At 45.1% G+C, this 144179-nt stretch overlaps 4 protein-coding genes across 10 annotated transcripts in view; all 4 read left to right on the forward strand.

Moving 5' to 3' along the window:
- Positions 1–8065: 8065 nt before the first annotated feature.
- ZNF532 (zinc finger protein 532) lies at positions 8066–63415 on the forward strand. Of its 3 annotated transcripts, XM_083575517.1 has the most exons (11): positions 11463–11599; positions 12522–12651; positions 29436–31802; positions 43579–43760; positions 45176–45352; positions 48087–48249; positions 50753–51031; positions 54146–54258; positions 55586–55733; positions 56262–58807; positions 59062–63415. In XM_083575517.1, the coding sequence occupies exons 3-10, from the start codon at positions 29463–29465 to the stop codon at positions 56754–56756; spliced, it is 3897 nt and encodes a 1298-aa protein (XP_083431643.1). In that variant the 5' UTR covers positions 11463–11599; positions 12522–12651; positions 29436–29462; the 3' UTR covers positions 56757–58807; positions 59062–63415. The 3 variants fall into 3 exon arrangements, with proteins under 3 accessions (XP_083431642.1, XP_083431643.1, XP_083431644.1); XM_083575516.1 differs by lacking the exons at positions 11463–11599; positions 12522–12651 and adding an exon at positions 8066–8320; XM_083575518.1 differs by lacking the exons at positions 11463–11599; positions 12522–12651 and adding an exon at positions 23602–23783.
- Positions 63416–64390: 975 nt separating this feature from the next.
- Positions 64391–79504, forward strand: LOC310744753 (O-acyltransferase like protein-like; the record flags this gene model as incomplete). Its single annotated transcript, XM_083576370.1, has 15 exons — positions 64391–64535; positions 65879–66018; positions 66968–67046; positions 68844–68982; positions 69088–69314; positions 70034–70204; positions 71688–71790; positions 72970–73071; positions 73524–73689; positions 73799–73878; positions 75047–75160; positions 75683–75812; positions 76211–76394; positions 76929–77071; positions 78079–79504. The coding sequence occupies 15 exons, from the start codon at positions 64391–64393 to the stop codon at positions 78202–78204; spliced, it is 2049 nt and encodes a 682-aa protein (XP_083432496.1). The 3' UTR covers positions 78205–79504.
- A 20852-nt stretch (positions 79505–100356) lies between these two features.
- On the forward strand, positions 100357–115402 carry SEC11C (SEC11 homolog C, signal peptidase complex subunit; the record flags this gene model as incomplete). Of its 5 annotated transcripts, none has more annotated exons than XM_083575922.1 (8): positions 100438–100551; positions 104057–104110; positions 107340–107449; positions 108740–108889; positions 110059–110178; positions 111717–111774; positions 112238–112314; positions 113307–115402. In XM_083575922.1, exons 1-8 carry the CDS (start codon positions 100510–100512, stop codon positions 113344–113346), a joined length of 651 nt encoding a protein of 216 aa, XP_083432048.1. In that variant the 5' UTR covers positions 100438–100509. The 5 variants fall into 5 exon arrangements, with proteins under 5 accessions (XP_083432050.1, XP_083432048.1, XP_083432047.1 ...); XM_083575921.1 differs by having other exon boundaries at positions 100446–100581; XM_083575924.1 differs by lacking the exon at positions 112238–112314 and having other exon boundaries at positions 100357–100551.
- Positions 115403–135706: 20304 nt separating this feature from the next.
- GRP (gastrin releasing peptide) overlaps positions 135707–144179 on the forward strand; it is a 9130-nt gene continuing 657 nt past the window's right edge. The window contains exons 1-2 of the mRNA XM_083575941.1: positions 135707–136097; positions 140156–140406. Coding sequence (XP_083432067.1) covers positions 135920–136097; positions 140156–140406 — 429 coding nt within the window. The 5' untranslated portion in view covers positions 135707–135919. The remainder of the gene's footprint in view (positions 136098–140155; positions 140407–144179) is intronic.

The following is a 144179-nucleotide window of genomic DNA, read 5'->3' on the forward strand; positions in this document are numbered from 1 at the left end:
AGACTGCAATCTACGGTTTTCCTTTTCTTTTTTCTGGGATGTGGTTAGATCCTTATTCACATTGGGGGCGGGGGGAATTCATTCAAAATTAATCTTCACCAGAAGACAGTGGCAGAGAATCATCACCTCATGGCAATGTTTTCCTGTTTGGGGGACAAAGGGGAAAGGAAAGATGAAGTACTATTGAGCAAACCACAGTTTTATGGGGCTTGCCCAACTTTTTCACTATTCTAATGAACAGTACCAGTGATCTTCAACTTGCCCAGGCCAGACACCCACCTCTGACTTCCAGCCTGGAATATGGGACCCACTTTCACATATTCAATTTTGATTTCTACATAATAGCACTAACAAGGCACATTATTCATCCTAAAATGAAAATTCAGAGAGTTCATAATGTTACCTTAGCACTGCTACTAAATGAAAATCAGTGGGGTCTTTTTGTTTTTAAAGATCCAAGTGTCCCTATTTTCCAGGGATAGTCCGAGATTTACAGAAGCCGTCCCTGCTTCTGATTTGACCCCAGAATTTCCTGCTTTTCCTTAGGACATCAGCAAAATGTTGGAGGGTATGGTTATGCAACACCTGAGCCAACCTTTAGATGACATCTGAAGGAAGCCCTGTATAATGAAGGTTTTTAAAAATGTTTTACTATGTTTTTATATACAGTCGTACCTTGGTTGTCGAACAGAATCCATTCCGGAAGCCCGTTTGACTTCCGAAAACCAAGGCACGGCTTCAGATTGGCTGCGGGAGCTTCCTGCAGCCAATTGGAAGCTGGGTTGGACGTTTGGGTTCCAAAGAATGTTCGCAAACTGGAACACTCACTTCCGGATTTGCAGTGTTTGGTAGCCAAAACATTTGAGTCGCAAGGCGCTGGTATGACTGTATGTTGGAAGGTGCCCAGAATGGCTAAGGCAACCCAGTCAGATGGGTGGGGTATATATAATAAAATTATTATTATTATTATTATTATTATTATTATTATTATTATTATTATTAAATAGGACATCCCTATTTTCATTGGAGAAATGTTGGAGGCCTTACTGCACACATATTGAGCATGTGTAAATGGTGGTTGCCTGTATTTATTGCTAAATGTAAATTTTAAAATTAGAAAGTGCCTTGAGGACCCATATAGCAATGGAGACGAGGATAAATTTGACCTGAACAAAGGTTCCCCACTGCCACCCATATATTCCCAGCTGGCAAAATCACCCGACGGCTTTAGCATCGTGTGGGCTTGGCTGTAGAGAGATGACATGCCATTAATATAAATGATACACTCAGCAACCTGTATGTAGAGTTCAATGCCAACCGTTTCCCTTTATGTTTCCATGCAGGTGAGCATACAGGGCTTAAATAGCTGATGACAGTGCCATCTGCAAAAGGCTAACGGCACGCTTATTAATCAGTACGAGCTGCTATTTAATCAGGCGTGTGTGCAATGAATTATTCAGCGGTGACCGGCATATCTTTAATACATATTAAGAGAAGCAAAACCGCACATCTGGTACAACAAAGAGATGTGGAGAAAATGGCATTTTCAAGTTTTCCTAAGCAGATGAGCCTGATTAGACAAGGCATTAATTGTGTGTGCACTTAACACTCGCCGAATTTGAGTCATACGTTCAAAGGCCAGGTAATTGTCCTAGAAGAGCTTGTTCCGGAAAAGTTTGATTGTAGAGTTAAAGGTATCGAAGGAATCAAAATGATACAATGGGAGCAGCAGCATGAAATCTCGTTTCTAAAATTGCCACCACACTCCTGCACTCATGTTTCCCCCTCAGAAATTCGCCCTTGAACACTGGTTTCGCAGTTTGAGGGTGTGGATTGCGTCCAATGTTATTCGTTCCCCAGAGCAGACCCATTGAAATTAATGGACACAAGCATTGCTTTTTTTGGTTTAAAAAAATGAGGTGCCAGTATTCATAACTTGAGAAAAGTGCCAAGGAGGCCAGCACAAAATGGCTGCCACAGGGAGCAAAAAAGAGGTGATAGTATTCTGTACTGATGAATACCAACCATGACAAAAAAGCATCAAACATGACTAATAGAGGTCCATTAATACTTTGAGCAGAACGTATTTTGATACAACCCCATGTTTCACAAAAAGAAACATCTTCTTATGAATGTTGGAAGGTATGAAACAACAGGGTAAAAAGGAAATTTTGTGTGTGAGAGAGGTTTTTCTGTAGGCCAGAGCTGGCTCCAACATTAGGTAAAATGAGCTGGCTGCCTCAGGCAGATGATTTTGGATGTTGCGAAAGGGAAACATATATACTTTCTCCTGCCAGGGAGGGGGAGAGCACTTGAGTGGTCTTCGGCTTTGACCAGCTGTGAGTGCTACCCACCTTGACTTGTGGGCGGGCACCATTAGCTGCTTGGTCTCAGGAAACAACATGTCCCGGGACAGTCCTGAGTGGAGCTGGAATGTCTGTTTTCGGCACAATTAAATACAGGGCCGGCTCTACTATTAGGCAGATCCAACCCACTGGCTGTTCCTCCAAAGTCCCCAGCCAAGCACCTCTGTTGCAGACTAGAGCTGTGCACGTCACACGGCCTGCTCTGCAACCCTTAAATGTCCCTGCTATCTTCAGGTTTCCTGGAGGATGTTGTGCTACCTTCCTGCTAGCGGATTTGTAGTAAGATTCAGTTGTAAATTCAGTGTAGGAAGCTCAAGCTTGAAGAACTCCTGGCTAAGTGAGATTGCACAGACACCCTCCTTACTAATCTTCCGGTGTGTGACTAATAATTTCTTGCTCATTTTAAGGTAATCTTTGGTTTTGTGATATTGTTTTGCCATTTCATTTTCTGTGTGGCTTGGTTTTCTGTACACCACATGGAAATGTCCATGATTAAGTAGTATATAAATGTCTTATCTGCCAGTACAATTGACTTCTGCACATGGATTTGAGGTGTGTGTGTTCTCTTCTCCTTAGCCTCAGGCAGCAAAATGCCTTGGGCCAGTCCAGTCTATCATTCTGCAACTCTAAGGTTTGCTGTTAGCTATTACAGCAGGCTTCCTCAACCTCGGCCCTCCAGATGTTTTTGGCCTACAACTCCCATGATCCCTAGCTAGCAGGACCAGTGGTCAGGGATGATGGGAACTGTAGTCTCAAAACATCTAGAGGGCCGAGGTTGAGGAAGCCTGTATTACAGTATATCAGAGTGCTGCCCTCTTGAGGCTGAATAATTTAGTTTTTAGGGACCAAGATCAGAACTCTAGAGCAGTAGTGTTCATACTTCCTACATTGAGGGAACCCATGTACACATCAACTCATCTACCAAGGGACCCTTGACTATATGTCACAGAACCTCTGCTCATTCAGAGAATATTCTAGCATTTAGTTCCCAAATTCCCCCCTCCATGGACTCGAGATTGCCAAGGGCCATAGAATCATAGAATTGTAGAGTTGGGACCCTGAGGACCACTGCAATGCAGGACTGCTGGGATCGAAACCGCAACCTTGGCATTATCAGCACCATGCTCTAACCAAACGCGGCTGACCACTTAATGATTTTTCTGCCTACTTTGTTGTTGTTTAGTCGTTTAGTCGTGTCCGACTCTTCGTGACCCCATGGACCAGAGCACGCCAGGCACTCCTGTCTTCCACTGCCTCCCTGTTTGGTCAAACTCATGCTGTTGCTTCAAGAACACTGTCCAACCATCTCGTCCTTTGTCGTCCCCTTCTCCTCAATCTCCCCTCAATCTTTCTGCCTATTACTGTATAGCAATTGCAATGCACCATGCTAGATGGTTTTAAACTGCGAAAATTTTTATTGCTGCTTTTATTTGTTACATGCTGTATTTTATTGTATTCCAAATAATTCAAACCTTAATGCAATAAAATGCAGCGTTAAGAAATAACGGCAGCAATTAAAATACAGTTAAAAATCAATATTAACTAAGCTGATGGATGTGCCATATTGTCTTCACCACAAATCCACGGACATGTTGCAAACCACCTGAACGAAGATTGGCCCATGGACCGCAATTTGGGAAAATCTGTTCTAGTGTGCACATTCTGTTCAAAGCACTGGCCAAAGCTTTTTGGTCTCACTGCCACCGCAAATGTACTGGGAGTTCATCCTAAAAAGGATTGGTCATGTTTGTGATCCACTTTTCTGTTGTTATGAAACAGACGCCATAGAGTTCTTGGCTCACCTCACACTTACGCACTGAACAGCTCTAGGTTGCTGCTTCCTAAATTCACACCATACCCTTCAGTGGCGTAGCGTGGGTTGTCAGCACCCGGGGCAAGGCAAGTAATTTGCGCCCCCTAACCCGAGTGAGCCAGGTAGGGGCAGAGAGCTGCGAGTGCGAGCGCCCCCCCCCAGATGTTGCGCCCGGTGCGGCCGGCCCCCCCTGCGCCCCCCACGCTACGCCACTCATACCCTTTACAGGGGGAGATCAGTAGTTAAGGGCAATCTTGTCTTTTTCCGAAATCTTAGAAAGTAATACAAAGCACATTAAAAATCATATTAAAGGCCTCTCACAAACAGTAGTGAATATATTGTTTAAGTTTGTAAATAATAACACAACGCTGATCGCTTTGGGAACATGCCCCAAGTTAGCAATTAAGCTTCTAGTCTACTGCTGTTTTAATAAAAGTTTTAAAGATGCTTGATAGAAATATTTTTGACTTCCAGGTAAAATTTAATGAAACATACACGTTTGTTAGTCCACCAAAAATGCGGGGGCAGATGAGGTGAGGGTTTTCTTTCTAAAATACAGCTTCGAGAAAGGTGCTGCTACTAATAAACTTGTGTGTTTATCTGACATACTGAAATGGGGAAATTTAAGGGTTTGGTTGTCTAAAGACTCCTTTTTAGGAATTGTTTTAATTTAGAGTTCAAATGGACAACAATATGCTCATTTATTTCACCTTCCAAAATGACTCTGTTCCCACGTTACCTTGGCCCTGGCTGCTACCCAAGTAGTAAAAGGGAAAGGGAAAGGATCCATAGGTGGTTAAATCCAGTTGAATTTGACTATGGGGTGTGGCGCTCATCTCCGCTTTAAGGCCAAGGGAGCCTGTCTTGTTATAAGAATTTAAGGTGTCAAATATAGAAATGTTCATAAATGTACCAGGCAAACACATGCATAAATATATAAACCACATGTCTGAAACAGTACAGGAAATCAGTCCTGAAACCATTTTGACTCTCCCAAATTGACCTCAAATGTTTCTCTGCAAGGAGGAAGGAAATGGGAAAACCTCCCCATTGTCTCTTTGCTCACAAATCCTGTCTTAAGGGCGTATCTCTGTATGAATAGGGTGAGCCTGTGACCTGGATTCAGGAACTGAGTATTTACCATCACAAAAGAATGGCCAGACTGCCCAAGTAATGCAACCAGTGACCATTATCAGGTCCTGGCAGACAGAATTTCTGCTGTAGACAGCCCCTTCAGTGATGTATGTATGATGTATTGGGGGGCTACAGGGTGGGCAATTTCAAAAGTGTACATAAGAGCTTGCACACCAGTGTTCTGATGTCCTCCTCCCTCCTGCATGTTGGTGAGCGAGCACCCTGTTGCAACAGTTTAATAAGGAACAGGCTTACTAGCTGCTTTGCTTCTCAATATTCTCTGGTTGGCCTCTGTTATTTTCTCCTACCAATAGGGAACCCACTTAAGGACGCTATACAGGCTCTTGGATACCCCATAAGGGAAAAAGGGCAGATTTTGTTTACAGCAGTCTGCAGACAGCTTTTCTGGGTCATGTGGCCAGCACAACTAAACGGCTTCTGGTGAAATGGGACACCGTGTTGGACACAGAAATGCTGTTTACTTTCCTCTCGCAGTAGTACCTATTTATCTACTCATGGTGGTATGCTTTCGAACTGCTAGGTTGGCAGGAGCTGGGACAGAGCATCGGAAGCTCACCCCATCATGCCAATCTGAACCGCCGACCTTACCCAAGTATTCCTAATGGTCGCATTGGGTCTGTCCAAGTCTCATAATAATTAGGTATTGATAGAGAAACAGCTTTGAGTAGAATATGGTCTTAACTCAGAGGTGGGGAACCAGAGACCCTTCAAACGCCCGTCATTCCCAGCCAGCATTTCCCTCTACTGCATGTGCAGTGACCACCTTCTTGACCATTGGACCCACATTGATCTCACCCCCTCAATGTGCCAGAGCCTATCTTCACATGCAGAAAATATCCCTAACTCATTGAAGTTTTGAGACCGACTGGCTTCAATTTCCAGATGCAAATTGCCTGTTAGCAAATCGGTAAGCACATGCTTTTACATGTAGACGGTCCCAGCGTCAATCTTCAGCTTCTCTATTAAGAATGGTCAGGCGACAGGAAAGAACCCTCTTTGCCTGATCCCCTGGAAAGCTGCTAAATAGGACAATATTGGGCAAAACTGGCAAATATGGCGACCCGATGCATGGGTATAGCCAGGATTTTTGTTAGGGGGGCAGGCCTTTTTTAGAGGGGGGCAGAACCTGTTTGCTATGTATTTGTATTGAATTTTATTGATGGGGGGCAGCTGCTCCCGTCACCCCCCCCCCACACCCATGGCCTGATGCTAGGAATTTTCCTTGGCTCCTAACGCATGGTATGCATGCAAATATGCCCCCAAGAGAGAGAAAAAATGCACCTATAGAAAGAGAGGTTGGGGAAATGGGCACTGCATTTATGCTATGGAAAAGCAGGCAATGCAGTTCCCAGAACAAAAAAAGTGTTGACATGCAGATTAATTGCAAAAGCACTAAGAACTGCTGTGATGCATAGTTGATGGATGCTGCTGCTTTGTCAGTTAAGAAAACCTAATTTTCCAAGAATACAGATGCTTATCAGTGAAGTAGTCAAGAGACTCACTTGAGAATGGGCCAAGAAAATAAAAGTGAAATTGTTTCCTTGCCTCCATGGTGCAGCGTTGAAAAAAATATCGGCGTACATGTGTGTGTGTGGGGGGGGGTTAAATCAAGGGTTTAAAATGTCTTGTTTTTATTGAGCCACATAAATTATGCTCCCAAACAAAGACATCCTTATGATTTTAACACTGGCACATTTGCTGTATAAAGCAAGGTAAGAGTGAATTAAGATAAACCCTCCACAGAAGCAGGTTGTTAGCAGCAAATGTGAGCACGCTTAATGTGGACATGCCAGTAAAATTAGAACCAGTGGTGGGCTAGCTCACATACATTATTCTTCTGCCCTTATTCCTCAAGACTTCTTCATGAGGTCCAAACTAGGGATGAAGGGAAACCTGCTTCCATTTTCTGCTTCATCATCCCTATTTGCTCCCATACCAGATTATTTGTTATTTTACTCTTTACACTAGACAGAGCCTTTTAAAAACAGGGCACAACTGCCCCGCCCCAAACCCCTGAGAATATCAGTCTGAGGAAAATCCATCATTCTTTGTTCACCTGAATTATATATCCATGTTTGTTATGTACGTGGATGTGTGTGTATCTATCTCACCTGTCTTCCAACCTAAGGTATAAAATATAAAATTATTCAGATCTATACTACACAGGCATGTCAGACACACACATTTTAATTGAGCTTTACCTCAAGGAAGGTGGGTGGAGGGGAGGGGACGGGAGGGGGGAAAACCTCTTTACTTTTGTTTCCTTGTCAGCCCAACTCCGGCCTGCTCAATCTAGTTTCCTGAGGAAGGTTGCAAAACGCAACCAGCATCGCAGTCCCTGCACACTGCAGCCTTTTTGCAGGTCCCCCTTTTTTCCCTCTTCACCTCAGGAGCTTCGCCTTTTCTTCCTTGCCTGTAATTAAAACATGCCAGGGGAGGGGAATGGCTTTTAACTCCTTTCTCCACAAGAGGGAACCCCTGATTTCTAAAGTGGGGGGTGGGGGTGGGAGAGAAGCTTCTAGAGACGAGCCACCAATAAAAGGGGGGAAAATAAATTCCTTCCTTCTCTCCCCCCTCGCCTCCGTTTTCTTCACACCCTGGTGACAAGTTTTAAATTGAATCCACAGGGGAGATCTCTTCCACCCACCCACCTACCCTACCCAACCCCAGCCAGCCATCCATCCATCCCTTTTTCCAAGCCACAGAGGAGTCCCCCACCCCCACCTTTCCCCCTCCTAGTCCTTGCAAGAGCCTCGCGCGCGCTCTCCCCCTCTGCCTGCCTTGCCTGCCATTATGTGCAACCATCTTTTTTTAAAGCCAGGCCTCTCTCTCTCTCGCTCTCTCTCCTCTCTGCAGGCTCCTCTTGGCAAAGGAGAGAGAGCAGTGAGCTCTTAAACATGTCTGCCTGAAAGCACCCCTTGCAGGAACAGCCCCTCCCCGGGTGGCAGCACACTGGCCTCTTGCCCAAGGCTACCAGCAGCAGCAGGTCTGTTTGCATGGGGGTGTGAGCAGTTTGCATGCGGTGCGGGGAGAGCCGGGGAGAGAGAGAGGAGAAAAAAGGAGAGAGGCGGTGGTGTGTTTTTTTGGTGGCGATGATGATGATGATGATGGTGCTGATTTCCCTTCCTTGCCTCTTTTCTTTCCCACCCTGGTGGGGCCTCTGCCTGATGCACCTCCCACGGGAGAACCCTTTAAAAAAAATAAATACACAGGACATGATATTTTAACACCCCCTCCCTCCCTCCCTCCTGGATATTTGCAGGAGCTCGCAAGGGAAGGAAAATCCAAAAGCAGCAAACGCTTAGTTCTTCTCCGGAGCTGCCGCTGCAGCGCCTACGCGGCATGGAAAGGAGGATCCGTCCTGGCCGGGTGGTGGTGGTGGTGAAGCGAGGCAAAGCTGCAGAGCACTTGCAGCAGCCGCGCGGGAGAAGCTAGGGAAGGAAGCCGGGGCTTGCCAGGCAGGAAGGCCGCTGGAGCCTTTCTGCAGCCCGGGAGCTCGCCCGGGAACAAGCAAGGCGCCTGCTGCTGCTACTGCTGCAGCCGCCGGAGATTAGGCCTCTGCCGCGCGCTGCAGACCCGGGAGAAGCGATTGCTGCCGGGGGCATCTCGGAGCTGGCCTGCATCGCCAAGCCTTGGGAGGGAGGCCTTCTCCTGGCTAAATTTCAAACGTCGTTGTGTGCTTTTAAAAAATAAATAAAGCATGTGTGCTTAAACAGCCCCCCCTTTAAAGTGCTTTCTTTGCAGCCGGATATGGGGCCAAGCGATTTTCCTGGGGAGGGCCTTTCTTTGTGTGCGTGTCTCTTAACGTTAAATGCATTAGGAGGCCATGTCCGCTCCCTGCTCCCCACCCCCCGGCCCCATGCACACAGCCCGTAAGTGGGTATTTCTTGCGTGCGGAAAGAACCCGCAGGAGACTGCAGCACAATGGCCTCTTCCATGTATACCTCCTGGGCCTCTTTTGTTTTTCCAAAACTGGCGCAGCCTCCTGCTCTCGCCCGCGGCGCCCTTCCTGGGCCTCTTGGTGCAGCGCAGGCCTGCGCGCTTTTACTCAGGATTTCTGCAGTGGCGCTTACTCCAAGGTAATGGGTGCGTACCTTTCGCAGCCCCAATTAGAGTGGAGCTGGATTGAAAAGACCCAGAGGCCAGGAATCATTGTCTTGCTGTCCGATGGGGCCACTGGGTGAGGTCGCTCACACCTTGAAGGCATCCTTTAGTAAATAGGAACAAGAAAGGTTGCTATGTTGGTCCATAAAGGCGAGGAGGAGTGGGGAGGTGCAGATCCACAGTTGAGCAATGTTTGGGTTGTATCCAACCCAAAAGTGTGCCACCCAATGAAGTTAATGCCCAGCTATGGATTTTGGAGTTCTTAGTAAACATGATTTTCTTGCAGCAAGGGGTAGTAAATCTTACTCACTGAATGTTGCACCAGTATGGGAGTAGCGAAAGCTATGTTACTTGTGCTTCTTCGGAAGGGGGTAGATTTTCAATGTTCATGTGCTGCCAAGATAACAAAAGGGCCTCACCTCTGTAGAGTTCTTAGGTCTATTGGTTAGCTACTTTATACTAGGCTAGACTTATTTGTCCGTCTAGACCTGCCCAGTCTGCTCTCCAGCAAAAGCCTTTCACATCACCTGCTACCTAAACTGGAGATGCCAGGGACCTTCTGCATGCAAAATGTGTGGTTTGCTGCTGAGCTGTGGTCCTTCACCTAGGAACAATGGTGAGGGACTTTTGAGCAAGGGGTGGCAGCATGTGACAGAGTATGGAAGGAGATGAGGAAGAGTGTGGTAGAGAAAATGTGGGTAGGATCCACGTTGTTGAGAAGAAAGTGGGGGTGGGTGATAGTGAGATGGTATCAGGAGGAGCCTAGCATGATCAGGTCTTCTGGTGGTTGGGCAATGCAGAATTCCATATCTTCCCAGTATGGAAGTAGCCAAGCTGTTACAGTATGAAACAGAAATAGGAGGGAGATAAGATAAGATAAGATAAGGAAGTTGTAATTGTGACAGGATGGTGGAGACTCCTGTATTTGTTTGCTAGCAAACTAAGTCAATGGTAGTTGCTCTGTTCTAGGGTTGCCAATAAGCTATTAAGAAAATTTGAGCCTTTTGCTCTGTCATGGATGGGGCACCAGTGACCCACCAGATGATGTTGGACTCCAACCTCATCATCCCTGCTTGTTGACCGTACTGGCTGGGAATGATGGGAAATGGAGTCCCAACAGCTCAGCTTCCCCATCCCGGATTGAATGAAATTGACTAATCCTTAAAAAAGCCTATGCAAATACAAAGAAACTGGTAAAAATAGTTTTGAATTACCCTCATGGGTAATTCAGATGTTGTTGGTTTCCCATCTGCCCCAGTCAGAATGACCAATAGCAATGGATGATGGGAGATGTAGTCCTGCAACACCTGGAGAAATGATCGAACATGGCCCCCTAAGGTTGTTAAAGGCAGAGGTTGGAGCCTGTGTCCAGGGGACGTGTGGAAAACCATGGTTTGGTGTTGCACTTTATGCCGTAGCATCCCTCATTGGTCCATTAGGGTGAATGGGGCACTGCCTCCACCAACCTGAATCAGCTCTCAAGCCAGCCCACTCCTGCCTACCTGCCTGTTGTGATTTCTCCTCCTCAGTCTCACTGTTGACCTTGTAGACCTCAACGGGCAGGAGGATGAAGGCAGAACAAGAATAAGTTGGGTCTCTCTGCCTTTGACTCCCTGCTTTCCACCCCAGTGGACTCCAGCATCCATTTGCAAAGGATAGACAGCTCTTCATGAGGATGGAGATGTTGGTAGGTGAGGGAAAGGCCTTGATCTTCAATCACGTAGTGAGAAGGGGGGGACGGGACCCTGTCTCCACAAGGCCAGGGTTTTAGATATGTGTTGCTCTAAGCACCAGGATGGGTTGAACAGACCCATAATAAGAGGTTGGACCGGGGCAGAGGATTCCTTTCAGCCTCCCCAAACATTGCAAGGACGGGTTGGTTTCTGAGTCAAGAAGCCTTGCTTTGAAGATGCCCTGGTGAGGAGGGCAGTAAGAGAAGCGATGGCTCTCATTAGAAGCATCTTATTCTCTTGGGGAGCCGCGATTTGGGGGAGGGGGGGGGACTCTGCTTGGCAGCAGCCACCCTCTTGCTCCTCTGTCCGAGAATCCTTTGTGCAGCAAAAGGAGATCCTGTGGGGATTTCTTTTTATTTTTATTGCGGTCTCTCTTTTGTTAGCTACAGACACACACACACAGCTTTTCGGCCAGGTTTCTGGGGGAGGTAAGTTGTGGAGGAAGACGAAAAGAGGAGGCTGGGGGGTGTGATGCTGTTGTGGTGTTGTGTGCTTGTGTAGGGGTGGGGGGGAAAGGGGGTCTGTGATTGAAAACAGGAGGGCACCCAGGGCAGAAATATGCCCTTGCACCAGAGAAGAAAACAACCCGAGTCCCTCTGATTTTCAGGGACTTGTTGGCAACTCAGCGAGGGTTGCCATAGCTTTTTATGTAGGGTGACCAGAACCGGCTGAAACTGGTTTGAGGCAGATCAGCTCCTGAACACAATGCAGTCATTGAGCTTCTACAGTGGGAGAGCTTCCTCCCTCCATGGCAGCCAAAAGCAGAGGATCTTGCAGAAAGATACCATCCCATAACAATATGTGAATGCACACTTTAGACACACAGCACTGGTATGTGGCTACTGTAAAAGTCATAAAGGATTCTGTGTATCTGTGTACATATTTTCAGTAACTGAGATTACGTTTGGCTGGTTCATGCCTTTTTTTATCTCCTTTTTTTTGGTTTGCTTTTGCTGAAGTAATGGACAAGAACTGAGATTTATCACCCTTTTTGTAAAGGAAAAAAAAATGGTTTGCTTTGCTAGGTGGCACACTTGGATATGTAGGTGTTGGGTTGTGGTGTTTTTGTTTTTTCCAGCTGCACAAAATAAAAAAAAATGGATTGAAAGATTTGTATTTCTATGCTTGTGAGTCAGAATTGCTGCTTTTGCATGCTGTTTTGTATTTAACAGGGTGCTGCTGTTGTTTCTTTTCAGGAAAGAAAATAGCATTATTAAGTCTATATGTCTCTCTGTGTGTTGTGTCACTGTTAAAGGCCAAGAGGAACCCTGTGTGTTGTTGTAGAATTGCTCATGAAAGCATTTTCCAAAGAGGCTTAGAAGGCATTCTCTCTTCTTTTTCTCCTTGCAGGCCTATTGATTGGGGCTGCCTTTAACCCTTTCAGGTTTGCAGTGGCTATGCATCTGTGGTTGCATAGCTGATCATTGGCATTAAAAAAAACCCCAAAACAAAAATCTTGTCACAGGCCAAGGTACACAAGGTGAGCTATGGTATTATTTGACTATGATCACAATGGCATTGAGGAACATGTATGCAGAGCCTGAATGCAGTGTTGTGGTTGCACACCCAGGCACCTTGGTGGGAAAAAAGCAGTGGTCTAAATTAGGCGAAGAAACACAATTAAATTTGTCCAGATTTAATAGGATTAAAGCTATGGTTTATATTGATAGCCAGGCTAACAGTACTGCATTTGTTTGGTGTACAGTACCTTAAAGGCAGGAATCCTCTTTCCTCTGCTGATTCATAAAAGAACAGGCCCCTGTATGACAATCATAAATCATGGACCACATGGTAGAGGGCTGTTTTGCATTACTGGCCCATTGAACTTTTATAATTTTCCATCTAATCATCAAAAAAGTGATGATTTCTTATGTCCTTCCTCTTTCGGCCAAACTAAATAACCTTGTCCCTTTTCCTTCTCTCTCGTTTTTTTTTTTTTTTTTGAGAGGTAAGGGAAAGGAGTTTTTGAGGCAGACATTGAGTGTGTGTACAAATGCCAGATAAGCTATGCATTTTGCTTACTAGATTGTGTATTGTAAATGGAGGCTTTTGCAGTCCAACAGAGAGGATGCTTTTTTTAAAGGTTTTGTGTAGAACTCCAGTGGATTACTAGTAGCATGAATTACAATACTCGAGAATTAATTACATACAGATAGGAAACCGGATGGACAGTACATCAGCTGGTAAGGAATGTCTCCTCCTGACTCAAAGCTTCAGAGCATTAGATAATGGATAAGATTTGTTTTCCTTCCTTAAAAAATAAATGTGTGCTTGGATTAGAGCAGGCATTTTGCATCTTCTACTGAAGCTGGAGACTCAAGAGAAAGGGAGCTGGGGGAGGTAGGAGAAAGCAATAATGAATGTGGCAAAAGGAAGAACAAAGGCTCTCAGAGATTATATTGGAGCACTAAACATTTCTTTGCCTTTGGGGGTTCTGTGGCTAGAAAACTGTGACTTCCTAAAACAGGAAATCGTCAGGAACGCTGGAATTTTTACGTGCATTATGATGTTTCTGAAAATCCAGCCTGCCCTAGCTGGCAGCTGGTATTATAAATCTGCAGTCATGGGGGAAAAAAAGAAAACGGGGGGGGGGGGGGGATGTGCGGAGAGAAGGAACCCAAATAAAGATGGAGGATAAACAGTAGGATGAAAAAAATTGTCCTGATCTAGTTTGAAATTTAGGTTGTCCATTGTATTCAAGCGGAATAAAGTAGACAATCTTAAAAGCCTTGGGAGTATTTTGATTGGGTAAGTTCCATGGAGGCTGGTGACAGGCAAGGTTGGCTGCATTTAGAGGGTGACACAAGCATTAAGGAACCTCTTTATTTCCTGATTGTGCTGCAGATGACATAAGGTATTTAAGGAATAAATTGCAGTGTATTGAAAGTTGCATGTGGTCTCTTAAAGCCTGCAGACATTTGATATGGAGGTGTTTTTTTAAAAAAACACACCCACCAGGTATACTGTTTTGTGCGTCTCAGATCTGACAGGGCGTTAAATAGCTTGCATGGCTGGGGGTGGGGAGAGGGACAACTGTGCTGTGATTCCATTTTTGTGCGTTGAATTTAATGTCAATATACAGTGGTTCGGTGCTGGGCTGTAGATAATGCTGTTTTAGGCAGCACCAGCCCATGTAACATAATGGGGAGAATATGGATGGCTAGTCTGCATTTGGGTCTTTCTCCTCCCTAGGGTCAGCTGAGATCCCTGGGGTTACATGAGATCACCTTTCTGCTTTGTAAGGTTTTTATAAAACTGTAAGTACTAACACTTCATTTTGTGGCAGTGTTCTTACTGGATTTGGGGTTTGGAAGAGGCATTGCACTATGCATGGATATGTGTGTCTGTGTCGTGTGTGCGCTCTCTCTATTTTTTCTCTTACTGCAAAGCATTCCTTCTTTCTTTTCAGTTACATTTTGTGCTGGAACGGTTTGCTGTAGCTCAAGAAACTCGAACAGATAATTGTTTATGATTCTTTGGATGTTTCTGTATAATATATTCAAACATTCTGTTCTCTGAGAGATTTTTGAGGATTGGGGTTTGTGTGTGTGTGTGTGTGTTGTGCCACCCACCTTCCCACCCCCTGCACATGTAGGCCATCATTTTAAGCTGAAAATGCAGATTATTTTTTTTGATATTTTTTTTGAGAGCTGGTCTTCTTAGGAGGAGCTCATGTTGGAATCTGCTTCGTAGCTGATTCTGAATCAGTTCATGGCTTTTAGGTCTTCTTGGAAATAAAGCAATTTGCTTTGTCTTCACTGGAAGTGTTACCCTGGGTACACATAGGATATTGATTTGTCTGTGCAAGTGTGAAAACGTTGACACAAACATTTCCAGGGCCTACTTCTTCCTAGTTCACTGGGATTACGTGTGGGTGTCTTGAACAATGAATTGCCAGTGCTATCCGTTCACCACTCCTGCAGCAAAGGAAATACTCCCCTCCCACCAAAAAAACCCCAACCCCAGTGTAAATAGAATACTATTTCTGGATCCAAATAATCCCATGGGTGTGACCAACTACTTTGACACATGTGTGAGAGTTTTCCCAATTTCCATTCCAGTAGGAACCCTACTCTGCCTAGGAGATGGTTCCTGATGGTCTCCTGACTTTCAGGAAGGAGCCTGAGCTTTAGAAGCCCTTAACATGGCCCAGGATATTAGTAAATGGCAGAAGTAAATTATCCTTTGAGTGCTCCATCAATCTGATATTCATGCCAGGGATGGGGGACCTGTGTCCCTCTGGAAGTTGCTTGGACTACAACATCCGTCATCTCTGATCCAGCGTAGTAGGCCTGATGTTGTAGTCCAACACCATTGGAAGAGTTGCAGATGTTGCTGCAGCAGCCTCGCCCAGCATTGCTAGTGATGAGGAATGATGGGAGTTTATAATCCAACAGCATAGAATTGTGGAGTTGGAAGGGACCCAGAGAGTTGTCTAATCCAACTACCTGCAGAGCAAGAATCTCAGCTAAAGCATCCATGACAGATGGCTGTTCAACCTCTGCTTAAAAACCTTGAATGAATGAGAGTCCGCCACCTTTTGAGGAAGCCCATTCTACTGTCGAACAGCTCTTACCATCAGAAAGTTCTTCCTGACATCAGGAGGGTCACAGTTTCCCTATCCTTGTTGTTCGCCAGGGGTAGTCAAAGTGGTGTCCTACAGATGATACTTGACTACAACTCCCACCATCCCTTTCCATGGGCCATCCTGGCTGTGGCTGATGGGAGCTGTAGTCCAACAACATGTGTAGGACACTGTGTTAATTACCCAGTGTGATGTTGTGTTGCATTTGTACCTTGTTTTTTTATGTGCATTGTACATCACCTTGGTATCCTTGTCTGAAGGGCAGTTGAGAAATATTTCTAAATAAATTCTTATTTTGTTTAAACTGGTAACATGCATTGACAATTTCTGCTAGAGGGTTGGTGCACATTCTTTGATTCTCTTCTTGAAGGTATCTGCACACTGCATGTACATCAGAGTTGACAACCTGAATGTGTGAAGCAGTTTGCACCAGGTTATTGGTTCAAGGAAATATCCCAAATAGGGCTGGTGAAGCTGAGAAGTGATCAAAAGCAGTGCAGCACTTGGGCGTTGAACCCTCTTCGGTTTGAACGTATTATGGCTTTTCCTCTTCGCATCTTTTTACAGTTTTCTGTTGCATTTCTTTAGATAACCCGCTTTGCTGATATGCAGAGTGACTTCTTGTCCGTTTGTTTCTCTTGATGCTTCTATAATCACAACTGAAGCTAAAGTTAGGCAAAATTTTCTGAAGTTTAAGAATCCCAGACCCAAGGGACATGAACCTCAGTGGAAGCCCTGCATATAAAGACTTCTTCTTGTGCAGGAGCCTTCCCCCACCCCATCCTCACCCCCCCCACCCAAATTGGCTTGGGCAATGGGGAGAGAACCCCCAGAACAGTACGTGGCGGTGGGGGGGAGCAGATCTCTCCATTTGCAGGCATGGAATGTTTCTAACAGCACAACGTTCAATTCCAACAAAGTGCTAGAATACTCCTGACACTCTCGTTGACTGAAAGCATGGAACCTTTGATGTTGGCATCCAGGAAACCGAAATATTTCTTTAGCTCTTTATATGCAAGCATCTAAAAACCACCACTGAAACCCCAGAAATGGGTGCCTAGGAGTTGGGAGCATGTATTGCAGTGTCACAGCTTCATAAGCCTTGGAGGTCAAGGCCCCCCCCCCTGTGTATTTCCCCCTACATATTATGTTGTTCCTCTATAGTAGAAGGTTCCAGATGCTAAGAATATCCAAAAAGTCCTGCTGCGTCTGACCAAAGGCCCATCTAAATCAGTGCTCTGAGAGCCAGCGTGGTGTAGTGGTTAAGAGCGGTAGTCTTGTAATCTGGGGAACCGGGTTCGCTTCCCCGCTCCTCCACATGCAGCTGCTGGGTGACCTTGGGCCAGTCACACTTCTCTGAAGTCTCTCAGCCCCACTCACCTCACAGAGTGTTTGTTGTGGGGGAGGAAGAGAAAGGAGAATGTTAGCCGCTTTGAGACTCCTTCGGGTAGTGATAAAGCGGGATATCAAATCCAAACTACTCCTCCTCCCCCTCCTCCTCCTCCTCCTCCTCCTCCTCCTCCTCCTCCTCTTCTTCTTCTCACAAGAGCCAGCTTGGATGCCCATGAGCAGAAACGGAGTCCAACAAGGCTCTCTCCACCTGAGGTCCCAAGCACATGGTATTCTGAGTCCCACTGCCTCCAACAGTGGAGGTGGAACATAGTAATCATGGCCACTGGCCACTAATAGCTTTATCTTCCACAAATTTGTCCAGTCTTTTAAAGCCATCGGAGTTGGTGGCTACCACTGCTTCTTAGGGCAGCATTTCCATACTTCTACACAATTATTATTATTAATATTAATTAGCCAATATGGGCGGCTTCCAACAGAGATTAAAAATACATTAAAACATCAGTCATTTAAAACTTCCCTAAATAGGGCTGCCTTCAGATGTCTTCTAAATGTCAAATAATTGTTTATTTCTTTGACATCTGCTGGGAGGGCGTTCCACAGGGTGGGTGCCACTACTGAGAAGGCCCTCTGCCTGGTTCCCTGTAACCTCCACTTCTCGCAGGGAGGGAACTGCCAGAAGGCCCTCAGCGCTGGACCTCAGTGTCCGGGCAGAACGATGGGGGTGGAGACGCTCCTTCAGGTATACTGGGCCAAGGCCGTTTAGGGCTTTAAAGGTCAGCACCAACACTTTGAATTGTGCTCAGAAATGTACTGGGAGCCAATGTAGGTCTTTCAAGACCGGTGTTATTTGGTCTTGACGGCTGCTCCCAGTCACCAGTCTGGCTGCTGCATTCTGGATTAGTTGTACTGTGTGCAGAAGGACTTCCTTTTTTCTGTCCCAAATCTTCCAGTGTTCAACTTCATTGGTTGACCATGGGTTCTAGCATTGCAACAAAGTGAGAAAAGCGTCTCTATCCAGATTCCGCTTACCATGTGTAAATCTCGTACACCTCTAACGTCTTCTCCTTTACTTGCCTTTTTTTCTAAGCTAAAAGGCCCCAACTCTTCTAACCCTTCCTCACAAGGGATTTGTCCTTTTCTGAACTTTTTCTAAAAAGGTAAAGGACCCCTGACAGTTAAGTCCAGTTGCGGATGACTCCGGGGTTGCGGCGCTCATCTCGCTTTACAGGCTGAGGGAGCTGGCATTTGTCCACAGACAGTTTTTCCAGGTCATGTGGCCAGCATGACTAAGCCGCTTCTGGCGCAACGGAACACCAAAACCAGAGCAGCACACAGAAACGCCATTTACCTTCCCGCTGGAGCAGTACCAATTTATCTCTGTGCACTTTTTGGCATGCTTTCAAACTGCTAGGTTGGCAGGAGCTGGGACAGAGCAACGGGAACTCACCTAGTCATGGGAATTCGAACCGCCGACCTGATCAGCAAGCCCAAGAGGCCCAGTGGTTTAGACCACAGCGCCACCCGTGTCCCAGCTCAGCAATATTGTTTGCTCAGACCTGTACACAGCATTCCAAGTGCAGGCTCGCCTTATTATTATTATTATTATTATTATTATTATTATTATTATTATCATCTATACCATCCTTCATCTAGAGATCACAGAATGGTTTGCAATATAAAAACACAAAAAGACATACTTTTAATGACGAACAAAAACATGATCTTCCCCGAGTATTATTATTTATTAATTTTTTATATTGACAACTGCATTCTGCATCTCTGTTCTCACGATTCTTCACAATTCTTGGAAGGGACTCTGAGGATCATTTAGCCCAACCCGCTGCAATGCAGAAATATGCAGCTGTCCTATACGGGGATCAAGCCTGTGACCTTGGTGCTATTAGCAACACGCTTCACCTCTTCGTAGTTACAGCACACTGGACCTTTCTGTTTATTCCACGGCTACTAAGCATACTCCGGTGTCTTTGGTGAGGAATTTATCATAAGCTTTCATATATATCTTTTCTTTTTGGCTGGACTACAACTCACATCATCCCATGCCTTTCATTGGGCCATCCTGGATGGGGCTGAAGGCGTCTTTTGTCATCCGGAGGGCCAGAGTTTCCTCAGCCCTGCTACTTAATCGTAAGAAGATCCTTTTTTTAAAAAAAAACAACTAAACTTTATTTACAACATAGTCCACAACTACTGATACATACAAACAAACCCACCACTATTGACAATTTAATTATCAAAATTAAACTCCTATCCACTTACACAAAGAAAGCATACCATAAAAATAAAAGACTTCCTTTATCCTGTAAATGGCCTCCTTATTTACTACTTGTATACTGTTTCTTTTGTATGTGATTATTACAATTTTTCCTAATTGGATCAGACCAAAGGTCCATCTCATTCAGCATTGTGTTTCCAGCATGGTCTGCCATCATCCCTGACCACTGGTCCTGCTAGCTAGGGAAGATGGGAGTTGTAGTCCAAAAACAGCTGGAGACCCAAGTTTGGGAAACCCTGCACTAGTGCATCTAATGTTCTTAAGTATTCGGCTTCTGAACATGGAAGTTCCATTGAACCACCGTTGCTCAAATGTTTTCAGACCTCCTTCAATTCCTACCCTCCATTTTAAAGTCATTTATTTGAAGCTGAGAGAGACCCATCGCACCCCAGTGCAACCTACAGGACAGTAATAAGGTAGTCCCTTTCCCCCCAAGATTACAAAGACACCATGGGAAAGGAAATCAGAGGAAACAAGCTAACCCAGGCACTATATATTGTCTACAAACTTACTTTAACAGGAATCGAAACAGGAAGAGGAGCCCAAAGTTGCTACTGTCTCAGCAGAGCTGATGGAGAGGCCCTTGTTTTCTTCTTTTCCTCTAGTTACCATACAGCCTGACGGAATCTAAGCTACTGACCATCATCGCATCCCCGAGAAAGTTTTCTTCTAGCTCTCTTCAGCACAAACCTCAGTTCTCTGTCCTCCATTCCGTCTCACCCAAGACATAGCCCTCCCTGCTTGGTAGCTTGGCTTGAGATGCTCAAAGTGCCCCTGCAGTCGTCTCCTCTTACTGGCTTTGACAGATGATGGGGAAAAGGAATGAATGTGAAGTCTCTTTATTGCAGTGCTTCTTGAACTTGTTTCCTCTGGGCCGCACATTCAGAATAACAATTTGCTCGCACCACACCGAATTTTTATATTGATAAGAAATAACGTTGGAAAAGGAAAACAATCAACTCCTTGATTCATAACACAGAACACAGCAACTTTATAGTATGATCGTGGGACAGCCAGAAAGTATGAAACAATGCAGAATCATTCCCACAAAATAATTATAAATGAGCCTCTTACACATGAACTTTAAGGATCTATAAACTCAGTGAGAGGTATGAGCTTGCTTTTGCTGGGTCATCTCATTTATATTAGGTCTAATTTTAGACAAACCCTCACCTGCTCATCAACACAAATGGGCCTTTCTCTTTTCTGATCTTCCATATTTGTCGGGAGTTGAAAATTCCTGTGTTGTGGAGAACTTTCATAGAATAGCCAGTGCTGTGGAGAAGAGCTGTGGATACTGGTTCTAGTTGTATATCCATGCTGCATTGAAATGTTTAAATGTTTCTTGGATTGTCCTTGAATCTTCCTGCCACACTTGCCATCCTCTCCTGCCACACCCTTTGAGAACCATTGCTCTGTTGGGACACATCTGTAGCATACATTTAAATTACATGGCTTTCCCCCAAGGAATTCTGGGAACTATAGTTAGCTAAGGGTGCTGTAAACAACCATAACTCTGGGAGGGGTAAGCTACAGTTCCCATGATTGTTTGGGGAGAAGCAGCATGCTTTAAATGTATCGTGTGCATGTGACCATTCATTTGCGCATTTGGAGCATGCATAAAGCTACCTCCCCCTCCCCCAGCTTAATTGTTTTCCTGCTCATTTCGCTCAGTATCAGAATTATTTGAGAGACTTGTGCAACTTATTGACCAGAACTTGGCTGCCCCGTATGTATTTAGGGGGGAGGGAAACTGTAGACCCCTTAATCAGAAAACTTTCTTGACTGTTGCACATAATAAAATTATCAATGAGACGCATATATTTTCAGCCAGATCTAGATAACTTAATTATATGTCTGAGTAGGCTTGATGATAATGCATCACTGGTTAAGATTTAAGCCGCAGTCAGTTTTATATAATGACGGTGTTGCTTTGACTGAGGATGTGAGTCACAGACTCCGAGACTGCAAGGCATGTTGAAGACATGCATCAGGCATAGGCCCAAACAGCAATGTTGCCTTGGGTCCTGTCAAGGAAGAAGGTGGGGTATAAATAACTATATAATAGTGTTAAACCCTTGTAACTCCTCCGTTTTCCTGAATTCCTGCAGCATCTTTAAAAAGGCCCACGTCTTTCAGAAGTTAGAGGACTACAACACCCATCCCATCATCCCTGATCATTGGCTGTGCTGGCTTTTAGTTGATGGGCTGTGGAGACCATAATTTGTGGAGGGCATTGACTACTAGGCCACCTATACTTTAGGATCTGGAGATGTTTACTAAACCAAGTTCCATTGAGGGCCTAGTGATAGGCATCATCATTCGGTCCATGTTCTGATGCAGGAGTTTCCCAGGGGTCTCTGGAGCGTCTCATTGGGGACTTTTGGATCTAGTTCCAGAGTTAAGTGTCTTGCTTCATGCCCAACACATGCAGAGAGCAGCTGTTACATGCAAGTAAGAAATAGATATTTGTTCAGGCAAATAATGGTGCAGGTTTGGCACAGACACAGAGTTTGGGAGTCATGATTCAGGAATCACACAAGATATTCAGAACTGGACGGAAGCAACGAAGATGTCTCAACAGCTTCCATGACTTGCTCACCAAGCTTTTGAAGACAAGGCATGGCGTGCTCACTCAAGAGACTCGCTCAGTTTGCAAGGATGTCAGGGTTGCAAAGTGTGTGCTTCAGAAGTGAGTCCCGATTGCAGAAATGGCACCTGGTTCTAGTCCGCAATGCTACACCCTTTTGTTTGGGCTCCTAATCAGTTGATGACACTTCCTGAGTTACCTTCTCTCTGGGTTGCCTACAGGCTTAGCCTCCACTGAGACTTTCCTCTCTGTTGGGGAGAGGAGTGGGCATCCCTGCTCCCCTTTCCAAAGTGGCTGAAGTTGAGGCACAATGAGCAGAGCCCCTCTTCCCATCAAATGCCCCACCCTCTGTTTCTCCCCACTACTGCCCTTGTGTCGGGGCCTGCAAACCCAGGAATGATAGTCGTGTCCAAGAGGCACTCCTGCAAGGTAGCCTCTGCTCCGATCCACTGTCCCTCTTTACACTGTCTCATTGGGAATAAAGACAGCTTCATCCTTTGAAGCAGAGTCTACAAGGCCAGCAGGAGATTAGGACAAGGGTTAACCACGTTGCATCCTGGAATTTCAGGGGAGGCAGGAAATGATGTAGACACAGGCCAAGTGAGTGTCTGGTTGCAATCTGTCGAGGGTGATCATAAGCAGTTGTGTATATAAAGCTCTGCCTCACAGCTGGCTTTCGTAATTCTGTTCCTGAGGGAGAAGGTGGAGCTGGTCCAAGAAGGTTTGCCACAGACTTTGCTCCTATTCTTTCTCTCTGCGCAAGTTTGCGATTTGATCATCCTCAAGGGCGATTTCGAAAAGCATAGTTAAGGGGCATTGAGAAGACGCCAAAAAGAATTGGGTTAAAGAGGCAGCCCTCTTTTCCAAGCTGTGTTTTGTTTGATGGACTTGAATCCATCAAACTACACAGTGCAGTGCAAACACCGCAGTTTCCCTAATGAATTAGCCAGACTGTCAGCATTGGGCTGTTGGCAACAAACATAAGCAAATCTGGATTCCTAGGTAGATGGTCTCTCTATAGGATTGGACGGTGGTGTCCCCAGAATCTGCCAAGTGTGATTTGTCAAGAAGCCAGAATCTTAAATGCCTGCAGGGTTGAAGCATTGAGCAGAGGCTACAGTTGCATCATACACAAACCAGGAAAAGAGACGCAAGGTTGAGGGCTAAACAACGTGGCATTTATTTTATGAACGCGGTAAACATGCATTTTCTCTCTCTTGAATGTAAATGGCAGCTATAGGCTGAGGAACACCTGGGCCTGTGCTGGAACTGTTTGTCACCTTACTCTGTAGTGCTGTTGAAAATCCCTACTCAGACCCCTCCATCTGAATGCTCCCATCGCTTCCTGGAGCATTTTAACAGAGATGGTATATATGCATTGTACCACACTGCTTTAAATGGTTCTTCTTTTAAAAAAGAAAAAGGGAACTCTTGGACCACCCCATAAGTAATGCATTTTTGCTGTTGCCAGAGCGTGCATTGATAGATTCACCTTTGTTCTGATGTTCATGGGTCAGGGGAGGCAACTGATGCAGGCATGTTGACTCCAGAAATGACAGCGAATGGCTTCCTTCTCCCATTCCTTGCATGCCAGAAGATTCCCAATTGGCCTTGACCTGCCCTCTGCATGTCTTTGACTGCAACTCCCAGCTGTGCTGGCAGCCAACGGATGGGTGTTGTAATCCGAAGCGTCTGTAGGCGTAAAGTTGGGAGAAGGCTGGTTTTGACCCGACTCTGATCTAGGTGCAATTTAAGATCCTTCCTCTTCCTCCTCATCGTTTAACACCACAGGTAGGTGTGTTCTGTAGTCACAACCCATTAGCAAACGTATTACCGGCTGCAGAGATGGGCAAAAGGAGACTGAAGAGAAAAGGAGGGAAATGCTAGTTAAATGCTCGCTTTTATCGTTTTCATAAAATATGCATTTGTGTGATACCAGCTCTGGCTGGCTTGTGGTTTTGGAGGAGAGCAATGGTACTTCTGTAAGGTGGTGAAAAGGGATGAGTGTTCGATAAAATCCATTTCCCCCTTCCCTGCCCCCTGCTGCCTCCCCCAAAACTATATGGGCTGATTTACACAGCTCCCATGACCTCATGTCAGGAAGTGAGCTGAATCAATCTGGGTTGAGTTACTGAGCTTGATTGTTTTCAGTGATTCACCAAGAAATCAAATTCAAGATGGCCAGGAGGGGTGGAGTGGGGTGGAATCACCAGGATATGTTTTCCTGATACATGCAGCTTCCCCCTGAACTTGGAACTTCCTGACCTGTACTTCTTTTAATTCCTCTTTTAACTATTCTATACGCTGTTTAACCGGCTTCTTTCATTGCGATTTTCTCTCCATTGCCATTTTACTTATTAAATTTATGTCTTGCTCTTCTTCCCAAAGGAGCCCAGTGACAAAACATTAACAACAAACATCTTAAAGATAATTCCAGTACAGATACAGTCCTGGGAAAGATCTCGGCTTAAAAGTCTTGATGAAGTTTTAATTATGGACGCTTTTAACGTTTTGGTGGAATTGTTTTATTGTGTATTTTAATTATAGATTATACACCTGCTTGTGGGGTAGAAGAGCTGCAAAAAAAAAAATCTCACATCTGGCAACCAGTGCGCCCCTTTGGTTTCAGATAGTACATGGGTAGAGGAGTCTAAGAAGCCTGGGACACAAATTTTTCATGGCCCTCTAGTGGCTATGCTGGCTCTTTTACCAGAAGTAATGTATCTGGAAATGTTTACTCAATTCTGACCAAACTAAGCCTTCTAATGTATATTATGCTCTAGGAAGTTAAGTTTAGTCAGAATTGAGTGAAATATATTGACATTATTTTCAGTTCCTCCTACCCCACTATGACAGCTTCCTAGGTTCCTATATACAGTCATACAGCCACTTCAGGTTGCGTTTTTTCGGGTTGCGGGCCACTGAAACTCAGAAATACCGGAACGGGTTACTTCCGGGTTTCAGCAGTCACACATGCGCAGAAGCATTAAATCTCGCTATGTTCAGAAGCGCTGAATCGCAACGTGCGCAGATGTGGGTTGCGAACACTGCGGGTTGTGAACGTGCATTCCGCACAGATCACGTTCGCAACCTGAGCGTCCACTGTACTGTATTGTGTTTTCTTTTTGGATGCTACAGTTGTCAGTGGGCCCAGAAGACAGAATTCCCTGAACCCTGTGTTCCTGGGTTTTTAAATCTCTTTCCTTGGAGAAATCTAGGACTGCCCACAACTAGGGACAATTGAAATGTTGCTTACTTCCAGCCAAAGGGTGTGATTTTTAAAAAGCTCCATACCGTGTACAGCGTTCCAACTCCATGCGATTTTTGGCATTTGCCTAGTCCCATGCTTTAATTATTTAGCTAACTCTTCAGGGCTTTCATCCTTGAATTATCTTGGAATCTGTGGAGCAACACTTTTAATAGAATTTGAATTTGGGGTTGTTGTTTTAAAATAAAAAATAAAATAAAAACCCCTCCAGGAATGGCTAGCTTGTGGCTGCTTAAAAGGATATTATTTCATAGAGGAGTTTTTTTAAAAAAAGAAAAAAATATATTTTGTGCATCTTATACTGAGTTTGTGCTTCAGCAAATGTAATTATGATAATCTAGCTTTTGCAATAATCTCTGAAGAAGATAAGATGCATATCCATTTGCAGCAACTCAGCTGAGCGAAATCTTTTCACTATTTCAAGATTAGTGACTGGTCTCAGCAGTTTGCCTAATTTAAAGGCAATAAATAAGAACCCATGAACTTTTGGAAGAAAGTGCCTTGGTTTGGCGAGGTTTGTATTGGAAAGATTTAGAAATTGGATATAGGGATAATAAGTGGATAAAAAGTGACTTGTTCGCTGTTAACAGGGCTTTTGAGTCATTGGTTTGTGAATGCTAGTGATCCCAGCATTTTATTTTGCCATGTGAATTATGACTTAAGGCAATCTGAATGCCTTTGGTATTCAGCTTATTTTACTACATACTTATGATAGATATAAAGGGACACGGGTGGCGCTGTGGGTAAAACCTCAGTGCCTAGGACTTGCTGATCGTAAGGTTGGCGGTTCGAATCCCCGCGGCGGGGTGAGCTGCTGTCGTTCGGTCCCAGCTCCTGCCCACCTAGCAGTTCGAAAGCACCCCTAAGTGCAAGTAGATAAATAGGGACCGCTTTATAGCGGGAAGGTAAATGGCGTTTCTGTGTGCGGAACTGGTGCTGGCTCGCCAGTTGCAGCTTCGTCACGCTGGCCACGTGACCCGGAAGTGTCTTCGGACGGTGCCGGCACCCGGCCTCTTGAGCGAGATGAGCGCACAACCCTAGAGTCGGTCACGGCTGGCCCGTACGGGCAGGGGTACCTTTACCTTTACCTTTATGATAGATATAAAGACATTTCATAGCTGGGTTTTTTGTTTTGTTTTGCTTTATACTAGCCTCCTTGTGATGCTTCAACTGTATCAAAAGTGACTTTAGTGCACTCTCAGTCGGTTTTCGGTTCGGTATTGGATCACTGCATTAGGTCGATACAGAGGTGCTGTGAAATTAACACTGTAGGCCCAAACTGGAATTAGAATTACATTCTGTGCCTCCGCATTTCTAGAGTTGTTGAATTGCCTCCAGCGATGACTTCCTGTTGGGTTTTGGTTTCTGTCCTTTTTTCATCTCTCTTATTAAATCCTCTTGGTTTCTCGTGTATATTTTGGGGCTATTGTGGGCATATTAGCACAGTAGTACAGAGATGATGTACCTGGGCATCCGTAAGAGAGTTCTTAACACTCTTTGCACCCTGGCACTCCCTGGGGGTCAATACGAAGACCGATTCAACTGGGATCTATATCACTAGGATTAAATTCAGCCTTGAATAGACAAATGGATGGTTAGCTGCCAGCACCTGCTGAACATGGAAAAGTAGGACTCTGCTGTCTCTTGTGTAAAGGTCCAAGGCACAGACGTGGAATGACAGATACTATAGGTCAGGTATGGGGAGATAGTTTTCTCTCCCACCCCTCATGGGCCAAGCTTGAAAGGTGAGCGGAGTTGCCTACCTATCAGTCACAGTGACATACCCTAGAGCAGGCATATCCAACTCCCAAGAGACTATAATCTACTCCCAGTATAAAAAAACTGACAGTGATCTACCCATTGTCACTGAAGGGAGCATGCATGGAGTGGGTGGTTTGCCCAGAGTTGTTGAGCTTTTGGGGGGAGGATTGCACAGAGTTTTTTAGCTCCCCCCCATAACTTTTTGTACACGATAAGGACCCCGTGATATACCAGGATCAGCTGGGGATCTACCGGTAGATCATGATCTACTGGTTGGACATCCCTGCCCTAGAGGCCTGAGATTTGGAGAGCAAATGGCAGTTAACATGCCCACTCTGTAATTCTTGCCTTTGGTTGACTGCTTCCAGACATGCCGCTATCCATGAACAGGAAGCTAGCCCGTTCGCAAGCTCGGTGTTGGTGCATGCAGCTCATAGCTGTCAACTTTTCCCTTTTCTTGCGAGGAATCCTATTCGGAATAAGAGAATTTCCCTTTAAAAAAGGGAAACGTTGACAGCTATGATGCAGCTTGAGTAGTCCTTGCTTTGCTCTCCCTTCCTAGAAGGGAAGCCAAGAACAGACCTTGGTTTCCAATCATGGTTTGCCTTGAGAAGAGCAAACTACAAACACTGGTTTGCACATAACACTGTGGTTTGTTTCCCCTTTATAAGAAAGGAGCAAAGGGCAAGGTGCTTGAGCTGTGTGCATAACCATCGTTTATGGCCAGCGTTACGTGTGAATGAAGCCACTGGCGACTTGGGCTGATCGTTCTGAAACACAGTTTTGGAGGTACATGGGAGACTTTCCTGGGAATTTCCACCCTGTAGGCTATCATGTTTTTATATCCCACTATAATTTTTTGGCTATCTATCAAGAAGGAGCAGCAAGGGGAAGATTTGGTACTTCTGTGAAACCCTTTCCACCCCTTTTTCTTGTAGGCAGAAAGCCTGACCCTCTGTGAAAGAATTCCTGACTGTTCTTGAAGATGTATGTCTATTCAGTCATGTTTTCTTCTGTGTTCAGAACTGAAAATCGAATGCATTTTTTAATATTAAGTGTTGCCCGTCATTCTTTGTTTTTTTCCTGATCAAGAGTTTTCCTTTTGAATTTTTCTCTTGCACGAGTTGTCATTTATCTGGAGACCTGTGGCTGTGTCCCTTCTGTTAAAATTCACATTCCCCCTAGCCCTGTGGAGGGTCTCTGCTTTGAGACTGTCCACCTGCAAAGTGGGGGGGGGGGGAGAAGCAGTTTCCCCAGTAAATATCAAATCCCTCCCCCAATCTACAACATTCTAACTTTACATTACCTGGATATTGAACTGATCCCCACATATTACCAGATTCAGAATTGTGTCTCATCACCAGACCACCACAAAGCTAGAACTAAACGAAAGGGTGCTTCGTATCTGTAATGAAATTAACAAAATCTAGAATGAATAATATTTTCACAAACCTAAATAAGATTGTATAAAAGTGTCAACACACCTCAAATATTGACTCTTCCTATCAAAGAGGCGGCATTAAATCAGTGTGTATGGTGCTGGGCAGATACAACTTTTTTTAGCATAGAGAAGATAGGCTCCTCATGTTCCACTAGAACTTTAATGATGCCATATATGCTCTAAACTCGGTGGAAAATGTGAATGGAATGTTTTGATGGAACTCCATAACATTTTCTTGACGCTCCGTGCCTGTTCTCTTCCATGCTACATCCAGTACTGCTATGATAACTGAGATACTGATCTTTTGTGGATGAAATGCCCTGGAGTTTTGGTAAATAACTAGCACTGTCATACTTTGCTCGCCTCTTATCCCTGTTATTGAATTTATATACCACCCTATACCCGGAGGTCTCAGGGCAGCTCACATAAAAATATCACAGTATATAAAATAAAAATAAAAGCAATAACCCAATAATACCCCTCCCCAAAGAACCACATTTTAAAAGGGTATGGGATGTTAATCAGGTCAACCAAAGGCCTGATTAAAAAGGAAAGTTTTTGCCTGGTGCCTAAAGGTGTGTAATGAAGGCGCCAGGCGGACTTCACTGAGGAGAGCATTCCACAGACAGGGAGCCACTGCAGAGAAGGCCCCGTTCTCATGTTGCCGCCCTCCGGACCTCTCAAGGAGGCGGCACATGAAGGAGGGCCTCAGAAGATGATCTCGGGTCTGGGTAGGTTCATATGGAAAGAGGCGGTCCTTGAGAAGAAAGGTTTCCCTTGCAATTTGCTTAAAAAGCAAAATTGTTTCCTTACTTGCAAGTCCTCAAAGTAATTAGAAATCCTTCAGAAAGTTTGTGTAAGTTTCTTGGCAGAACGAAACAACTTTAGTGGGCTTCATTTTCCACTGGTGTGGGTATTTTTTGCATGTTAAAAATCACAGTACTGATAGGAAACATTTCTATTCATTTTGTAGATTTGCTTCTAAGCCATTAACGTGACCATGGGAGATATGAAGACCCCGGACTTTGACGACCTCCTTGCGGCATTTGACATCCCAGATATGGTTGACCCTAAAGCTGCTATTGAGTCAGGACACGATGACCACGAAAGCCACATCAAGCAGAATGTGCATGCTGATGACGATTCTCATGCACCGTCGTCGTCCGATGTTGGCGTCAGCGTCATTGTGAAAAACGTGCGGACGATTGATTCCTCTGAAGGAGCGGAGAAGGAGGGTCACCCCTCTACAGGCAATGGCTTGCATAATGGGTTTTTAACTGTTTCGACTCTAGATGGTTACAATAAAGAAGACTGCAAATCTCACAAAGACGAGGGCTCTGTTTCTGAGACAACACTGAAAGAGTCTACCTTCAACCAATTTAGCCCTATCTCAAGTGCTGAAGAATTCGACGACGATGAAAAAATTGAAGTGGATGACCCCCCTGATAAGGAAGAGATGCGTGGGAGCTTCAGAGCAAACGTACTGACGGGGTCCGTCTCCCAGCAGGATTATGAGAAATTAAAGGTACTTGGAGGGGAAAACCTGATGAAACCTGGAGTTGCAAGTTCCGGTAATGTCGATAAAAATAAACTTGTTAAAAGAGACTCAGAAACAAACTCTACGCCTTTGGGTATGTACGAACCCTTTAAAGCGAGAAAAACAGATGATAAGCTACATAAAGAAAATCCCGAAAAGGTACATGAAAACCGGGTACTTGATGGAAAAATAGGCACCGAGAAAGTGGAAGCAAACCTCACCAGTGTTTCACAGTCGAAAGCAAAGTCATCAGCAAAACTCTCCTCGTGTATTGCTGCCATCGCGGCACTTAGTGCTAAAAAAGCAGCAACAGACCCTGTTAAAGACCCACAGTGCACTTCAAGAGAGCCGTCTCCCTTGCCAAAAGATATGAATGAAAGCCCTAGGGCCATTGACAAATCACCTGAATCTCAGAGTCTCATTGACTGTGCTAAGAAACCCTCCGTTAAGCAACCTGACAGTCCCCGGAGCGTATCGAGCGAAAACAGCAGCAAAGGGTCCCCGCCGTCACCCGCAGGCTCGACACCAGCAATCCCAAAAGTCCGCATCAAAACCATCAAGACGTCGTCTGGCGAAATCAAGAGGACGGTAACAAGAGTGTTGCCGGAAGTTGATTTGGACGGCGGACGGAAAGCGGAACAAACCGCTTCCATGGTGGCATCCATGACTTCGCTGCTCTCCTCCCCAACTTCCGCCGCAGTCCTTTCTTCTCCCCCTCGGGCACCCCTTCAGTCAACGGTCGTCACCAACGCCGTTGCGTCCGCAGAACTCACCCCAAAGCAGGTCACCATTAAGCCTGTGGCTACAGCTTTCCTTCCAGTGTCAGCTGTTAAGACAGCAGGATCCCAAGTTATCAACCTGAAGCTCGCGAACAACACGACGGTGAAAGCCACCGTGATATCTGCTGCTTCGGTGCAGAGTGCCAGCAGTGCCATTATCAAAGCTGCCAACGCCATACAGCAGCAGACTGTGGTGGTGCCAGCGTCCAGCCTTGCCAGCGCCAAACTCGTGCCAAAGACAGTCCATCTTGCCAACCTTAACCTACTGCCTCAAAGCGCTCAGGCCACCTCTGAACTCCGCCAGGTGCTCACCAAACCTCAGCAGCAGATCAAGCAGGCAATAATTTCTGCGGCGGCTTCGCAGCCTTCGAAGAAGGTGTCCCGAGTCCAGGTGGTGTCGTCTTTGCAGAGCTCCGTGGTCGAGGCTTTCAACAAGGTGCTCAGCAGTGTTAACCCCGTCCCTGTTTACATCCCGAACCTCAGCCCCCCCACCAACGCGGGCATCGCTTTGCCCCCGCGTGGCTACAAGTGTTTGGAGTGTGGAGACTCCTTTGCCCTTGAAAGGAGCCTGACACAGCACTACGACCGGAGGAGCGTGCGGATCGAGGTCACCTGCAACCACTGCACCAAGAACCTTGTTTTCTACAACAAGTGCAGCCTCCTCTCTCACGCCCGCGGGCATAAGGAGAAAGGGGTGGTGATGCAGTGCTCCCACTTGATTTTGAAACCCGTCCCGGCGGATCAAATGATAGCTTCTCCGACAAGCAATAGTTCCGTCGCCTCGTCTGTCCTTCAGAGTTCAGTCGGGATGGGCGCCCATACTGTTGCCAAGATACAGTCCAACATCACCGGAGCGGTCATCTCGGCTCCTGCAAGCACGCCCGTCCCTCCGGCCATGCCCCTGGATGAAGACTCGCCAAAGCTATGCCGGCATAGCTTGAAGTGTCTGGAGTGCAACGAAGTTTTCCAGGACGAGACGTCTCTAGCAACGCACTTCCAGCAGGCTGCAGACTCAAGCGGACAAGTACAGTATCTTATATTTAAATTCCAATGTTCCTGGTACTATGCAAAGGAGATTGAGATGTGCTTCCCCTCCCTCTCCCCTTTATAAATGTGTGTTTTCCTTGGCATCCTTTTTTTTTTGGTCATAACTTTTATTTTTTAAGTGGCAAAAGATTGAGAAAAGTAAATTTAAAGTGGGAGGGAAGCAAAAAACGGCTTTTTGAGAAGAAAAGTGCTCATAGGAATTCCTAAGTAGCCCTTAAGCTACTTAAACGTAATAACGAGGCAAAGTATTTCAACTGTTAAGTGTTCCATAGCCTGGCGCCTTCAGAAGTTGTTGGACTATAACTCCCATCAGCTCCAGCCAGCATAGCCTGTGGTGGGATAGGAGTTATAGTTCAAATTTGGAAGGTACCAAGTTGCGGGAGACTGCTATGAAGCAGTTTTCTGCATGCTGGTGGAGAGATTCAAATTTCAAGGGTTCCGGTTAAATGCTCAACTGTGAAGGAGGCCATTGAGGTTACTGGTGTGTTACTTTTCTGGGGTCTGGAAGTAGCATGGTTCCTGATAGAGAACTTTCAGTCCATATGTCTTTCTGCATGTAGCACTCTCATACAGGCTTTGTTTTTCTAGTGGTGAGTGTGCATGTGCATGGACATGCGCACACACATGTTCTGTATCTATCCTGATCTGCTCCAGAAATAATTTGGAGGCATCTAGAAAAGACTCCAGATTTTGCTGGGTTTAATCAGTCCCCCCCCCACCCCCGAAATCTGCATTTTCCAAATTTAATTAATTTGCATTTTCCAAAATGGTATCAGAAACAAAACACAGTTATCCAAATTTTGCATTTTGGTTCTTCAGCCAAGTTATGTATATAAAAAATGCATAAACTAGGCTAAAATGTGCCTAAGATGTGCAGATAGATAGATGATAGATGATGATAGATAGATAGAAAGATAGATAGATAGAACCTATAAAATGCATTATATTTGCAAATTGCTTTGCAAAAATCATGTGTCACATAGAATTGTATACAGAAATGTGGCTATTAAGTGGAATTCACACTAAGATGCTGGACATATGTGTATATATATGTATGCATATATACACAAAGAGAGAGAGACAGACATTTTGCAAACTGATGTGGAGAAAATTAGGACTGGAAAATGAGAAAGTGAAATCGAAAGGTTCATGTACATCCTTATGTACAATGGATTTTGTTGAATTGCTACCCTTTTAATAATTTGCCAGTTGACAGACACAATCTTTGCTTTGTCCCCCCCCCCCCCCGGTAATTAAATTTCCTGCATGAAGTTTCCTTACCATATTGGGCGCTTGCCTTCTGAGCTTTGTTAATGTGTGACGGCCATGGAAAGACATGCCCACCATGGTTTGCAAGCCTGTGCCAAAAATACTGCTGAAAAGTGGTGATTGATAGGTCTCATTTTCTGCTCCATTGTAGCCTGTGTGCTTAACACTGCTTTTCATATACAGTCAAACCTCGGTTGTCAAACGTAATCTGTTCCGGAAGCCCGTTCGGCTTCCGAAACGTTCAACAACTGAATCGCGCCTTCTGATTGGTTGCAAGAGCTTCCTGCACTCAGTGGAAGCTGCGTTAGACGTTCGGCTTCCGAAAAATGTTCTAAAAAACCGGAGCATTTACTTCTGGGTCTTCTGCATTTGGGAGCTGAAACATTCCAAAATGGAGCCGTTTGGGAGCTAAGGTTTGATTGTACTTACTGACTGTTAAAGATTTATCGTTCTTCCCCGGTGGCGGTCTGTGTATTTTACTGCAGCTGCAAAGATACACAGTGAAGTATCAAAGTAAAGCACAGGCTTGGTCTTTCCCCAAAAATATAGTTTTGCAAAAACTAAATCAAAAGGTTAGGAAGTTTTTTTAAAAAAGAACCAATCCAGCTAAAACAGGCCAGCAATTACCATATTTTTCGCTCTATAAGACGCACCAGACCATAAGACGCACCTAGTTTTTGGAGGAGGAAAACAAGAAAAAAAATATTCTGTATCCCAGAAGCCAGAACTGTAAGAGGGATCGCTGCGCCGTGAAAACAACGCTCTCTCTTTCTGTTCTGGCTTCTGGGATAGCTGCGCAGCCTGCATTCGCGCCATAAGACGCACACACATTTCCGCTTACTTTTTAGGAGGGAAAAAGTGCATCTTATAGAGTGAAAAATACGGTACGTATTAATATCTAAGTCCTTCCTAAGCATTGGTCGAGCTGTGATGCCATGGAATTTTGACAAACATTTTAACTGCTCAAGTAAAACTTAGAAGAAAGAAGCCTTGGGGCAGAAAAGGCTGTATACTGTTTGATAGAAGAGGTGCAGAGAGTTTAGATGTGTGAGCCAGCGTGAACTTCTGGTGTCCTGTTTCTGCTCATGAGTATTCGCTCCCCTTTCTGGTGTGGGGCGAAATGAAACGAAATTCTCTTAGGGATAGTTCCTCAGTATTCCCTCTTGTGCTGTTGGGTGTGGAGAGGCGAAGAGAGCTGCCTTCAAGACAAGCTGAATAGGATGAACCTGCCTGCACATTTTTCGCAGTATAACATGGTTATCTGCAGAGTGGAGCAGCCCGTTGCTTGGGCAGCCATGCCAAACTCTGCGCATATGATCCTTTAGGGCTGATTCCACTCTTCAGGTGCATGTCTGTGACAGATACTACAGCCAATAAGACCTTGCTGGCACCCTCTGTCAAAACGGTTAAAAAGCTTCCAAATCTTGCCATTTCTTCTAGTGTCCTTTATAAAACAACACAGTCCCTCTCTACATGTGTGCAACTTGACCCAACGTTTATCTCCCAGCCCTATAGTTATTCTACGCGTCCTCCTCTCTCTGCAAGGGATGGCATCTCTAAGGAAACCTTTAGGATCTTGGCCTAATAAGAGAAATGAGGAGTGAAACCTAAAGAATGGCACCAAGACACACACAGTTTCAGTACAGTGGTACCTCTGGATACAAACGGGATCCGTTCCGGAGCCCCTTTCGTATCTAGAAGCAGACATAACTATCGATGGCACGTCTGCACACGCACGCGTCACTTTTTGCTGCTTCTGCGCATGCGCGTGACGTCATTTTGAGTACGCATGTGCAAGCTGCAAAACCCGGAAGTAACGCGCTCCGTTACTTCCGGGTTGCCATGGAGTGCAACTCGAACGCTCTCAACCCGAAGTGCATTCATCCCGAGGTATGACTGTACAGTGGTACCTTGGTTGTCGAACTTGATCCATTCTGGGAGTGCATTCGACTCCCGGAACCGTTTGAAAACCAAGGCGCAGCTTCCACTTGGCTGCAGGAGCTTCCTGCAACTCAATCGGAAGCCGTGTTGGACGTTTGGCTTCCAAAGAACGTTTGAAAACTGGAAAACCACTTACTTCCGGTTTTTCGGCGTTTGGGAGCCGAAACGTATGACTACCAAGGCATTTGAGAGCCAAGGTACGACTGTACTGGTTTTGGAGCAGTGGTTTACAGCAGTGTTCTCACTGTTCAAGCATTCAGATGAATGTGTAAAGGCTCACGTTTTTGTGATTGGGGCCATGTGCCCTGGCTTCACCTCCCTGAAACCCCACCTCCCTTTCTCCTGACTGTATCTTTCTCTGTTGCCCATAAGAGTCAACAGGGGGAATCTCACAGTGTTTAGCTAAATGTAGTTGAAATCGCCCCTTTCATCCGGGTGATCATTCGGAGCATTCTGTCTGTGGCCACATGAATGAGTTAGAATTTCCCTGGAGACTTTTGTGCTCCATGCAAAGAAAGGTTGGAAGAGGAGGGGACAGGATGGTGTTGCATACAGATCTTGGAAGTGGGGATGGCATCTGTAACCTTGCACCTCTGCACAGTTTGAGTCCTCGTGTGTTGTTGAAGAAGGTTACTGCTCTCACCTTTCCAGGAGATCATAGATTATGCGTCAGTCAGAGAGAGGGGATAAATACCTCCCCTGAAAGGCTCCCTCATGACCCATATTCTCCAGAAGAAGGGATGTGCATTCATCCAGTATTGTAAAAGTTTGTGGGAAAGAGTTTGTGAGTTGTACTAGCTAGATCTGCTGTTTCTGTTTGGGTTCTGAGCTCAGGTTATGGTGCTAGTAATATTTGTTCATTTTATTTCATTTAAAACATTTCTGTGCTGCCTGTCCCCTTGAGGAAGGATACCTATTTAAAAAGCGCACACACCAGGCAGTATCATAACACAGTATAAAATTCGGCTGCACCAGGCAGGACTAAAACCGGAATTAGATATTTGCAAAAGCACAGTTAAATAAGTAGGTTTAAAGGAGGCACTGAAATAAAATTGGAAATGTCACTTACCCAAATTAAGTGCTACAGTTAGAAAATAACTTGATCCCAAACTTATGGACATAGAAAACTGCCTGGGATTTTCAGTCTGTGATTAGCAAATACCTGATTGATGAGCAACTGGGACAGTGCCTTCTTCGTGGTGGTGCTACAGTTGTGGAAGTCTGCCCCCTCATAGATCCTGCAAGCCTTCCTTCTGTCCCATTTTTATATGGCACTTGAACACATTTTTATTCCAGAAGTCGTTTTGTGATGGACTCTGGATGTTTTCGTTGGGCTTTGCTTTCTTCCTTTTCATGCCACCTTTCCATCAAGAAGCATTCCCAGGGCAGGTTACATCATTCACGTAAAATATACACCCTTCTGAATACCAGAGCCCCTTTTGCACCACCAAAATCCTGGAAGAAGAGGTGGCAACGAAGGCTGAGCAATGCCAGGGCCAGCTCTGCTTCTGAGGGGAGTTATCTCCACAACTGGTGGCAGTGCTGGGTTTTGCAGCCGAGAGTATTTCAGTACTTCATTCATTTTTTATTTTGCATTTTATTGTTACGTCTCCAAAACTGCTTGGGACGTGGGTGGCGCTGTGGGTTAAACCACAGAGCCTAGGACTTGCCAATCAGAAGGTCGGCGGTTCGAATCCCCGCGACGGGGTGAGCTCCCGTTGCTCGGTCTCTGCTCCTGCCAACCTAGCAGTTTGAAAGCACGTCAAAGTGCAAGTAGATAAATAGGTATCGCTCCAGCGGGAAGGTAAACGCCGTTTCCATGCACTGCTCTGGTTCGCCAGAAGCGGCTTAGTTATGTTGGCCACATGACCTGGAAGCTGTACGCCGGCTCCCTCGGCCAATAAAGCAAAATGAGTGCCGCAACCCCAGAGTCGGTCACGACTGGACCTAATGGTCAGGGATCCCTTTACCTTTACCTCCAAAACTGCTTACGTTAAAATGAAAATGTATGGTATTCAACTGACTTTTGTGCTCCAAGGATTAACACTAGCACAAACAGACACACACTTACCCCAGGTGTCACACACTGTCCCCAGATCTGTTCTAGAGGGGTGGGGGAACCCTGAGAACAGATTTAGATTTAGATTTAGAGGGTACACAGGGGAAGGACAGAGTAATTCCATTGTGCAAAGAGAAATCCTTGTGCCAACAGAATCTGAGACTTAGTGCACAGTGAGATTGGAAAAGCAGGACATAAACAGCTTAAATGAATAGACAGATCTTTTATTTCTCTAGGTCATGAATCATGAATGAAATTTATTATGGTCAGAGACCAGGTTGAGAAACACAACTGGAACTACAACCCCAAAAGCAAAACAAACATTTAAAACAATATACAACAATGGATTTTAAGTTTAAAAGTGCGATAGGCATATAAACACATAAAAACTTTAAATTAGACTACCTTAGAGGAATGACCCAAAATTGCCCGTGGATCCGGGTTTGGGAATTTTCTTAACAAACCAGATTGAATCGGGGGGTGGTCTGCGCCTACAGATCTGTGCGCAGAATCTGCCAACAATCCGGGTCGTGTTGTGGTCTTTGCCTAACAGAAGAAGATCAAATTTTTGCTTTACCGGGAGGTCAGCAAGCCTCACCAGCAGGGGGTCAATGGTTTCTCTACGTGCCTCAAAAGGGACAGCTAAAAAATATTTGTTCAGGGCTTCCTATATCCCCCTAGTTCTCTAGGTCAAAGAGCAAGAACATTTTACATGAAATACATAACAACAACAAAAAGTTCATTCAAAAAGAAGATAATGTATATCATAGAATCCTAGCGTTGGAAGGGACCATGAGGATCATCTAGTCCAACCCCCTGTAATGCGGGAATCTTGAACCCCTAACCCTGAGATTAAGAGTCTCATTCTCTACCAACTATGTAGCTATGCGGCCAAACAATCTTCAGGAGAATGATGTAGCTAAAACCACTGATGAACAAGCATAGCCAATTAACATGGCTGTGCTTCAGATGGTGAAACAATTTGTTCAGTTAACTGCAGTTAACAAACCAGACTCTGGCATGGTAACTAGATCTGTAGCTCATCAGTGAGAAATCCATATTTTACATTATGTTTACTCATACAGTTACAGAGAGGGAGGTTCTAGTAAACAGCCTTTGCCTCATCTCCTGAGCCAAGATATATCTACATATGAGTAGGGGTGGGAGAGAAATATGATTCATTTCACATTTAAAAGCAAAGTTACCTAGTTTGCACTTCTGAAACCAATAAAATAACTGGAATGCTTCTATCCTTTGAAATCTACACTCTCCAAATTTTGCTCTGCAGTTCTCCAGCCAAGTAATGTTTAGATAGATGTGTATACTGGGGTTAATTGTGCACGCAAATGCCTATGTTAGTGAAAATAACATACAAAAGTGAATTATATTAGGGAAAATTTATCTGCAAAAAAATGTATATTAGGCAAAATTCACACCAAAATGTCGGTGAATTAAAACAAACAAATACATTGCAAACTGATATGGGTATGTAGAGAACTGAAATTGAGATTGGAAAAACAATAAACAGAGGGAAACCAAAATTTGTAGATTTCACCCATCCCTGTACATAAGGTAGATTCATTTGTGTGTGTTTTCAAAAATGGTTTGTTCATTATCCAGAGCTCATGTTGCTCAGGATTTTTAGTCATATCATTCTCTTGTGGATTGTTTGGATCCATGTACAGTATATTACTCTCTTCTTTTTTGGACTCTGGGACAGTGTGTGTGTGCATTGCATTAGTTTTGGTTTATGGGGCAACCTGTGATTCTAGATATACTGTTGACAATAAACATCAGCTGCTTTCTGGAATTGACTGCATACTTTATTTAGGGTTTACTCTTGGGGTTTGGGGGCTCAAGAATTTGGGCTGCCTTTTTGTGCCTTTCTGTTGCCCGATTCCCAAGTCTGAAGAGCGGTTTGCTTTGGGAGCAGAAAGGCTAAGAGAAAATGTGTATGTTTCTGTCCTGAATATACTTTTGACATCTTGCTTTCTAAAGTAGAAGAATCTTCCCCAACCCTTTCCTGGCTCTGTTGCAAACTGTGATCAAAGCAAGAGTTGGTCCCTACAGTGAGTATCTAGGCATTTCCAAAGCTGGCTAGCTAGCTGCTCCTGTTTAGAATGGAAATTTACCAGGGGATTAAGAGGCTGTGGAAGATGAGGTCTCTGCAGTGGAGCTGGATTATGATTTGAACTTCTTAAACGAGCCAGCATGTGAGATAGCGGAGCCTTTTTGCAAGCCGTTCACCACCAGTAGACAGTAAACTAGCCCCCGTTTTTCTTTCTAGAAATCCTATGTAATAATAGTTGCTAATCTTAATAAAATCCAGAAAGCCAAATCAGAGCAAGGGCCATGCTGCCTGCCATCACTCGGAATGTACGAACACTTACAAATTTTGAGGAAGGGGAGATCAGCCAAATGAACAAAACAGCGTGAATGGGTTGCAGGAGTGAAGTTTATTTGTAAAAGTAATATTTACCACCCTTTGGGGCTTATGTCTTATATATTGGTAGCTTTTAAAATCAAGCAATACCACTTTTGGAAATATAGAATTCGTCATAAATTGTGTAATGCTTTTTTGTAAGCTCAAAATGTTAATATTACCTCTGGTTTACTTTTCTTATTTGTTTGTTGGTTTGTTATTCATTGATATGAAAGCAGAACCACTAACACACATGATTATATTTTAAATGTAAAATTCAGCAAGGAAACATTTCTGAAAAAAAGAGAATTTACAGTGCATGTTCAGCTTTAGGCTGGGAAAAGCAAGAGGCAAAATAAAATATTGGCTCAGATCCCAGCAAAAGAACTGGGTGGCTTCAGTTGCTGATGCGCACCCCCATTCCCAGCAAAAGGCACATCTGGCCAATTCGGTGTAATGTAGATCGGGATGTGCATATATAGATGCAAATTGTTCCTGGCAGAGCACACTCTTAAATCTGAGCTTGTACACATCTTGTGTGATTTATGAATTGGTTATAATTTCAAACAAGCTAGAAATCTCTCTTTTTTAAAAAAAATAGCTAGCTTCTGTGGCAAATTGTACTTGTGGAGCTGAGTGAAATTCCTTCCAGGTTGCTAGGTTACCCATGGATTAACTGCAGAACCTCATTTATCTCTTCTTTCCAAACTGAAAAGCCCAAGCACACGCAAAACATTCTGGTTTGCACCTACTTTAGGCCTCAGGTGGGGCAGGGCTTGTATTGTTGAATACTCCCTCAATCCCTACATGTAATAATGAACTAGAATATCTGAGAGAAATGTGTGGCACATGTCCCTCCGAACGTTAGTTCGTTGCATATAAGGCATATTCCCTCCCTCACTCCCCCCCCCCAGTTGATGGTACCTTCCAAAATTCGACCCCTGAAAGTGTGAAGTGATTCAGTCCAGAACTGCAGAACCTCATAATGGCGAACTCAGGTGGTTAAGTGCCGACGGGATTGGAGGCCACTGGGGAGCAAGAGAGGAAGGTTGCAGCGTTGTAATGGGATTCCTGAGGTTTGCAGGTATATAAATTTTGGTGGACATCCCCCTCAACCTTCCAGTGAAGACTGAGCATGCTCGGTAGTTGCAGAATGTCGGATATCAGTTGGAAGGAGTGCTTCTGTTAGAGGGAGGATATACTGCAACATTTTGCGGCTGCTCCTCTCATGTATGGGTTTTATGTATTGGGTTTTAGGCCCTACAAGCCTATGTGCGTTGACTCAGAAGAAAGCCCCACTGTATCTTGTGGGGTAAGGCTGCACCAGCAACATACATTTAAACCAGTATCGTGCTACTCCAAGCAGTCATGGCGGGGTGATTTAGCAACCAGTCTTCCAGGGAGCTCTGGGAATTGTAGCTCTGTGTGGGGAAAGGGGGGGTCTCTTCCAGCCAATCTCAAAGCCCATAAAAAAACAACACCCAGGAAATCCGTGCCTATTCAAAGTGGTATCTTAACTGCTGTGTTGATGGGACCTACGCATGATTAAGATTATATTCCAAAGAGGCGAGTCTGATACTGAGGGCTAGTGGGGAGGGGCAGATAAAAGACTAGACAGTGCTGCAAATTTTCTCTTGCCCAAAATTAAAATAGCTGTATTTATTTATTTATTTTTAGAAAAGGCAGCAAGGGTCAACATTACATTCATTGCTGCTGTACTCTTGTTCTGTTTTCTATACTGCTCTTTCCTCCAAGGTTCTTAGCATTGGTATGGACATAGGATGTTGATGCAGTAGTGGCACTGTGCTCTAAACCACTGAGCCTCTTGGGCTTGCAGATCAGAAGGTTGGCGGTTTGAATCCGCACAACGGGGTGAGCTCCTGTTGCTGTCCCAGCTCCTTCCCACATAGCAGTTCGAAAGCATGTCAGTGCAAGTAGATAAATAGGTACCGCTCTAGCGGGAAGGTAAACGGCATTTCCGTGCACTCTGGTTTCCGTCACGGTGTTCCGTTGCGCCAGAAGCGGTTTAGTCATGCTGGCCACATGACCTGGAAAGCTGTCTGTGGTCTGAAAGGGAGATGAGCGCTGCAACCCCATAGTCGCCTTTGACTGGACTTAACCGTCCAGGTGACCTTTACCTTTTTACCTATTGATTCAGTCTCCCATCCTCAAGGAATAACCGGACTCAAAGCTTGGAGAGATGGAACTGACCAATGGGGTTTGTGAGGGTTCACGAGCTGGACCAGACAGAACTGAATTCAAAACCCTGTTCAGCTTCCTGGCTTCCTGGCTGATCTTGAGCCAGTTGCTGTCTCTCAGGTTAACCAATATTGTTGTATGGATGCATAACACCACCCAGAGCTCTGGAGGAAGAGCAGTACGAAAACGAAATCAGCATAGCCTGATGTAGATTTGTTGTGCGTGCCATGACACCCCCACGAGTCTTTGCAACCCATCCGCAAACCTCATTTGCTACAGCTGTGGACCAGGGTTTTGAAGTGACGATGAGTTACGAAAAACAGCTCATTCCTGTTGGGTTTTTCACCGTCCCTAAAGTTCCTGATTCCTTCTTGAATAAAAAGGGAGCCTTCCCCCCCCCCCGACTTGCCCCATGCCTTTCAATACAGTCCGTAAAGCACATGATGTTTCATTTACAACTTAAGCAAGAGAAGGCAAGGTTCCTCCTTTATGGAGTTTAACCCTTCAGGTTGCATCTAACAATGACTCTGCACAAGGAAGTGGAATGATTTCTGCTTGTGCAACATAACTTTCCCTTTCCTCCACCTGCGCAACCCGCCCCCCAACGCCCCACCCCAACTTTGGTGGTTCTCCCAACTGGCCCGAACAAATTACAGGGGCTTGGAACTAACGGAAAAGTTAGCAAAATATATCGGAACTCTACACAATCCGAAAAAGGACAACTTTTCTAAAGTTTGGCATCCGTTTGTTGAACCCATTAAAGTTCAGGAACATGATTGGCAGCTGCCCTCTTCTCATGGGGTCCTTTGGAAAAACATTCTTGGATAACATGCTGACGAAAGACAATTGACTGGAATTATAATGTCTTTTTTTGGAATACTCCCTCCTTTCTCCTCGCATCCTTCCTTCCTTTCGTTTTGCTTCCTTGCTTTGATTTCTTTTCCTTTACTCTCTTCTTTATTGTTGTCATTGTGCTTTTTAATGTATGAGAATATGGAAGCAAAGGAAGGGGAGGGAGGCTGGGAGAAGAGAGGGGTGAGAGGTGAAGGGACACATCTTTGTATGAGACAACAGTTAAGATATATTTGTGAGCGGATCTTGAATTCTTCTTTCTCTATCGCTTTTCTTTTCTCTTTACAGTCATACCTCGGGTTAAATATGCTTCGAGTTGAGCATGTTCGAGTTGCGCTCCTCGGCAACCCGGAAGTAACGGAGCACATTACTTCCGGGTTTCGCTGCTTGCGCATGCACAGACGCTAAAAATGACGTCACACGCATGCACAGAAGCGGTGAAAAGCGACGCGTGCGTGCGCAGACGTGCCGTCGCTAGTTACGTTTACCTCTAGATGCAAATGGGGCTCCGGAACAGATCCCGTTTGTATCTAGAGGTACCACTGTATTATTTTTTGGGTGCAGATTAGCTTGTCTTGTATTGTGAAAAAATGTTAACAAAACTTTATATAGAAAAGAAAATGCAAAGCAAAGGAAGGAGAACGTTCATAGGTCAAGCGGAATGACTTTGTTGGATTCAACCCTTAGGTTCTAATCTAATTAGAAGAGAAGGAGAAAGAGTTGCGACAGTGAATGTGGTTAGCAAATTCAGTTACCTGTACTTTACAGGATATAACGCACCTGTCCTTTCTTAACCTGGACCTAAGAGACAGGAATTCAGTTTAAAGGAACAGTGGTGTAATGGGTCCGTTTTATTGCTTTGTCTTATCCCTTTTAACTGAAACACCCATAATGGTACTTTCTATGATGATGATGATGATGATGAGTCGTGACTACCTTTATTAAATGTTATCGTGTGCCCAGGGCAAACAATTGGCTTACCATCTCATTTGTTTCCGCTTTATTGTGTAGAAGACGTGTAGTATATGTCAAATGCTGCTTCCCAACCTGTGCAGCTTTGCATCGCATCAGAGGATTCATCAGCACAAATCGCCGTACACGTGTCCCGAGTGTGGTGCAATCTGTAGATCGGTACATTTCCAGACCCACGTCACAAAGAACTGCCTGCACTACACTCGAAGAGTTGGATTTCGGTCAGTATAATAAAAATACTTTCGAGACTGTGAAGTGGTATGCTGTATAAAGTTTTGAAAAGCCAAAACTTCAGGGGAAATGGCATATTGTTAGTGCCACATAATTATTTGAGTACTTTTTTTTTTTTTTAATACCTGAATCTACAGGCACATAGCAAGGGGCCAAATTTTAAAAGCTTAGTCTTTAAACAAGTTTCAAAATCTGTTATATGCATATTTCGGAATAATCATTATGGTATTTTGTGGTAGCTCATCCACTTGATGAGGATATTTTGAATTGACTCTCAACATGCTCTTCTAGAACAAGTTCCATGAGTAAATTACAGATGGAAATGATATGTGGGAATAAGTTAGCCACATAATTTTTCCAGGAGCAAGATGCAAAAACCTCCTTGCTTTGGCATCTGGCCACTCTAGCTGTACAGCCTCTTCAAGCTTCAAATTTGGGGGATGACATTTCCATTAATATTGGTAGGTTTGTTAAGGCAGAGCTGCTCAAAGTATGCAGGCGACTTCGGCATGGCTCTGACCTATGCTTTTGTTCCACCTATGAGTATCTTTGTGGCATGATATCAGAAAGGGAGAGAGGGTCACAGGGTTTTTTGTTTTATCTTTTGCTTCTTTCATCGTGAGACTTTTCCTGCATGCAGAACAGAGCTGTCGGCTTCTTACCAACCTTGTACAGAGGAAGATAAAATCCTTGGTCTGGGCCACAGTCCTTTGGGCCCTGTGCCCCAGGGTTGAGAATCTTTCAGTGATACAGTGGTACCTTGGTTCTCAAACTTAATCTGTTCCGGAAGTCCGTTCCAAAACCAAAGCGTTCCAAAACCAAGGCGTGCTTTCCCATAGAAAGTAATGCAAAAGGGATTAATCCATTTAAAAACAACCCCTAAAACAGCAATTTAACATGAATTTTACTATCTAATGAGACCTCTGATCCATAAAATGAAAGCAGTATTCAATGTACTGCAGTCACACAATCAATCAATCAATAGCTGAGCTGGGTTCCGCACAGTCACAAAAACAAAACAGAAAAGCCACAAAAACGCAAAAGAAATAGCAAAAGCAGAGAGACCTCAATGTAAAACTCAAAACGGAAGCGTGGCACTCAAATCAGAAGCATAACACTCAAAACGGAGGATGTTCGGCTTCTGGGAAAAGTTCGCAAATCAGAACACTTACTTCCGGGTTTGCAGTGTTTAGGTTCCAAGTTATTTGAGAACCAAGGTACCACTGTACTTGGAAAGAGTAGCATACTGGAGACATTTTGTATCCTTTATTTGTTCTGTGTACAGTTATAGCTGTGTCCTTGGCCATTTTCTACACGCTGTAGAAGGATGCTAGCACTTAGACCCTACGGTGTTGCGTTGCACTGCACAACAGAAAACGTTGACATAACTCTCCATCTCTTGCAGCTGTGTCCATTGCAATGTGGTATACTCTGATGTGGCGGCGCTCAAATCCCACATCCAAGGTTCTCACTGTGAAGTCTTCTACAAGTGTCCCATTTGTCCAATGGCATTCAAGTCGGCGCCCAGCACTCATTCCCATGCCTATACGCAGCACCCTGGAATCAAGATAGGGGAGCCCAAGTAAGCAGCTCTGATCTTTGCATCCTACTTGACTTAACTATTGACTTGCCAGGCTACGGTTATCATGCTCAGAAATGAATGTTGCGTGTCATGACCAGAACTCCCCATATGCCATCAGAGAAGTGGGAAAAGTCCTGGCAAGAGCTGGTTCTCCTACTTTCCCCTGTGTTTCTAAAATTAAAGGACAGGTGCAATATATAAATGAGACAAAAGAGCAGCATGTTCGACAGCATATGCTTAGAATGCTTAATTCAAGAAGGTTATGAGTGAAATTGGTGAGAGTGTATGAGCACCCTGCTCCCGTGTAACTGAAAAAGTTGCACAGAGATCCGTTTATTTTAGCGTGTTGAAAAGGTCTTGCGTCAAAGCAAATTTTAGGTCACGTTTTCCCACACAGAGCCGACCTTTCAAATAGGGATTTTGCAGCGGTTGAAGCCTCGCTGTTTTCTTTTTTCTTATTTTTTAAAGTTTTTATTATTAAAATAATTCAGTATTAATACACACATATTGCGAATATACAAGCATACATTTCATACAATCCTTAAAAATCTTCAAACATACCTACACTCAATCCCGCAGATAATTCCTTTTCCCATCACCGTCCACCACCCCTCACCCCACCTTTGTGTTAGACTTCCAGTCTGCTCAGTTGCAATTTCTTTCCACTTCTATTACTTTCCTTCACACACCTTTAACCTAATTTCATGCTCTTTTTTCTATTACACATTGTTATCCATCTTATTTAGTATTTCAGTATTTAAAACGGAACTTATTTATTCTAATAGGAGTTCTGATTTTTCAATATGGTTTTGCAAGTATCCTTTAAACACCTTCTAGTCCCTGTCTATCCTCTCTTTTGAGATTCTTCCCATTTCTCCCATTGTTTTGGATATGTTGTAATACTCCAATAATTTGGCAAGCCACTCTGTTTTTGTCAGCGTTATACCGAAGCCTCGCTGTTTTCCTCTCCCCAGATTTCTCATATTCACTTCAGTACTTCCTTGCTGATGGTCTAGGGCAGGGGTCAGCAACCCGTGGCTCCGGAGCCACATGTGGCTCTTTTACACCTTTGCCGCGGCTCCGGGGTGGATACTAGCGAGGGGAGGAGGCGCATTGTGTGCCCCGACTCTCCCCACTGTGGCGGGTGCTGTACTGGCTGTGACGTCGCATGGGGGCGGTGCGTGCGTTAGTCACGCACCGTCCCGACGTCACCTTCCCGCCTGCTGTCAGATCGCGGCTCCGGAGATATATTTGTTTTAAATGTCGCAATGGTTTTGCGGCTCCCAGTTTTTTTTTCTTCGGAAACGGGTCCAAGTGGCTCTTTTTGTCTTAAAGGTTGCAGACCCCTGGCCTAGAGCAGTGATGGCCAAACTTGGCCCTCCAGCTGTTTTGCAACTACAATTCCCATCATCCCTGGTCCTGTTAGCTAGGGATGATGGGAGTTGTAGTCCCAAAACAGCTGGAGAGACAAGTTTGGCCATCACTGGTCTAGGGGAACCTGTTTCAGCCCAAGGGTATGTCCCCCTTATGGACAGCTTTCCAGAGGCCACACGTCAATGGTAGGCAGGGCCAGAGGCAAAAAAAAAAAGGGTGGAGCCAGAGGTAAAAGTAGGCGGGGCAATGGGTACAACTTTGTACGACAGGCTACATTCCAATTATGCACATACAAACATATATACACATATCTTCACACTACATGCAGACAGGAAAAAGGCAGTTCACAGGCACATTCCAACCAGGCAAAAGAATGTGAGGAGAGTGAAGCCAGGCAACAGCCCTTGGGGGGCGGGGCCAAGGAAGAGCCACGAGAGGCCGGAAGCCTCCCCCCCAAAAAAAAACTCTGTAGTTTCCTGCTCCTTAAATAGGGGTATCTGTGCTCACTCCAGATGCAAATGGCCATTCCTCTCCCAAGGGAGCACTCTGTGTGACAGAATGATAAGGGTCTTTAATAGAGAAATCTAAGCATCCTTGCTAGATTACATTTCCCAGGGTTTCTTAAGTCAGAACCGGTATGCCGCTGTTATAAATGCATAATGCAGATACAGCATCTACAATGTATCTTCATAGAAAAAGGAGGAATGTGCAAAATGAGAATTTAATTATTATTTTTGCCGTTCCTTTCAAACGTTCCTCCGGCTCCCCTTGACGTCCCTCCAATTCTTCAGCTGAATTTTGCTCCGGGTGAAAATTCAGTGTCAGTTCTAATGATAAGTGGCTGGTAATGCTTCCCTTATTAGGAGCAAGAGTCCTTTGTCTGTGTTTATGGAAAGGCACTGAAACCACCAAGATGATTTACAGCCTCAAGGGGTTGTTTGAAAGCCCATTGCCATGCAAGCACTACTTTCAGTTCTGCAAAGGTTGTTCTTATGAGCCTTAGAAATGAAAACGCCGGATTGCCACTGAGTGACCTACATATCTGGGCCTTTTCGGGTATTGCTTCCGTGCATTGGGCTTATGTGTGGTTAGCTTCACCTACAATTTCACACTGCCCTGTGAGGCAGTATGAGGTAGTGGTTAGAGAGCTGGATTAGGACCTGGGAGACCAGGGTCCAAATCTCTACCTGCCTGATTTTCATTTGTAAGCCCCTTTGAGCAGCCCCTTTGTGGGACAGAAAATTGGGGTACGGTTTAAAAACCTATGCCAGTAATGCAGTCTTTTGGAATAAATGAAATGCCACAACAGACTGACGTTATGTCTTCAACTGCCTTTTTCTGTGTGTTTTTCTTTTAAAAGGATAATCTACAAATGCTCCATGTGCGACACAGTGTTTACCCTGCAGCCTTTGCTGTATCGCCACTTTGACCAACACATTGAAAACCAGAAAGTGTCTGTCTTCAAGTGTCCAGACTGTTCGCTTTTGTACGCACAGAAGCAACTCATGATGGATCATATCAAGGTGTGTGGGCTTCATTTGGCAACCATAACGGGGAGCCACCAGAAGTAGATGAAAGTAGGTGTAATGATCTCTGGCAGGCAAGCAAGCCTGTAATGTAATGACGCTCCGGCAGTTTTATGCACGTTTATTTACAAAAAATACACACCCAGAGCCCGGCTTCTTGCCTGCTCGCATTTACAATAGTTGGTCAGTCTGCATTTTCACCCCTCCCACACCAGGAAGGATGCCAAATTCCCGCCTTTCCCCTCTTGCCCTTCCGTTGCCATCTGATATTATCCAGACACCAAAACGGGGACTGAGAAACTGGCCTGCCCCCTCCCCACTCCCACTTGACTGACTCAGACCTCTGCTTATCTGCTGATTGCCTAGCAGTGCTCTGGCTGCCGTACAACTCCGCCTCTTCTTGAGATCTAACAGAGTCTTCCCCAGGAAGGGGGGTCGAACTGCCCTTTCTCTGTCAGCCAGTTCTCATCTGCAGAGTCAGACCCTCATGCACCTAGTTCGATTTCTGAGTCTAACTCTTCCCCTGCGCTCAGGGCGGTGGGCACGTTCCTGACACCAGGTTAGATGCCCTTGTAATTACAAGGGAAGCAGGCTTGCGAACGATAAAACTGAACGCGTGAAACGGCATTATATTCTAGGAACCAGGTCACTAAACTGCTTAACCCAGTACTGTCTACTCAGGCTGGCAGCTGCTCTTCTCCAAGTCTCAGAGCAGAGGACTTTCCCAAATCTTTGAACTGAACAAAGCCTGAACCTGGACCTTATGCCAGGGGTGCAGTGCGATGCCTTCCAAATGTTGTTGGCCTGCAGCTTTCATCAGCCGCAGCCAGCGTGGCCTGCAGTCATGGATGATGAGAGGTGTCCCAGCCTCTGCGCTATCGTACTACGGAGTTATGGCTGCTCCCTTAATCTGCACAGTTTCTAAACTTCATGCAGATTACTATGAAGTTACAGAATCCACTTTCAGAGACTTTTTCTTTCCCTATATTATAGTTTAAAAGAAAACAAACCCCCACAAAATTTTTCTGCAGTGGTGTTTTGAGGCTGACTACTACTTCTGGTAGGGACGCGGGTGGTGCTGTGGGTTAAACCACAGAGCCTAGGACTCGCCGATCAGAAGGTCAGCGGTTCGAATCCCCACGACGGGGTGAGCTCCCATTGCTCGGTCCCTGCTCCTGCCAACCTAGCAGTTCGAAAGCACGTCAAAATGCAAATAGATAAATAGGTACCGCTCCGGCCGGAAGGTAAACGGCATTTCCGTGCGCTGCTCTGGTTCGCCAGAAGTGGCTTAGTCATGCTGGCCACATGACCTGGAAGCTGTACGCCGGCTCCCTCGGCCAATAAAGCAAAATGAGTGCCGCAACCCCAGAGTCGGTCACGACTGGACCTAATGGTCAGGGGTCCCTTTACCTTTACTACTTCTGGTAGTTTCATTCCTTTGAGCTTTGGTGTTTATAATGAGATATATATATATATTTATACTAAGGCATTAGGCAATCAGTAGCCTTTTCCCACTGGACTTCTGCTTTTAAGCTATTGGCTTTACCGCAGTGACTTTCAGCTTGTGTTCTGGGCAAACCCAGGGATTCCTCAGTGAGATTTTTATCCGTAGCGGACAACCTTGGCAGAATATAAGGGGAAAGGCTAGTCTAGAACACTCCCCCCCCCCCGACATGGCAGCTCTCTCTGTGCAAGGTAATGGCGGGTAGGGGGAATTCAGACATGCAGTCCCCCATCTTTGAAGTGGTACAGTCCAGCTGTGTCATGTGGTTTTTGCCGCCTCTGTACATTGGCCTATGGGTGCCATGGATTCGTGAAACTTAATCTACAAGCATTTATTTTATTTTATTTATCACATATCTGCATTCTGCTTTTCGTCCAAGGAGTTGAAAGTGGCTTTCGTAGTTCTCCTCCTCCCCACTTTATCCTCGCATCAACCCTGGGAGGCTGGCAGTGAGTGACTGGCCGAAGGTCACCCAGTGACATAGCTGTCAACTTACAGATTTGAAAATAAGGGACCAGCAGCCTCGAAAATAAGGGATCAGCAACCAAAATAAGGGATCAACAATTACTTTGATAAAATACATATTTTGTTGCATGCAAATGGCTTTAGATACCTATTAGGTCCATAAATTACCATATAGCATATATTCAACACAAAAAAGCAACAATTTGTTGTTGACAAAGGACAGCTGGACGTATAAAGGGCCCCATTACCTTCAGTAGCTTATTTAAGGGACATCATCAATAAGGGACAGCAGCGGGACATGGCGCTGGGATAAGGGACTGTCCCGCCAAATAAGGGACGCTTGACAGCTATGCCCAGTGAGTTTTGTGGCAGAGTGGGGATTTGAACCCTGTTGGCTTCCCAGGTCCTAGTCCAACGCGCTAACCACTACACCACACTGGCTTCTCCAGCCTTCTGCCTGCTTGTCATCGCACCTTGTATTCTCTCTAGATAGCAAGTACCACCTTGCTTTGTTCTTTCTTTTTGAATTAGTCTATGCACGGGACGCTGAAAAGTGTCGAGGGGCCTCCGAACCTGGGTATCAGTTTGCCGCTGAGCACGAAGCCCACCACTCAGAACTCGGTCAGTCACAACAAGGAGGACTCCAAATCCGTCAACGGGACAGAAAAGACAGAGAAGAAATCCCCCTCCCCTGTGAAGAAAGCAGAGCCCCAGAAAGTCCCCAATCCCGGCTGGACGTGTTGGGAATGTGATCGCCTGTTTACTCAGAGAGATGTTTACATATCCCACATGAGGAAAGAACACGGAAAGGTAAATTGCGGGTGTTGAGCGGAGAATTAGAAGATTAGATCTGGGCCGTTTTCAAGTTGTTGACGAAGCTGTTTAGCATGGAAAGAATTCCTCCCCGTTAGTCGCCCACCTTGCAACCAAACCAGCAGTGAGGTTTATTGATTACACTTGCCTGTTGCTGAAAAGTTATTCTAAAAGATAATACCCCACCCTTGGCAAATAAATAAATAAATCCCTTCACCATGGTGAAGCCCAGGACAAACTGACTGATGTCAATTCTGCATTGCTGGAATGGGCTCTTCCTCTCTTTCTAAGCCAGGCCAGGCAGATTTGATTGCATTTTAAGTAGCCAGCCATCACACAATTTCAGCGGAAAAAAGGCCACTATTTAGTTTTATGTAAGCATAAATCTAGAGAACAAATAAGATCATGCATGCTAAAAGGCACAGGGTTATGGAGGGAAATAAAATACAAATCAACACAATGGATCAGCCTGGTTTACATTTCCTACAGCGCAGAAGGGAGAGTCAACGCTAGAAATTTTCGCGAGTATGTTATTGCCTAGATCCATTAAGTTTTAAGCGCTTTTCAAAGTGTCGCCCACCAACTTGGATGGCTTTGAAAGAGGGTTAGACTAATTCGTGGAAGAGAAGGCTATAGAACACCACCAGCCACAATGGCAGTGATCTCCCCTGCGCAGTTGGAAGCACATTGCTCCTGAGTGCCGTTTTCCTGGGAGTAACAGTGGGCAGACGGCTGTTGTTTCAGGCTTCTCCTAGGAATCTGGTTGGTCCCTGTGAGAGCCGGTTGTTCGCCTGGTTGAACCATTGGCCTCATCCAGCAGGCTGTTCTTATGTAATTAAAGCTGCTGTGATGAATTAACATGACAGGCGTGCTCTGATTAGTCGGTCCTATTGAGCAGAATGTGTCTGATCCTATTTTTATGCATTTCGAATAGGAGTACAGTCATACCTCGGGTTGAATGCGCTTCGGGATGAGCGTGTTCGAGTTGCGCTCCGCGGCAACCCGGAAGTAACCGACTGTGCTACTTCCGGGTTTTGCCGCATGCGCAGACGCTCAAAATGACGTCATGCGCAAAAGCGGTGAAAAGCGACGCGTGCGTGCGCAGACGTGCCGTGGCTGGTTCCATTTGCTTCTAGATGCGAACGGGGCTCTGGAATGGATCCCGTTCGCATCTAGTGGTACCACTGTACAGCACAAAGGGCTTGCAATAAGTTACTTGGCCCAGTGGGGTGGGGGAGGTGCAATAAACAGAAAGACCCCCTGTTCTTACTCCTCACAGATTAGTTTTCCTAGGCTCTGTGGTTTAACCCACAGCGCCACTCACATCCCTGGTCCAAAAACGAGTTTGCATGTTCCGGTGTTAACTTCTTGGCTCCATCTTGGCCACATGTAAAAACCTCTATTTGCTTTGTTTGCCACGAGTAATAAACCTTTAAGTTTATTCTTTCAGTCACCAGTCTTACTAGACTGTTTCCTTGGTCACGCTGCTGCAAAATATGTACCAAACCCCAAGCAGGGTGGGCAGGCAGTATGCTCAGTGTGGACAAAAAAGGCACCTCAGAAGAGGAATAGAAACAGAAGTGGAGAGAGGGAATGTAATGGAGTGTCCTGAAAGAGCACTGGCTGGCTGGAACCCTGAGCAGGAACACTCCATACTGTAATATTTTCTTGCAAGTCCCACTTCTCTGAACTAATAACAGTCTTATCAACTCCAACCTGCTTTTGGCTCCCCCCTGCCAACGAGGCTTTCAGAGTAGTAAAATTAAAAAGAGGGAAGAAATTTTAAAAGCTCATAATTTTTCATGGTTGATGTTCAGCACAGACCCCTAGGCAGGAGTAAAACTAATAAAAACCATGTCAGTTTTGCTGCCTTGGGTGGAAGGAGAGAGAGACGTGAGAGAAAGCCATATGGGAAATACCGCGAAAATGTAATAAGCTCAGAGGTGTTGGTAAAGACAGAAGAAAGCTCGTAATAAGCAAGCTCTCATGGGTCGGAGATGCTATAATGAAACACCCATGTAGCAGCATTCAAAGATGGAAGCTGAAAGAAAGCAGTGTGTGAATTGTTCCAGAGTAGGATAAATTCTCGGTTACGGGTCGTTGGTTAAAATGTTTTACTGCTTCTTGGGTCATTTATGTAGGTCATCATGCAGCAAGCCTTGTTCAGATCCACTTGCTGCTGTTTATCATTTGTGTTGCGAATGGCTACTAAAGCAACCTTGCAGAGAGAGCTTAAGGGGTTGCCTAGCAACCTTGGGTTTGGCTTGGGCCTAGCAAGCTCGTCAGCCAGAGGTGAGGAATGCCAGTGATGGATCCGTGTCCCGCAGGTGGACTGGTTAAGAGTATCACATAACTTGCTGGACACAGACCTCCTTCCATTGCGGTCCAGCAACCAGTTAGACCCTTCTGGGACTCACAGAGCAGCGCAAGAACTGCTCTACATTCTCAGCATCTCGTACCTCAAGGCAGGCTTCTCCTCCTGCACATGGAGGTTCCATGTATCCGTCATGGCTAGTAGCCATTGGCTAGTCCCCACTTATTTTGGATTGGGGGGGGGGAAGGGGGACGGACACAATGGTCCATAGGTCTTGTGAGTCAAATGACAGGTGTGTGAGCCACCTGTTCAGGAAGATCTGAGTACAGGGCATGGAAATAATGCACATGTATCCCTCCATATGCTGCTCTGCATTTAACAGCTGGCTTTTGTGTACGACGCCATTCCTCCTCTCGTTAGCTGATTTCCATTTTGCCTGGTTAATTTCCCCTACTCTATTGACTTCTAGGGGGCTAGGCAGAGCAGCTGCAACTGGTAATTGCAAATCTGGGAAACCGCACAAGTAGGTCTTTCAAAGCATTGTGTTTGTAGAGCCATCAGGCTACCTGTACTGGATCAGAATTAGTAAGGGGAAAGTAGCTTCCATTGCTTTCTAGAAATAATTCACTGTACAACCCAGCCCTGCTCCCTCTGGTGGACACATCACGTCATAACGGTGCCCTGGGATGTGCCATGCTCGCGACATTGCTTTGTTTAAGGTAAAGTTTTAAGTTAACTGGCACATATCGTAATGTACCTCCTTTTTAAAAAAACGTTTTGACTTCCTTTCTTTAAAGCAAATGAAGAAGCATCCTTGCCGACAGTGCGACAAATCCTTCAGTTCCTCGCACAGCCTTTGCCGCCACAATCGCATCAAGCACAAAGGCATTAGGAAAGTTTATACCTGCTCGTAAGTTCTGCTTTTTAGAGTTCTGCGCAACTATGTTCGTTAGAATAATTCTTAGACCTTTTAAAAAAACAAAAACAAACCTGCCCTTCTCTTATTGAGAGGCCAGGTAGCATATCTGGAGACAATCTGCTCACATTTCAGCCTACTCTTTAGAGAAAATGAGTCTCCAGCTGGAGCCACACAGTGTTCTTCAACCTTTTGGTCCCCAAATGTCGTTGGACTACAATGCCCATCATTTTCAGCTGGCTTTGCCAGTTGTCAGGAATGGTGGAAGCTGGAGTCCTGCAGCATGTGAGGATCCAGAGTTGAAGAACAAGGTTCTACAGAACCCCGTGCTTGTCTGTCATGTAAGACTGCCTGCCACAGAGGAGGGATAGCCGACACGGTGCCCTGCAGATGTTCTGGACTACAAATCCCATCATCCCTGCCATCAGCCATGCTGACTGGGCCTCATAGGAGCCCAGAACGTCTGGAGGACTCGCTGTGGTTTCAAACGTCTAGTGGGCACCACATTATGTACCCTTGGTTGTAGAGGATTATGGGACAATTGCTAAAGTGCGTTCTCAGCACATGCATGGCGACAGTACTGAAACCAGAAGTGTGTCCTGGAATGCACCCAGCTGTTTCCTAAGACAGCTTGTTGCTGGATAAAATAGGTAGCAGCAGTCAAGCTGCTTTTTATGCATCAAATAAGTTAAAATGGCCTGGGTGTATGTATGTGTAAGAGAGAGTGCTCCTATTGTTCTTCAGGTTGAATCCAAGTAAAACGTCTGTGTGTGTTTATTAAAGATTTACTTGTGTTGCAAAACAAACAAAGGAAAGTACATATAGCATCTCCATTTTCGGTTCATAGAGTCTTTTCCACAGTTTGTTTACGTTCGCCAACCAAGTGCGATGTAATCCCATACATCCTAGAAGACAAAAGGAAACAATGGGTGCAAATGGAGATAGATAACATCGGAAAAAGCCCTCCTCTAGTGTACCCATTCCTCCAAAACAAACCAAGGAAAATTCCCACAACACTAACCAAGTTTAAGGAAAAAGCAGGAAAACTGGCCCCATTCCAACTAATTACCTTGGCCTACCATCCATCCTGCATCCCCAAACCTTCCAAATAAAGACCTGGCAAGCTGAAGGCCTATATCGCCTCACCGACTTTTACAAAAGTAAATTATATTTTTGAGTACACCCATTGAAATCAGTAAGATGTGAGTTAGCCATGTTCATTCATTTTAATGGTGGTCACTTGAGCACCTGTGCAAACACTGTTAGTACCAACTAGTTGATCATAACTGTTGATGGTCTGCTGTGCATTTTATTCATGCAGGCACTGTCCGGATTCAAGGCGTACTTTTACCAAGCGGTTGATGCTAGAAAAGCATATTCAGCTGATGCACGGCATTAAAGAGCCCGATGTGAAAGAGATGACAGAATCAAGCAATGTAGGACAAAGCGCCGTAAAAGAAGACGCGAAGGTGAGCTCTTATTTGTATGCAAGTCCTGGCCTTTAAAAAGAAACATGGAATACCAGCTGAATAAACTTCTGTGTCCTCTCAACAAATCAGAGTTGGGAGACTTGAAGCTTCTTTTGTCTTTTGAGGGAAAAAGTGAAGAAAGCACTTTGTGACCCGCATGTGTGCAGACGCACGGGTTGCGGGTTGCGAACGTGCATCCTGCACGGATCACGTTTGCAACCCGAGCGTCCACTGTAAATAAATAACAGCCGTTGTAAAACCTGTCCTCCGTGTCGGATACACCACTACGTTTTTGAAAGCCATCTAAGGTAGTAACCATCACCACCCCAAACACATACACAAACTTTGGCAGAGAGTTCCATAAGTTAAATTGTGCCAAGAAGTGCTTCCCAGTTGGCTGATTCCGAACACGATCCTTAGCTCAATACACACACTTATTTCTAGTGCAGAAGCAGTGAACATTCATGAGAACAGCTACATGATCATAGCTGGGTTGTTTATTTTAAAACTGATTTGTTCCAACTTCAGGTTCCCAGTCCGAAGCGTAAATTGGAAGAGCCTGTGCTGGAATTCAGGCCCCCTCGAGGCGCCATCACTCAGCCGCTGAAGAAGCTAAAGATCAACGTTTTCAAAGTCCACAAGTGCGCAGTCTGCGGCTTCACGACCGAGAACCTCCTTCAGTTCCACGAACATATTCCCCAGCACAAATCTGACGGCTCTTCGTACCAGTGCAGGGAATGTGGCCTCTGCTACACCTCCCACGTCTCCCTCTCCCGGCACCTCTTCATCGTACACAAGCTGAAGGAGCCCCAGCCCGTCTCGAAACAGAATGGGTCGGGGGAAGACAGCCAACAGGAGAACAAGCCCAGCCGCGAGGAGGAGTCGTCTGACAGTGCCGTGTCCGACAGGAAGTGCAAAGTTTGCGCAAAGACCTTTGAAACAGAAGCGGCCTTAAACACCCACATGCGAACACATGGAATGGCCTTCATTAAATCCAAAAGAATGAGCTCGTCTGAAAAATGACCCGCCCCTCCCTCCCACCCCCCACGCATATCCCAAAAGCGAGAGAAAGAAGAAGAAGCCTTCTCTACTTCAGAACGTGACTGACCTTTCTTTCTTTCATTCATTTTTGGTACAGAAAACCTGCCACACAATGGAGATAACAGCTCTTCACACGCTGTTGCAATATATTCTGTACTGAAAACAATATCTTCTTCACCTCATCGCTAGAGAGAGAGATATATATAGAGAAATATATATATATACATAGATATATATAAGCCCCCTAAAGACTTTTTTTTTAAAAAAAAACACTCCACGTGAAATAAAGCAGTATTTGAGTTGAACAGAGTTTGTATATATTTAAACAGATAATTTTTATACTCTTTGTTATGTGTTGGTATTGGTATTTAGTGGGAAATGCTTGTTTCGTTTTGTTTTTCGGTTTTGGTCAGTTGTTTCTGTTTGTTTTTTCCGGACAGCAAGTTCGTTTTAAAACAGAGTTCTTCATATTAGGGCATTGCTTAGGTTTCCATTAAACCGCTTCGTGGGGGTGGTCCCTTTCTGATGTCACTAAAACATCAAGGGAACACGCCCGTCTGTCCCATAACTCTATGATCATGCTAGAGATCGCATGGGAGGAGCCATGATTCCCCCAGCTCTTTTCCATGTTACCTTCATCCTTCCTGGAAACCGTGGTTAATTCTGGCATGGTAAGGAGCTGTACCAGGTGTCATTGGACTGCCACACGATCTAGAGCTTCTGAAATTGCCAGCGTTGTGTGTGTGGAAACGTCGCACATTGTGGTGGCTCACACACCTAAGCATTGAAGTCACGAGGAAGCCTACCAATATATATACATCCAGGGGAGGATTGACAAAACTGCACTAGAAAGCAAAAGTTAAAAGAAGATAAATGAAAGGCAAGTCGCTTTTTTGTTTGTCTGATTGCTTTGTAGTTACTGGATTTATGCCCCCAAATAACGTTCTTAATGATCAGGAGGATTTAGAATAATTTTATTATCACCTCTTGCATAAACATTATAGGTGCTTTTTTGGAAGATCTTCCCGTATTAATGTGAGAGGGCATTTCTGTGTGTAGACAACACATCGGCTACAGAACCCAGCTGCAGTTTCCTGCAGAAAAGCCCCCCTGAAATAATGGGAGCTGCCCCAAAGCGCTATCCTTCCTTTTCATCACTGCTTACGTGTAAGGAATGCCCTGGAGGGTCTGTGCAGCTTGTGTTTTAAGCATCACGCTCTTTTGCTCTCCTCCACTGCGCTTTTGAGAGAGGTTCTTGGACTCTTTCGAAAGCCCTGTTGAGGTGCTTCAGTATTTTGCTGCTTAGCTGCTCCCAGTTAAACAAATATGTAGAGTACTGTGAATTGAGTTTACAATGGTGGAGAGGCAGGGAGAAGGATCGTGTGCCGTGTCATTTCTTAAACACTACATTGAAAAACCCGTGAAATGATGTATTTTTTGTTTGACGGAGAAGGCTGAAGCCTGGATGCTTGCATAATATGGTAGGTGGCGCCAGTTTTATGTCAGATCAGGTGCTTGGAGGCGTAGGATAAATTTGTAGCCCCCCATTGAAAAGCTAACACCCCGTAGGTCAGACTATGCATCCATTTAGCCCAGTATTGTCTCCTCTTGTTTCGCAACAGCTTTACCAGGATCTCAGGCAGAAAAAAGGGTCTTTTCTGTCACCTGCTACCTGATTCGCTTTAACTGAGGCTGCCAAGGATTTGCTTCCCTCTCCTACAGTTTTTGTTTCCGTTGCTTATTGAAACGTAGACTAGATCGGACACACAAAATGCACAACCAGGAATCTGGGAGGCTTCTTAGAGCTGCCTTCCTCTTCCGGGTAGAGTTCTGCAAAGAGCGTGCAGTCCCCACTTTCCCATGCTCACATGGGAAGTCTTAAAGCAAGGAAAGGGATTTGGACAGGTGGGTAGGGCAGCCCACCTGTCCATCATATAATTGACAGGGGGGGGTTTGCCCTGCCCACCTGCCAAAGCTGGTACAGTCCCATCAGTCTCAGCCAGCAAGGCCCAGCCCTGGGAGATGCTGAGCCAGTGTGGTGTAGTGGTTAAGAGCGGTGGACTCGTAATCTGGTGAACCGGGTTCGCTTCCCCGCTCCTCCACATGCAGCTGCTGGGTGACCTTGGGCGAGTCACACTTCTCTGAAGTCTCTCAGCCTCACTCACCTCACAGAGTGTTTGTTGTGGGGGAGGAAGGGAAAGGAGATTGTTAGCCGCTTTGAGACTCCTTTGGGTAATGATAAAGCGGGATATCAGATCCAAACTCTTCTTCTTCTTCTTCTTCTGAGAGTTGTAATGATCTGGACCACAGGGAAGGCTGCTCTAAAGATCGGGCCGGTAGTATGACCACCACAAGACAGTGAGCCTTGCAAACCATGGCGTTCTTATAGCAGTTCCTGTTATGTGATTTGGGAATAGCATGGACTGTGGGAACAAGAGGGACGTAGTGCAGCGCTGTGTGTAGGAAGCAGCCGTGCTTTTGAATAACGGTTGCTGGAAATCACAGAAGGGGAGAGAGCTCTTGTGCTCACCAGCATTTGGTCGGTTGCTGTAAGAACAGGATGCCGGACTAGATGGGCCATTGGCCTGATCCAGCACACCCTTCTTCAGTTCTTAACATATTCAGCAGTTCGGTTGCATAAACAGTATTCAGCAATTGTTGTGAACAGGGCTTGGTACCTGTCACAAAATCCTGTATCGTTTGAAATACCCTTGTTTTACTCTTTTTAAAGCAAGTCTCTAGTTCTCAGAGGATGGCTGTTTAATTCTCAGAAGCCAAAGGACAGTATGAACAGGATTTCCAGTGGATAGGCTCTAGCCACTAGGAAATGGTGCTTCTGTGTATAGGGTGGTTCTTTGCCACTCACTGTGACTAGGAGAGACATTTTAAATCATGCAAGGTATATGAGTATATGGAGATGTGGTTAATTTGCATAACTTACACAGGTTGCAGAATTCAGTTTTTGTTGATGCAGCATATACATAGTGCAGGCCTGAATTTGTGTGAGCTACGCTTGACCCTTCATAGCAAGCAATGGGACTTGCCTCAATGGTGCTGTGTTTTAATCTGAGGCCTGAGTGATCTCTCAATGATCGGTGAGCTTCTGAGACAGGGTGGCCAAACAAACTATGATTGAGGAAGGGCACTGGAGTCATATGTGATGCCAAGCCAGATCTACAACAAACCAAATGTTCATAAGCTAGCAACTAACCATTGCTTCAGACTGTGTTTTGCTGGTAGAAGAAAGAAAAGGAAAACCAAAGTATAGTTAAGCTGCTGGGCAGGCTTCACACATAACACTATGCCATTGTTCAGGAAACCATGGTTTAGCATTATGTGCAAACCAGGCCAATGCTTTAATGTGTATTTGAGGATGGTTCTGGTTTGCAATGGTTGGTTTGTGCACTTAGGAATACATAGGAGTGAGTTGATTTCTAGTGTGTTCCTCTGAACTGGCCACCTAGTGAGTTTCAGCTTCACGTGCCCTTCCTTCCTCACAGTCTCTTGGTCTCGCTCTCCAATTAGTCGACTAAAGTTTGGAATTCTGAACTACACGGTTACTATTTTCAAGGTTGTTTGTCTTCTGGTTAACACGGACATAAGCCAAGCACCTCCCACTGGCTCTTTTTGTTGCTTTCAGCTTGTTTTAGCCTCTCTGTTTACATATATGAGGAGGAGATGCATTCAGGTGCAAGCAATTGCAGAAATCTGAACTGAGAGGTATGTTGCCAAGGTGATAGATGGAAAGGGTACTATTTGAGCACTGTGAGTCTTTTTCAGAGCGCCATCATATAGTACCATGCTGCATCACATAAAGATGAAGGACCATGAAGCACTCCGAATAATGAAACCGTTCTATACGTGAATAATACTACCTACATAGTAGTTCTAATTTTGCAGGTAAAATGTAATTTCTTTTTTAAAAAAAAATGAAAAAGAACGAGGCCTGCTGTGTAATTCACACAGCTCATAGATTTCTTAAAGGTTCTGGACAATACCAGCAATTATAAAATGTTTTGGAATATTCAGAGTGCTTCACATAAATTATCTCAGTAATCCTTACAACAGCCTTGTAAGGTAGGTCAGTATTATTATTATTATCATCCCCACATTGCAGATGGCTGCATGTGCGTGGACAGAGCTCATATTTAAGGCAAGATTTGAACGTGGGGTTTCTCAGCTCATAGTCTTAACCCTCTGCACTAAATGTACGCTCTCGTCTACTCTGAATTGCACCCAGAGTCTCTTGGGACAAATCGTGTTAGCTCAGTGTTATGCAGTTCCCAGATCGCCCAAATTCTCTGCCAAAATGTGTTACGTGGTGGAGTATTTGAGATTAATGGGGAAGCTGGTGGCCTGTATTTAAAAATACACACCACGTTGCTAGATCTCATGGTTATGGAGTTAGCAAGGATTTGTAGAAGGTTGTCAGTGGTTTCCAGCCTCAATGGCTTTGCTCTGTCACCATGGTTGAAGCCAATAGTGCTTCTAGATATCAGTTCCTGGAAACTGCAGAAGGGGAGAGTACTCTTGTGCTGGCAGGTTTCCCACAGACATTTGGTTGGCCGCTGTGAGAACAGGAAGCTGGACTAGATCTTAAGATCTTCTAGTTTTATTTTCAGCATTTAAGGCAGCTTTCTCCATGCATTTGTCCATCCCCATGCAAGTTTTAACAGACACCCACATGACTATTCTGTGCCTCTTACAAAAAAATCAGCCCCAAGATGCCTGCAAAGTACAGTGGTACCTCTGGTTATGTCCTTAATTCGTTCTGGAGGTCCGTTCTTAACCTGAAATTGTTCTTAACCTGAAGCACCACTTTAGCTAATGGGGCCTCCTGCTGCTGCTGCGCCACCGGAGCACGATTTCTGTTCTCATCCTGAAGCAAAATTCTTAACCTGAAGCACTATTTCTGGGTTAGCGGAGTCTGTAACCTGAAGCGTATGTAACCTGAAGCGTATGTAACCCGAGGTACCACTGTATATATAAGTCAACTTGCAAAAAGTGCAGCTGGTGGCCACAAACCAGGTGTCTGCAGTAATTAAATGTTCAAACCACCGCCGGTGTATCCGTTTTCTTCTGGGCTGGCAAATGCTCCATACGGAGCCCTCATGTGCGAAAAGCTCCCCCTGGTTTGTGACAGAACATGCACCTGAGGTGCTCTGCGTACAAGCCAGCTGCACCACATTGTTGGATTTGTGTGGCTGTTAACAGGAGACACCCTTCGGAGGCAGGTAAGCGATCTTGCACTATGTGCTGATACTTCCTGCTCCTCCGGAGGCATAAACCTGTTAATTTAGCACTTTTTGATTTGCATTTCCTAAACACTGTCGATCGCCTCGTGGAAAGTTTGGTGCTTTTGGAGGTGGGGAACACCTCAGAATGTACCTTCTATCAGTAACTTGTGTTTTTATGGAAGTACAGAAGAGGTTCCATGCGCTGCCCTTCTTACACTAGGTTGGATTTTTGTGGGTTGCTTTTATACCACATATGTATTCCCTGAACCCAATTTTGTACTTTTTTAGAGGGGGGAAAAACACATTGAAAACAAAATGTTCAGTGTATGTACGTATGTATGTATGTATATATAAATATATATATGTATGTATGTATGTATGTATGTATAGGGGGAGAGAGAGAAAGAAAACTGCATGATTATACTGTAGTTAAACGTTCCATTCTTGAAAACCAAGGGAAGGCGTCGCTGCTCTCGGGAATTATACATTTTGTCCATAGTTACTTGTATGAAGACACATGTTGTATGTAAATAAATGTGGGGTTCCCCCTCCCACCTCTCTTTTGCCCCTAAAGAATTGTGATATTCTGTTATTTATTGAGCAGAGGAAATATTGATCCACTGGTGTCCAAAGGGGGCAGTAGCTGTGTTAAGTCTTTTGCAGCAAAAAAATATCCAAAAGCCTTGTGTGGCACCTTAATCATAAGTTGCCAGCTTGGAGGTTTCCAGATGTTTTGGCCTGTCATTCCCATCAGCCCCAGCTGGCATAGTCCATACTGGCAGGGGGGGGTGATGGGGGTTAGAACCCATAGAACCGGAGAGTTTGAAGGGACCATGAGGGTCATCTAGTCCAACCCCCTTTTGCCCAACGTAAAACTCGAACCCACGACCCTGGGATTTAAGAGTCTCTACCAACTGAGCTGTGGGCCAAAACACTCTGTTGGCAAGAAAGCCGTGTTAGCCTTTAAGGTGCCTCCAGATTCCTTGCCATCTTCTAACATTTTTTCCGGATATTCTGTCAGAAGCAAAACGAGTTCTCAGTAGTTGAACATTATTTGTTCTTCGCTTTGTTGATGATGACCAGTGAATGCTTGTTATTCCTTTTCTCCCTCTTTTTATACTCAACAAATATCGGGAGGTTATCGGGAACGTCTTGATTCTACCCTGTAGCTGAATATGCAGGATCCTGTTACACTTTTGTCAGTGATGTATACTAGCTTGTCACTGCCTTTTAAAACTTTTTTTAAAAAAGAAACTGTGTACCTCTTAAAGCCTCACGCTTGTCGATGTGCACTTTTTGACCTGTGTAACAAATGGGCAGTCACTATGCAGTGATGGTGTTTTATTTTGGGGGGTTTTTTTGTACAGAGTGAATGGAATAATAAAGGTTACCTTTTTATTACAAGACTCTTTCCATTGTTGTTGTTTTGTTTATATTCATAGAATCATAGAATCATAGAGATGGAAGAGACCACAAGGGCCATCGAGTCCAACCCCCTGCCAAGCAGGAAACACCATCAGAGCACTCCTGACATATGGTTGTCAAGCCTCTGCTTAAAGACCTCCAAAGAAGGAGACTCCACCACACTCCTTGGCAGCAAATTCCACTGTCGAACAGCTCTTACTGTCAGGAAGTTCTTCCTAATGTTTAGGTGGAATCTTCTTTCTTGTGGTTTGGATCCATTGCTCCGTGTCCGCTTCTCTGGAGCAGCAGAAAACAACCTTTCTCCCTCCTCTATGTGACATCCTTTTATATATTTGAACATGGCTATCATATCACCCCTTAACCTCCTCTTCTCCAGGCTAAACATGCCCAGCTCTCTTAGCCGTTCCTCATAAGGCATCGTTTCCAGGCCTTTGACCATATTTGTATGGCCTTCCCATTATCGCAGTCTTCCAAGACAAAACGCTGTTCTAAACCAGAAGCTTTATCCTTGCCACCACAATCAAGTACATTTTAGGCAGTCAAATGTGTTCATTCAGATATATTCTTGAAGCTGGTCTGTAGCTTTGTGTGTAATCCTATGTTGAATTTTCGGAAGTGTATACTTTCGCGATAGTTCTGAAATTGAGGTGAGAGAGCACCATAGAAAGGTAACAATCACCTGCCTTGATCTCTGTAACAAATTGCAGCAGGTGATTTTAAAAAGCAGAGGAAGTAAGCAGGACATCCAAGCTGAGAAAACACTGAGACGCAAAGAGCCTTTTTCACGCTATTTGTGCAATTTCCACAGCATTGCATCTGTTTTGCAAGGCGAAGTGATCCTTTTTCAATTAAGATGCGGTTGCCTTGTCTTCTCACCTAAGGCAACTGGCTCGAGGCCCTTATATATACCGCCAGGCCTAAAGGAAGAAGTCTAGAGGTAAACGAGGTGTAGAAATGGCTTCTGGGTTCAAACTCCTCCTGCTTCTTTTACTGCCTTTTGCTTCTGTTGCAATAAATATAACTCTTGGATGTTGGGAAGACGTCACAGAATTCCTTTCTGACCTGAATGCAGAAGAACCCAAAGCTTACGCCGTAAAGAGTAAGTAGAATATTTTAAAAGTGTGCTTGCTTGAGTTTTCTTGGCCTGCTAATTTATTTGAAATATGTATCTCCACACCTGCTAACTAGGATTCTTGATGTGGCTTAAAAAAGTATTTCAAATACATATAATTAAAGCGGCAATCAGGATATTCGCTGTGGTGGTTGTTGTCTATTAGAAAGGTTAGGGGGAACAGCAGGAAGACAAACAGTAAGTGCAGCCAGAGCCAATGACAGGCCAAACCAACTAATTTTTTGGTCCCCCCCCCCCAATCTTTCAGCTGAATTCCACAAGTAAGCTACCATCTCACCCGTCTTAGGAACACTTTGGCCCAGGCAGGAATGCTTTCTGGGATCCTAGGCAAATTCTTAAAAGGGAAACAGAGATATCATCCGGCTCATCCGTCACTCCCCAGAAACCAACTCCCTCTCATACAAAAATGTAGCCTGGACCGATGGCCTAGGTGCATGCAGGGTTGAACTAACCCTGAGGCTCTGGCAAAAATGCACTCAAGACCGCACCAGCCAAATTTTATGAAGTTTATTAATAATAAAAAAGTAAGGAAGAAGACAGGCAGAATGTTGCTTCAATAAAATTAAAAAAGGAACCTTTCAGTTTAAGTCTATCCGAATACACCTGCTTACAAACAGGGCTTCTGGTCTACTCACGTGTAGCAGTCATTGGATGGGATTTGTGGGACAGGGACCATTTGGCCGCAGTCCATTTTTAAGGGGTTTGGACCCAGGTGGGACTTGTCTGACAACAGACTGTGTCCTGCCAGTCGCCAATAATGTCATTTTAGGTAGACTGGCACCTTTTGGAAGTTGGGGGGGGTGTGGCCATCATGGTCTTAATTACTACCAGAATTATCCATCTCTTTGCCGGATGGAAGAATTTTACTGGCATTACTTTTTCATTGCAGTTGGGTAAGAATAATCACCCAGGTGATGCATTTTCCTACACAACTATTAACTAGGATGGAATATCAGTGGTTGTCTCCATCTCTGCCTGTGTATTCAGGGAGAGGCATAACTTCTTCTCTAAGGCAGATGTAAGAGATCAGGGCTCTTTGCTACACCCCCAGGCTAATGCCAGCTTTGGGGAACCCATCCTTAACTACCATGTCCTAGGGTATCATAATGCAAGTATAAATAACCAAATTAGTACATAGTAGAACCATTCCAACCAAAGCATTTGGCAGAGTAGCAGTGGGTTCAGGCAGCTTAACCCTCTCATTTCCCCCAAATGCCTCTGGCCCCCTTCCTTTCATTGCATCCTTCCTTTAGTCAGTTTATGGGTGGACCATGTGTAGTTTGCCCAGCATCCTTACTTTGATTTTACAGTGTACGATTCTGTTGGGAAACCTGGCAGCAATGTCCTTGGTGGGAATGTGGACAGACTGGGATCTTACACTGAATGCATTTCTGCTGAGGCACCTTCCGGAAGATTCCGAGGGCAGTACTGCAAACTCCAAGTACAGCAGGTGTGTGACCTACTTTGGGTTGGCTGAATGACTGTGTTGGAAGGGCAACTCCCAAAGGTTCTTCAGCAAAAAAAGAGAGAGACTCCATGTGAAGACAGAGGTAAAATTGGTGAAGACAGAGGTAATATTCTAAGGTGAGGATAAGTTACCTTGAGGAATTTCATAGGTGGAAAGTGTCCTGTCTCCTCCTCTCCGCACCCTGTACTCCTTAAAAACTGCTCTGGAAGGTTGGGGCACACGCTGACTAATGTGGAATGAAGTGGGGGGACTTCTAGGGGAGAGGGTATAAACCAAAATTAGGCAGGAATTCTAAAATAAATTAAGGAAGTTAACCGCAGTCATTATCTCTGCTGTTTGTTAGAGCTCTGCTAAATTAAAATCTTAAATACCTGGTCTCAAATGCCTACTCATACGTGAGCAAAGCACTGCCTTCTAGGCTACAGGTTTATTCTGAGGATAAAAAGCTCAGGATACAAATGGAATTCATACCTAACTGGCAAGTCCTGTAACTTTTAATAATTATACAGAAAGAAGGATTTTTAGCAGGCTTTCCTACTTTGACTTCAGCCCCTCAGACAGCTCATTTTGAGTGTCAGGGAAGAGCAGCGAATTGTTAGTTTTTTTAATTTACTGGGGTTGCATTTTTACTGGCAGGGAGTGGGCAAGGGGCACCATTTCTTATTGCACCACAGGCAGCAAAATGTCTTGGGCTGTACTTTTAAACCCCAGAGCAGATCTCTAACTGTCCCCGGCTGCATGACAGCCTGGCCTCTGGTGAATCTTCTTGTCCCGCTGATGTGCAGAATCTCAGTATTTTTCAAGTTTTGCCAGAATGCCCTTGAAATCAGTGCATCTTGGGTATCTACTCTATTTGTCTACTTTTGCCAGTATATCTATTTTCTCTTAAACCTATTGCAACAAGAGAACTGAAAAGCATTCTATTTCTTAGGACAGAATTGATTACTACAATGGATTATGTGCCCCCAGTTCCTGCCACGAAGAAGAAATTACGGCACTGGCCATGCTAGGTAAATTGACTGTGATTTTGTTGCTTGTTGCTGTATAACATCTTGTACGTGAAACTGAAGATCCAATGTGTGTGGATTTATGAAACGTGTCTTGAGTTCACACACCGTGTGTAAACCGTCACTCACGCTTTTTAACATGAGTTTTATTATTTGCAGATTAAACAAAGAAAACAAAGGGGGGAATTATTAAAGAAAATAAAGAAAAGGAAATAATATATGGAGAATACTAATAGTAACCATGAGCCACCATCCATTCACACCACAGACTCATTAATGTCAGTACATGCATCTGGTAATTAAACATATAAGTTTGGAGAGAAACAAACCGCGGGTCTGCATTCAGATGACATGGCAAGCCAAGGGTTATGGTTTGTTGCTCCTAGCGCAACCCGAAGCAGAATAGTGCAGACTTCGTGCACCAGCATGATGTTCATAAACCATAGCCAAACTTTGTTTGTGGTTTAACATGACATTACAAACAGGCTAGAGTGTGTACCTAGACGGATCTACTTTTGCTCTCCTTCAAAGCTCCCGTGCTTACTATCTAAAAATAAATAACACCCCATTTCCACAGATAACTGTCAGTTTGCATTTCTTAGTACAGAAAGTATTGATCGGATGTGTAGAGATCTTTCCTGTTCTGCTTAGTTCAAGAGGGTTCTGGAAGGTTTATTTCTATGTGAAAGAAACAAGCGGACGGTTTCTGGTGTTTGGGTTATTCCTTCCGAGAAGCCGAGTACAGGTGGTTTAAACTGGTTCTATTATCTCTTCTGTCAGGGTCATGCTGACTATATTAATAGTCCAGAAGGAGCCTGGGTTTACTTTCTCTTTCTATCTCTTTCTTCTGGTGTGGTGTTCTGTATGCTTAATGTTAAAGTTTAGTCTTATTATAAGTTCTTGTAAGTGTAAGGTAAGTCTAAGATAAGCTGCAACTGGATTTCTTATGAACAGTGCCAATCCTGAATTTATTGGATTTGTGACCATTATGCTCATTTCCCTTCAGTAGCAGCAGTGCTTTTTTCCTTAAAAAAATGTTTAAGGGTACTCTCATTTTCCTACTCGTATTGAAATACTGCCCCAAAATGAGGCCAAACTTAGATTCACAAAATGTTTAGGGGTACAAGTACCCCTGCGTCCCCCCATTAAAAAGCAGTAAGCCTCTGCTGGATGAAATACAATTGCCTCTGGTCTATTTTGGGGGAATCCTGCAATGTGCTTAAGTCGTTACTCCTATTTTTCTTCCTTCTCATTTTTCACTGGCCTCTTTGTTCTTTACAAAGAACAGGAAAAACAACATTATAAGTACTTTTGAAAGGGAGAATGGATACTTTTATTTTTCTGATTGCGCTGTATGCTAGCCTTCCCCATCCTGTCACCCTCCAACGGCTGAAGAACTCCATATCCCATCGTCCCTGACCCTTGGCCATGCTGGCTGGGGTCCAACAACATTTAGCAGACCTCAGGTTCTAAGACCTAGGTCACTGTTGGTCACCTGCAATTTGGCCCTTAAACTGACCTCTCATGGGCTTATACCAACTCTGTTTCTTCCATATTTCTGCAAGGAAGGTGAAACAACCAAGGGAATTCATGTGAGAGATTCATTTCCTAAGGCCACTAGAAGTTTATAATTTTTTGGAAAATGTGCATTAAAACCTTTGTGCCGAATAGAAACACTTTCTGGGACTTAAAAGAGCAAATGTTTCCATTTACTCCGTTGAACAAGCTGGTAAAAATTGTGATCACAAAAGGCTCCATTGTCCTGACCGTGAAATTATTAACTTATTCTTCCTTTGACAGGTGTATTTAAATTCAAGACCATCTCTTTCCTATTGCCTTTTCCGTCTCTGTTCGCTGTGAATTCAACGGCCTCGTTCCTGACTGTGGCCAGATGCGCTAAGAACCTTTTCCCTATTGATGTGTTTGTAGCAGTTTGTTTGTAAGTACTGAGGGCAGACGTCTTAGCCGTGAAACTGACCCTGAACACCGTGCCTCTCAGGAGCGAGAGTCACTCTGCAGTAATGATCTTCTATTTCCCTTCCAGGTTCGTGAGCGTTTCCTTCATCATCTTGCCAATCATTGGAACCATTTACACCGCTGATGTATGGGAGAAGGCTAAGCGCGATGAATTGCCATCGGACGGTTTGCCTCCTGCAAATTACGGGAGCACATCTTTCGTTGCAAGAGATGCAAGCGAATCAAAAACAGAGAGGAAACATAGTCATGAACCTGTATCAGCAGCGCTGGCCGCATTTGATAGTTCAAAGCAAAGTAAGCACTGCAATATTATTAATGGTGATTTTGGTAATTATTTTTATGGCACCTACTGTGAGCAGGTAGCATCACAGAGTGCGGGACGTGGGGAGGGCAGGTCTCCGTCCCGAGGAGATTACAATCTATTTTGAGATAGTAGGAAAGGCAACAGAGGGAATCGAGGACAAGGAGGTGGGAGAAAGCCAGCCCTGAAATCTTCAACTCCCACAGGGTTCATTTGGGTTCAGGTTCAGGATAATTTTAGGAGGATTAAAAATTCAGTTTCAGGTTTCTATGTGGCAATCTATCCAAAACGAATTTTGAAAGGTATTGAGTTGTATTCCGTGTAGCACCAAGGAACCATCTCCATCTCTCCTCCACTCACACCCCTCCCCCAAATCTGTTCTGAGTTTCTCCCCCCAACCCTCCGGAGCAGAGAAGAGGGAAGTCCTGTGAGGCTAGCAATAATCTTTGCAAATGGATGTGACTCCAACTGCAGCCTATGTAGCTGGAAGAAAAGCGCTGTTGTTTGTTTTGGAAGCTGTTTGTCCATTAATTATCCCCCATCATCTGCCAGTCTTAAAATGCGATCCCATGCATGTCTACTCAGAAGTAAGCCCCAAGGAGTTAAGTGCGTGCATGCTTTCGAAAAAGGACTATTTCTTCACTCTACCTGGCAGAACACGTATAATCTACATGGCATAATGAATTAATTTCTGCTGCTTTAATATTCTTAGGTACCTTGGACTGCGTTCTGAAGTGTTTTTCCTTGCAAAACCATCTCCCAGCCATTTGGCTGATGAAACCCTGTAAAGAAGTCTCCTTGTCTCTAAATGGTATCAGAGCGCTGAGTCTCTTGTGGGTAATTTCTGGGCATACAAGTCAAATGACAGCGTGGCAGAATTTAGGTAGGAGCTGAAGCTACAAAGGCAGATATATTCCTGTTTTAAAGGAAACACAGTGTTCTCTAAATGAACTCACTACTCATTTCAACTGCTGTTTTATTCCATATTTGACACTCGGGATTGCGGTTCATGGGCTGTGACTTGCTGCTAAATAGTCCTGGCTTTGGGTTTTTTTCTTTTTTTTGACAGGGCGATCAGTTATGTAGAGGCAATGAGATTTGTTCAATAGAGAGTTGTAAAGAACAACGAGAGTCCTCACTTGATATATCTCATTCAGTGCATTTCACATCTTTCCTGGGTCCTTTAAGAATGATTATGGAGAGGCTGAGCTGCTGTTTGAACTGGAAAGGACCTTTTCAGTGACCAAACCAAAACTTTGTGATTGTCTGCTTCAGAGAGAAGAATCTTATGTTCTTCCTCCACACTGTGGAAGACCTGTTTGCTTCTGAACTTTGGTTGATAGGATTTCACAGCTTTCCTCTATTTCTCTCTCTGTGTTTCTCTCCTTCCCTCGTGTGTGTGTGTAATTTCAGAGGCAGGAAACCTGTGGCTCTCCAGATGTTGCTGAACTCCAACTCGCATAATCCCCATCCACTGAAGCTGTTAGCCAGGGCTGATGGGAACTGGAGTACAACAATATCTGGAAGCCCGTGAGTTCTCCTCACCTCTGAGATATAGTGTGTTTCTTTGTCTTTCTTGGCTGCCTTGGACATTTTGGAAATGTGAGATATAAATGTTGTAAATCAATAAAATTTGGAAGGGTTTCCTCAACATACATTCTGTAAAAGAAGGATTAAGGACACAGCCGTTAAGAACTTCGACAAGAACTTCATTGTCTATCTTGAACAAGAACAAACTAACAACAGGACACTGCTGACTCAGTGTCCCAGATATAACTAAATCTAGTTCCATCTAGTGACACCAGACACATGCCAATTTTCATTCCAGCACCTCAGTCTTCAAGGAGGGCAATCACACTACAGTGTGTTTTGTTTCATTTCTTCCTCGCCTTTGAATGGGCACAGGAAGTTGTGTGATTGTTTTCTGGGTTGCCCCAATTTCAATACAATATTTCAATCTTCAAGACAGGCACACACACTCATCCCTTTTAGCTGGAGAGGAGCAGCAGTTCTAACATTTCAAAACATCCTCTGTCTAACAAATAGTTCCTGTAAATTTCCAAGAGACATGAAAACGTCAGTAGGGTACTGTATTTGCAAAGTCTAGCCTAACATAAAGTATGACTGCCATAGCCTGAACATTCAAAGACTCATTATTTGAACTCCTAATATTTGTAAACTGCTTTGGAAAGGTATTAAGTGAGAGGAAGGGAACTTATTTTTTAAAAAACCCATAGACACAATTGGACCTGATTTGTTCCATGTTTCTCTTCGTTTGCAGAGATATGCTTGAGTTAAGTAGATTTCCAAATATCTCCTGACTGTTTATCTCTCTCTCTCTCTCTCTTCCTTATATGTTACCACAGATAATGAGTTGGAATGGGAAGCTAAAGTGCTTAAAAGCCCTCTTTACGTATTTTCTCTAAGTGGACCATTTTATTTAGGCGTTGACACATTTTTTCTCATCAGGTAAGTCAGATGTTAGGGGATGCGGGTGGCGCTGTGGTCTAAACCACAGAGCCTAGGGCTTGCCGATCAGAAAGTCAGCAGTTCGAATCCTCACAACAGGGTGACCTCCCGTTGTTCGGTCTCTGCTCCTGCCCACCAAGCAGTTTGAATGCATGTCAAGTGCAAGTAGATAAATAGGTACTGCTCTGGCGGGAAGGTAAACGGCGTTTCTGTGCGCTGCCCTGGTTCGCCAGAAGCGGCTTAGTCATGCTGGCCACATGACCTGGAAGCTGTCTGCGGACAAACGCTGGCTCTCTCGGCCTATAGAGCGAGATGAGCGCCGCAACCCCAGAGTCGTCCGCGACTGGACCTAATGGTCAGGGGTACCTTTACCTTTAAGTCAGAAGTTATATTTTTAAATAAAAAATAACCATCTAACATCTCATGGCGGTGAACCTTGCAAAGTCTATAAAGGTGGAACATGAGGCTTATTCCCTGGTAATTATTTGAAGAAGCATTGGACAACAACAGGTGTTTTATTCATGCAGGATCTGTAGGACAATAGATCCTGCTGGTAGTCCATGCTGCCTGGCTCTGCTGCTCACCTACTTGACCTCCCCTGCCCCTGGGGGAGCAGGCGCATGGCAGCAACAGAGGACAACAAGCCCAGGGCAGACTCCATGGAGGGTGGCCAGGTCTGCTACCCATCTATCCAGAGCCTGCTGCCCTGAGGCAACTGCCTCACCTTGCCCCATAGGTTCACACTTCGCCCCTATGGGATCCCTCGCCATAGGGATCACATGGGACTGCTGGTGAGCTCAGACAGCCAGGATTACGTGGGATCCCTGGTTGTTTGAACTGGCACCTTCACCACCAACTACTGTGATCACACAAACTGCGCCCCCTCCTTGTCCATGTTTCATGATGTCTGAGGACATATTTTTCAACAGGATTTTGAGTCAGTTGCTTATTACATTGTGATGTCTACTGTGTTTTTTTTTTTCTTCATTAGGGCTCTTTCGTTTTGGGTATTACATCATTATAACGCTGTGTGTTTTCCTGTATTATTGCATTTGAGTTTATTTTTAATTTTGGGGGACTTGTTTTTGTTCATCACTTTGAATACCTCTGTTTGGAAAGGAAACTGAAGGACAGGCATTTTAGAACGGGCGATTAAACCACCGTTCTTTTTCTCCTCAGTGGCTTTTTGAGCTGCCGGTCCTTTTTGAACATGTTGAATCTCTCTGAAAAACGGATCACCTTTCGCCTCACAGTAAAGTACCTGTGGCGCCGATTTTTCCGGTAACTGTTTGTGAGGGTTTGATCCATGTTTTTGCTATTTATTTTGCATTTCTGTTTTTGTGGCTTTTTTGTTTTGTTTTTGTGACTGTGTGGAACCCAGTTCAGCTACTGATTGATTGATTGTGTGACTGCAGTACATTGTTTATTGCTTTCATTTTCTGGATCAATTGTCTCTTTTTGCATTAATTTCTGTGGGAAAGCGCGCCTTGGTTTTGGAACGCTTTGGTTTTGGAATGGACTTCCGGAACGGGTCACGTTTGAGAACCAAGGTACTACTGTACTACTAATTACTCCAGTTTGCTATTGAGCTGGGCTTGCAAAGGAATGCAGGGATGAAGTTTAAGAGAAGGGAGTCTGCTTTGCAAATGCAATCAGGTTTGAATTTGTTTAACAATGTGTTGAAAACTGTGTGCCTGCATGCAACCTGACCACATTTGCTCTTGTGTTTGTAGGCTTCAGCCGCTCCATATATATTCCTTGTGCCTTTTAATCGGTTTCTACTCTGTGGCTCCTTGGGGGACATTTTGGGAGCTCTCGAAACTCGATGTTGATAACTGTAGAAGAACGTGGTGGGCCAACCTACTGCTGATCAACAACTTTATCACTGGGCAAGAGTCAGTAAGTCTGTACGATGGACTATTTATTGGGGCATTGTATCATAATATATATTTTAAATAATATATATTAAAAGTATGCATTTGTCTTCCCATTCCCACCCCGTTTTCAGTGTAATGGATGGACGTGGTACCTTGCAAATGATTTCCAGTTTTATTTCACAACACCTCTGCTGGTCTATATTTCCATGAGGTGAGTATTTCTTCGGCAGTGAACATCCACCATGAGGTTTCCTCATAATTTATTTATTTGATTTATTTCATTTCTATACCACTTTGTATTTTCAAGAAAAACCCTCAAAGCGGTTTGCAGCATATTAAAACATCAACAAAACAATCCAGAATCAACTATTTCTGAAGAAAGTCAAATATAAAGTATACAGTCAAAGCAACATAATTGACAGAAAACTAAAATATTATCTTAAAGATTTCAAAATAAAACATTGCAAAGGAAGTCAACTACAGAATACATATTTAACAAAAAGTTAACAAAAAAAAATTCAAAGAAAAAAACACCATTGCTAGGTGAAGTCAAATATAAATAGCACATTTAAAACAGGGTGTGGGGCAAGGAAGAATGACAGTTTCCAGAAAAGCCTGCCTAGCCTTCTGCTGTTGCTGCCACCAGAGGAATCTAAGACCCCTCCACCCCACGTGGGAGGCACGGATCAGAGTCCTGCTCATCTGAGCCTCTTGGGCTTGCCAATCAGAAGGTTGGTGGTTCGAATCCCCGCGATGGGGTGAGCTCCCGTTGCTCTGTCCCATCTCCTGCCAACCTAGCAGTTCGAAAGCACGCCAGCGCAAGTAGATAAATAGGTCCCGCTGCAGCAGGAAGGTAAACAGCGTTTCTGTACACTCTGGTTTCTGTCACGGTGTTCCGTTGTGCCAGAAGCTGTTTAGTCATGCTGGCCACATGACCCAGAAAGCTGTCTGTAGACAAACACCGGCTCCCTCAGCCTGAAAGCAAGATGAGCGCCGCAGCCCCATAGTCGCCTTTGAGTGGACGTAACCATCCAGGGGTCCTTTACTTTATCTTTTAGCATCTGTATCTCTGTGAATTTGTTTTAGAACATGAGAAAACTGTACCAAATGGGACCCATTTGGTCTGTTGCTTTGTTTCTTCCAAGCTGAATGCCTGCCTGTGGGTAATTAGAGTGTGAATTATTTTGCTTCCCCTTGGAAAACTAGTATTACTTCAGTTATAACAGGGAAATACATGCTCTCTCAAGCAACCCTTTGAATATAACTTTTTGTTATTAAGTGTTTTATCATTTAAATGAATAATATAAAGTCCCCCCCCCAAAAGGCCCCATCTGTTGTTTATATTTCTATTTTTGCTTATATTTCTATTATTTTGGCAGGAGCAAGCAAGGAATTATAATTCTGGGGACTTTGCTGTTCCTGACGACTTTTACAGTGACAGCACTGCTGTCATTGTTCTACAGGCTTCCTGTTGCAAATCCTCGTGATATGAGGTAAGGTTCTGGAAACTTCCCCCTTCAATAATAGGTCACAATAATATGCTGGGAGAGATCCAAAGCGCAGTCAGGAATCTAATTAATCAAGAGAAAGTAACCCTCTGCATGCTATGGGGTATGTCGGAGGTTCTTGAATCTTTGGAAACAGAAGTTGGAATATCACCCTGAGAAGAAAATTGCCCTTAATGGAGATGTCATCTGACTGACTCACTTCATCTGCCTAATGTGTTTTTCTCCCAACCAATTTTAAAAAAAGGCAAAACCTGTGAATTTTGAGAAGCAAATAAACAGGTGGTGTTATCACACTTCCTTTCAGAGCAGAAGACTTGGGTTATGCCACGTTTGTTAACAGCAGCAACATTCAGACTTGGTTCTCATATATTTTACCTCAGGAGAATCGTTCCATCGGAGTCATTTGCCAAATGTTTTTAGTTAGGAATAGTTATCAGTTAATGCTCTTTCTCTCCTTTCAAGCCTTCCGTATAATCTTTTTATAACCCGTTTCCAATATGCTTGCAGGAAAACGGCCACTGTGATGTATTTCGCAGAGTATTACTCAAAACCTTACTGCCGATACGGTCCATTTCTAGTTGGCATTCTTCTTGGGTTGTACATGAACCAGCAGCAAACCCCAGTCCTAAGGAGCAAGGTAAATGGAGGGCGTGTTTAACAAACATTTGGGAACCTATCTGCACAACAAAATGTGTATTGATTTTAAACCATTTTAACTGCGGTGGCGTCCTCCAAAGAAATCTGGGACAGGTTTGGTGAGGTTTGTGTCATAGTCCAATATGACCAACAATGCTTTTCAGAATATCTGGAACTCTGCATCCCTCCTGAGAATGCATTTGTTGTTGTTTTATTTCTGATCCTTTCCCCAAGTTTAACACCCACCCACCCACCCCCTTTTTTAATTTACAACAACCAGCTGGTCTGAACTGGCTAACTCTTTTGTCAAAACCCATTAGGAAGGTGGGACCAGAGTCAGGTGGAAATGTCCTAATGAACTAAGATGCAATCAAACATCTCGTTCTCGTGTTTCTGCAGGTGCAGGCTTCCATTGGATGGCTTTCTGCAATGTTTTCCATGTTTATGGTAGTTGCTTTGGCCTATACGTTACAAGACCCCCTCGACTACTCACCTGCCACAGCCATTTACCAAGCTACTCACCGGACACTGTGGGCTATCGCTGTAGGGTGGATAATTTTTGCGTGCGAGGAAGGCTATGGAGGTACTCTACAGAGTAGGAATGGGGAACCTCACGCCCGGGCAGTGGGGCGAATGTGACTCTCAGAGCCTCCTCATCGGGCCTCAGGAGTGGGGATTTGAACCTTGGTCTCCCAGGTCCCGATCCGATACTCTAACCACTACACCACAACTGGGTCTTTAAAGGTTTGTTATTTGCTGTGGTCTAAACCACAGAGCCTAGGGCTTGCTGATTGGAAGGTTGGCAGTTCGAATCCCTGCGACGGGGTGAGCTCCCGTTGTTCGGTCCCTGCTCCTGCCAACCTAGCAGTTCGAAAGCACGTCAAAGTGCAAGTAGATAAATAGGTACCGCTCTGGCGGGAAGATAAACGGCGTTTCCGGGCGCTGCTCTGGTTCGCCAGAAGCGGCTTAGTCATGCTGGCCACATGCCCCGGAAGCTGTCTGCAGACAAACACCGGCTCCCTCGGCCTATAGAGTGAGATGAGCGCTGCAACCCCAGAGTCGTCCGCAACTGGACGTAACGGTCATGGGTACCTTTATCTTTATCTTTACCTTTTAGGTTTCATCAATTGGATGCTTTCATGGGGCTTCTGGTCAGTGGTTGCCAAAATCAGCTACGCCTGCTACTTGGTCCACCCAATGTTGATTTTGTTGTATAATGGACTTCAAGAAACGTCCATTCACTACTCGGACATGAATATGGTGAGTGATTAAGGATAGATGGATCTGTCAGTTTTGGTTCTCTTCAGGATCTCGATTTTCCAAATTTTCAATTCAGTTCCTGCATTTCTGCAGCAATTTGAATTTTTTTTGTGTTTGTTTGTGTGTGTGTGTGTGTTTAAACTCCTCTTGAAAATTTGTCAGCCTTTTAGTGCAAATTTCACATTTTTGTGGGAAGTTTTGCCAAACACACACATTCTTTCAAAGCGTTTTCCATAATCTAGTACACTTTGGTATGTTATTTTCACTAATATATACACTTTTATGCACACTTACGCTGGTATGGTTTTTTTTTTTTTGGGGGGTGAGCACATTACTTGGCTGCAGAACTGCATTATGATCAGAGAAAAAAACCAAAGCTCTGTCTCTCCCATAGCTTGCATTAGCCTGCATCCAGCCTAAGGCTATGCAGCTCCTGGAGAGGCTTCATTATCACATCTTTCTCTGGCTGTGCCTGGGAACAAAAGACTAAGAGGCAACTCCTTTTCAAAATGGAGATTTGAAATTGAATACCTTAATCACATGATCTAAGGCTCGGTTGTCATATTTCAGATCCGGAAACAAAACTTGACCTTTTTTTCAAAACAACAACAACCCAGAATTGAAGGTTTATGAACTATTTTTCTATGAAAGTCACCAAAATAACCACACTTCCGACATGGCTTGCCATATGCCTGGGTTTCCCCGGACATTTAATCAATTTTTGGAAATTCCGCCTGGACCCAATTTCCGAAGTACAAATCCTGGATATGTCTTGGGAATTCTGGACGTATGGCAGCCCTATCTAAGGTTAAACACTCACATGAGAGCTAGCAGAGAACACCAGTTGATTAATTATCAACCTGTTAGAGCTCAGAGAGCTTCAGTGGCATGTCCCAGTGTTAAACCCTTTCAGCAATATACATATAGTCACTCTCCATTTCAGTGTGCAGTTGAACAATTATGCTTAACAGATCTGCCCTTATTTCCATTTGCACTTATCTTTTTAGTTCTATCTGTTCCTTGGACACTGCTTGATGACGTTCATGGTTGGGCTGGCATTGACGGTGATGGTTGAGATGCCTCTGCAAGCGTTAAGGCGGGCTGCGGCTTGCCGACAAGTGGTACAGCTGTGAAGGAGGAAGCAGGAAAGGTGTGATGTCTTTAACCCTCCCCACCATACCCTTTCCCTTTGAAGGAGGGGCTCTTCTGTTGCGCTCCAGAAGAACTGTATAGTGATGAAGATCTGAACGTGTGCACCCCAGGCTCTTCAGGAATGAAGTGGCCAGGAAATTTCAGAATCTGGAATTAATGGTCTTGCCAGGCCTCCCCTTTAGATAGCCAATTGTGAAGCACACAGCTAACACCCCTCTTCTCTTCACTGCCGCTGTTCCATGCTTTGCAACCACTTCTGCAAATGTTCCTGCTATGTTACAGCGAAGAAATGGTTTACCAACCCTAGTTAAAAGAAAATAAATACTCTGAGCCCATGCAGTTCCGCATTTTAAATTCACTGAAATCAGTTGTTCCTAAACATTTTTGGGCCTCCGCCCCCTTGGCTCCATAAACTCATCCCCAGTGCCCCCTGACCTATAAAATGCATTACAGTGGTACCTCAGGTTAAGTACTTAATTCGTTCCGGAGGTCCGTTCTTAACCTGAAACTGTTCTTAACCTGAAGCACCACTTTAGCTAATGGGGCCTCCTGCTGCCGCTGCGCCGCCAGAGCACGATTTCTGTTCTCATCCTGAAGCAAAGTTCTTAACCCGAGGTAATATTTCTGGGTTAGCAGAGTCTGTAACCTGAAGCGTATGTAACCTGAAGCGTATGTAATCCGAGGTACCACTGTATTCACAGCAGCAGTTTGCACGACCCACTAAGGAATATAATAACACAATAAAATTCAAAACAGTAACAATTGATTTTATCCAAAATCCAATTAAAACTATTTAGCTTACTTATTTCAACAAACGAACACTATCCAGTGATGCCAACTTTTCGGAGTCTGAAAGTCATTCACACCTCCAGTGACCTCCCCACCTGCTTGCGTCTTAGTGCCCTCCCCTGTATGGGAAATGCACCCGGAAGACAAAAATGTATGGAGGAGTTAGTGATCTGACATGGTTACCCTTCCTGCCTCTGTTCCTTCCCACTCCCTCGCTCTTGTTAAGTTCTTTGATGGTGTGAGAACAGTCTTTAATGTCCTGAGAACGTTGGGAGGAGGTGAAGTCCCACACACAACTGCCTTAATCAGTTGGGGAGGATAATGCTGGGTACCTTCTTTGATGTTGGACATTGTTTTGAGAAAGTGAGGCATTGGGAGGGGGTGGCTAATGGATGATCTGCACATAGCCAGTCTTGGAGAGCCGGTGTGGTATAGTGGTTAAGAGCGGTAGTCTCGTGATCTGGTGAACCGGGTTCGCTTCCCCGCTCCTCCACATGCAGCTGCTGGGTGAACTTGGGCTAGTCATACTTCTTTGAAGTCTCTCAGCCCCACTCACCTCACAGAGTGTTTGTTGTGGGGGAGGAAGGGAAAGGAGATTGTTAGCTGCTTTGAGACTCCTTCGGGGAGTGATAAAGCGGGATATCAAATCCAAAGTCTTCTTCTTCTTCTTGGAAACCACACAGGCTATCTATAAAATCAGATGGTTTGGGCAGAGCTTCTTGAAAGCTTGTGCATGGACTGATCGGCCTCAGGGCCGTGCAAACTGAGGCTACCTGGGGGAGTCACTTTGTCGCCTCTTGAGGGCTTCCAAGTAGCAGATTGAAGTGCTTGCTTAGTATTCTATACATTGCCCCGCTGTTTTAGAATAAAATATTTAATCTTCGCACTCACTTGTGTATTTTGTATTGCTTCTGAATCTCATTTTAAAAGAACTACCTTGCCTTTGGCAAGACATCCCCCCAGGTAATCCTAACACCCCTCACTAGAGGATGTTTCCTCCCACTTTAGAAACTCCCAATTTAAATCATAGCACCCTCCTGGCTACAGGAATAAAACAGGAGTTTGCTCCTCTTGACCTGATGCTAATAAACACATTGCCTTGGGAATAAATGGCATTTTGTATGTAGAATTGTAGAGTTGGAAGGGACCATAAGGATCATCTAGGACAACCCCCTGCAATGCAGAATTATGCAGCTGTCTCATGGGGATCAAACTCATGTAGAAAAGGTTAATATATATTTTTAGAGTAAAAATATCAAAATGGGCATCTTGAAACCAGGTACACACTTGGCTGGTCATCCCGACTATCTATCTATCTATCTATCTATCATCTATCTATCTATCTATCTATCTATCTATCTATCTATCATCTATCTATCTATCTGTCTATCATCTATCTATCCACAAGAAAGAAAGAAAGAAAGAAAGAAAGAAAGAAAGAAAGAAAGGAAGGAAGGAAGGAAGGAAGGAAGGAAGGAAGGAAGGAAGGAAGGAAGGAAGGAAGGATGCTATAGGGACTAGCACAGGCACAGGCAAACTCAGCCCTCCAGATGTTTTGGGACTACAGTTCCCATCATCCGTGACCACTGGTCCTGTGAGCTAGGGATCATGGGAGTTGTAGTCCCAAAACATCTGGAGGGCCGAGTTTGCCTATGCCTGGACTAGCATCAGCCCCAAAGGGCCCTTGTACACTCATCCTAACCCAGGCGCTGATGACGATTAGGCAACTTTGTAGAGGCTCCTAGCCATGATGGTTGTATCTTTCCCAATAGCAGTCGCTGGAAACCGCAGGAGGGGAGGGTGCTTTTGTGCCTGGGTCCTGCTTGTGGGTTTCCTGCAGGCGTCTGGTTGGCCACTGTAAGAACACGTTGCTCAGTCCCTTGGCCTAATCCAGCAGTTCTTTCACAGCTCTCTTTGCTGCTGCTGCCCCCCTAATCACCTGCCACTCTCTGGGTGGTCATTTTGGGGTCTGTGGGGCCCTGGACTTTGCCCAGTCTACATCAGTCCTCTTCAGTTCTCCTTTCAAAGTTCTGTCGCCCATCCTAACTGGCTTTGGAAATATATACAGCTTAGTGCATATTTCAACTTGTTTTCTATTTAAACGTGGGTTGCTTTGGCGAAACAAATAAAACTAAAACAAGTTTCTCAACTGCATTATTAAGCATTCCCTTCTCGCCTCCCCAGAGCCAAGCATTCCTGTGAAGGTCAAACTTTGCCCTTAGGTTTTCGCATGTGGGATCAACTGGGCACAATCTTCTCCCGTGTGTTTAGCCTGCATCGATTGGAGGTGCGAACAGGACAGTGTGGACTTCAGGCAGTGAGTTGTCAAGGAGGCAGAGTCCTGATTTTCAGCTTGGTGTTATCTTTTTCTCTGGCTAGGTGGACTTTATATTGAGCAAAACAAAAGTCACTTTTACTTACTGTTAACGGAGAAATCTGAGGGCTCCCTTGGACAAAAAAACAAGGACACCAGCCAGGAATACCAGAGCAAAACAGCAGCCAGTAGGCTTGGTCTTTATTGAAGGCTGTCGCGACAGGACTCCCACCTGCCACCAGGTGGAACAAGATGGAAGCTCAGAACAAAAGAAGACCCCAACTTTTATTAGCTACTAATCCCCCAAGCTACACCCCTAGAACTACATCACAACTACATCATGACTACATCATTGATACATCACAAAAAGGAGGGGTTGCGGGAGGGGTTTGTGGAGGTAACCTGAGTATCTTGTCACCTGGCTGGTCCCTCCTTTCCCCCATGAGTATTTTCCAGAGCAGAAAAGGGGAGCTGGCAGTTTCATGCCCCCAGAGGGAAGAGCTGATCACTGTCCTTTGTTTCAGTCCATGTTGAATCCACTCCCATATGCAAGTTCTTTGTGTCCTTGATGGTCTTCTGTCTGGGACCATCAAGGTTGGCATGCCAACTGGGTAGGGCTCCTGCGTACGTGTTGGTATGCTCAAGGGATTATGGCTGTCCTGTATCAAACCATCCCCTTTTGATAGTCCTTCCTTCATGGAGCAAAATAAAAGTGGACTGGTGTATATCCAATGTACGGTTGATTTTCTATGAATTTATAACAGAAACATCGCATATGTCGTGTATGAGTGTGTCGAGTTTGTACAAACTAAATGACGGGGGGGGGGGGGGAGGGGTTTCCTGCAACATTACATAGGAAGATGCAGCGGCTTCTATATCCCTTCTTTAGGTCAGCCAGTTATATGGCCAGTGCTGATTCAGATACTAACCCAATGGCCTGTGCTGCACTGGGGGCAGACTTTGGTCTTTCAAATTTCAGCGGCAACCTGTGCGAGGCCACAATTTGGCATACCCACCCTTCCCTTTTGCTCTGCTCAATTGTGTAGTTGCGATGCCCTGCAGTGACCCCTAGGCTTAGTGCTCAGTGTGGCAGAACTGGTTGTGCTGCCCCACACTTTCTCCTATCTAAATCTGGATAATTCCCTATGCTCTGAAAATCCAAATAGGAGAGATATGTGACTGCCTTGGGAATTTCGGAAACACCACATGGACAAGGGGGAATTAAAGGTGGCACTAGGGCAGGCTTCCTCGACCTCGGCCCTCCAGATGTTTTTGGCCTACAACTCCCATAATCCCTAGCTAGCAGGACCAGTGGTCATGGATGCTGGGAATTGTAGTCTCCAAACATCTGGAGGGCTGAGGTTGAGGAAGCCTGGGCTAGGGGTTCACAATCTGCATTAAGCCAAGGTATGGACAGGCTCTTAGTCTGAGCAGAACCCACAGCTGAAGCTGTTTTCTTTTATTCTTCATAACTTCCCTATACCCTGCACTAATATTTCTGAAAAGCTACTGGTTAAGGGACGCAGGTGGTGTTGTGGGTTAAACCACAGAGCCTAGGACTTGCCGATCAGAAGGTTGGCGGTTCGAACCCCTGCAACGGGGTGAGCTCCCATTGCTCGGTCTCTGCTCCTGCCAACCTAGCAGTTCGAAAGCACATTAAAGTGCAAGTAGATAAATAGGTACCACTCTGGCGGGAAGGTAAACGGCGTTTCTGTGTGCTGCTCTGGTTCGCCAGAAGCGGCTTAGTCGTGCTGGCCACATGACCCGGAAGCTGTACGCCGGCTCCCTCGGCCAATAAAGCGAGATGAGCGCTGCAACCCCAGCATTGGTCACGACTGGACCTAATTGTCAGGGGTCCCTTTACCTTTACCTTACTGGTTGCTTTCCTAAGGGCACTTCTGTATGGTATGCCATTGTCATACTAAAACCCTGCTCGCAAGGCTTCCACCCTTTTTGAAAGTCCCACCTTTCCCCTATTAAACATCTGCCCTCCACATGTCACTGAAGTGACCATTGGCCATGATGTCTGGGGATGATGGGAACTGGAATCTCAAAAAAAACGTCTGGAGGTCATTGCATTGGTATTTTCTGTTATTATGTACATATAGATTAAATATTCTGGAGAATAAAGTTCTTTTCTTAGCTGGAAACAAAATGCCCAGCTCTGATTTAAAAGGCAGAATAATTTGGCTTCGCTAAATGTTCTGCTCAGTTCATGCTCCCCCAGAAACATGGTTGCTCATCTTTGCAAATGGTTGGAGGAGGAATGCAAATGAGCTGCGCAGACAGAATCCAGTTTCATTGAGCGGCGAAGCAACTTCCCTTTGCTTTGGGTGGCTTTCATAACAACTAATTGCATGTCCAAATGTACATAACGTGAGCTGTGAGCTGAATTGCCCTTGCCCCATTCTGGCTGGGAGCGCAGTCCTCTCCATGGGGTCGGGCTACCTGCACACACCACTCAACCCTCCATCGAAGTGGAAGTTTCTTTGGGGAGGGGCCATAGCTTAGTGGAAGAGCATCCATTTTCCCTGCAGAAGGTCCCTGGTTTGATCCCCAGCGTCTCCAGGTAAGGTTGTCCCCAGTCTGCAGTTCTCAGTCATATATAATGAAATGAAAAGGATGTTTAAAACAACGTTTGCAAAAACAAACAAACAAACCCAGAAGCTTTTCTTTTGGGAATTATAGGGACAAAACTACCTAAACTTAGACACTTATTCATGTATACTACTACAGCGGCAAGAATGTTACTTGCCCCAAAATGGAAAGAAGCAGAAGTCCCAGGAAAGGCAGCCCTTTTTAGGGAAGTTTTTGATGTTTGATGTTTTATCGTATTTTTAATATTTTATTGGAAACCTCCCAGAGTGGCTGGGGAAACCCAGCCGGATGGGCAGGGTATAAATATTATATTATTGTTGTTGTTATTATTATTATTATTATTATTATTATTATTATTATTATTATTATTTAGAAGAATAATGGATTCTTCTTATGGAATATGCAGAAATGGCTTACAGGAAGAATAAGAAATCAAGATTACAAACTTTTCATAAAAGAATGGAAATGGTTTATTGAATATTTACAAATGAATTGTAAACAGATAAGAACATTGGCAGGATTATTGTAATAGCCTGCAGTTTCATAAGAGCATATATTTTAAAGTAGATGAATAAATGAACAAGTTAAGCTAATTTGGATATGCAGAAGATATTGAAAATAAATTTAAGGAACTGCAGAAAGAGGGGGAAGCAAGTCAAGTTTTGAAATGTCAAAATGATTGTATAATTGGTGAAATGCATAAACCTGAAAAGTATAATAATAATAAAAAGTCCCCAGTTGGCTGCCAGTCAATGTGCATCAGGGGTAGGCATTGTGGTACCCAGTGAGCATGGCCAACGGTCAGGGATTATGGGAACTGGGAATCCAACAACAGCTGGAAGGCACCACATTGGCAATCCCTGACATAAGTAGAACTGAACTAGATGTGTCAATGGTTTGACTTACTATAAGGCAAGTTTCTGTTCCTAGTTTGGACAGGGGTCAGAATGTTGATATGTTGACCCCAAGTCTGTGCATGCAAAGTAGATGCTTTACCACTGACCAACAACACTTCTCTGATCTGCTACCATCCTGCACACAATGTTACATATGCTCCTTTATACGCACATTGTAAGGCAGTGATCATAAGGTACGCAATCTTTGTATTGGTGGGGCTTTCGACTAAGGAGTTTGAAATTAGTCCCAGCATCCAGCAATGTGTTCTCCACTATGTTTCTTCCCTCCGTTTGCAGAATCCATGGCACTCTCTTTAATTCTTTGGCGTGTGACTCAGCACCTGGAAACTGCAACTTTTAATTAAGGCTCAAGAGATTCGTTTGACATGGGTGGAGATCAGATCAGCTCTCCATCTAACATTGATGAGAATAACCTGTGTAAACGTTCCCTCCGGATCAAGGAATGGATGCTTCTGGGTAGATGTGCAGGTCTAGTTTCAAGAGCCAAAGGGCAGAGGGATGGAATTCCTCCTGGGATCCGATTCTCATTTGCAGTGCAATTCTAGAAGCAGCTAATGTTGCCTCACTACCTGGATGGATAACTTATTGCTGTCTGATTACTTCGTCTATGAATTACAACAAAACAAAGGTGGTGGCAGGAGCAAGGCAGCAATAAATCACACAGAGTAAGTGAAGTTAACTCTTTATTAGAAAAACAGGATCTGCATAGGGATGCCAGGCCTTAATAAGCACAGCAATTCATATTCAGTAGGTTTTGCCCCTATGAGGCAGTTGCAGAGACTTTGGAAGTTCCCTGCCTTCCACAGCTGCCTAAGTCCTCTCCTCTCCCCAAGCAATCTGAGACTGCACCAGGATGCCTGCCTTTGCTCCTCCCACTTCATGCCTCTACTGTTCCTGGGAGATGAGGGGGAAAGGGTCACAGCAGGAAGGAGAGACACCTGTGCCTCTTCACCAGCCTGACTCCTCTCTGCCTCTTGGCCTTTCTCGTCCCCCTCTCCTGCTTCAGCTTCTGCCTCTGGACTTCTCTCTGCCACAGACTTCCCCCCTCTCACAGCCCTGTTACCTCTTCAGCTTTTGACACCTCCTCCTCCCAGTCTTCTCCCTCTGACCACTCATCATAGTCCCACCACCAATTCCCAGGCTCTGAACCTTCTTTCATTGTGGATTCTTCAGCTGGTTCTTCCCATCATTCCTCTGGGTCCAACCAGTCCATGACAGATGGTTAGATAGGGCACTTTCAGTTGTTGTTGTTGTTGTTGTTGTTTGAGATGGACTAGACCAAGACCGAGAGCTGGACCATAAAGAAGGCTAAAGAAAGTAGAACTGATGCTTTTGAATTATGGTGCTGGAGGAGACTCTTGAGAGTCCCATGGACTGCAAGAAGATCAAACCTATCCATTCTGAAGGAAATCAGCCCTGAGTGCTCACTGGAAGGACAGATCGTGAAGCTGAGGCTCCAATACTTTGGCCACCTCATGAGAAGAGAAGACTCCCTGATGCTGGGAAAGATGCTGGGAAAGATGGAGGGCACGAGAAGGGGACGACGAGGACAAGATGGTTGGACAGTGTTCTTGAAGCTACCAGCATGAGTTTGACCAAAGTGCGGGAGGCAGTGGAAGACAGGAGTGCCTGGCATGCTCTGGTCCATGGGGTCACAAAGAGTTGGACATGACTAAACAACTAAACAACAACAACAACAACAGACCCTGTTAATTCACCCTTGGACACTGGGTCTTTTATTTTAGTATGTTTCAGTAAGGTTTAGTCTTTAATATGTTAAATACTGAACTGTTTTAATGCAGTATATTTTTAAGAAAATTTGATCTGTTTCTATTATTTTTCAAAACAGGTCAAGTCACCCTGCTTTGTTTCTTTGTAAGCAAATCGATTTGTGCCTTTGGCATGCATAAACTAGTGCATAAGCACGTTTAAGTGTTGCTCCTTTAACAATGTAGAGCTCTGGGCTACTTAGGATGTAATTGGGCCAGCACTGTTCCGTTAAGGGGGCAATGCACCAAAATCAGGTAAGGACAGCAAAATTACAATATCCGGTGTTGCTCCTACTTCACAACAGGGGCTCATTTTCAATTTGCAGATAAAAGAACAGCAAATGTCTAAGCAACAATGGCGTAATGATTTGTGGGGTGGAAGAGCTCAACGAGAGTGGGTCATGAGACATAGCAAAACAGCCTGTATGGATGCAAACTGCCACTTTAGTGCAAAAGAAAATCGAGGTTGCAATCCTATGCACACTCACCTGGGGGAAAGCCCCAAGGAACTCAATGCATAGGGTTGCACTGTTAAATGCTTGGAAAAGGATTGCAACAGCATCAAATCTAGGGATGGAGGAGAAAATGTATTTGCATTTATGGACAAAACCTATCTATTGTGCACTTTCTGAGACAATTATGTCACAGGCTTTGAGATGAAAAGGCTTGAGATGGGTAAGCTTATTTAAGCATCGTGTATCCATGCCAGTCAGAAGATAACTGATTTGCCTAGAATTAGCTTTATGTAAAATCCATATAAGCAGTGATTAGATCAGGGGTCGGCAAACTAAGGCCCACGGGCCGGATCAGGCCCAATTGCCTACAGGATCCGGCCCACGGACTTTCCGTGGATCGGCATGGGGATTCTGTTCATTTGGGCTGTGCTATTTCCCCCCCAGCGCCATTCCATTTTTACCCCCTCCCTCACACACACAACAGCGGCGCCTCCTCCCTCCCTCCTCCTGGCTTCTCCCCGCCCTGCCTAGAGGAGGAAGGGGGCTGGGCTGAGCTGACCGAGTGCCATTTTAAGCAGCCCCTCTCCAGAGCCAGCCCTTTTGCGCCACTCATTTTCCTGCTGCCGCTGCCCTGGTGTTCCCTTGATCCAGAGAGCAGAGTGAATGAGCTCCCTCTGCCTACCCATGAGAAGCAGCAGTGGCGGTGGTGGCAGCAGCCCCTGGGAAGATAAGCACAGTGGTTGGAGCTGGGGCTGGGGCTGGGGGGTTGGGAGGAGGACTACTTGGCCCCCTCGCCTGTGCTGCTTCTCCAGCCCGCCACAAGGTCTGAGGGACAGTGGACCGGCCTGCGGCTCAATTTTTTTGCGAAGCCCTGGGTTAGATGGTCATCTGTTATGTATGATCTAGTTGAGATTTCTGAATTTCAAGGGGTTGGACTAGATGACTATCAGGGTCCCTTCCAACTCTACCATTCTATTATTCAAGCTGTGTCCGAGCTATGGAAGCTGACTGATGTTTAAACTCCTCCTTGAAAGGAACAGACTTTTGAGAACAGTGAGAGGCTGAAGAAGAGAGAAAGGGGGACATCAGAGCCGAATCTTTTTTCCCCAATCTCTTTAAATATGGTTTGAGACAATGAACTTATACTCCAAAGGCGAGACAGCCAAATGAGAAAATGGAATATTTGAAGGCAGGAACCAAAGGTTATATTTAAAAGAAAAGGAAACTCCCATTAGGTCATGAAAAGGCCAGTTTTTTTTTTGTTTTTTTTTGGTACCAGCTTACTTTGTGACGTAAGTACTTGCCCAACTTTTCCATGTTGTTAAAGGTACAGAGTTTGCTCTCTTTCCCCATGTTGACAGGAAAGCTAATGAGACTACTTGTGGAGTAAGGTATTAATTAATCCTGATCCATTTACTGAGCATTTACTCATGCATACCTTAGCCTATCATGGGTCCCAAAATATGCTAGTTAAACAACAAAAACAAACCACCGGTGTTCGCTATGTGTCCTGGGATTTTGGACTGCCAGTCGTATTTAGTTTAAAAAAGAATTTCCTACAATTTTCTGACCTTTTCATTCTGTTAATATTACTTCCCCTCTGAGCACCAAGAGTACACACTTAGATGCCAGACCAATAATGGGGCACTTAAAAAGCTACTTTGTTTAAAACCATTCACAAATATTGGGATATGCTCGGAGTGGATTTCGCTCTATTTGCATTTCAGATTACTATTAAAAGGTTATCTGTCTTAAGCTCCCACAAGGAAAGTAGAAGGGATGAGAGGAGCAGAATACGGTTGCAAATGTCTTGCACTTTGAATACCAGTCCACCTGCTTCAGAGACACACCATATGCAGGCTGTAGTGAAAGCAAATAGAAGGTGAAATGTCTGGTCTCTCCACCCCCGCCCCACCTCCCACCCCACAACTGTTAATTTCTTCCTCTTCTACTTAGGAACTAAGGAATCTGTCCTATACTGAGACAGACTGGTTCATCCAGCTGTATAAATGGCTTGTTGTTGTTTAGCCGTTTAGTCGTGTCTGACTCTTCATGACCCCATGGACCAGAGCACGCCAGGCACTCCTGTCTTCCACTGCCTCCCGCAGTTTGGTCAGGGTCATGTTTGTAGCTTCGAGAACACTGTCCAACCATCTCGTCCTCTGTCGTCCCCTTCTCCTTGTGCCCTCCATCTTTCCCAACATCAGGGTCTTTTCCAGGGAGTCTTCTCTTCTCATGAGGTGGCCAAAGTATTGGAGCCTCAGCTTCACGATCTGTCCTTCCAGTGAGCACTCAGGGCTGATTTCCTTCAGAATGGATAGGTTTGATCTTCTTGCAGTCCATGGGACTCTCAAGAGTCTCCTCCAGCACTATAATTCAAAAGCATCAATTCTTCGGCGAGCAGCCTTCTTGATGGTCCAGCTCTCACTTCCATAAAACCATGGCTTTAACTATACGGACCTTGGTAAATGGCTTAGGAACCGCAGTACCTCAAGGACCATTTCTCCCCATATAAACCAACCTGGACTCTGTGATCATCCTCTGAGGCCCTTCTTCATGTGCCTCCTTCACAAGAGGCCCAGAGGGTGGCAACATGAGAATGGACCTTTTCTGCAGTTGTTCCCCATTTGTTTCCCATGGAGCTTCACCTGGTGCCTGCATTGTACATCTTTAGGCACCAGGCAAAAAACGTTCTTCTTTGACCAGGCCTCTGATCCCAGAGGCAGTACACAGCCATCATGATTAGTAGTCATTATTGCTGTTGTAGTTATTTAGGCAATCTTTCAGAGCATAGCCCTCAGAAGGCAGCTTACATCACCATGAAAATAAAACAACAACAGGAAAAATCAACATTACAAATATGAACTACTTATGTTCAGGTGTTGTTAACCATTGGCTGTGCTGGCTCAGGCTGCTGGAAGCTGATGTCCAACAACACCCGGAGAATATCAGGTTGGAGAAGTTTGGCATAGATCGTGGATAGCCTTATAGAATAGTAGAAAATCAATCCTATTGAATCTGGAGTTATGATTTACATGGACTTTGTAGTTATCCTGCAAATTACATTCAAATTACATTCAAAACTGCATTATAAAGGTAAAGCTAAACTGCATTATAACTTCTTGCCTGCTGGCGTGAGGAATAACAAGCTAAACCAAAGTTTTGCATTGTAAGAGTGAGCAATGTTAGGACCCAGACAGACTATGGTTAATCTTAACTATGGTTTATTCAAACAAGTCAATTTCAAGTGATAGTTTATGAAGCTGGCTCCCCCCCCCCCCACCAGCAGCAGCCACAGCTAGGATTAACCATAACTTAGGTTTTGGACAACATGCTAAACTGTGGTTAATCTGAAATTGGAGTGAAAGCATCCAGTCTCTTTCTTACAGTCACAGCGGATAAGGAATGGGGAAGGTGAACATTCTCAGGCAAGAGGGCATGGAGTAAGGTGGTGAGTTGGTGCTGATCTGGAACAAGGCATGTTCAGGATCCTAATTAGTGCTCTCCCAGAGATTCTTGATATGAGTTCAGGACCATGGCTAGCAACCTTGCCAGTAGGAGGCAAGTCATTGAAATTGAATTGAAATACTTTATTGTCACTTGTACAACTTGTATACAGTGAGATTACACGAGCACCCCCCACTCAGCTCTCTTAGTCTTAATTCCCCTCGTCTACTGACACACACACACCAAACCCTGTTGCCCTGTTGTTATCTTTTCATTCAGCAGCCTAACAGCCCACGGATAGAAGCTGTTCTTTACCCTGTTGGTGCGACTAATCATGCTTCTATACCTTCTGCCCGAGGGCAGGAGATCAAGAAAGTGCCGGCCAGGGTGTGAATCATCCCTGATAATTTTCCTCACTCTCCTGAGGCATGTTCTTCTGCGATGTCATTCAGCGGATTCACGGGACAGCCCATAATATCTTGTGCTGTATTCAGCACCCTCAGTAGGCACTTCCTATCAGTTGATGTCAAACCAGCGTACCACACCATGCTGCAGCATGAAATGACACTTTCTATTGTGGACCGGTAGAAGGAGATCATCAAATGTTGGTTGACATCGTTGTCACAGCCTGGGACAACTTGTGGCTTGACCAGGGAAGTCCTTCTGGAAACTCCCTCTTTCTCAAATGCTGCAGCAGGCTCTCTTACAGAGCCCACATCATGTCTGCAGTCTCTTGCCCCTTCTTGGAGTTGAAGGTTGGAACAGTGATGACCTGGTTGGTGAACTCCTCCCAGGAGCTTCCCATCCTTAGAGGGACATCACTTTGCATCTGAGGAGAGTGGCATTTCCCCAGGTTTTAGCAGATGGGATGAAGGGTCCTTCCCAGAGTTTTTGCTGCTGGAGAACAGAGTCTCTGAAGTCCATGATGCTGGGGAAGCTACATTTGTTCTTCTAACACTAAACCGTGGCTTATTGTTCCATCCAAATGCAGCCTCATGTCTGCCACCTTAGGTAACCAGGTCTAAAACCACCAGACAGCCCAAGCGTGGAGAATGACCTGGTTTCTTTTGCTTCCTTTAGGATATGTTTGCTGTACACTTAGAGGAGGAAAATAAATGATTTCCAGTCGTAAATCACTAGCTGGACTAAATTGAACTTGGTAGTCATAAATGTGTGCCCGTAATGCAATTCTGTGGAAGCTTTTGCCGCATTTGCTAATGTTATAACTCCTGGGCTGCCTCTTTTGTATTCGCTGATTCCAATATTGTTAGACTTATAAAGATGCACTTAACATATTAAGCAGAGTTGTGCTTGAAGCTCTGCAGTATAACTTGTAAGCCTGGCATGGCCATATTAGTAATTGGGGTCAATGGGGGAACGTATTTTCTGCTCCAAGTTACTGCCACTTTCTCCCACGTTAAAAATGCAGAGCAGCTCCCAAAGGAGGCAAATCATCCATAATTGAAGGACATTCTGTCTCAGGCTGTGTGAGCTGCTCACTCTGTTTATGCACCATTTCTGCTTTGAGGAATGAATGTTATCCTTCTTTGTATGCAAATAAAGAGCCAAGTGATTTACAAGGGGGCATCTGTCATGCCCACAAGAACCTACATCTTTTCCAAGATCCTTGCAAACTCCTGAAACCAGAATCCTGCACTCAGGGCTGGCCCTACAACTAAGAAGGCTGAATCAGCTGTCATTGGCAATAGATGGCAATAACAAGAGAGTGATCCCTGCTGTACAAGTTCCGCAGCCTGCCCCATGCCCTTGGGTGAAGAGCTCTGTCCTGTTGCCAGCTGAAGTAAGATTCACTGCCAGCCCCCTTAGCTTTTGCACATGGACTGCTAGAGGCACCACCTTTGCCGCAGGCAGCAAAATGCCTTGGGCTGTCCCAACCCACACCCCCAACATGGCTGGAGTGGATTGTAGAATCCGGCGCTGTGTTAGGCCCTGCCAAGCATGCCTCAAGGTGGCAATGATGTAGCAGCACAGCTGTTTCCAGAGTAGTACCTGCAGGAAAGCCATCAGGTCCTCCTGGGTCTGCTCCAGAAATGTTTCTGCCATGATTCTGAAGTTCTGGCACAGATTTTGGTTGGAAGAGCATTCTGGAACACACCTACTGATTGGTTCACCCTCATTTGTTCAGTTTCCCTGATCAGGGATGGGGAACATGTAGCCATCCAGAATGCGTTGGACACTTCTCAGCTTCTGATTTGCTTTTCAACCTGAACTCCTGCTCTGTCCTATAGTCTTGACTTGCTTCATGGGTTCTTGTTCCTGTTATTTCAGTCTGCTTCCACCTTTTAACTCAGACTGCTGCCCACCCCCCTGATGCAATTCACAGGAAGCTGGAACATAGGACATAAGAAGAAGAAGAAGAGTTTGGATTTGATATCCCGCTTTATCACTACCCGAAGGAGTCTCAAAGCGGCTAACATTCTCCTTTCCCTTCCTCCCCCACAACAAACACTCTGTGAGGTGAGTGAGACTGAGAGACTTCAGAGAAGTGTGACTAGCCCAAGGTCACCCAGCAGCTGCATGTGGAGGAGCGGAGAAGCAAACCCGGTTCCCCAGATTACGAGTCCACCGCTCTTAACCACTACACCACACTGGCTCTCTCATAAGTCCTGAGTCAGGCCTTTTGGCCCTTCTGGCTCAGTACTGTCTGCACTGACTGGCAGCAGCTGTCCAGGACATTCAGAGGACATTCCCGGTCCTACCTGCAAATGCCAGAGCTTGGACCTTCAACATGCAAAGCACATTTTTTACCCACTGAGCTGCAGTCCCTCCCCCAGCCAGGCCTTAGGACATGGCCAAACCAAGGCCATGTCCTCTTCCCCAGCCCTTGTTTGGTGACAGCTCAGTGGTTGAGCATCTGCTTTGCATGCAGAAGGTCCCAGAGTCAATCCCCAGCATCTCCAGGTAGGACTTGGCATGTCTTTGTTGTTCATCTCTTTCTCACTCGAAAGATGCCATCCCTGTTCTGAACCAGCAATGTGGATGGATTCTTATCCTAACTAGCCGTAGGGGTGCAAAGTCATCAGAGCAATGAGACAAAGGTTAGGCCTGATGGGAAGGTAAGGAGAGGGGAAACGCAGCAAAGGTAGAGGAGGAGGATAGGGAGGAAGGATGTAGAACAGGCTTCCTCAACCTTGGCCCTCCAGATGTTTCTGACCTATAACTCCCATGATCCCTTGCTAGCAGGACCAGTGGTCAGGGATGATGGGAATTGTAGTCTCAAAACAACTGGAGGGCCGAGGTTGAAGAAGCCGGATGTAGAAAGTCATGGTCCTCTGCAGTCTGTTGGGGGAAGAGCACTGGGCATCAGCAACAGGCCATGGGCTATCACAGGGTTCTCATCTGTGTCAATGGTGTTTTGCTTGACGAGGACAGACCTGTGGCTTCACCTCCTTTATTCAAAGAAAATCTGGGGTACTATTATTATTTCTCTTATTCGCAACTTCGCCAGCCACACAGCAGGCTGCGTGGTTCTCCAGCTGTCACGTGCTGAAACTCCGTCAGCCTCCTGGCTTCTTATCGATGCCTCGTTAATCCCCCACATTAAATATCCAGAAGCGTAAGTGATGCATTCAGTATGTACAATGAGAGCAACTGATAATTGTGGGTTTTAAAAACATTTGACTTGGTTGTATGTAAAATTGAGGATTAAAATTTGGCGAAATGTGAAGGGTGGGTGATGCTGGGAGAGTGGCAGCGTTAGAGAGGGAGGAATGTATATTATGTATTTATACAAAAAATATTCTAGGGGTTTTATTTTCACCCTCTGCATGCTGCACCAGCGAGGCTGAGTTGTTGATTACTGGGGCCAGATGTCAGACAGCAAGGTTCAAGGCCATGTTAGGGAGGAATGTGTGTACGGTATTTTGTCTGGGAGGAAGCAAGATCTGTTTTTCTCAGGCAAAGGGTTACTCAAGAGGTATCAGAAGGAAATGTTTGAAAATTGTTGAACGACTATTATCAATAGATAGAAGAGGATTTGCTCTACTCGATTATTTTGAGGACAGGTTATAACAATGTATAAAAGCAATAGCAAAAATTGGTAAATGAACAGGTGGCACATAGGGAGAAGGGATGAATGTATTTTGAAATGCTAGTTGGAAAAGTTATTTTATTGGGGGCAGCAAAGGAGGGAGGAAAATAGAGGGGACATCTGGGGTGGGTGGGAAATCAACTTTTAAATTTGTATTGAATTTATATTAATTTGGTGACAACTTGTTAAAAGTTATGGAATATCAATAAAAATAATTGGGGGGAAAATGAATTGGGCAGACACAGAGTGAAGCCAGCAGTTTTTGTTATGCATGTAGAGTTTAAAGCTTGTACACTCTGACCCATGAGTTTCTCAGGCTTCCCCATTTGGCCCACTATGATATTTTGGCCGTACCATGCCAACATGATGTCGTATATGATGTCAAGTCTGGGGCAGGATCAAAACATGGCAGGTTAAAAATGAAGTCTGCAGGCACTGCCAATCATGTATATACTGCTGAGAAAAACAAAAGTTAAAGGCAAAAGAATTAAGAACGAGCATCAGTGGACCATGGTGGGGGAATATTGGATCATCAGTACATTGTCACTCGATGTCATAGTGGCATTAGATGATTGACAGGTGGCAGCACCACCCACCTGTCAAAATTCGCCTTTCAGAAACAACTTCTCTGCACCGCTGGTATTCCACCCTGGTTTGGTGGCTTGGAGTCATGGGTAAGGGCCTTCTCTCGATTTTACATTGTTGTTGCTGCTGCTGTTGCTAGTAATAATATTTCTAGCAGGCCTACAACAGTTCAAGCAGCCTGCTCGGGTCTCTGTTTGCTGCTTCTGTAAGCTTTACCACTAAAGATCCAAGCTCTGCAGATGCCCCTGCCCCTTTCATCAAAACCTATTCGAAACTGAACAGCTTTGGGGGTTGCAGATCGCTTAAATCTGTCTCTGGTCCTACAAATATTGGCTCCATTCACAGCTTCTGCCATGCCCACTTCTCTGAGGTGCTTCCAGTTTCAAATGAATCCATGCTTTGAACTTTTCTCATAGTGCTCTGTGATGGCCGTGACTTCTGACACCATGTGCTGTCTTCAGCTGTGCATGTAGAAACCGAGTTAGTGGTTTAAAAAGCTTTATTTCAGGCAAGGCCTGGGCATAGATCAGTCACCAAGTTCTCCAGGCAGGTGACACCTCTGAGTCAGCTCTCCTGGAGCAGTTTCTCTTAAAGGGGGCAGACATTTAGTTGATGATACATACATTATTATTGTTGTTGTTGTTGTTTAGTCGTTTAGTCGTGTCCGACTCTTCGTGACCCCATGGACCAGAGCACACCAGGCACTCCTGTCTTCTACTGCCTCCCGTTGTTTGGTCAAACTCATGCTGGTAGCTTCAAGAACACTGTCCAACCATCTCGTCCTCTGTCGTCCCCTTCTCCTTGTGCCCTCCATCTTTCCCAACATCAGGGTCTTTTCCAGGGAGTCTTCCCTTCTCATGAGGTGGCCAAAGTATTGGAGCCTCAGCTTCAGGATCTGTCCTTCCAGTGAGCACTCAGGGCTGATTTCCTTAAGTATGGATTGGTTTGATCTTCTTGCAGTCCATGGGACTCCCAAGAGTCTCCTCCAGCACCATAATTCAAAAGCATCAATTCTTCGGCGATCAGCCTTCTTTATGGTCCAGCTCTCACTTCCCTACCATCAACCGGGCACTGGACATCAGAATTAAGACACCAGCTGTGCCCTCATCCTGCTAATCTGAAGACAACGCAGGAAGGAGAGGGAGGGAGACCAGGTGGTAAGGGAAAGTGACATTTAGGAGTGATTTAGTAGTAGGATTAACGCCAAGTATCAAAAGGCAGGCGTGAACTAGAGAGAACACTCCAAAGGTTTAAAAGAAGGGCAGGCAATAAGGCGATACGGTAACACTGTATTTGATGTCCATCTTACACGAAGTCTACTCAAGGGATATTTCTTTAATAGCAAAATGATGACCGTCTGCTGCGTGTTTAACATTGCGAAGAGTAGAAAGGGATATTGAAACGAAGGACGGTGTAAATCAGAAGGAACTGCAAAAAACAAGATAAAACAACACGACTGGAAACGGGCCCAGTGGAAACATAGAGAATAAATACCACATAAAACAAAGGACACTTCGTCTCAAGTCGGTGCTCCAGCTATGGGCATGCCTTAGTCATCAAATGCCATAGCACTGTTGTTTCTTCAGGGTTTAGATGCGACTCTGCAGAATGACTCCCTTTCTTCTGGCACACGAGTCGAGAACAGATCGTCTTCTCACAATCAGATTAGGGTAGTCATATCCTAGTCCAGAGATCACCAGCAAGGCACCCGGTGGGGGGCAGTGGAAGCTCTTGAGATCTTCCCCTGGTACCCACACATTCTCTTAACCAGGAGGTGGTGAGAGAGGTGAAAACGACATAGAACTGAAGGAGGAAGTTGGGAGAGAGACACTCTTTCCTACTTCCTTGTTATGTACTGAGTTGAATAGGATCCAAAATGCAGCAGTCTGATTGGTCCTAGAACAATAGGATTCAGAATGCTGCAGTCTGATTGGTCCTAGAACAATAGGATTCAGAATGCAGCAGTCTGATTGGTTCTAGAACAATAGGATTCAGAATGCAGCAGTCTGATTGGTCCTAGAACAATAGGATTCAGAATGCAGCAGTCTGATTGGTCCTAGAACAATAGGATTCAGAATGCAGCAGTCTGATTGGTCCACATGAGCCACCCAATCCAGCTCCAGGTGGAAGTGAATCCGCAACTTGATTGGCCTCTAGGAGAATCCCGGAATTACCTAGCCAATCACATGGGGCCCATTGTGTAAATAATGTATATAAAGCAGACATTCTGGGGGAACTTCCATTCCTCCTCACCACTACGAGCTGAATAAAGAGCATGAAATCCACACTTGACTCAGAGTATATTTCATTCCTCTTTCACCTCTATGTGCATTTTCAAGGCTCAGATTAATTATTTTATCCAAATCCCTTGGAAAAGTGATCTATCCAGAGTCCTGCTAGCCTCGTCTCTAATCTGCTTCATAATCCTGAGGTTTATGCATTGCATTCCTGTCTCTGCCTGTACATATCTGTTTGGAGCTAACAGACAGCATTGCTTGGGAATACAGTAATAGGAAATGATTCTGGTTGCCCTTTTCTGAACCCCCCCAACTTTTCAATATATTTTTTGAGGTGAGGGGACTCTCAAGAGGTCACCCCCACACCATCCATTTAAAGCACACATACTACTCTGTCAGGGCTCCCCACCACCACCAAGAATCCTGGAAACTGTAGTTCACCGAGAGTGCTGCCCTCACAGAGCTACAATTCCAGTACCTTTAACAAACTACAGTTCCCAGGATTCTCTTAAAGGGGTATAAATGTGCTTTAAATATATGGTGCAGACATGGCCTCAAATAATCAGACTCTCCTCTCTCCCTCCAAATCGGACAACCAAGCAAAAAAAATTCTGATTTATTTATTTGCTTACACATACAGTATACATGCAGCAGTTTGTGTCAACTTGTCCAATGTTTTGTTTTTTAAAAAAGAATTAACCTACAGGGGTCTGTTTTCTTTCATTCAGTAGGCAACTCTTATTCCTCATTTGGAAAATATGGGCAGTTGCTGTTCTAGGATTTTGGCACCAAGCAGTGACACACATCAGTGGAAATGCCGCACAAACAAATGGTGGATAATAAAACACAGGCATCCACCCTTACTGAGAAGCTGGAGGAAATTGTATGGAGGTCAGGAGAGACCATTTCTTTGTGTTTCCAAGTTGGGAACAAAGTGCTCTTCCTCCGTAACGCAAGGCTTTTTGAAGACAGTCTGAACATGCTGCATTTTCGCAATTGCTCTTACAATAATGAGAAGCTGAGTCAGACACCTTGTACCTTGGACTAGTTTCCAAAACTGTTGTGAAAATGCTTGCACAAGAGTTTTACACAATGCTCCTACAGTTGAATTCTGCAGCCGTTCTTGTGTGGCCACATAAGCAGGCAGATGAAACTTGTGATTTAATGTGCACTTTCTCACACATTTCTTGAATGCTTCACAGGCCCAAACAATGGCAGGAGACCATCCCAGTAGCTCCTGGAATTTCTGTGTTAAAGTAAGTTGCCATGCAATAATGTCGCTGGAATGGACTAAACAGCTGCCTGACTCCTATGGATCTTGCTGGACTACAATTCCCATCATCCCATGCTAGATGATGGGGCTGATGGGAGTTGGAATCCAACACTTGGGAGATCGCAGGTTCCCCACTGCTGCTTTTAACCTACCCATTGAAGTAAAGCACCCACTCGCCATCAGCTCCTCCACAAATCTGTTAGCCAAACTCCAGTGGGGGCCTTATGATCTGCATAAAGTTTATTCCAGAGTGTTAAATTGTGGGTGAACATATTAGATGACACAGCGATTCTTCAAACAGCTCTTGCTTATTCACAGGCCAGAACAGAACTGAACTGAAGGGTTCAGACAGCCTGCTTATATAGAGCTCCAGTACAACATAACAATTTTCGAAAACTATCCAATCACTGAACGTCACTTTCGATCCCTTATTTGCATAACTATCTACAGTATCCCCCTGTTGGCCCAGGGTGAGAACTTCAGTACATAACACAGAGGAAGTGCAACAAAACAACTCTTGCAAGTGAGCCAAGGCACATGGTGTAGGCAGTCGGTGTGTGTGAGAGAGCTTCAGACTGAGGGGGGATACATTCACATTTCTCTGTCCAGGCATTGGGACTTTCCTCAGGCAATACACCTCACCCGTTGTATTTTGCACTGGCCCTTGAGTGTTTTTTGCCTGGCTGGACCGTGTCCTTCTTGCTTGCATGGATGGAGCATAGAGAGGTGTTATGTACTGAAGTTCTCACCCTGGGCCAGCAGGGGGATACTGTAGATAGTTTTCACTCAGGCCCACATATGCAAATAAGGAATTGAAAGTGACGTTCAGTGATTGGATAGTTACAGAAAGTTGTTACTGTTGCATTGTAGTGGAGCTCTATATAAGCAGGTTGGCTGAACCCTTCGCTTCAGTTCTGTTCTGGCCTGTGAATAAACAAGAGCTGTTTGAAGAATTGCTGTGTCGTCTGATATGTTCACCCACAACTTAACAAGAGGGTTGTGTGAATGTGGAGAATCTACCTGCTGGTGCAAAAGCGAAATTCACATTTATTGAAATTCACCCATTTCTAGCCCTTGAACAGAAAAAAAAATGGTTTTCCACCCGTGATGTAGGGAAGAGAATAAGGCCCAAAGAGAAAACCCTCCAGGTTGCAGTTTCTGGTCATGCCTAGGGAGGTGAGCGTGCTTGAGGACTACCACCTTGCATTTTATATTTGACACCTCACTATCAAACGCCTTCTCACTAACCCTGCCTCCTCCACCAGCGTCATTCATATCCGTAACGCTGATTCTGCATCTCCCATTCTAACACGGCATCCTTCTTAGCCCCGCCTCCAAATCCTAGCGACGGCTCAATTTGCCACGCCTTTTTACCGCTCGCTTACCTCCTCTAAGCCCCGCCCCTTTCTTTTCCCCTCTCGCCAATGAACGACGTCCACGGTTTAACAGACTCTCTCGAATGCTTAGCCGTCCTAAGTACCGCCTGACGCGAGCACCCGAATCTGCTTCCCTCAAACCCGAGTCGAATTGGTTCAGCGCGGCGGCCCTGTACCGTGGCTGGTTAGGTTTTTTTTAAATAAAATAAATAAATAAACCTCAGCTCTCCTCCCTCCCTGTGACAAAAGATCGGTGCTTTCAGGCACTAGCGCGGCCGCCAAGACAGTAAACGGAAAGGGCCCCCTCTCCCCGCGCAGCTGCATTCTGGGAGACGTAGTTCCCCAGGTCTCCGCTGCTGCACCGGGATCGCCGCGAGAGGGGAAAGTGGCGGGACTACAATTCCCAGAAGCCTGCGCGAAAAAGCGTGAGCCCTGTGCCTTTTCCCACCTGGGCCAGCTGCTCTGGGGAATGTGAATGGTCTGCGGCGGCGGCGGCGGCAGGGAAGAGGCTGCTGCTGTGAGTAGAGGTCTCGCGAGCCCCCCTCAGGTGGGGCTCATTTGGGGAAGGGGGCTCTAGGGGAGGGGCTTCTTCCAGCAGAGCCTTGGCCCCCCTTGCTTGGCGACCCTCCTTACTTGCTGGTAAGAGGAGGGACACACACACACACACACACACAAATAGGGGGTCTAAAGGGTCTAATTGCCAGGTTGCAATTAAGTAGGCTTGCTTTTGGAACTCAGTGGAGGCTGGGGGCTCGCAGTCTTATATATCTATATTTGCACTGTTTTCAAAAACGAATTAATAATAATAATAATAATAATATTTGATTTACCAGTCGCTTTATTTTGCAACCCAAAGTTGGTCCTTGGGATAGCTCAGTCGGCAGAGCATGAAACCCTTAAATCTCAGGGTCGTGGGTTCGAGTCTCACATCGGGCAAAAGATTTCTGCATTGCAAGGACCAGATGACCCTCGTGCTCCCCTTACAACGCTACTTTTCCATGATGCACCCCAAGCGTATATGGGGGGTGGGGTGTTGCTTTCCCTTGCTCCTCCTCATGGTGCTTTGTTTTGGGCTGCCAGTTGGTTCTGACTCTCCAGCCTAATCGTACGGCGTCTGGACATCACCCTGCAACAAGGGGTGAGCAGGGAAGACTTTTGCAACTCAGAGACTTGTAGGGGTAGAAGGGGCCAGGAGGGTCATCTCGCCCAGCCCACTGCAGTGCAGGAATCTTATGCCCAAGGTGGGTCTTGAATCCACGTCCCTGAGATTGAAAGTCTCATGCTCTACTCTTTGCTCTTGGTCGTTTTTCATTTCCTCTATAGGAACAGCTCTGCTAGATCAGGCCAGTGGCCCATCCAGTCCTGCAGCTCGTTTTCACATTATCCAACCAGATTCCTGTGGAAAACCAGGGAGCAGAACCATGAGCACAAGAGTATTCTCTCTTCCTGTGGTTTCCAGTAGCTACATTACTTCCTCCATCTGTGGAGGTGAAGCATAGCTATTGTGACCAGTAGGAATTGATAGCCCTCCCCTCCATGGATTTTTTCCAATCCTCATTTAAAGCCACCCAAGTTTGTGGCATCCCTGTCTCTTGGGGGACAATGGAGGACATTGTTCATGCCACCCCCTCTCTTGCCACACGCTGCTGCAAGGGTGTAAAGGCTGAAGAATACCTAGTGTGGTTTGAGAGGCATCAGATAGACATCCTTGAACTGTTAGTCTTGCAAACTTTGATGTGTGATTCCAAAGTGATTTCCGCTGCAGTTCTCTGCTGCTAAGTTAAAATGTTGGAAAGTGTGTGCTAACTTCTTAGATTATAAGGATAGGGGAGGCCAGAGCTTAGTGGTAGAGCATGTGTGTTGCAGGCAGATGGTTTCTGGTTCGGTCCTTGGCATCTTCAGATAAAAGGAGCTTAAATAACAGGTCGGGGAAAACCCCTGTTGAGATGTTGTCAGACTTGTTAATACTGTCCTAGGCTGACCAAGCATCTCCAGTTAAGATACCCCAAACCTGGGAAATTGAAATGAGTCTGCATTTTGTACTACATGCAAGGTAGTATTCTTTTGTAGCAATTTTGTAAGCAGATATTGTGTGATTTGTGAGGTTTTCATACATATATCTGTTGAACAGTATGAAGTTCTGGTTCCTTAGCAACCCTCCTGCCTTGCTGGCCTGGTGTCATGTTAAGTAACATGAAATGCTTCTGCCAAAAACCAAACAAAGAAAATATTGTTGTTGTTAGTCGTTTAGTTGTGTCCGACTCTTCGTGACCCCATGGACCAGAGCACGCCAGGCACTTCTGTCTTCCACTGCCTCCCGCAGTTTGGTCAAACTCATGCTGGTAGCTTCGAAGACACTATTTAACCATCTCGTCCTGTGTCGTCCCCTTCTCCTTGTGCCCTCCATCTTTCCCAACATCAGGGTCTTTTCCAGGGAGTCTTCTCTTCTCATGAGGTGGCCAAAGTATTGGAGCCTCAGCTTCAGGATCTGTCCTTCCAGTGAGCACTCAGGGCTGATTTCCTTCAGAATGGAGAGGTTTGATCTTCTTGCAGTCCATGGGACTCTCCAGAGTCTCCTCCAGCACCATAATTCAAAAGCATCCATTCTTCGGCGATCAGCCTTCTTTATGGTCCAGCTCTCACTTCCATACATCACTAGTTGCTTCTAAAGGGGAAGTGTAGTAGTTAAGAAACTGAGTTATGAATTGGGGAGCCTGTGGTTTGAATCTCGCCTCTGCCAAGCTGGTGTCCTTCCAGATGTGCCACACTACAACTCCCAACAGCCATGCTTGCCGTGCCTGATGGGAGTTGTAGTCTGACACATCTGGAAGGAAGGGCACCAGGGTGGTGAAGACTAGCATAGGTGGTCTACAGTATGAGGGCTAACGATACAAGATTCCCTGAAAGGTAAGTCAATAAGTACTGCAGCTAGATAATGCCCGTGAAGCCCTTTGAGCAGTTGAAAGCAACAATTTATTAAAGTTGGCTAGGGGTGTATTTGAAGGCTGGGGAAGCTGTGGCCCTCCATGTTGTTGGACTACAACTCCCATCATCCCTGACCATTTGCCATGCTGGCTGATGGGAGTTGGTGTCCAAAAAGATCTGGAAGGCCAAAGGTTACATATTCTTGTTCTAGGTCTCCCCATACAATTGATACCAGAACGAGGGTTGCAGTTCAGTGTTCACTACAACCTAACCATACTTTTTGCCCACATCCTTTCTGTGAAAGATACACCTGGTAGAATTCACAGCTTTGCACTTCAACCTAGTTTAAGAAAAGGGGACACGGGTGGCGCTGTGGTCTAAACCACTGAGCCTCTTGAAATATGATTATGACTGTGACATGGTTCTATGAAATAATGATATTGGAAACTGCTACATATAATTACTAAGAAATTCAGATGGAAGAGATTTGAGGAAGTCAAATAATATGTTTATGAAGATGGGTTTTAATTAATTAAGTGTTATTGTAGTGATGATTTGTTTTATTTTGTGTTCTATATTCTTTTTTCTTTTTTTCTATTTCTCTCTTTTCCCTTTATTATTGTTAATTTTCTCTTTTGCTATGTTTATGTATGGAAAATAATAAATATTATTGTGAAATAAACCACTGAGCCTCTTGGGCTTGCCAATCCAAAGGTTGGTGGTTCAAATCCACATGACAGGGTGAGCTCCCTTTACTCTGTCCCAGCTTCTGCCAACCTAGTGGTTCGAAAGCACACCAGTGCAAGTAGATAAATAGGTACCGCTGTGGTGGGAAGGTAAACAGCATTTCCATGTGCTCTGGCTTCCATCACGATGTTCTGTTGTGCCAGAAGCGGTTTAGTCATGCTGGCCACATGACCTGGAAAGCTGTCTGCGGACAAATGCCGGCTCCCTCAGCCTGAAGCAAGATGAGCGCCGCACCTCATAGTTGCTTTTAACTGGACTTAACCATCCTGGGGTCCTTTACCTTTTACCTTACCTTACCTAGTTTAAGTATAACATTTGTCTCTCCTTTCTTTCTGTTATTGGCTCCTCAGAAAGCTGCAACCATGGATATATTTGGTGACCTGCGGCGAATGAACAAGCGCCAGGTAAAAGAAAATCACAACTACAGTTTGTCTTGTTGCCTGCAAGACCTATATATGTATAAACCTTTATAAAAGCAGTTGTATATTGGGAGGTTGTAGACTTTCCTTCATTGGAGGTTTTTAAATGGAGGCTGGGTCTATCAGGGATTCTTTAGTTGTGATTCCTGTCTTGCTAGGGCTTGGACTGGGGGTTCATGATGTTTGGGTTATTCCTTCCGAGAAACTGAGTACAGCTGGCTTAGACTGGTTCTGTTATCTCTTCTGTCACGGTCATGCTATAATAATAGGCCAGAAGGAGCCTGGGCTTCACTTCCTCTTTCAAGCTCTTTTCCTTCTGGTGTGGTGCTCTGTATATAGTATTAAGGTTTAGTCTTATTTTAAGTTTAAGTTAAGTCTGCTGCAACTGGATTTCCTACGGACAGTGCCAACCCTGAATGTATTGGATTTGTGACCATTATGCTCATTTGCCTTCAGTAGCAGTAAAGCTCTGCTGGATGAAATACAATTGCCTCTGGTCTGTTTTCTGAGAATCCTGCAACGTGTTTAAGTTGTTACTCGGCTAACTATACAAGTATATGTATTCCAAACTATACATTGGATTCTACTCTGGATCAATATTGAGCAGTATTCCATGGCAAGTTTCTCATTCTGGAAAACAAGAGCTGAAAAGGGTTTGTTTTTCTACTCTTCAGAGTTCCAGTTTCTTTCCTTTCATCCTCCATATTTAAAATCAGTGGGGTTTTGTGTTTGTTTCTCCTCACAGCTGCCCCAAAATGTCTTAGGAGCAAATAAATGCGGACCCCCCCCCTTCAGCATACAGGATGCTGAGAGATAAAATGAGGAAGCCTGGAAGTGCTTGAGAGGAGAATGTTTTGATGGAGGAGAGTTGTGGGTTGTGTGCAAAGAGGATGTAGAACGCAGCTTTTCCGTTTTTTTACATTTCCGGTCTCTCTTCGGGTGGGTGGGTGATTGATGAAAGGATGATTCATCCAACCCAATTGGTGTCTTAAGAATGTAAGTCAAGTGGAGCTTCCTTTTTGAGGTTAAGCAGTTATGACACTTCTTCTACCACCTGCCCAGCATATAATCCAAGTGTACATTTCACTCCCCACGACTTGGCTGGAGCTTTTTGTCAGCTTTGTGGCATCATGGGGAATGTGGGGTGAGCCTCACACCGGCAAGAGCGTGCAAGAGTGACTGCTTCACTGCATGTCAAAATCACAGATCCACTTGAGCACCTAGTCTAGGGAAGGGCTAACTTATAGGAACACCAAGTCAGGCTGCTGCACCATTGAGCTTAGTATTATCTACACTGACCGGCAGCAGCTGGCCAGAGTTTCCAGTAGGGACAGTCCCAGCTTTCCCTGGACATGTCAGGAATTGAACTGGGCCGTTCCAAATAATATTTGTATTTGACTAAGCTGTGCTCAGGATAGAACCATTGAAAGTGAATGGACCTCAGTTAGTCATCTCCATTAATTTCAGTGGACGGTATCTTAGAGGGTACAACAGTCAATTTAACCCACAAGTAGGAATGAACATATAAGCAGCAGATAACACTAAATAGATGAACATTTGAGGCAAAAATGGGTGAAATAATAGAATATGCAGCCGACAAAAGACTACCTAGAATGCCATGGAGAGATGGACTGGGAAGTCTGAGGATAAGGGATAAATGATAGATATTGTATGATGTGTATATAAGTTGTAAAAATGCATAAGCAACAAAAACCAATAATTTCAATGGACGGTGTCAATATGAAGTACTTCTGCTAGTGCAAGGTTTTCTTCTTGTGCAACAGAACTTCCTCTCCCCCTCCTCTCTCAGAGCCCTCACCAGATTTGCTCTGGAGGGTTGGGGGTAACTTCAAGAACAGGTTTTTTTTTGGGGGGTGACGGCGTATGGGCAGAAGAGAAGGGAAGGTTCAGTTGTTCAGCCCCAAGTCCTTGTGCTAACGGAACTAATTCACTAGACGCCACCCAATGGGTGGTTTTATATTGATTGATTATTTAATTTCTATACCACTTAATATATTTAAAATATCTCTAAGCGGTGGTACCCAAAAAACTGAAGCAGCAACAGACATCATGCAACAGAAAAAGCACACGGTTACATATAAAAATGTAACAACAATAAAAAGTTTTATCTATAAATCAATATCCATTCATTTTCCTTCTAACATACCCTCCCTTTTAGCCACCATGTTCTCACCCAGGGTCCAAACAAACTCTAGCTCAGCTGCTTTTTATTGTGTTGTGTTTTTCTCTGTGTGTATTTTTTTTAAAAAAATACTGTATTATTTTAACTTTTGTGAGCAGAGTACATCTGTTTTTGGGTGACCACAATAAATCATGGAGAGTGAAGGTAAAAAAATGTTCTATTTTATCTCCCCCCCCCCCCCGCCCAGCCTCTGCCTTTGAACAATTTTACCTGTTCTGAAAGAAGCCAGGAAATGAGGCCATCCTTTGGTTCCTTTTGAGCACTGCACAGCTGCCTTGTGCAGGCAGGTGAAATCTGAGTGCCCTACTTCCCCCTCTGCGTTGATCTACTTTCCCCCTCTCTGGTGAGGGCGGCTGTGTTGTGGTCAGTGCACCCCCCTTCCTGGCAGTCTGTTTTTGATTGCCCTGTTTTGTGCAACCCCGCCAAGCCGCCTGTTATAAAGGCACGGCGCCCTGGGGAGCCTTCACCTCTGTCGAAGAAGCTCGACGTGTGTCTGTTGAAGATAAAAGGATCTTACAGTATTTACATCTCAGAATGTGCCTCCCCTTTCCTTCCTGGAAGCAAACAATCTCGACTGTTAATAGGTTTCTGCATTGGTTTGGTTCTTTCAAGACTAGCAGCTGTGGCCATTTATGTTTCTGTGCAGTATAATAATCTCTCCCCCTCCCCAAACATAGAAGTGGGGGTCACTGTGACTTGTAGAGCTGTAAAAGCACAAATGTGGGTTACTGGAGCCCGTTCTTTCCAGGAGATTCCCTTGCCCTGGCGCCTCCTTTCAGGCTTGCTTCCTTGTTCCTTAAAAGTGTTTGGGCTCTGCCATTCACACCCAAGCTAGTTTTCCCAGCTCTTGAGCTGGAGCAATGTCTCTTAAGCCCAGTGCATTCTGTGCTAGTGCAGCCTGTGCTGCTATAACATCAGGAAATGAGTACCCTGCTGGCATCTGTTGGCTTGCTTGCTTAATCTCAGGTTTTTGATCTGCTTCTTTCCACTTATCTCTTCCCTTCCTTACAGCTCTATTACCAAGTCTTAAATTTTGCCATGATTGTGTCTTCGGCGCTGATGATATGGAAAGGCCTTATTGTTATCACTGGGAGTGAGAGTCCTATCGTTGTAGTGCTCAGGTATGCCTATGTTACATCAGATCCGTTGCTGGGTTAGCGAGTGACCCATAGCTTATGCCGCATTCCTCTCCTAGAATAGTATCTGCAGATCTTGGAAGGAGACCAGGATGTGTGGTTTCTGCAACTGTTGTCTGTCTGATGTATATCCTTAGTTACGTTTATTCAACCTGTGCATCCTGTACTACTAAAAAAAAAAGTCCCAAAATTATTTACAACCAAAGTAAAAAGTACAATAAAAATCACATAAGCTTGATTAAAAATAGATTTAGTCCCTGCCTATGGCATGCTCTCTGGGATGTGGGTGGCGCTGTGGGTTAAACCACAGAGCCTAGGACTTGCCGATCAGAAGGTCGGCGGTTCGAATCCCCGCGATCGCGTGAGCTCCCGTTGCTCCTGCCAACCTAGCAGTTCGAAAGCACGTCAGAGTGCAAGTAGATAAATAGATACCGCTCCAGCGGGAAGGTAAACGGCGTTTCCGTGCACTGCTCTGGTTCGCCAGAAGTGGCTTAGTCATGCTGGCCACATGACCCGGAAGCTGTACGCTGGCTCCCTCGGCCAATAAAGCGAGATGAGCGCCTCAACCCCAGAGTTGGCCATGACTGGACCTAATGGTCAGGGGTCCCTTTACCTTTACCTTATGGCATGCTCTCAGTCAGTCATTTTATTTGTACGCTGCCTTTCCAGAGTTAAAACCATGCTCAAGGCGGCTTGCAACATATAAAAAAATACATAACTGCAAACACAACAACAGTAGTAATAAACAAATGTAACATCAAGATGTACACAACCAAATTGAGCAATTTGCACATTTTTTTTTATTTAAACAAAATAAATATGCAAAAAAATTAACATCAGCACTTCCCCCCCCCAACAAAAACCCCAAACAACACTGCAGCCCAAGAGTCTCTTCTGCAGCCTCAGCTTTTGTAGCTGGAGTCAGTCAGGGTCCTCCCCTCCCTGGCCAGGTGGGAAAAGGCCTGCACGGCAGGGAGCAGGTTGAGCAAGGATTCCAAGTCTCACAGCCAAGGGAGACCTGCCAGACATTTCGTTTCCAGGCAAATACATTTGAAATGTATTTGGGCATTGTGGGATATAGTGCATCTTGGAATGTGAAATACGTCACCTGTCAAATATCAGGGTATGGCTTCAATAGCCTGTGAACATAACTGATTTTTCTTCAGTTACCACTGTAATAGTAATTTTTAAAGAAGAAATCTAGTACCAAGCTTCCTCCCCAACAGAAGAATGATACCGACTTTTCAATTCCTGTTTCTCTTCTTCCCTCTATAGTGGCAGCATGGAGCCAGCCTTCCACAGAGGAGATCTGCTGTTCTTAACAAACTTCCGGGACGACCCCATCAGGGCCGGGGAAATAGTGGTTTTTAAAGTCGAAGGCAGAGATATTCCGATTGTACACAGAGTAATCAAAGTTCACGAAAAGTAATGGCAAAAACAATTCAGTGCTGTCACTGATGTAGTCATCTTGCTTGGCTGTTAGAATGCAGAATGCTTAGAAGAAATGGGAGATTTGCATTTGAAGTGAAATGGGGAGGGTGAACTGGGCAGGAAATACTTGGGCTAAATGAAGCTAAATGTACATTCCTTAATTTAAAAAAGGACGTATTTGGTGCATGTATGTATTGAATGAGTGCTGTCAATGCAGTCAGCCTCAGCTCTCCAAATTATTGGGTTTCGAAAGCGCCTACAGTACTTTCTTTCACTCTGCAGCTGTTCAACCGCTTTTTAAAACATCAGCTCCATAAAGTGGTTCATCACAGAGGACTGCAGACGAAGGGGTTCCTTAATGCAAATGTGCAAGCTCTGGGAAAGGAGGTCATGGCCTTTTTGCTCATCCCCAGGCATTCTGCTGCTTCCCTGTACTGAGCTAAGCCATGGCTTGGCTTAGTGTGTGGTTCAAACCCAGGCTTGTGCTCCAGACTTAATCACGTGCTGAAACCAATGTTAGGAACATAGGAGGTTGCCTTACACCAAGTCACACTATTGGTCCATCTAGCAGACTTAATGTACACTGACTAGCAGCAGGTGCTGAGGGGTTCAGCCAGGGAATTTGCCCCTGTGGTTTGCACCACCAGACCTTTTGGATCACAGCTTCCCTCTGCCCCAGCCAGCATGGCCAGTGATCAGGAATTATGGGAGTTGTGGTTAAAAAATATATGGGCAGAACACAATCCCAGGCTGCTGCCTCTAGCCCAGAGAATGTAAGTCTGGTTGCTATTCCCTCAAAGCTTTTCTGAATTGAAACGACCTCTTTCTTGGACTCCAAATTTCTTGTTACTTTCCCATGTGCTGGTGCCTGTTTTCCAGATCAAGAAACGCTCTTATTTCTCTTTAACCACATTAGGGCAGGCATCTAGTAACTAAACAGATAACTCTTTGTTTTGCCCAAAGTAAATTATTAACAGGCCGGGGAGAAATAGGTGCTTAGATCTGTCAGTAAGAGTCAGAAATGAAGGTCTCAATATTTATTAAAAGGCAACTGGAAGGGCAGGTTGGTACCTTATCCGTTCTATTCCTGTTTTGCAAACATTCTAATGGGCGACTTGCAGGTGTGGCTCCACAACGCCTTTGCCGTCTTGTTGTTTTTGCAGGGAAAACGGCAACATCAAATTTCTGACCAAGGGCGACAATAACGAAGTTGACGACAGAGGCTTGTATAAAGAAGGCCAGAACTGGCTCGAGAAGAAGGACGTTGTCGGCAGGGCACGAGGGTGAGTGTGGCTGCAGGGTGGGCTGTGCTGCCCCTGAAATGAAGGGCAATAGGTGGGTGACTTTTGAAAGCAGGGCTGAAGCGAAGCTCTTTAGCAGGAGTGGGAAGCATTTTTCAGATCACAGACCCCGTTCCTTTCTGGGCTACTACCTGGGGGCAGGCAGGACCCAGAAACAAAAGCGGTCAGAGCAAAAAGTGTATTTTTTTATCATTGTATGAAGGTCTAGTTTCTACACCAGGGTTCAGCAACCGTTTTCAGCCGTGGGCCGGTCCACCGTCCCTTAGACCTTGTGGGGGGCCGGACTATTTTTTTTTGGGGGGGGGAGAACGAATTCCTATGCCCCACAAATAACCCAGAGATGCATTTTAAATAAAAGGACACTTTCTACTCATGTAAAAACACACCGATTCCTGGATCCGGCCCCCGGGCCTTGGGTTGCTTACCCCTGTTCTACATCCTCACATTCCCCTCTCCCTCCTGCACCCAGTCAAGCAAGAGGCATTGTCAGCATTCACATACTTATTTCAGCAAGGGAAAAATACTCAGGGAGGGTTCAAAGCAGGGCTGGTAAGGAGAGCAGCCCGGGGATTTTCCTGAGGGTCAGGTAGAAAGGCCTGGAGGGCTGCATCTTCCTTCCCACCCCTGCTGCAGAGGAATGTAGAATTGTAGAGTCAGAATGGACCTCCTGTGGTCATCTAGTCCAACCCCCTGCGATTCAGGAATCTCAGCTAAAGCATCCATGGCAGGTGGTCATCGAACCTCTGCTTAAAAACCGCCAAGGAAGGAGAGTCCATCCATCACCTTCCAAGGGCTCTTACAGTCAGAGACTTCTTCCTGATGTTTAGTTGGAATCTCCTTTCTTGTAACTTGAAGCCATCGGTTCAAGTCCTACCTTCCAGGCCAGGAGAAAACAAGCGCTTGCTCTCCATCTTCCATGTGACAGTCTTCTAAGATATTTGAAGGTAGCTGTCCGATCTCCTCCCAGTCTCCTCTTTTCCAGGCTAAACATGCTGAGTGGACTGTTTCCCCCCCGTGTCAGAATTTCTGATTTCTGCGGGGAAAAATCTTTCCACGCCACGTCTTAATTGCACTGCCGTATTTGCCTTTGCCCATGAATACTCTGCTCTCATTTGCACCTCACAAAGCTTTCTGCAGTGCTACATAAACTATTATCTGTCTTGTGTGCATTTATTTTGCTCAAAACAGCGCTTGTCTCTCTGGAGAGAGGATGTGGGCTATTCTGGGCCAACTGAACCCTCACTTCCTGGCCATTACATCCATTCAGATGGACTGTTCGTTTTCGGCCTTTATTTATTCTACTTCTATCAGTTTTAGCCATCAGATTCTCAAACTATACTAGCCAAAAGGGCTAGAAACCTTTTTCTCCTTTAACGATGAATTCTGATATTTGAAGCTCCTGAGGCTTGCACCTGGTCTGGCTTAAAAAAATAAAATAAAAATAAAAACATAGAATGCTACATTAAGTCGGGCTATTTTGAAATGACTTCATTCTATTCTGTTTAAACTCCACGAATCAGGTTTTTGCCGTATGTTGGAATGGTGACCATAATCATGAACGACTATCCAAAATTTAAGGTAAGTAAAGGTTTAACTCTGGGGCCTGTAACTTTTTCGGCAAAGAAGCAATTCTTTCGCCAACCAGTCTGCAAACTTGCATGAACAGATTCCCTGGTAGAGAGAAGAATGTGCTTGGAAGATTTTATCACGCCTACTTCCTTTTGCCACTAAAGGCTCATGTTTCAGATATGGGATAATTTTGGTCTGCACACAGTGGGTTCAATGCATTGGCGGATTTATTTAATAAAATTTATACACCGCTTGGTGGTAAATAAGAAAAACCAAATGCTGATGCAGCGACAGCCAGTATCATTAAAGTGAATGGGAACTGTGCAAAATTACAAATAGTCTATTGTGTAGCTCCCATTAATTTCAGTGGAGTTTGTGAAGCAGAGGTCCCTAGCACCCGACTGTCAATGTAGAAAGCCTCAATTCCCTGATTTTTTAAAACTATACTCAAGGAAATGTTCGCCTTATGCAGATATCATTCCCGTTTCATATTTCTGAGGGCAGCATCTTGCTTTGCATCAAGGATCATGCTGGAGAATTTTTGCGAGCGTGAGTATTCAAATAGAGCAGTGTTTTTATTTTTCCTGTTCTCAAAACGCCACAGAGAAAACTAGCCATGTGTCACATTTACAAATAAGCTTTTTATTCTCTTTTTGTTTTGCTCAACAGAATGTTTTTAAATTCCCGACAATGTTGCTATAGGCAGTATTAAAATAAACCTTGCTTTTGTATAGCTGTAGATATAATTTCCACACATAATTAGTCATGCGGTAATACTGTGCGTTCTGTGTCTCCGTTAGATTTCAGTTTTAATCATTATTTGAAACACACCAAGAGTCAAATATTAGATCTCTAATCAAGTAAGAATACATCTACATGCATAAGTATATGCACTCTTATTCAGAGCCCCATGTGCCCTCCAGTGGCGCCCAAAATTCCTGCTCCATTCACTTCAGTCATGAGTGCAGCTTCACTCACACATAGGGATGTACATAGAGTCCAGGTTTATACATAATTGGAAGCCATGGTTCATTTAACCAGCCATGAATGAAATACATTGCTTCTCCAAAGTTAGTCTGTTTCCAGCTTCTTTGTAGTTTAGTGAGAATCTGGTGGTTGAATCACTTTTAAGGATGGGTTCACACATAACACCAAACCATAGCTTTTTAAAAAACCAAACCAAACCTATGGTTCATGGTTGCAGTTTGTGGTTTGTTGGCAGTGAACAAACCATAGTTAAGCTTTGGGCAGGATTTGCACATAATGCCGAACCATGGTTTAATAAACCATGGTATAGTAAACCATGGTTTAGTGTTATGTGTGAACCAGGCGAGAGTGAATTACTCCACTGGAAGGAATATTGGCCAATCGGGAATTCACGTTCGTTCACATTGCAGACAATTTCGACCTATCCTTTGCTTTTCAGAAACTGGTGCCAGTGCTATATTGAAAACTTATTCTGATATAGGATCTGATTTGTGGCATCTGAGATGCAAAGAGTTATGTTAGATACTAAAGTAATCTATATGTTTTGTTTGCAGTACGCTCTCCTGGCTGTCATGGGCGCGTATGTCCTCCTGAAACGAGAATCATAAAAGACTGGACATGGAACTGCCTTGCGCAACTCTTGAGCGTAGATATACAAAGAGATACTAATATATTTGAACCGTCCCTGTGTCTGTACAAAATATTTCATGGTCCGCAGACAATACTGTCCCAATGAATTTTCCTGTCCGTGCCACAATCTTAAAAACCCATTTTTTTGTGCATAAGTCCTACTGGTTGCATCTGAACGAACCTCTAAGTGTTCTTACAACTGGATTACAAACACTGTCCACTGGTATTTTGTTTACAATATTGTTTTGAGTTTCTTCATGTTTTCACGGTTGCTTTTCAGCAAGGCATATAAATGGGCAGAATGACTGGGAGGGAGGGTTCAATATCATGGAAATTTCAGCACTCAGGGTGGGGCAGGGGGCTGGTTAAACGTTCCAGAACTAGGCCATCTAGGTGAAACAGATCTGCACTGCATGGATATGGTTGCTTGGAAGCATTTTAGACAGTAACTCAATGGCGTTTGAGTCTTGAGTTCCCTTTGGTTATATCTTAGCTAAGAAGCCCATTGATGCGGTTCTCCCTGTGCTGCTTCAACCCAGAGCTTCACTAGGTATTTTTGTCAAGCCACACATATTCCAGCATCCTATCACAATTCTTCTGATTATATATATATAATCTGCTGGACTGGGCTTGTCTGAGAAGAGCAGGTTTACAATCTTGGCTCTCAGTGGCTTGAGATGAGCTTGTGTTATTCTGTCATAGACGAGGAAGAGCCCCGTGCAGATTCATCGAGGTGGTTCTGCTCCTCCCTGGGTAGTGTAGTCATCTGCATCATTCTGCCCACGAGAACTTGGACCACACACAAGGTGCAGATGCATGAGAAAATTGTCACCAGTAACCAACCAGGAACATTCCTGTGTTTGAAGACACCCACACTGCCTTGTGTGAATTAGCAACAGATGCAGCTCACGTTTTGCAGTGTGTGATCCACGAGATCCTAAACCTCTGGAAGACGGATCAGGTCCACCCAAGCCTGCTGAGAAGCTGATGTGGCATCCCAGGATTTCAGTGTACATCACTGATCTCTCCTTCCCCCAGGAGTAAAACACTGGGTGAGGAGGATTAATATACATGCTTACTAAACAACCCAGAAATGCCACATTCTGAGCTACGTGACATGCAGTTGTGCACACGTGCACATCTTCTGCAGACTTGCTATTTCTCTCAGGAGCTGCTTCTTGGGGTAGGGGGAAGGAATCCCATAGTTTGGAGGACACTCCGAGGCCCAACTCTTGAGAAAAACCTGGATTGGGACCAACCAAAATGTGGGGAACTTTTGGGTCATCTGGAACTCTTGGTTAGGCAAGATGCCACCCAAAACTAGGTGGTAGGATTGAGTTAGAAAGGAAAGGCAAAATGTTGTAATAAAAGGCATTACCCAACCAAGTTTTTCTCTTATGGACCAAAACTTTGGCTTTATAGTGTGGAAAGTGATGCTGAGGTACGAGTATTATGGATTGCTCCAAGATTCACCTGTAGAAATTAATAGACCTGCAGAAATGTAGCATAAAGAGCTTTCTTGTGGGTGATTTAAACCTGTCCAACGGTTGTGGCTTGTTCCAAATCTCTCCCAGAAAATGCCATTTTGTATCGGTGCTCAGAATCTCCGATTGTTCACACTCTCCCATGTTAAGAGCACTCCTGCCCATCTTTGGCTTTTTACAATCCCTTCATGGCCTTAGAGAAGTCACTTTAATAATGTGAATAATATTTGTGCGTGGTTTTATTTTATTTTTTTAATCTTGAAGAATACTTTTGCCTTTCTGCATAATCACGGTTATAAATGTTGTCCGCTCCATGAATCTGCCTGCCTTTAAAAGTAAAGAAAGTTCACTGTTACGAAGATTTGTAACATCTGTGTGAAAGGACCTGCAGAGAAGCGTTAAGTGAAAAGTGGAAGTTCAGCTGGGTCTTTGGGACATGGGACATAATAAATGTGGTGGCCCCGAAAACATCTCATTCATTTGTCTTATCATGCTATGCAATAATATCATTAAAGACTTGCTGTCTTGGTCTATGATTCACTGTGGTTATTCTCTCCCCCCCCCCCATTTCTGCTGGAGTCATCTCTGCTTAGTTCTTTATGGTTGATGATGGTGATGATTCAAAAAGAAACCCAGTTACAGCCCCCTTCCCCTCCTCCCCTTTCTGTACTTTTAGGCCGGGGGGGGGACACAGAAGAGTCTTGCTTGTGGACTCCCCTTGAGTACATGGTCAGCCACTGTGACACCAGAATACTGGACGAGACAGGCCTTTGGTCTGGATCCAGTAAGGCTCTTCTTATAGTAGAATCATATAATTGTAGAGTTGGAAGAGACCCCAAGGGCCATCTTGTCCAACCCTGAGCAGTGCAGGAATCTCAGCTAAATCATCTGTCATAGTCCGGCTCACAGGCGATCAAAGTCCTGGCAGGGGACCTCAGGACCGGGGGCAAGATGGTGGGGTGGGAGCAGGAATGGGAGTCAGAAAGCCAAGAGTCTGAGGGTCAAGAAGCAAGGAGTCACGAAGTCAGGGGTCCGAGGATCAAGAAGCAAGGAGTCATGAAGTCAGGGGTCCGAGGGTCAAGGGTCCGAGGATCAAGAAGCAGGGAGTCAAGAAGCTGAGGTTCAAGGATCAGGAAGCAAGAAGCCCAAGGCAGGGAACATGTTGCTGTGGCAAAGAGTTGAAGGGACATGTTGACCTTATAACCCTTCCCAGCTCTTGCCACCAGGTGCTGTGAGTTTCCAATCGGCCTCACCTGTGAGGCCGCGTCTTGCCTCTTCAGAACAAACTTAGGAAGGCCCCAATCCTGCAAAGTCCTATTGGTCACAGGGCCTGGCTCCTGCATGCACACCTGACATCATCCATGACAGATGGCCATCCAACCTCTGCTTAAAAACCTCCAAGGAAGGAGAGTGCACAACTTTCCCAGGGAGTCCGTCCCAGTGTCGAGCAGTTGTTCTTACTGTCAGAAAGTTCTTCCTAACGTTGAGTCAGAATCTCCTTGGGGATGGCCTCAGAAATGGTCAAAAATCCAGAAGAACGTGGTGTTTCTAGAAACCCCCACCCAGCTGCATGCAGCTTGGCTTCCTTGACTGAAGCGTCTACTACCAGGACTCTCTCATCGCAGGACCTTGGACAGTTCCGAGTTGGCAGTTTGCTGAGGTCATATAACCCTTCCCAGTTCACTCTCCCTGTTTTCTTTGATGGTGTATGTAGCATTTATTTAATCATACCATTAGTTAGTCCATAAGCAGAGTTTTCTAGGTGATGGGAAACTTAAAGTGCAGTCTATAACATCGGCAGAGAATGGGCATATCAGTCGGAAGTTAATGCAATAGCAGCAAAATAAAAAAAATAAAAGGACACCTTAAGAGAGCGACAGAAATAGTATTTCAGGAGTTAAGTCATATATTTGTACATAATGCTGTGCCTGAGTACATGTTCCAGTGGCCAGGGATGATGTAGCCCACCAATAACGGAATCCACCAATTCCCCATCCTTTGTATAGAAAGTAACAGATAGAGAGTAATGTTTCTTCTGCCTGAACTATACTGTTGAAAGCTGAAGCATACACTGGCTTTTTAATACTTTCCTGCCTTCAAACAGAAGATCAAACAGAAGTTCTTGCTTGGCCAAAATAATAATAAAAATTGAATTTAATTGAATAGGTGCCTTTCTTTCCCAGAGGCTGTTTTCCACTAGATGCATCTCCGAACATTTTTTGAGAGGGCCCCCTCCCTAGATCCACAGCCTTGCGGATATCAGCAGAGGACCTGGCAATACCTGAGCTGAGAATGAATTTCAAGAGGAAAGCAATCCTGGGTTGGGTGGTAAATTTTGGACAGCATGACCCAGCCAAGACTGCCCAAAGCGGAAGAAAACGCCAAGGTTATAACTTGGCTGACATTTACGGCTGCCAGCATAGCTTCAGTTCTTCACACTGTCCACTGACTCAAATAAAGATGTTTGATGAAAGGTATTGGTAGTTTTAACTCTACTTTTTACTTCTGTGTCGATATCAGGGTTGTGGTTGTCCAACAGGACTAATTTTAAATGGATGCCATAAGCACAGTACCTGCCCCAGGAATTTGGAGGCCTAGTGGCCTAAGTCTTGAGTGAAGAAATCGGGGGGTAGATGGGAATTGTTTTGTTTTTAAAAAAATCTCTTGACGTTCTCCATGGAACGGTTGTACCCCAATAGCCCTAGACAACCAGCCTACACCTATTTTGTCACTTTCTACATGGCTGCCACCAAACAAGCGAGAGAATGGACATTGCATACCCCGCAAGTGTCCTGGGAATATCGGGACTTTGAGAGATTTATTGCAAGCAAAGTGTGCTAATAAATCTTGTGCCCACACACTGTGAGCTTTGCAGAATACGCAATGCCGTTGGAAGTCTGAACGCTGTCCTTCTGGACAATGAAGGAAAAAACAGCTTGAAAGCTACAAGTAGTGTTTATTTGTAAAGGTAAAGGATCCCTGACAGTTAAGTCCGGTCGCAAACGACTCTGGGGTTGCGGCGCTCATCTCGCTTTACTGGCCGAGGGAGCCGACGTTTGTCCGCAGACAGTTTTTCCAGGTCACGTGGCCAGCATGACTGAGCCGCTTCTGGCGCAACCAGAGCAGCGCACGGAAATGCCATTTACCTTCCCGCTGGAGCGGTACCTATTTATCTACTTCCACTTATGACGTGCTTTCGAACTGCTAGGTTGGCAGGAGCTGGGACCGAGCAACAGGAGCTCACCCTGTCGCGGGGGTTCGAACCACCGACCTTCTGATCAGCAAGCCCAAGAGGCTCAGTGGTTTAGACCACAGCACCACCCGTGTCCTAGTGTTTATTGTAGTAAACAGTAATAAACACACATATTACTATTTACAGATACAGAGTGTTAACAGCATCTCTCAGCAAACACTCTCTCAGCAAACTGCCATCAACCAATTCTTCATACTCTAACCACCACAGCCAGACAGACTCTCTGAGAACGCAGGCATACTGTATATATATAGCTGCTCTGTTACAGTATAACACTGACTGGCTGAGCTCAACCAATCCTTATCTTACACCAAAGTCTAACAACACACTCTGTGCATGCTCAGGAGCTAGCAGTTCTCTGCAGGCTGTGAGGGGGTGTGAGATATTCTTGGCATCCTGCCCAGAGTATCCCACAGGGACATCCTGTTCTTTTCCTGCAAGATGTGGGCGCTGTGATCTCATGTGGCTTTTGCTCCGAGATCAAGCCCTGAAAAAAAAGGGGGGCAGGGCCATGCTGATCTTGTGTGGTGCAAAACATGTGTTTCTGGGCATTGTGAGACTGCCCTGAAAAATAAAGTGTGTCTTTGGGGCTCAGTGACCTTGCGCAGGTCACATGGCTTGTGCAGGAGCATGGACAGGAAGATGCGCGTCCCGGTTTTGAGACTCAACATGCTGGAGGGGTATGACACTGGAATACATTGGTTCCTGAGACAAGGACAGTAGAGATTTTAAGAAAGACTGGGAACCATTCATGTTATAGCTACAGAATCAATGTAAAGAAATGGACTGACTTGCAGAGTTTGATTAAACACTTGCAATGGACAAAACAAATGTAGGAAATAGAATGAGGGTGTTACAATGATAAGAGAATAATAATAATTATGTTTTTAAAAGTTTTAAAGAAAAAGAAATAACCAATAAGCTGTGAGAGATAAGATGCCAAAAAAACTGGAAGAGGAATCTGAGGGAAGTCGGGGAGGGGAGGGGGAAATTGGGGAATGGTATTTTTGCTATATGTTATGATATTTTGATGTTAAAAAATGTATAATTTCAATAAAAATTATATTTTAAAAAAGGATTACATTGGTTCCTTCCAAATGACCTTCTTCCAGCCGCCTGCCCACCTTTGGTATAAACTTAATTTCAGAATGGCTATTGAAACACATTAAATTCAGAACACTTTCACGTTGGGTATTTTTGGCTAGGCCCTCAAACCTTCCTTATGACCCTGCTAGATTGGGCCAATCCTCCTGTTCTTGCGGTAGCCAAGCAAGGCTTAAGTTCCCATAGAAGCTTTGCAAGGGAGGAAGGGAGGGAGAAAACCAGAGAAACTTGGCTGCACCACTGTGACCCTGCGCCACTTGCACCCCACCCCTGGTCTAGCGGCCGCCAGCTGCCACTGGCTGCGACGGAAAAGATGGTATCACCCAAGCAGAAAAAGATATCTACTGCAGCCGTTCCTATCTATTGATTACAAGCCGATTGCTTTACGTGCCAAATCACTCTCCCGTGTTAATAGGAACGAGCTGCTATGTATTGTGTGCCTGTTCAGATGAATTAAAGCATCATCGTGTCTGCAGCAGAGGGGGAACGAGAAGTCCACAGAGCAGATAAGACAGTGTATACTTCTGACTCACCCTTCACGCAATTTATGTTTTCATATTTATTGCCGATTAGCCTTATTGCGTTTTATGCTGAAAGAGACTGTCATCTCCCTGTGTGTAATAACTTCCAATGTTCCACGGAGATGTCCCACATCCTTTATAATACTAGCCAAACAATACTTGGTTTCCTTTTTTGCATTTCCAGTGTGCAATCAAGTATCATCCTGGGAGCTGATATCATTTATATGTTTATCATAGAGCACATAAGGATATCAGAAGAGCCTGCTGGAGCTGGCCAATGGCCCATCTCGTCCAGCATCCCAGTGGCCAATCAGATGTCTGCATGGACCAGTTCTCCTGCACTGGGAAATGAGTTGAGTCGGGACGGTGCTGCAGACCCCCCTGCAACAATGACTTAGAATGGAAGGCAGTGTGTGTGTGTGTGTGTGCACTAAATTCTGGCATTGCACAGGGTGCCATGGAAATTTGGAAGCCCAAAGTCCACCACTGGAGAAAGCTGCAAGAAGGACCCACCCCCAAGAACACTCAGCCCTCCTGTGATTCCCGGAAACGTATTCACAAGCATTCCTTCCCCTGACTGTGGAGGCAAAGGATTGCTATCATGGCTAGTAGACATGGATAGCCTCATCCTCCACAAATTTGCCCAATCCTCTTTTAAAGCCGTACAATTTTGTGGCCATCGCTGTCTCTTGTGGAAGGGAGTTCCGTAGTTTAAACTATGCACCGCGTGAAGAAGGACTTTCTGTTACCTGTCTTGAACCTTCTGACATTGGGTGTCCACGAGTTTGAGTGTTATGAGGGGCAGCGGGGGCTTCATCCACTTTCTCCATGACTAACATAATAATAATTATAACATAATTATACGGGACGCAGGTGGCGCTGTGGGTTAACCTCTGTAGGCGCTCTGTAGCCTAGGGCTTGCTGATTGGAAGGTTGGCGGTTCAAATCCCCATGACGGGGTGAGCTCCCGTTGCTCGGTCCCTGCTCCTGCCAACCTAGCAGTTTGAAAGCACATCAAAGTGCAAGTAGATAAATAGGTACCACTCCAGTGGGAAGGTAAATGGCGTTTCCATGCGCTGCTCTGGCTTGCCAGAAGCGGCTTAGTCATGCTGGCCACATGACCCGGAAGCTGTACGCCGGCTCCCTCGGCCAATAAAGCGAGATGAGCGCCGCAACCCCAGAGTCGGCCACAACTGGACCTAATGGTCAGGGGTCCCTTTACCCCTTTACCCTTAACATAATTATATAAACTTCTGCCATGCCAGCTCTTACTTGCCTGAAAATGTCCAAATGTGGAGAACTGAATTTAAGATAGGAAAACTGAGAAATTGAGAGAAACCAAAACTGACACGTTCGCCCAGTCCTAGTTGAAACACAGAGAGCACCCACTATCTTTTCTTCCCAACAGGTACTATGGCTGGATCCACATTCCGTAGAGTACTAAGCCTAGAGCAGTGTCTTGTGAGCTGCCATGGAACCTGTGCTATGTGGGTTGTAAACGATGAGAACCGCTTTGTATGCTATCGCCCACGCATTTTCACCCGGCCCCCGAGAGAAACAAAATTATTTTTTGACATTGCATAATTCAGGGATGGAGAACCTGCTGCCGACTCCCAACTCCCATCAGCCCCAGAGAGCATAGCTTATGGGTCAGTGATGAGGGGAGTCAGAATCCAACCATGTCACGAGGCCCACAGGTTCCTCACCTCAGGTGTAAAATGGATCCCAACCAGACCGTAAGTCAAAGAAATCCATGTCACAATTGGTCAACCGGTGCTGAGGAAACCACCACTGTAAACAATAGTCTTCCAAATAAAACAATAAAAAATCTCCTCAGATTTTTTTCCTTCTATCGATCCAGCTTTTTCGTTCTCCTCAACATCATGACTCAGAGCACGTTTTCCACATCCTCACTTTCTTGACACCACAAGCCGTCATCACCATTGCCGCCACTACTGCCATAGTTTGTGCTCCAAAGTCTTACGAGGTCCACAAATCATGTCTAAAGCTTCATCTGGGAACCCAGCTGTCAAATGGTGAAGCCCATTTCTTTGACGTTTCTGCTTGCATTGAGTGACCTCTACTGACTTGGCCAGCCACTCTCTCTAGGTCATTAGGCTTTGTATTAGCAGAAAGGGTGAGTGAAGGAGGAAGAAAAAAGTGGATGGTATGCCTTTATTTTCTGGTCTCTTAGTTTAGGAAGACCGAAATCGTAGCAGGTCTCTCCACCACCACCACCACCCCTCACCGGAATGCTGCAACATTTAAGCTGAATAAAACATTTCCTTTATGAGCCAGGATGTGTGATCCAAGCCAGGAGTTGTCTCCAACTAAGTTCTACTCAGAGTAAGCCCACTGAAATGAATGGGCCTAAGTTAGCCATGTTCATTAATTTTCAGTGAGTAGAACTAGCAATGGATACAATTCCTAGATCCTAATGGGGGTTTGAAAACATTACCCTGTGGTCCTGCTGTGGTCCCAATTGATCCAGGGCCTCTGTGCCTGCTATTTGCAACAGAAGGAAAGTTTCAATTTGCAACGATGGAAGGTTCAGGGCCTCTGATCCGGACCAGAATTGCACCAGGGGGAAATGGGTTGAAGCCTCAACCCCTTCCCACAAGTCCCAATCCAGATCAGGGACTCCACACATGCTATTTGCTTTTTTAAAACCCATTAACACGATTGCTAGCTGTGTCCATGCTGCCATGTCTAATTTGGCCCTTGTATTCAGGTATCATTGGAATGGAACAAGAACCACTCTAGTGCCGAAGTTGTTCTTCAAAGGAACTGCTGCAGAGATCATTCCCCTTCTGGGCATCATCTCGACACCAACTTTTGCCCTCTGACGCAGTTATGGATAAAATTATAGCATGGAGCATATTGATCCCAATTCTTATCCATTGGAGTTTTTCTCAAATTGCTTTGCCAGCTCCGTAGGGTTCTCTTTTTAATTGAAAACCACTTGTACCATTTACTCCTTTCTACATTTGTGCTTTCCGCTATTGCAGGAGTAGCTTGATGCTGCATCATCACCAATCCACAACCCTAGAAGAGACCCTTCAAACTGGTTTTTCATCCTGAGGAGTAACACAATGGAAATTTTCTGACATTTCTTGACATACAGCCATTTACCACTGTATTATTTTAGTCTCTGCCAAGCTTTTATGAAATTGGTGAGTAAGGACCCGGAAGATCTCTTGGTGTGCGTCAGTTTTAGTAACCAGATAACTGGTTGCAGATAAGCATGACCAGCGAGCATTGCTCTTTTCCTTACAAACTTGTTTCCTCCACTTTGCCACTGTGTACATGTGCTTTTCTTAAGAGGGCAAATAGCAGCTGCAATGGGGAGGGATAATCAGGGAAACAGGGGAAGGTTAGCTGCCCTGCTCCTATGCCCTTGCCCTACTAATCTGGAAGCTCTTTGAAGCTGCTATTTGGAAAGGATTGAAGGAGACCCAGATACACTGAAAGAGGCTGGGCAGCCATCTCTCAGGGATGCTGTGGCTGCATCCTGAGTCGCAGGTCCCACACTAAGCAAGGAGCGGGACAAGAATCTAGATCACTAAATGACTGGATCACTTGTCACTAGAACAGTGGCGTAGTGTGTGTGTGTGTGTGTGTGTGTGTGTGTGTGTGTGTGTGAGAGAGCCACAGGGGCAGTTGCACAAAAATTGGTAGGGTGCACAAAATTTCAGCATCCAGTGCTGCCTCAATACAGCCGTGCGCTTCTGTCACTGTCATTGAAAATGGCTTCATGGGAACCAGGAAGTGACTTCTCCAGACAACAGAACGACTCTCCTTTTCTTATCTCTGTGGCTGCGATCTCCTGGGTGATGTGGATGCCATCAGGCAGTTGAATGCGCATGTGTACAACGTCCATTTCCCTCCCTTCCACCCTCCCCTCCATGCTGCCCTGACTCTGGCAACCCATGCTATGCTACTGCACAATTGCAACCCACGCTATGCCACTGCACTTGGAAGAATGTCCAAGTTCCCTTTCAGTTCTATGATCACCATTGTCACATCGAGTTTGGCCCTTAGCCGTTCTCTTTTCTCAACATTCATTTGTAGATCTTGCTTCTAAGAAGCCTGCTTGAATGGGACCGATGATTCCTGCGACCCCATCCCAAAGCCCATTTGAAATACACTATCAAGAATGACACTACCAAGTCATCAAGCACCGCTTGCAACGAGGTGTCATCACACTCTATCTTTGGCATGCCTGCAGCGAGGTCTAAATCTAAGGAGGGGAGGTCCTTCACACAGTGCTTTAGAAAGCCACTCCCCCATGCCAAGCACCTCCCCCATCTTTAAAAGGGGCTGTGGCTTGGGATGAGAGGGGAAGGGCTTGGGGAGAGCTGGGGGGCTATTTGGGGGGGATAGGCAGGGGTGAAGTGTAAAGGGAGGAGGGCTTGGTCAGGTGTGTGGGGTAGGTGAGGTTGGCAAGCAGAGCAAACTGGGGGATGCTATGAAATCCTCCATCTTAGGCTCAGGTTGTATATATGTGTAAATGAGCCATCTATCCTGAAGACAGCACAGTCTCTGCTGTCCCTCGTTCCAAGAAAACCAAACTCTGGGTAAGCACATTGAAACCCCTGGAATCATTCACTGCTCAGAGATTGTAATGGCACTTAATTATATACACAGTGGTACCTCGGGATGTGAACGGGATCCGTTCCGGAGCCCCGTTCGCATCCTGAATAGAACGTAAGATGCGATGGCGCATCTGCGTGTGTGCAGGTCGTATTTTGCCACTTCCGCGCATGCGCGGGACGTCATTTTGAGTATCTGCGCATGCGCGAGCAGCGAAACCCGGAAGTAACGCACTCCATTACTTCCGGGTTGCCGCGGAGCGCAACCTGAAAGCGCTCAACCTGAAGCACATTCAACCCAAGGTATGACTGTATATATAAATATACCATATTTTTCCATGTATAAGACACCCCCATGTATAAGACGCCCCCTATTTTTGGGACTCCACATTAAGAGAATGGGGGGAGATTGCCAAGAGTTGTTGAGCTTTCTGGGGGCAGATCGAAATGCTCACCCACCTGACCAACGCTGCCAATCGCACGCGTCACCAAAGACACCAATCATCATATGGAGAGAGAGAGAAAGAGCGAGAGACCTTCTGGCCCTTTTACTATTGGATATGTAAGCGATAATGTATTCTACTCTACTGCTCTTGAACAGCAAGCATAAACTCTATTGTGCTACCAGTAGTTCTATATCCAGGCTGTTTGGCAATGATTTGCTGCCTGCTTAGCCCCCACCCAAGACAAAATCTCTAATTATGGGCTTGACCAGATCTTCTTCTACAAGGCCACACACTTCTCATGATCGCTAGCAGTGGAAAAGTGTTTTATTTTCTGAGTTTCAAGTCATAATCAGACAAATGGAAGGGATGATGGGTGCAGATACTCTCCTTGATGGAAAACCACTCTTCAAAAAAAGCGCTGATTAGGGAATAGTGTTGGCTTCCATTAACTCTTAATTTTCCTGAAGGCTTTTGCAAAACACATTTTTCTCTGCTCCTTTTATTTCATTTTATTCCTGTTTTCCGAATTCAAACTCACCAATGACCCTTTCATTTTCTAGAAGTGTATACCCCCTGGGTTTATTCTCCTTCTTCCTGTCGCTTTCAACCAATTTGCTCATTCTGCTCTTCTCAGTATTCACTATAAAACGTAGTGCATATATACCAGTGGTGATCTCCTTTCTCCTAGCGCTTTTGCTCGTGGAGCCAAAATGGCACCACGCACACTGGAATTATCACCTGTCGGTCGCCTTGAAATGCAGAGAGACTTTTGCAGGGGACACCTGCCCACACAGAAGACCAGCAGGGAAGAGGAATGGAATGGAGGAACTCTAACCAGCCTTGAACAGCAGCACTCCATGCTGCAACATTTTGTTGCAGGCCTACCCGTGGAACAAATTTCAGCTTTTAAATCCATCATTCAATCTGACCCCTATGGGGAAGAGCTGTCACTCAGCAGCAGAGCATCTGCTTTGCATGCAGAAGGTCCCAAGTTAAATCCCTGGCATCTCCAGGTAAAACTGGGAGAGATACTTTGGGATATTTTCGGGAGAACAAAAGGCTAAGGAGTGAACCCTACGCAAATCCAGAGTGGAGTCTCAAACAGGTTTGGATGGTGCCTTGTGTGCCTCCTGTCATGGAATTCTACTCCATATTGATCCAGAGCAGATTCCAACATATAGTTTGTTGTTGTTGTTTAGTCGTTTAGTCGTGTCTGACTCTTCGTGACCCCATGGACCAGAGCACGCCAGGCACTCCTGTCTTCCACTGCCTCCCACAGTTTGGTCAAACTAATGCTGGTAGCTTCAAGAACACTGTCCAACCATCTCGTCCTCTGTCGTCCCCTTCTCCTTGTGCCCTCCATCTTTCCCAACATCAGGGTCTTCTCCAGGGAGTCTTCTCTTCTCATGAGGTGGCCAAAGTATTGGAGCCTCAGCTTCAGGATCTGTTCTTCCATTGAGCACTCAGGGCTGATTTCCTTCAGAATGGATAGGTTTGTTCTTCTTGCAGTCCATGGAACTCTCAAGAGTCTCCTCCAGCACCATAATTCAAAAGCATCAATTCTTCAGCAATCAGCAGTCCAGCTCTCACTTCCAACGTATAGTTAGCAGAGTAAAAACTTAAATACGTTGCGGGATTCCCCTCCAAAATAGACCAGAGGCAATTAATATTTCATCCAGCAGAGCTTTACTGCTTCTGAAGGCAAATGAGCATCATGGTCACAAATCCAATATGTTCAGGATTGGCACTGTCCATAAGAAATCCAGTTGCAGCAGACTTAACTTAAACTTACAATAACTTATAATAAGTCTAATCACTATATACAGAACACCACACCAGAAGGAAGGGAGATAGAAAGAGAAAGTGAAACCCAGGCTCCTTCTGGCCCTACTTTTATAGTCAGCATGACCTTGACAGAAGAGATGATCAAACCAGTTTAAGCCAGCTGCACTCAGCTTCTCGGAAGGAATAACCCAAACACCACGGATCTCTTCTGCTTGTTTCTCTCACACAGAGAAGCTTCCAGATCCCACTTGAATTAATTAGAATAGGAACGATCTCTACACATCAGATCAATTCTCTCTGCACTAAGAAATGCAAACTGACACGCCTTCTGACAACTCCTGCCACCATGCTGGTGCCAAATGTATTCCTCTGCTTTCCTTTGAACGATAACAAGGCCAAGAGGGGAGTCTTGTCTGGGCAGCCCAGGACACTGCCCAGACTTGCATCCCAGGGAGGCCTCTTAGTTGCTGCTAAAGCCATGGTTTGACTTCACCCACAGAGGCGCACTCCATTGTCTCTCGAGACAGATGCCAACAATTGTTTCAGAAACTGTGGATCTGGTGGGGTCCCCTTGAAACATGAAACGAACTGAATTGCTTAACTATCAGCACTTCACCCTAGTCATCATTCGCCTGCCCTTGTCTCAGGTGTCATGTAATCATTAGCCACAACCTTTATCTCTTTTTTTGCACTTCTCAGATCAAATAATAACATATAACCAATTTGGGAGAACGCTTTAAAATCTAACCAGTCCTGCTTTGTCTGGTTCTTCACCACACCACATCTTTGAGATGTTCAGGGAAGTTTTTAATGGTTGACGTTTTATTGTGTTTTTAATATTTTGTTGGGAGCTGCCGAGGGTGGCTGGGCCAATCCAGACATATAAATAATAAAATGACGGTGACAAGGACAATGATATCAGAGAGGACATTACAGCAACGAAATAACAATGGGTCATATTGTTTTAATTACTAAGTGCAGTGTTGGTAAATGGATCGCTGATACATAATGGTCATTCTAGCTCCTTTCCTTGATGATCAGTTTTAGTTTTTGTAGTGGGCAACTGCCAACAAAATCCAATATGTCTCTCACAAAGCAAAGTTCCCTTAGGCTGTTTCTTTCCAAAAAGATTGGTTGCTCTCTGTTTCCTTCAGAAGTGCCCCTTGCCCTCAGACAAATATTTTTGAAACTGAAGGCAAGATTGATTGAAGCTGGTTCAGGTACACAGTTCTACACGCACGCACACCCACCCCAAAAATCATCCTCACTGTTTCTGACATTCAGACTGGGACAACTGTTGCTTATGTAACAAAACTGCAATAGCCATTGATAAGGGAGAGGTTTCCTTGTGGGGAAAAAGGTTTGCAGAACAATTTTTTAAAAATTGGCACTTTAAAAAAACAAAAACCTATAGGGAACCCCCAAAACACTCTAATCACAGCTAAACATGTCCAGTGACCAGAATGCTCACTGGCAGCTGAGAGGGTAAAAAGAAAACAGGAGGGAGGGGAACTGACCACAGTGATTGAAATCCTGATTTGGGGTACTCCATGCTGCAATATTTTATCGCAGGTTCCGCTGGCCCATAGTCACGTTTTCACTTACGGACGGAGTCTGGAAAATTGAACATCTAAGAAGCAAAACAAAACACTTCACCTGATCTTTCAATATGTGATTACCATTCACTCCTGCATTTTCAAAATACAGTGGTACCTTGGTTCTCAAACGCCTTGGAATTCAAACAGCTTGGAACCCAAACACTGCAAACCTGGAAGTGTTCTGGTTTGCGAACTTTTTTTGGAAGCCGAATGTGCTCTGTTATGAGTGTTATGCTTCCAATTTGAGCGCCACACTTCCGTTTTGAGTGTTACACTGAGGTTTGTCTGTTCTTGCTATTTATTTTGTGGTTTTGTTTTTGTGGCTCTTTTTTGTTTTGTTTCTGTGACTGTGCAGAACCCAGTTCAGCTACTGATTGGCTGCTTGTGTGACTGCAGTACATTGTTTATTGCTTTCATTTTATGGATCAATGGTCTCGTTAGATAGTAAAATTCATGTTAAATTGCTGTTTTAGGGGTTGTTTTTAAAAGTCTGGAACTGATTAATTCATTTTGCATTACTTTCTATGGGAAAGCGTGCCTTGGTTTTGGAACACTTTGGTTTTGGAATGGACTTTCATAACAGATTAAGTTTGAGAACCAAGGCACCACTGCACCCACCAACTGTCTTCCAGAGATGAAACACATGTACTTTTCCTATTTGTAAGAAAGCATTTGGCCAGAAACTTTTTGGGTTTTTAAAAGGACTGCTTTATATAATCTTTATCTGTAGGAAAATGCCAAAGCTTCCCACATTGAGCTTCTTGAGCCCGCCTGACTTCTGAGTAAATGCCTGCTTTGTTTTTGGCAGAGAGGCTGCCACAGGTGTCATCTGTCTTAAGGCGTTGCTTGCCAAACTTGAGCAAATCTCTACCAAGTACATCTTAAGAGATACCATCTGGCGCTTAACCTTGCATAAGGCAGGCCCTTAGCAGAAAACATCAGGTCCACTATTAATATTCCATTCATTCCCTGAGGCCTTAATTAGGTTCAGAACTTCCAATATGGCTTCTGTGCACTCATACATCCCAGCGGGACAGCAAAAAAGACTCTCTTTCCAAACTCTCAGCAAAGTTCTGTGATTTGTGACAGAGTTGTGATAGGAAAGAAAACACGATAGCTTGTTTTCATTTATTTATTTGTATCCTATGGGGGGGGCATGGTGGCGCAGGGATGATGTACAATAGGTGGGACTGAGGGGGTTGGACTTTTCTTGGAGCAATGCCATTATCTGAGAGAGACAACATTCCTTCATCTCTCTCTGTGTATATTGAATAAACTACGTGGTAAGAACTCTTCTTGTTTTTCTGCTTCTTGGCATCTCACTGCGAGAGGGAGAGGATTCCCTGAAGCCTTGACAATGGGCTCGTTCCAGACGGAGTACTAGAAGCCTTCTTTTAAAAAAAATAATAATTTTTTAAATTCATTTTTCTTTTTCATTCATTACATACATCTCAAATTCTTAACATTTACTATATATTCCTCCCTCCCTCCCCTCCAAGACTTCCCCAACTTGCGCTTCTGGTTTGTCTCTATTTTCACCCACTTTGCTCTCTCTACAGAAAAAGTTATTAATAACATAACATCAAACCTAAAAACATAAAAATAGAAGTAAATACACCATCCTATTTCACTATCTTCTAAACATTTTCTGATGCTGAGAATGTGGATGTTTATTTAAATCCTGCCATCAAGTCTATTGACTTTCTTTGTTTCTGCAAATATAATATGAATGGTTCCCAATCTTTTTCAGAAGCCTTCTTTCTTTAGCTTTATGGTGCAACTCTGGACAACAGCTTTCTAGATTTTCTAACTATTCTTCAATCCAGAGATGCTCAGGGGGGTTGCCAATAGCATCCCTATGAAGCCTCAGAGTGCCCCAAGCATAGCTGTCAAGCGTCCCTTATTTGGCGGGACAGTCCCTTATCCCAACGCCATGTCCCGCTGCTGTCCCTTATTGATCATGTCCCTTAAATTTCCTGGGTTTCAAAGGAAGCAGCTCCTCTCCCTCCCTCCCTGCTGGCCAGGGAGGAGGGAGGCTCCAACTGTGTTGCTTGGCTGCGTTGCTCACCCAATAAGAAGTCTAAGAACGACTGGGGGGGTGGAGCTTGCATGCCTTGTGCTGATCAAATTGGCTGCGTTGCCTGGGGACTCGCCTTTGCTCAGCGTTTCCCAGTGGAGAGGTGACGGTGGTTTTCCTTGAGGCTTGGTTTGGCTGCTGGCTGGGCTTTCTGCCTTTGGCTCAGAGGGGCTCATAAGTTGAACATACCTGTGCCCGGAAAAATCCCTTATTTTGGCTGCTGATCCCTTATTTTTGAGGCTGCTGGTCCCTTATTTTCAAATCTGTAAGTTGACAGCTATGGCCCCAAGTTTACCCCTTGGTCATGTGATGTTAAGAGTGGTTCCTTTTTCTGGGTACACAAGACCTCCGCCATGTGCATAAGATGTTATCCTCACATACTGGTTCTGTGTCATGGCGACACCAATATTTTCAAACTCTAACTGCAAATCAACATGGTGAAAGAAAGCAGTTTCAGTTTCATATTCATCTGATTTTAATAAACCCCTCATAGAGAAGACTCTATTATGTGGCAGAAACGTAAAGGAAGGAAATAAGAGCACAAATAACGACAATTTGATTATAGAAATTAATATCCATAAATGTCTTCCTGATGCAGGAAGCTTGGTTGTGTCGCATTCTGCCTAAAGCTAAGAAGGAAAAGGTTTGAAAATTAGAGCTAACCATCAGTTAGTTGTACACAGATGTGACTGCAATTTATTCGCAAGAAGGAGAAGTTGTCTCAAAGGAAAACAGCCGAGTCATTTAAAGTGAATGAGTGTGTTTGTTGCACCTGGATTCCCTTCTAGATGCTTAGTAACACAGAATAAATTACTATGATGGAAAATACAGAATTATGGTGGTGTATCTATACAAACTGATTTTGCAGTGTATAATTAAAGCATAGAAAAGAAGCTGTATGCATGCATTTATATTCAGGTTATACTCTTTTTTCCAAACTACAAAATACAGGGAGACGCTGTATGTTCAGGATGCTTCTGCCCTGGTTTCAGCTCAGAGGCTCGTGTGCACAGAAGAAACAAACCTCTGTATGCAAGCAGATGTTGCGAGCCCAGTTCGTCTCCCAGTCTTGTTTTTGGGAGCGTTACAAAATTGGCGATAGTGCCAGACAGCTGTTCAGAATGAGGCTCTGGGGAACAGGAGTTAGTCTTGCCTACTCAACCGCTAATCAGTATGACAGGCATTTGTTTCACCAGGATCCATTTACACAGCCCCATTGCGAAGAAAGCCTTTGAGTACAGTGGTACCTCGGGTTACAGACGCTTCGGATTACAGACACTTCAGGTTACAGACTCCACTAGCCCAGAAATAATACCTCAGGTTAAGAACTTTGCTTCAGGATGAGAACAGAAATTGTGCGACAGCAGCAGGAGGCCCCATTAGCTAAAGTGGCACCTCAGGTTACGAACAGTTTCAGGTTAAGAACAGACCTCCAGAACGAATTAAGTTCTTAACCAGAGGTACCACTGTACTGCCTATGTCATGGGTAGGCAAACTAAGGCCCAGTCGCCTTCTAAATCTGGCCCGCAGACAGCCCAGGAATCAGCGTGTTTTTACATGAGTAGAATGTGTCCTTTTATTTAAAATGCATCTCTGGGGTATTTGTGGGGCATAGGAATTCATTCATTTCTCCCCCCAAAATATAGTCTGAGGGACAGTGGACCGGCCCCCTGCTGAAAAAGTTTGCTGACCCCTGGCCTATGTGCTCCTATTCACAAGATCTCTGTTAATGTTGCCATTTTAGAAGCCTTCCAGGAGCTGCCGCAATCTTTGATGTGGTTAAGGGATTCCATGCAATGTTTCTTCTTCTTGACCAATCAGCTTAGAAGTACCCAAGCAAAATGTTGGCTATAGACCTACATGAAGGCAGGTCCTCCCCACCCTGCCCAACAATTGCAATATTTGTCGATTTCAGTCATCTGATCATTCATCCATCTATTTATTGATTGAAGAGCATTTGTAAACTGCTTAATTTTATTATAATTTCCTAAGTGGTGTACACCCCCACCCCCATCATTTTAAAAATACAGCCTAAAACCAATAAAGCAGTGATAGATATAAAAGCATATTATCACAGAATCTTAGAGTTGGGTCATCTGGTCCAACCCTCTGCAATGCAGGAATCTCAGCTAAAGCATCCATGACAGATGGCCATCCAGCCTTTGCTTAAAAACCTCCAAGGAAGGAGAGTCCACAATGTCCTGAAGGAGTCTGTTCCACTTCCGAACAGCTCTTACTGTCAGAAAGTTTTTTCTGAATGTTTAGTCGGAATCTCCTTTTTGTGTATCTTGAAGCCATTGGTTCTCCAGAGCAGGAGAAAACAAGCATGTTCCCTCTTCCAGGTCGAAACAAAATTTAAAAATTCCTTCCAGTAGCACCTTAGAGACCAACTAAGTTGGTCAACTATGGCAGACCAACACCTACCTCTTCCAGGTGACAGCCCTTAAGATATTTGAAGATATCAAACATATAAAATAGGGTCTGATTCAGGTTAAGGAAAGCCTATTCATTTCCCCAACACCACTTGCTTTCTGAAAAAAATAAAATTAATAGAGTGATCGTTGGTTGGGGAAAGCACATGTGAATTGCCCCATCAATGGTGTTCTTGTATTTGTAAATGTATTTGTGTTCTTGTATTTGTGTCCTTGTAAAAGCATAACAAAACATCAAACATTAAAAACTTCCCTGTACTGTGCCTTCCGATGTCTTCTAAAAGTTGCATAGTTATCTATCCCCTTGACATCTGATGGGAGGGCATTCCACGAGACAAGGGCACCGATAGAGCAGTGTCTCAACTTTGCAGAACTACAAAGAACTGCAGCCACGACGCAGAGAAGAATTTGGTGCAGATTTAATAAGGGAAGCAACGTGCTGGCGAAGATGCTGCCAGGATCCCCTGGAGCAAAGTTGCCTGTGTTTCTATGCAGAAGAAATGTGTTGGTGAGAGGCGGAGGGGAGCACAAAATGAAAGATGGGTTTGGAAAACTAGATAACATCAACATACAGGGGCATGTGGTGGGTGTCCGCAGAGGTGTTCCCCGGTATCTCTCAAAGGCTCCAGGCGTAATAAATGCACGCAGGATACAATAACAGAGTGCACGAGGCTTCATCAATCAGAGGCGAGAGTGTTCACGTGTGAATATCCCTGGAGTTATCAGCACCAGTAATTCTCCAAATAAAGAGCCCCTTCCCCCTACTTTGATAAGGGAACAGAAGTCGGAGGCCTTATCAAGTCTCACCAACCAGAGGGGGAAACAAAGATTCCCACTTCATTTATGGACGAGGAGGGTCCTGAAATGGGGAGGGGGAGATGGAGTTTGCTTTAGACGAGGCAAAGCATGTTTCATTCCCATTGAGAGCTTTTGTTTGTTTGTTTGTTTCGTGAATAGGGGAGATATGAATGAATGGCACAGGGCAGAGCAGTGAGAGGGAGGGCTTGCACATTAATCAGAAAATATCAGGAGCTTGCAACAGGGTGCGTTTGATGTGCAAAAGGAAGAAGGAGAAGAGGCTGCCGTGAAATCTGGCTTCCCCTCAGAACCGGTGCCAGGCCTGTAATAAATTATAAAAACATCACCACCGAGAAGACACAATCTTGGAGAAATTAAGCGCAAAAATTAAGCATGAAATTAACCAAGAGAGGAACTGTTGGAATGGGCAAGGATTTGAGGCTAGATGAAACAAAATTGCACCCCGGTCACCCTGGACTTGTGCCCTGTAGTCTGGCTCTACCACTGCATGGCCGTATAAAATGGACTTATATGGAACTGAACCTCTGGTCTGTAAAGCTCAGCACTGTTTGACCTGCCTAGCAGCCCCTCCTCAGTTTCTCAGAGGGCATTTCCTCATTCTGCCCCAGAAATCTCCACTTAGGGCTGCATCTGAGACATTATGTAGCATGCAACGAATGCGCTGTGTTGAGCTACGGGCATCTTCCCTACCATTCAGCAGAGGGGACAATATTGAGCAGCTGGCGGTGGGCTTGGCAAATGGGAAAACCTACATACACGCTTTCCCAGCAAGAAAGGCAAGTGTGATCTGCAACAAACTGTTGCAGTGTAAACTCCCTCCAAATAGGAAAACCCCGGTTCAGTGAACTGTTCCCTCCGAACAGGACATCCCAATCTCTCACCCCTGCCACAATTTCCAGTTTCCCTTTTCTAACTGACATGCAACATTCCAGGACAACTGAGAATACTCAGCCCTCATTGGACTGTTTAGTTGGGAGGTGGGGGATGCCTCCATAATATATATATATATTAAATTGCTGTCAACTAGCTACCGGACTAAGTTCGAAGTGCTGGTTTTACTGCATAAAGCCCTATACAGCTTGGGATCAGGATGCCTGTAAGGTCTCTCCCCCCCCTAAAATACCCAATCCGCCACTGCACTCTGCAGGTGAGGGCTTCCCGGAGATGCCACCTTATCAGGATGCCCATCTCACGCAATACAGAAATCAGGCTTCTAGTGTCACGGCACCTGCCCTTTTCAAGTCCCTCCCGTTAAATATTAATTGGGCTGTCGTGGGAAGAAGCTGCCTCCGCAGCTCTCTTGCACCCCGGAGCCAGGGCCCGAAGGCCCGGCTGAGCCCCAGCGTCCCTTCCTGCAGCTCCAACCTTGATGAGGGAGCCTTTCGTGGGACACCTGGTTGCGCCCCCTCAAAACAATGTGCCCAGGGCCACGGACCCCCACACCCCACGCTACACCACTGGTCTCCTCCCAGCACTTATTGCTAAAATGAGAGTGGACAGAAGCCCTTAGCTTTCAATACACCCTTACCTGCAGTGGGTGATTTCCCCTCAGAAGTCAGAGAAATGCACTTGGCACATGTTCAGAGGAACACTTCCAATTTATTAGGAGTTTAAGCATCTCAGGACTGAAATCTAGCCTGGGGCAAAGCCTTGATATACCTCAGCTGGAATTATCATCATCATCATCATCATTTCTATACCACCCTATACCAGGGGTCTCCTCCCTCCTCAGGCTCTCTCTGACAGGACAGCCCCCCCCCCAGCTTTCTAGAGGTAAGCGCTTGCTTGTGTGAGTGGGGCACGACACTCTGCACTGTTTCAGAGGCACCCTCTTCTTTAGGAGGACTTCACAAGGCTGAGCTTTGGGAGCTGACGCCACCCCTTCTGGCATTATTCAGAATTGCTATCCCGCCCCTCGCCTGCCATGGGGCTCTCATATTTCTGACGGGAGCTGTTTTCCAACAGGCAGAAGTTCTCCAGGTGCCGTTTTATCCATCCTTGAATCTGAGCGGTGGGGGGGGTAGCTTTACCTGTAAGACTGGTGCTGTCAGCCTGCCGTGCAGCTGCTGAAGCCACAGACGGGGCGGGGGAGAGTGGGGTGGGGAAACCTTCCCCCAGAGGGTAGCACTGAAGCAGTAATGGCTGGACGGGTGGGCGTCAGAGGAAGGAGGAGCGATGGGCTGCGCTTTCGCCGTCGAGCCAGCCAGCCAGTCAGGCGGGCGGAGAGGCGCTGCTCCAGCAGCGCCCTCGAGGGGAGGCGTTAAGGGCTTGACCTTTCCTGCCACCTCGCCCAGCCTGCATATAAAGGCAGGTCCCGGCCGAGGAGGCAGAAGCAGCGCCGCGCTCAGTCTCCGCCGCGACTCGCCGCTGCCCTTGATCAAGCAGAGCGCCGAGCCGCCCCGTCGAGGCCAAGCCCGGAACGCACCATGGCGCGCCCCGAGTTCCAGCTGCTGCCGAAGCCCCGCGGGCTCTTCTCGCTCCTGGGTCTCTTCGCCTTTGCGCTGCTGCTGGAGGGACGTGGCGTCCGCGCCGCGCCCTTGCAAGGCAGCGAGGGGGCGTCCCCGATGGCCAAGGTCTACCCCCGGGGCAGCCACTGGGCTGTGGGTGAGTACGCACGAATTGCTGGGCGCCCACGGTCGCCAAATATGTGTGCGTGTGTGGCGCGCGCTTTCTCTCCCCACCCCGACGCCGCGGTTGGCGCTTGACAGTGGAGCATCAGCCCCGAGGGAAAGTGAAAAGAGAGCGAGGTCTTTGTCGTGAGGAGCTTACAATTGCCGTTTCTGCAGGGGGAGCGAGTAGCATTCAGGGAGTGAGGGTTGAGCGGAGGGAAGGAGAGTGAGTTTTAGAGGGACGGAGGGAGGGATCTCGCACTTTTCCCCAACTTTGAAAAGCTGGCTTGGAGAGCATCCATCCGTCCGTTATCATTTTCCTCCCAGCCAAGCTCGGTACCCAACCTGGCGACTCAATGCCTCCCGTTTCCAGTGAGCATCCCCTCTAGGTTGCCTCGCTCCCGCGCCGCATCAGGTTATCCCCTCCATCCTGTTCAATCTATTCCGTGTGCAGACAGATGCGTTGCTGCTGATTTTTATTTTCCTATTTTGGAAAAGAAAATGCGACTTCACACAGCAGGTCATTAATTATTATTTTTTTTTTGGGGGGGGGGGCTTTGCTACCCTGTAGTCATAACCGCCACTAGGTTGGACGGAGAAGAATTCCATCCCTTGGGTCTTTTCAGTCCTGACAAGTAGGTCAGCAAAACATTGCGGTGTGGAGTGCACCTGTTCAATGTCCCAGCCAATCAGCTTGTCATGCCTTTTGCCAGGATACTCCATTCCTCCCCGCTCCTTCATTTCCTGTTCCTCAACTCTATTCTGTGCCAAATGAACATCTTTGGTCCTCAGTCGGCTGCTATTAAACACCCCTCACTTGGGTTTCCCCCCTCAAGCTTTTTTTTTGAGTGGGAGGGAGGTACTTGGGGTGGCCCCAAGCTTGCTAAAACATACTGATGAATTGTGGATGGTGTTGCCATTTAAGCTACATGGGGTTCTAAACTCAAGAGAACTGAGTTTTCTATTAAGATATAGGAGAACTAAATGAAATCTCCATTGACAGAGAGAGTATAGCTCTGAATACCAGGTGCTGAGGACAAACCAATCAGGGAGCACTGTTGCCCTCCATTCATGTATCTGGCCAGCCAGCCGCTGTTGGAAACAGGATGCGGGACTAGATAGATCCCTGGTCTAAACTATCAGGGTTTTTCTTAGGCTGTCATTGCACTGGCATCTGCTAGAGCTGCTTTAATTTCAGGATATCCTATTGTAAGGAGCAAAGGTTGTACTAGATCAGGGGTCTGCAACCCGCGGCTCCGGAGCCGTGTGGCTCTTTTACACCTTTGCCGCGGCTCCGGGGCGGATACTAGCAAGGGGAGGAGGGGCATTGTGCGTCCCGACACTCCCCACTGTGGTGGGCGCTGTACTGGCTGTGACGTCGCATGGGGGCGGTGCGTGCGTTAGTCACGCACCGTCCCGACGTCACCTTCCCGGTTTTGCGGCTCCCAGTTTTTTTTCTTCGGAAACGGGTCCAAGTGGCTTTTTTTGTCTTAAAGGTTGCAGACCCCTGTACTAGATGAACAATAGGATCCCTGATAAGTTGGTCCCTACATCTTCTTATAAAATTGATGTCTTGTCTCTCCTGCCGTTACGAAGACAGAACGCTGCCTTATGCACAATCAGAGCCCTGGTCCACTTAATGCGCTGCTGCCTACACTGATTGGCAGCTGTTTTCATGTTTTCAGAGATAGGTCCTCTGAGCTCTAGCTGGAAATGCTGTGGATTGAACCTGGAATGTTCTGCTCTGCCATAGCCCTTCCCCATTAGAAATAGCTTGTGAAATATTGCATTGATCTCTCTAAGCCACCTCCCCCTTTATCTGTAGCATCCAGTGAGAGTCAGTGTGGTGTAGTGGTTAACAGCAGTGGACTCGTAATCTGATGAACCGGGTTCGCTTCCCCGCTCCTCCACATGCAGCTGCTGGGTGACCTTGGGCTAGTCACACTTCTCTGAAGTCTCTCAGCCTCACTCACCTCACAGAGTGTCTGTTGTGGGGGAGGAAGGGAAAGGAGAATGTTAGCCGCTTTGAGACTCCTTCGGTTAGTGATAAAGCGGGATATCAAATCCAAACTCCTCCTCCTCCTTTTCTTCTTCCTCCTCCACACATCTGTACTATGCACAAGTATCTGCCGCCTCTTTGCTTTTCTCCTTGAGATGGTTCATTCATGCTATTACATATTTCTTCCATGCAGACAGTTCCAGTCTTCCATAACTGAGTGCATGGATTTACAGAAGAGGTGTGTGTGTGTGTGTGTGAGAGAGAGAGAGAGAGAGAGAGAGGGAACCAGGAAATCACAGGATTGGTTCACATCTGTGAATCTGTGGCTTTTCTCTGTTTGAGAGTAATTCCTCTCACGCCCATGACTGCATGACAAAATATCTAAGAGTGCTGAACAGTCCATGAAGACTGCCTGCAGGTATCTCTGCAGTTGTGGTTGCCCTGCTTGCCACCTTGGTGTGGTGTCTGTCATGACGCCCCTGTCATGCAACTTCAAGCATAGGATCCGGCAAAGAGAGACTACCTATAAGTATAGTTGGCTGCAAAGCCCTTAACGTGGTGGTATTAACCTCCCGACGCCACCAGCACCTATTGCAGTTGCAGGAGATGATACTGCCTGCCTGGAGACAGGAGACAGTTTATTCCGGAGAGTAGAAATGATATGATGGGAACACGGCTCATCCCAACAGAACTTTACATATGTAGTTGCAAGGAACATTGATTTAACTAGAACAAGCTCCAAGAGAGCTTTGCTTTTGAGCAGACAAGTTGCTGGAGAAATGGAAGCTCTTCACCCTTTCCCCACCAGCCATCAAAATCACCCTCCCCCACACTGCTTTTCTCCTCCTGCTCTCTAGATATATGTGTCTTTTTCAGGGACATTGTGGTGGGGGAAAGCAGCTTGGGGGAGGTCATCATTGGGCTCATCCACACTTTTGCTCGTCCTGTGTTTGATCGTATTGTGTTCTGATTAGTTGCCCAGGGTCCGAGAATTTTTCTTGTTCTGCAGCTATGCCTTCTGAAAATTTGACCTTACCCACTGAACAGAAGCTCAATTGAGCAAAATCTGCCTCTTGATTTTCTGTGCATTCGGATAAGATATGAGTCAGCAGGTAAGATCGGATTTTCATACGGCACAGCCGAGGAACAATGAGGATAGCCCTCGCACCTGGGAAAAATTAATTGGTGCACAATATGATCAAAATACACAGCAACCGAAGGTGTAGATGAGCCCAAAGGTGGCAAGGTGGCCGGCAGGAATAGGGTTAAAGTCAGGAAAAGGTCTTTCATGTCTATTTTAGCCCATAATTTTTGCATGTTTTTGTAGGGCTTCAAAAGCCTGCAAGCAAAGCCTGTTTGATCAGCAGGATAAAAGAAATGAGTGTGTACATTACACTGTGGTCACTGATGCTTCTATCATACCACCTTGAAAATCCATGCTCATCTGGTCTGCACACTGCATCTATGTGTGTCTATCCAAAAGTCAGGAGCACTCAGATGGCTGAAAAATACAGAGTGTGAATTACACCTTTGATGGGGGTTTCTCTTTGGAAGGATATCACACACACACACACACACACACACACACACACACTACGGTTCTATGTAGCAAGAGCAGAAGGTAACCTCTCTTGCCATTTCATGACCAAGGGGGCAGTGAAATGGGAGTGAGGTTAAGAGGCTTTGTGGGCACCAGGGGGAAGATCCCAAGGGTGTCATTGTGCCCATGGGGCCACCTTGCCAACTCCTGCCCTGGGAGTTCAGTATAGCTGCATGCTTCATTTAGCTCTTTTGGGCACAGACTTTAACATGGATTAGTTATCGCTAGCATCCTTTAACCACCATGTCCTATTAACTGTGGACATTCCTTGCCGGACGATAGAATCACAGCATAAAGCAGATAGCTCAGTCCATAGAGCACAAGACTCTTAATCTCAGGGTTGTGGGTTTGAGCTCCACATTGGGCAAAAAGATTTCTGCATTGCGGGGGTTGGACAATCTACAGTTCTATGACTTTTGGCACCACTTTCATGGCATTTCGGTTCCTCTTGCAGGGCACTTCATGGGCAAAAAGAGCAGTGGAGATTTCCCTAACATATATGAAGAACGAAATGAGTCGCCTTTCTCTTTGCTACCCGATAATGCCAAGCAACTGGGAGACTATCTGCACTGGGAGGAAACGTTCAAGCAGTTCCTCCGGCTTCTTGAGGGGAACGAAAACCAAAGTGCTCAGGTTCTTAGGGAAGAATCTCCGTTTCCTGTCAAGAGCACTTGGGAGGCAGAGGACAACAGCAGCCTCAAAGACGTAAGTGTAAACGCTTGCCTTCATCTCTGTGTTGACAAAAGTCACTTCAATAATGTAGACAGGTCCAGAGATGAAATAAATCCTGATAACACTTTACTGAGCAAACTGAACAAAGTGTATAATTTGAGGAGGAACGAGCAGAGGGATTTTGCCTTTCTCAGTTCAGGCCTTGTAAGCAGCAGGGAAACATTCAGCCAAACACACAGAGGGAAAGTTCCCTGAGAACTGCACAGCCAATCAGAGTGTGTTCTGCCTCAGTAAATGTCAAGCTGCTCTGTCTGGTTGCTAAGCAACACTTCCACCATCCCCCTGTTGGTTAGCTGACTTACTGATCACAGAGTTAACCTTTGAGTTGCAAACTGAATGATCCTTGCTGCAGCACTTCCGACGCTTTCATTGACAATTTGAACATGGGAAGCTTCCTGCCACAGTTTGTTTCGTTTCGGTTTGTTTCCTTCAAACAAACATGCCAAACATGGTTCAACAGAGGTGAAAATACATCTGAGAAGGTCAGCAAGTTGAGCCTCAAAATAGGAACATGTGGGGAGGTAAAAAAGGTAAAGGGACCCCTGACCATTAGGTCCAGTCGTGGCCGACTCTGGGGTTGCGGCGCTCATCTCGCTTTATTGGCCAAGGGAGCCGGTGTACAGCTTCCGGGTCATGTGGCCAGCGAACCAGAGCAGCGCACGGAAACGCCGTTTACCTTCCTGCCAGAGTGGTACCTATTTATCTACTTGCACTTTGACGTGCTTTCGAACTGCTAGGTTGGCAGGAGCTGGGGCCGAGCAACGGGAGCTCACCCCGTCGCGGGGATTCGAACCGCCAACCTTCTGATCGGCAAGTCCTAGACTCTGTGGTTTAACAGTTAACTCTGTGGAGGTAACTTATGCTAAATCAGACCATTGGTCCATCCAGCTCAGCACTGTCTCTGCTGACCAGCATTGGGTCTCTAAGATTTCAAGCAGGGATTTACCAACCCAGAGGTGCTGTGGACTGAACCTGGGAGCTTGTGCCTGCAAAACAGATGCTCCACCACTGAGCTACAACTGCTCCCCAATTAAAAAACCAACCGCTTTCAAGCATTACCTAGAATCCTAAATGGGGCTGTGAGGACCTCCCAGTCAACTATATTTGCACAACCTGAATTTGATGGTATGTAATTGAATCCATAAGGGACGCAAGTGGCGCTGTGGGTTAAACCACAGAGCCTAGGACTTACCAATCAGAAGGTCGGCAGTTCGAATCCCCGTGACGGGGTGAGCTCCCATTGCTCGGTCCCTGCTCCTGCCAACCCAGCAGTTCGAAAGCATGTCAAAGTGCAAGTAGATAAATAGGTACCGCTCCAGTGGGAAGGTAAACGGCGTTTCCGTGCGCTGCTCTGGTTCGCCAGAAGCGGCTTAGTCATGCTGGCCACATGAGCCGGAAGCTGTACGCCGGCTCCCTTGGCCAATAAAGCGAGATGAGCACCGCAACCCCAGAGTCGGCCACAATTGGGCCTAATGGTCAGAGGTCCCTTTACCGTTACTAATTGAATCCCACCCTGAAATAGTGACAAACTGGAAGTGCCCTAGAAATGGCAATAGACTGGATCTTGGAACTCTTGCCTGTGGAGCATATTCCTAACCTCCCAATTTACACAAAGCATTTTTTAGTTTGTTGAAACATAAATAACTTACTGTCATGAGGTACTGGGAAGCTTGCTATACCGAAGGGGAAACAGCTCTCCCTTTCTGATTATTTTGATTTAATTTTCTAGAAAAACTGATTGATTTGTGCTTGGGGTGGCAGTAAATGAACTACAGCCCCAAGTAATGACTTTATTCTGACATGGTTCGGCCAGCGCCTTCATTATACACCTTAAGGGTGCCCGGCAAAAACGTTCCTCTTTAACTAGGCCTTTGGGTGATTGACATCCAATGCCCTTTTAAATATGTTGTGGTAGTGGAGGGCGATATCATTATAGTGAGGCAGCTATGTCAGGCAGCAGATGAGAGATGTGGGGCAGCAGTAGCAGCCCCTGGCTGTTCCTTCTGAGTCGCTTAACTATCCCCATCTGTTGAATGATTGATTATATTAATATGCTGCTTTCATTCAACTGAATCGCAAAGTGGCTTACAAACAATAAATACAGTTGGACCTCGGGTTTCGAACGTAATCCGTTCCGGAAGACCGTTCGAGTTCCGAAACATTCGAAAACCAAAAACTCAATACGGAAGCCTCAATACAGAAAACTCAATACGGAAGCCACATGGCATGTTTGACTTCTGAGGCGTGTTCGAAAACCGAAGCATTTACTTCCAGGTTTACAGCATTCAAAAAGCAAAATGTTCATCAACGGAGACGTTCGAAAACCGAGGTACCACTGTAACAATAACATAATAGAACACCGCAAATGCAACATAAACTACACAGAGTAGTTAACAAACCATCAGTCAAAACAATTACAATTCACCAGTAAAACAATTACAGTCACAACTTGGAAAAGATAAGCTAAACAGCGCAACAAAAGTCATATTGCTCAAAGTACTACAGTGGTCGTAATCTATAAAACAATGTTAACAACCTTGACAAAATAGCAACCGAAAGCACTGATATATTCGTTGACTCGTCCCAGCCCTGTGACTCATAATCTTCCACTGTTCAGTTCATTAAAAGACTCCATACACACTGACCAAGCTTGACCTCTGAGGAGGTCACTTCAGTGCTGTTAACACGTTGATTCGACTTCACCCACAGGGGGCCACGCCATTGTCTCTTGAGACAGGTGGATGCCAACCACAGTGATATCTGCTGCCACATGGTCACTCTTGGTCCTCCTACTCTGTTCTGCTGCCTCAGGTCTGGTGGAGAATGCTCTCCTGTCACACCAGCGCTGACGTTAGTGGAGGCTGGTCTATATAGGGCAAATGGGCCAATACGCTGCCAGTCTGCCTTTGACCAACTCCTGTCCAATGTCAGCCTTACTTACAAGCAGTGCTGGATTTACGTATAAGCTAAACAAGCTATAGCTTACGGCCCCACTCTCTTGGGGCCCCAAAAAAATTTAAAGGAAAAAAGCTGCATGTACATTTCCAAAATATAAAAAAACAAATAAAGGAACTTTTGTTATTGCCAAATGCCAACGTGCTTGCATTGTTAAGTTTGTTATGAATAAAAAATCATTTTAAGTTAGAGCTTAATAATTATTTCACTATTAACATACTTCTTCTTAATTGTATTTCACTATTAATATACTTCTTCTTAATTGTATTTCACTATTAATATACTTCTTCATTGTATTTCAGTTCAACAATTACTTTGATAAAATACCTATTTTGTTTTGGGAAGCTTTTAATGTTTGAGGCATTACTGTATTTTAATATTTGGTTGGAAGCCGCCCAGAGTGGCTGGGGAAGCCCAGCCAGATGGGTGGGGTATAAATAAATTATTATTATTATTATTATTATTATTATTATTATTATTATTATTTTGTTATGTGCAAGTGGATTTAGATACCTATTAGGTCCATAAATTACCATATATTCAACACAAAAAACAGTGACAATTTGTTGTTGACAAAGGACAGCTGGACATATAAAGGGCCCCATTACCTTCAGTAGCTGAGGGCCTCATCAAACCTAAATCCGGCCCTGCTTACAAGTAGTCAGTGGGTGGCTCTGGAGCTACCTGTTCTTGGTTTTCTGCCTTCCCCACTCCTACCAGTCCTAGTCTGCCCCACTGGTTGACTGAAATGTTCAGCTGCCCACCCAGGCGGCTCCTGTTTGTGGAAGTCC

This window comes from Podarcis filfolensis (assembly GCF_964270895.1).
Source record: "Podarcis filfolensis genome assembly, chromosome: 11".
Classification (NCBI taxonomy): domain Eukaryota; kingdom Metazoa; phylum Chordata; class Lepidosauria; order Squamata; family Lacertidae; genus Podarcis; species Podarcis filfolensis.

Coding starts and splice junctions, on each gene's coding strand:
- ZNF532 (XM_083575516.1), top strand. CDS start 29,463: ATGGGAGATATGAAGACCCCGGACTTTGACGACCTCCTTGCGGCATTT. Junction 48,250..50,752: donor TCATGATGGATCATATCAAG/GTGTGTGGGCTT, acceptor TTTTTGAATTAG/TCTATGCACGGGACGCTGAA. Junction 54,259..55,585: donor AGGAAAGTTTATACCTGCTC/GTAAGTTCTGCT, acceptor TTATTCATGCAG/GCACTGTCCGGATTCAAGGC.